At 43.6% G+C, this 140108-nt stretch overlaps 9 protein-coding genes and 1 long non-coding RNA gene across 20 annotated transcripts; 6 read left to right on the top strand and 4 right to left on the bottom strand.

Moving 5' to 3' along the window:
• Positions 1-11363: 11363 nt before the first annotated feature.
• LOC136360637 (glycerol-3-phosphate acyltransferase 3-like) lies at positions 11364-34316 on the bottom strand. Of its 2 annotated transcripts, none has more exons than XM_066318042.1 (12): positions 34143-34316; positions 24155-24227; positions 18082-18376; positions 17548-17622; positions 16974-17063; positions 16690-16783; positions 16178-16293; positions 15028-15083; positions 14473-14558; positions 13933-14061; positions 13375-13454; positions 11364-12518 (listed from the first exon to the last, which is right to left on the bottom strand). In XM_066318042.1, the coding sequence occupies exons 1-12, from the start codon at positions 34272-34274 to the stop codon at positions 12392-12394; spliced, it is 1353 nt and encodes a 450-aa protein (XP_066174139.1). In that variant the 5' UTR covers positions 34275-34316; the 3' UTR covers positions 11364-12391. The 2 variants fall into 2 exon arrangements, with proteins under 2 accessions (XP_066174139.1, XP_066174140.1); XM_066318043.1 differs by having other exon boundaries at positions 18082-18352.
• A 9224-nt stretch (positions 34317-43540) lies between these two features.
• Positions 43541-58273, bottom strand: LOC136360636 (glycerol-3-phosphate acyltransferase 3-like). 4 transcript variants are annotated; one of them, XM_066318037.1, is made up of 12 exons: positions 57985-58273; positions 50777-50849; positions 49007-49277; positions 48551-48625; positions 48166-48255; positions 47745-47838; positions 47346-47461; positions 46599-46654; positions 46167-46252; positions 45335-45463; positions 44844-44923; positions 43541-44402 (listed from the first exon to the last, which is right to left on the bottom strand). In XM_066318037.1, exons 1-12 carry the CDS (start codon positions 58138-58140, stop codon positions 44288-44290), a joined length of 1341 nt encoding a protein of 446 aa, XP_066174134.1. In that variant the 5' UTR covers positions 58141-58273; the 3' UTR covers positions 43541-44287. The 4 variants fall into 4 exon arrangements, with proteins under 4 accessions (XP_066174134.1, XP_066174136.1, XP_066174135.1 ...); XM_066318039.1 differs by having other exon boundaries at positions 46200-46252; XM_066318038.1 differs by having other exon boundaries at positions 48551-48604.
• Positions 58274-65800: 7527 nt separating this feature from the next.
• On the top strand, positions 65801-72328 carry ABRAXAS1 (abraxas 1, BRCA1 A complex subunit). 2 transcript variants are annotated; one of them, XM_066318034.1, is made up of 9 exons: positions 65801-65914; positions 66997-67087; positions 67964-68000; positions 68461-68527; positions 69232-69425; positions 70013-70132; positions 70439-70523; positions 71006-71114; positions 71260-72328. In XM_066318034.1, exons 1-9 carry the CDS (start codon positions 65828-65830, stop codon positions 71685-71687), a joined length of 1218 nt encoding a protein of 405 aa, XP_066174131.1. In that variant the 5' UTR covers positions 65801-65827; the 3' UTR covers positions 71688-72328. The 2 variants fall into 2 exon arrangements, with proteins under 2 accessions (XP_066174131.1, XP_066174132.1); XM_066318035.1 differs by lacking the exon at positions 66997-67087.
• Positions 72313-74695, bottom strand: MRPS18C (mitochondrial ribosomal protein S18C). Its single transcript, XM_066318036.1, has 6 exons — positions 74615-74695; positions 74439-74500; positions 73364-73447; positions 72884-72941; positions 72512-72571; positions 72313-72432 (listed from the first exon to the last, which is right to left on the bottom strand). The coding sequence occupies exons 1-6, from the start codon at positions 74664-74666 to the stop codon at positions 72356-72358; spliced, it is 393 nt and encodes a 130-aa protein (XP_066174133.1). The 5' UTR covers positions 74667-74695; the 3' UTR covers positions 72313-72355.
• Positions 74696-74826: 131 nt separating this feature from the next.
• On the top strand, positions 74827-88613 carry HELQ (helicase, POLQ like). 3 transcript variants are annotated; one of them, XM_066318031.1, is made up of 18 exons: positions 74827-75067; positions 75433-76171; positions 76483-76661; positions 77208-77408; positions 78474-78546; positions 79036-79133; positions 79687-79785; positions 80449-80594; positions 81261-81500; positions 82178-82319; positions 82616-82720; positions 83230-83449; positions 84171-84328; positions 84713-84811; positions 85097-85270; positions 85772-85885; positions 86842-86976; positions 88415-88613. In XM_066318031.1, the coding sequence occupies exons 1-18, from the start codon at positions 74915-74917 to the stop codon at positions 88499-88501; spliced, it is 3162 nt and encodes a 1053-aa protein (XP_066174128.1). In that variant the 5' UTR covers positions 74827-74914; the 3' UTR covers positions 88502-88613. The 3 variants fall into 3 exon arrangements, with proteins under 3 accessions (XP_066174128.1, XP_066174129.1, XP_066174130.1); XM_066318032.1 differs by lacking the exons at positions 74827-75067; positions 75433-76171 and having other exon boundaries at positions 76532-76661; positions 77332-77408; XM_066318033.1 differs by lacking the exons at positions 74827-75067; positions 75433-76171; positions 79036-79133 and having other exon boundaries at positions 76631-76661; positions 77332-77408.
• A 6148-nt stretch (positions 88614-94761) lies between these two features.
• HPSE (heparanase) lies at positions 94762-107109 on the top strand. The gene is given in 14 exon segments (XM_066318028.1): positions 94762-94827; positions 94829-94892; positions 94895-95081; positions 96551-96696; positions 97722-97847; positions 98189-98362; positions 98815-98986; positions 99492-99539; positions 100940-101033; positions 101649-101755; positions 102260-102374; positions 104033-104151; positions 104285-104431; positions 105156-107109. Coding segments are annotated over 14 exon segments (1725 nt in total). The 3' UTR covers positions 105316-107109.
• LOC136360631 (uncharacterized) lies at positions 104605-110381 on the bottom strand. Its single transcript, XR_010743479.1, has 3 exons — positions 110328-110381; positions 109404-109490; positions 104605-104842 (listed from the first exon to the last, which is right to left on the bottom strand). It is a non-coding gene; the product is annotated as an uncharacterized lncRNA (long non-coding RNA).
• COQ2 (coenzyme Q2, polyprenyltransferase) lies at positions 110014-117981 on the top strand. The gene is made up of 7 exons (XM_066318030.1): positions 110014-110221; positions 110311-110477; positions 112874-112995; positions 113227-113312; positions 114210-114343; positions 114797-114985; positions 117453-117981. Exons 1-7 carry the CDS (start codon positions 110014-110016, stop codon positions 117606-117608), a joined length of 1062 nt encoding a protein of 353 aa, XP_066174127.1. The 3' UTR covers positions 117609-117981.
• An 8000-nt stretch (positions 117982-125981) lies between these two features.
• Positions 125982-133396, top strand: LOC136360625 (placenta-specific gene 8 protein-like). Of its 3 annotated transcripts, none has more exons than XM_066318025.1 (5): positions 125982-126103; positions 128258-128385; positions 128510-128634; positions 129261-129364; positions 133304-133396. In XM_066318025.1, coding segments are annotated over exons 2-5 (345 nt in total). In that variant the 5' UTR covers positions 125982-126103; positions 128258-128270; the 3' UTR covers positions 133305-133396. The 3 variants fall into 3 exon arrangements, with proteins under 3 accessions (XP_066174122.1, XP_066174121.1, XP_066174120.1); XM_066318024.1 differs by lacking the exon at positions 133304-133396 and adding an exon at positions 129633-129784; XM_066318023.1 differs by lacking the exon at positions 133304-133396 and having other exon boundaries at positions 129261-129368.
• Positions 133335-134576, top strand: LOC136360628 (placenta-specific gene 8 protein-like). 2 transcript variants are annotated; one of them, XM_066318027.1, is made up of 4 exons: positions 133335-133454; positions 133680-133804; positions 134152-134255; positions 134418-134576. In XM_066318027.1, coding segments are annotated over exons 1-4 (342 nt in total). In that variant the 5' UTR covers positions 133335-133342; the 3' UTR covers positions 134419-134576. The 2 variants fall into 2 exon arrangements, with proteins under 2 accessions (XP_066174124.1, XP_066174123.1); XM_066318026.1 differs by lacking the exon at positions 134418-134576 and having other exon boundaries at positions 134152-134259.
• Positions 134577-140108: the final 5532 nt, after the last annotated feature.

The raw sequence follows: 140108 nt of genomic DNA, 5'->3' as shown, positions 1-140108 counted from the left end.
CAGCTTTACAGAGGAAGATTCTGCATGGGAAAAAAAGATCATTCAATGCCTCCCTGCTCCTTAAAACAGGTCAGTAGGAAAGAGAAAAAACATCTCCATGGAAATGGTGGGGCCTGTGACCTTAAGCCCTCAAAATAGGACCATCCAGAGTAATAAAAAGCATTATTTAGAGAAAAGTGACTGCCGGAAGAGGACAACTTAGATGACGTAATGAGAGTGTCCAACTCAAAGGAACATGCTGGTCTGCACAGACTTTGATTTCCCACTGTAAGATCACACAGCTGTTTGTCCTGCTTCACTTCGCCCCCTGAACTTCTTTTTCTTTCAATCTCCAAACTCCACAGCCTCCCACATAACCTTGTTTCCCAGTCAAAGCACTGTTTCCAACATGGAAGTTGCTGCACAGGCCACAGAATACCCATGCCAGGGCAAGGCAGGCACTGGGGCTGGGCCAGTGGTGGGGGTGTGTATGTGTAATCCAGGAGTGGCAAAAGCTGATTTAACCAAACAAATGAGACAGCAAGCCAGGAAATAAGAGGTTTCAGCTCAGATATCTGCAGAGAGAGTAGGGCTTGGAAAAGGGGTTTACTTGGTGTCCAGAGATGGCTGCTCAGCCCAGAAGGATCCAGGTGAGCCCACACAGCTACTGAGTGTCCTGGATCTTTTGCAGTTATTACCTGGCTGTGACTTTGCCACAGTTTAGCAAACTTTTCAGAAGAAGAATGGCACTCAAAATCCATTCAGACATCAGTTTCAAAGAAGTTTGCCTCTAGTTCTCTCTCTCTTTGTGAGAGCTCCTTTCAGGCAGTAGGACTAAAGAAGTTTGCTCACACCTAGGGAAAGTAAATAAGTAAGAATGGTATTTCCCAAAGAAATCTGCTACAGCTTTTCTAAATAAGAGATCCTCCCATTCAAACAAAAAATCCCAAATAAAACAAACCCCACCTTTTGTCTAAAATGGAAAAAAACTCCAAAACCTTAGAACTATTTTTTTTTTTTTTTAGGAAACTGATGACTGGGAAGATAATTTTTTTTTCTGCATGTATCAGTGTCTCTTCTGCTTTTCTTTGGAAATTAATATCTGAACACAGTGATTTCTCACATTGCATTTTTGTTAAGTTCCTTCAAATTCAATTCTTTCCTGCAAAGCACATTAGCAAAGGAAGCTTGCAGGTCATCCATGGCAGTTTCCCTAATTTTCCCATCAACCCTCATGCAAAGAGACAACCTGCCCAGAGTAAACTGCACCCCTCTGCACATCTCCAAACCAGAGAGGCACCTTCTCTATCTCAATAATAATGCCCATGTGTCTTTCAGACAACATAGTTGCGGTGCTGTGGCCCTTTACTTACAGCCATCAACCTCTCCCCCTATTACTTCTTCAGTGATTTTCTCTTCTGGTTTTCCCACCCCTGCAAATCCACATACCTCAAAGGAGTTGAGGCCACGCAGGGGTTATGTCCTACTTATTATTGGCAATTGTGTCCACTTGAGTGCCCTCATTGAGCCAGCAGTTTTCATCCGGTGAACCTGGTGGAAGACCCTTCTATTTAAGAACTAATTTGTTACAAAGAATGATCCCTTGCATTTGGTTGTTGTTTGCCATGGGAGTTCCTTTGTCATTTACTTGCTTGGTGCAAGGTATTTACTGAGCACTGCATTCCTGGCAGCAGCACAGAAACCGCCTGGACTCAATTCATTAGCGTTTAACATTATATTTGTAATAAGATCCACCACTTAAAAACCACCAGCAAACGTTGCCACCACGTTATGCTGCAAGCACAAGATAAGAAGAGTAGAAAATGTACTAAACAACATCTTTGTTACATATGTGCCAATGCTAACCTTGCTGTATGTGGCCATCATAACCGTGCTTTCAGCTCTGCAGAAACAGCTCATAAAACCGGCCTCTGCCCCAGAGCACTGCCTGCTCACACAACGCTAATGTTTGATTAAATGGATACTTGCTAAGAAGAGTACAAGGAAGGACAAGTTTCCACTTTCAGCAAGACCATCGCTCACACACATACCCAGTGTTTCACATTGATGAGTGGTAAACAGCACACAGTCAACACCCCCAGCTCCTGAGCGCTGCAGGTGTATTTGTTCAACACAAGAAAACATTTCTTTGGGGCAAGAGCTTGAATTAGAACCAGAAAAAGATCATAAGAATCTTAACAGCAGGTTACCATTAAAATTTTCTCAAGTAAGCCATTATTTTTTCACTTTGTTTTCCAGCTTTTGGTTAAAAAGGTGTTTTCTTGGAATTGTTTAAAAGAAAATTGCCAGAGAATGGAGCCGATCAATTAAGACCGGGAAAAAAGGATGTCATGCATATGGATAAGCAGGGAGATAGTTCAGGGAGAAAAAGAAGTGGTAATGAAAGGATAGAGGAGGAAACGACTTGAGTGTTTCCTGTGAACTGTCTTCTGCGTGTTGGCACCTTATCCAAGCTTTTAAAAGGAGAGACAGAGTCTAGAGAGCAAATTTAGCAGTGTCTACTTGAAAGGTAAGAGTAAACTTAGACCCTGACAATTACTAAATAAGAACATAATTAATTATTCCTTCAACTGAATAGTCCTGAATCCTACCACAAATCAATCAGCTCTTCTTGCCTAAGAAGCTCTGACTCTATTTTAGCTCAATGAAAACAAAATCAATGAAGGCCAATTATAGCCCAACTCGTTAGAGTATGCAAATAGTGCCCCGTGGAGCTGAGCTGCTCTTGCTCTGGGCACTGACGGGGAAACGAGTGTCAGGCAAACCAAACGTGAGCTGGTGCTGGCACCTAGCTGCCTATGCTGTGATACACCAACTCCTCACAGCTCCTTTGGAGGGGATGCAAACGTAGCAGAGACCAGTTGTGCCAAACAGCAGCTCTTCAGCAGCCTCCTGTCCTGGAATTTCAGGTGTGGAAAGCCCTCCAGTGCATCTCAGACAGCAGATTCAGTATTATTTACAAAAACGGGGCGTCAAAGCTGCAGAAAGCAGAGAGCCTGCCTGCCTTTCATCATCTTACATCAAGAGGAGAAGGCACTTGAAGAAGCACATAATGATGATATAATTATAATATTAATAATGAAACTGCAAGGCAAGGATTTTTTCCAAGTGCCATCAATTAAACGCCTCACCCTCTCAAATGGCAGCCAAGAGCTCTGGGTCTCCAGAACAGAATTCTGGCTACCAACATAAGGCTGTAGTACACCTCCACCCTGCCACCACTCTAACCTGAGCTTGCTTTTCCCAACACCAAAACCATAGCATTTCAGGAAGTTTTCTCCTCCTCCCTGTGAAAATTCAAAATGAAAAGTGTGCCAAAATTTTCCTGCATGCAGTGCACGGTCCATAGCTGTCTGCAGACACAAGGGTACTGTAGCAGGAACTGCTTTGAGTTCAGCCTCTTGCTCCTACCAGGGCCACCCCAGCCCCGTGGGAGCACTGAGAGTGCTGACAGTGATGGTGTACACATCCTCACAGGATCCGGGCACTGGGCAAGTGTGAGATCCAATTTCATGCACTCACAAAAATCTGGCCTTCTCTAGTCCTACTCATCCTGACCAATTTCTCCATCATTTGTTCACAACAGGATTATTCCCTTCAAGGAACCACACAGGAACTGAGCTTCCCAGTTTTCTGGCTACAGCCCAAGAACATTTTTGGCCAAAAGCCCCCTCATAGTGGCTTGCTGCCCATACAGTGGGGCTCTACCCTTGGCCTCAGAGCCAGCTTTGACACACAGCTTCATCTTTCCATTGGCTATCTAAAAATTATGATGTAATATTTACTTTCCTGCCACACTCGGCAATGCTGCCAGGGCTTGGGATAAACTACAGAGCAGCAGCTACAGAAGGATTTAAAATTAAATGCACAACTTCTGCAAGAGCAGTTTGCTCTAGTTGTTTTTTTTCTGGTGTGGAAACCTTGATGTTGCAGCATATTCCAGGCTTTGGGGCTGTGTGTGTTTGGGAACTTTGTGTTTGTTTGTTTTTTCTCATATCGTTATTTTCATGTTGGCCATATTGTCATTTTTGTGTTGGCCAAGGTTGTTTTTTTTTTTTTAAGCACCTTGAAAAGAAATATGATTATGCTACACATAAAGCATATGACAAACCATTCCTATTTTTAAATCTTGACACACCTTTCCAGAGATGTGAGAAGCCAAACCTGGGAGTTCAAGTGCTCCAAACACTGTTGATTCTCACTCTCCCTGAATATTAGTTAACATTGATTTCTAAGTTAAGTCTAAAGATTAAGATTTTTGCCATTTGAAAAATAATCTTCCTACTTGTGCTGGTTTTGCATTATCTGACATTTGATGAGGAGGGAAGAAGCCACTCTCAGAAATTACTTTTCTAAGAGAAGCTGCTAGCAGTTTCCTCCATGCCTGACAAAACCAATCGGTGGCTAGTTTGAATACTAGTTTGAGCTTTTTGACACCCTGTTAAACCAATTAAAGAGCTGAATACACCTCTGTGAGATTTACATCTTAAGATGGGGAAAAGTCTCTTTTTCTTCCAGACTGGGAACAGGTACCAGGCTGGCCTGGCCCTGCCTCAGGTCAGGGTTCTGGCAGAGCCCCCTGATCTCCTTGGAAACACAGTAAAAAAAAACCTGTACTAACAGAAGTGGGAGCACAGCTGAATCCTGACCAGGACACATCCAAAAGGCCAAGGGAAACATATCAAGCTTGAATACAAGCAAAGATTTTGCCCCTTTGGTGCATGAAGAGATGGTCATAAGACCGGCCTGCACAGCTCCAAAAGATACCAAGGTGACTACAAACTAAGGACGCAGTTTTGCTTCAGGACTACATTTTCTGGACAGCAAGTTATTTCTGCCATAACTTCAGCTCTTCCTAGTTGCGTATTCTTAATTCCTGTGTTTTCTCTAGTTTCACAGAGCTAGGCCAAGCCTGTGTTACTTCTGAACTACTTAAGGACTGAAGATTTACATTTGGGCATCACCTTTCTCAAGACATCAAGGACAATTTCCAAAAATATTTTGGCACCTGAAGATTAAAGATACCAGCTTTTTAGGCATTCCAAACAGCATTTAATTAATACCTACCAGGCACTTGACAACCCTAAATACCCTCCATCACCCAGCAACTCCTCTCAAAAACCTAGGCTTTCGCCCTAGGCTGGACCAGCCTAACAGGTGTGTTTGGGACTTCAGCTGGTCACTGGTTTCTTCATGTGGCTAACCTGGGAATTGACAACCTCCTAACCAACATTATCCCTCTTGCCCCCCCCAAAAAGTAGTGCTATTATTATTACTGAACAAGACAAGGAGGAAATTTCTGCTGCTCTCAAGAGCTCATGCTTCTGAATTCTGATCCCTTTCCCTGAGCACGAACCCAGCATTAGGAGTCGAGTGCACAAGTGGAAGTTTGATTGCAATTGTTGGAAAGGATTAATCCCTGCCCGGGCAGCTGACTTCCACAGTGCAATAATTAAGTGGAACCGTTGCACAAGATGAAGCATGAGGAAGGAAATTAAGAGTATGCCATGCCAGGGTTGTTTTGTGCTAGAGCTGTCCCCACATGGGCTTACACTCCATCACGCTCACTTTATGCAATGCTGTCAAGCATCTGGACTAATCCATTATCCCAGGATGAAGTGAGGAGAACACAGGGCCAATCTCATCGTTCTTCTCTGTAACTAATTGCAGGAGACTGTGACTTGCTACTGTGTGGGAATGGAGGTGGAAAGACAGAGCCCACAAGCAAGTAACATGAGACAAACAAAGCTAAAAATACAGACAGATATCATCCCTCAGTGACAAAACTTCTGCCTTTCCTAACCCAGGAACCTCGCCTAAAACCAGGCATGGAATTGCACAGCCAGATTACTTAAAAAACGAAATAAAAATTGGGTTACAACAAACATGTGACACAAAATATAGAAAGATTAAAGTCCTGATGAGCAGAGCACTCACAGAAACCTGCTGCTCCCCAGTAAAGCTCTGACTTACTTATGCCAACAAGTCACTTCAGAGGTTGAATGTTTTGGCTGCCTAGCCTGACACTGACACAGGGCCCCACACTGAGGGTGGCACTGCTCTGCTGGGAATGCCCTTTACTTGAAAACTCCAAGAGCATCAGGAAAGACTTAACTGTAAAAGGCACAAGTTCTCTGCTCTTGTCCTAGCTCAGTGCCAGGTCTCTCAAAAGCCCTCTTCACTCCTCAAACCAACAAAAAAACCAAACCACAAAACACAATAAACCTTCGTGCAGTCATCTGCTGACAGATGGTGCTGCTTGGCAAGGAAATTTCTTTCCTGCAATGTGGCTGGATCAGGTGATGGCCTCAAAGTTCCAAAGCAAATTTCTTTTCGACTTCTGTGCAACTTGCTTTTACGTAAGACAACTCTGGAATCAAAAGCTTAAAATACTGAGACAGGCCATACACTTAAGGTATAGCAAAAAATCTTACTCCTGAGATGTATCCCTCATCCTGGAGCCTCATTCAGGGCTAGACAGGATGGGGCTCTGAGCAACCTGGTCTAGTGGAATATGTCCCTGCCCATGGCAAGGAGGATTGGAACAATGATCTTAAATGTCCCTTCCAACCCAGACCATTCTGCAATTCCTTAAGAACATGACTCTGTAAAATGAACCAAGTTACGCTGGTGAAACGTGTGGAGCCATCACAGAACAGAGCAATTCACACAAGTTTGACAGAGGAGGTACAAATGACACCGACAAAGGCTTCAACCATCAGCACCTCGTTATCTAAAAGTCTCTCATACCTTTTCTGTGTAGCCTCCCATGGGCAGCCCCACGCAGCTCTGGCTCTTTCCCTCCTCCTCTCTTCCTTCTGCAGTTCCAGCTGACTCCTTTCCGTCCCTCACACCACCTCCTGTCCCTTCCTCCTCACAGCATGACCTATAGACTCCAACCGGCCCTCTATCGGTTCGCTCACTCCTTTATCACACCTGTGAGGGCTCGGCTGTTCCCGCTCTTTGGCAATTAGCACAGCTGCAATGTATTGGGGCTAGATTGCCTTCAGGGCTAGCGCTCTCTGTCTTTCCACAGAGGGTAACGGCTGTTCTGCTCTCAAGCTCTATTTGAAACTAAAGCCCCTACAAAATAGTTCTCCGAGATATGCTGTGGGCATAGAATATCGCCTGGTGTGTGAGAAAAAACAGGATACAGTGCAGCCTGTGAACTGCACACGACCACAGCACAAGGACACAAGAGTCTGGCCCTGGGAGTGCTGGAAATTCCGGATTTCAGTGAGCCAGGCCTAAGACAGGCGCTTCCCACCACAGAGAGGCACAAACCAAGCTGGCCACGGCTAGCCGAGTTTCCAGCCCTGTACCATGCCCGGCCTAAGAAAGGTGGGAAGCTGGCAGGGAGATTTCCCCGTGTCTCCTCACCGAGCTGCAGGGCAGCACTGCTGCAGCTCAGCTACAAATTCCTATGTCCCTGCCCCAAAGGTGACCACAATATGGAAAACTGAGCCAAGCACTTCCCCATTCCATGCTATTTAACAGAAATATCAGTCTTATCCAAAACAATTATCATATCTTGTGTCTGTCTTTTATTTAAAAACAATATAATTTTTCTTATTAGCCAAAGGGTAGGAAGAGGTCACACAAAGCATTACAGAGCCTAAAAGCCAGATATTAATTTTAAAATACTTAATCGCTTTGTGATCTGTGCAAAAAAAAGAGAAAAAAAATCATTATTCCAGATGATGTCTTATATGCACTGGCTTCTTTGCAAAATGAATTTACCTTTTCATTACTATTTACTGACTGTGCTTGTATTTCATTTGTATGGATTTTATGCAGCAAGAAAGAGCCTCAGAAAAATTTAATAAAAAGATGGAGACAGTGAACAATCATTGGAGTCTCTATCTTGACTCCTGAGGTCACAGTTCTGCTGTTTTTGTTATGTTCATTTCAGAGAAACAAAAAACTTGCTTTGATGGGAACAAATCAGGATTGGGAATTGCATGGCCACATTCTTCAGGGCACAGCAGCACCCAAAAACACATCTGTTACAAAATCTAAGAATTCACCCTCACTGCTAGGCTTGAGCAGCTAGCTTTCCACATAAATAGGTATTAAAAATCCTCAAGACTTTTGGTAGCTCTCAGTCCATCTGCACATCCTCACACAGGGCCGGGTCAAGCCCTGTTCTGCAGCACATACTGGCCTACATCATGCTCCAGTGGTGTCCCTCAGAGGGATGTACTGGGACCTGTATTGACTTCATCCATGACATACTGGAATCCTTTGCAGATGAGACCAAGCTGAGTGGTGCTGTTGGCACACCTGTAGGACAGGACACCTGAACAAGCTCGAGAAGTGGGCCCAGGGAGACTTTCTGGTAGCCTTTCAATACTTACAGGAATAAGTATTGAAATACTTACATCAAAGATGGGGACAGACTTTTTAGTAGGGTATAGGCCAAGGGGTAATGTTTTAAACTAAAAGATGGAATTAGACTAGAGATAATGATGAATTTTTCCACAGTGGGAGTAGCAAAATGCTGACACAGGTTTCCCAGAGAGGTGGTAGAGTCCCCATCCCTGGAAACATTTGAGGTCAGGTTGGACAGGGCTCTGAGCAGTGTGGTCTAGCTGAAAACATCCCTGCTCACTGCAGGCAGGTTGTGACAGGATGGCCTTCCAACCCAAATCTGTGATAACACTGTACTGTACCACAGCTTCGAACAGAGCTTGCAGTCTATGTTGGGGCACAATTACATACAAAATCAGCCTTTCTTAGTGCTAGAACTGACAAATATTTTTGTGCATCCAACAGCTACTTTATGTCAACCATCTACAAAAAAATCAGAACTAGGAACCTCCGTCAAGAGCATTAGCTAATACCTTGGAGAAGGCTTCATAGTAAAAGTCTGCTTTCACCTTAGTTGTGTCTCTTTGGGGTTTTCTTTGGTGCTTTCCTTAAATATCTCAGTACTGCCTTGTCACAATACAGGTAGTCTGTAGCTGGACAGATACATCTGGCTATAATAAGAAACCAAATTTGGCTCTCCTAGTTCAATAAACGAGTCCCTAGGTGAACTTTCACAGAACTCTCAATTGAGTTTTTTTCATTAGCCTCCTTGATGTCAAGAAGCTTGAAGCTGTCTTAGATGTCTCAGCTGTCTATAATTTGCTTGACAGCCTGCATATATTTAATATATTAGAGGCAGAGCAGCTTAACAGGATTCAAAGGGAACCTTTGGCTATACTTACTGTGTTCAAGGTAAAAATAACAGATTTCAGCAGCAGAAAAATAATTATTAATATTTGCATTACATTCCATCACCACCTTTAAAACCACCTCCTGTCCAAGGCCTATAGTTTTATCAGAACTTGAAAGGGGCCAACCCTTCTCTAAACTTAAAGGTCTTTCTCTAAATCTAAACAAAAAAATATGTACTTAGGTCCTAAAATAAAAATCAATGCTCTATTTGCCCAGCACCAGAAACTAAAACTTCTAGTTCAACCACTGATTTCTTGAGCTACCTCTACTCATTCAACTCAATACAGCTGCAACATTTCCCAGGTCTGTCAGGAGAAAAGGAAAAAATGTAGAAAAAGCTTTCCAAAGGCAGTAGAGAGAGGCCTAACTGGCAGTGAGTCAAGTCACACCTTCTATGCACTGGCCCTCTGCTATTAGTCATTGTGGTGTACATTGCTGCCCTGTAAAAACACTTCTCCAAAGTAAAAATTAAACCACCTCAAGAATGTGGATCTCATGTTTATAACGAATTTGGTACACAGTCCAGAACCACCAATTAGTTATCACCACTGCCGACACAGTCTCTCTGAAAACATTTTCAGAGCTAAGTGAAAAGTCTGGGGATATACCACGAAGAGTCAAAGAACACACAGGACTTTCTGCTTAGTAAAGATGCACAAGCTGCTGCAGGTTCAAGAAACCTCAGCTTATTCACCTACATATTCTCAAGAAGAATGACTAAGAAATTACTGCATGATGCCTCTTCTCATGGCCAGCACCATTCACACAGCTAAATCTAGACACTTCCTTGACCAATTCTCTCCAAAACAAGGCAGATTTTGTTAAAAATCAGTTCAGTGCAGACTATTTGTAATCAACTCACAGAACTCCCTTTGGCTTGTCAGACATTTCATTTCATGCCATTGGATCACCGTGTCATTATCCTTTAACTTAGCAGGGCTTTTTGCCTTAAAACTGAGTTTTGCCCTAAGCAAGAAGCAAACTGCAGCATTGGGCACTTTTGCCAAAGCTCACAATCCTGTTGCTGTAAACACACACACCTAACAGAAAAAAAAAGAAAACAAAACAAAACAAAAAACCAAACAACACTGCAGTTCAGTTACTGACGATCAACTCCAAAAGCAGGAAGAAAGCAGAGAGCCCATAATCTGGCTGTGAAGGTTCTTTTAAGAATCATATACTTAATCCTTCATATATCATATATTTAAACCTTCAGCCAGAACAATTCTTGTTCCATCTACACAGAAATACATCATAATCTATACTTAATAAGAAAGTTTCAAAAGAGATATATCCTATTATTTATACAGAGTGGATTTTTAAATGTGTTGCCTAAACTGTATTTTATGTGTATGCATATATAACAGGCAGACATGTTTTTAGAAAGAGCTGTCCTTACAGCTTCCTATTCTGAGTGCAATCCAGGAAAGCTCAAGCTCACAGTGAATACCCATGAATTATGACAAACACATTCATTAGCCCAAATCTTGCATGACTAGTTCATTTTAACAGTAATAACTAAGGTGAACTAGGTTCACCTTAAGCAGAAAGCCTTTACTGTGTCTCACTTGTCTTACCACTCTAACCCTTTTAACATTAACAATTTCCTTCCTGAAGGCCTGCCATGCTAAACCTGAAAACACTTCCCTATATATTCGTTCTTGTCTAAGTGCATAATGGCAAACAGGAACTCTTTTTCTGGGAGACTTATTTTCTAACAGACTTTTAAATTTTTATTTATAGAGCAGGTTTTTTTTCAGCATTAAATTTAATTTCTCTTTGCTAAAAGGAAAAGACCACTTAGAAATGAACTCAGCTAAAAGTTTAGAAGCTCAGTTGTTTCCCAGTTAATTACAGATTTATTGAGTCTCCCTGATATGACTTCATGCTGTAATTTCAAGATGAGCCTGCATGGTGAGTTACCCCTACTCTAACAAGGATAAACACCAAGCCACCTATGTGCCTTAGAGTCCAAGGAGAGGGTAAAAAAAAAGAAAGAAAGTCAGGTTAGAAATCTGCAAAACTCAACTACAATTAGTCCTTTATGACTGAAGTTTCCATCATTCCAATGTTAAGTTCTCAGGACTATAACTTATTTAATTATACAGATTTAGAGAACAAAAGTAATGCCACACAAGACCCATTAGAAATATATAATTTATTTCTCATTACATTCAGACAACAATATATTTCAGATTTGGACATGCCATGTCTCGTATCAAAGCTGACTTATGGATCCTATGTTTATAATTGTGATATCTATTGCTAACCCAGGAAACACAAAACGTGTTTTTGGAGTGGCTCTCTTGAGAACTTCAAGCCATTAACAATAATTTCTGCAGATGGGCACTCTTGACAATCCACAAAAAAATCATCTGTCATAGCCTACATTATCCAACACTTACTGTACCTTACCTTTATAGCTTCAGAGCTCAAGAAAGCAGTTTCAACAACAGCAATGGACAGGGAGATTGAGGACTTGGCCCTTATCTTCCCTCAGGCAGCAGTTCTCAATAAAGGCAATACCATGTTATAAGGCAACCAAATTCCTCATGGTCCATGGTCTGTGCTTTCGGCAGGGCAGCTCCTTTCCCATCCTTCAGGGTCTCTGCAGCCCTTGCTCCCATTCCCTCCTTGCACATCCAGGTGCAAGCTAACAAAAAGAGTCAATTTTACAGTTCTAACAACATCCTAAAGCATGTTATTTAAGTCATCTACAATAAAAAGTCTGAGCAACACGGGGAAAAAAAAAGACAAAATTTTGTTACATTTAAACCTTCAAAGTACCATGAACAAGAGGTATCTTCACAACCAGTGTCCTGACAGCATCTGTTCAGTGTACTTCCCTTCATCCTTACAAACTCAGAAAAACTGGGGTGTTTTTTTCATCTTCTAACTCTGCAGGCATTCAGCTTGGGAGTACCAGGAGCTGCAGTGCATCATCACATGAAGATGGAGAGGGGCAGGATAGTGAAAGAACAAACAGGGAGGAACACAGACACCGCCCTTGGCAGGCTCTGCACCAGCCACACAGAGAAGATACATACACACAGTAAAGGATTTTGTTGTTTTCCTGCTCCATTTTTTGTCAGTTTTTGTTTTAATTAAAAAACCCCACATTATTCCTGCTAAGGCTGGTTGTGCAAAGTTACTTCTCAAGAACCACTGATCAGTCTGACTCCGTTTCTGCAGACAAGCTTCCTATGGATCCATTTCTCACTAGCATTTTGCTGTAGTTTTTCTGCTGTTCTTCTTTGAAAGTATCTTTGACTTTTGCACGTTTCAGACCTCCATCCCTGGAACAGACCAAGAGGGAACAGTAAACCATCAGGGCTGTTATGGCTATTGTGCAAACTATGAACAATACTATCTATTGTTCATACAATCAAGCTATGCATTACATTAAAACTCTACAACTGATTAAGGTAGGTAATCTAAATTATTAGTAGTAGTAGTATTAAAGGTTTTTCTTCAGAACTTCTATAACATCCAATTTTAAGCATATTTATTAAAACCTTTACCTTAGACACAATGTTTATGCAATTCAAATTTTGAATTCAGCCCATTAAAGCAGTCCTATTCATGTTGGTAACAGGCTGTACCTACAATAGAAATCTTTGGCAATCTGGGATGCTACTTCCCCAGAAGCAGCCAATCTTCTGCACCACTACAGTTGTGTCTTGCCTTATATTATTCAGAGCTGGGTCTCATAGTTGAATCTATTTGCCCATTCTCTTCATCTGAATTTTGCTTCATATGACTAGATGCCTAGGCATTATCCTGCTACTTCCTGAGGCAGAACATGAGAAAAGCAGAGCAGAAAGCCTCAAGACCTGTTTTATATTTAGTGGTTCATCAGGTTTGCCAAGAAACTTCACTTTTGCTACTTAATCTCAACCTGAGAAACAACTGTAAATGGGCCTATTCAAAAGCACCAAGCCTTTAGATGAAACTCACTACATGCTACTTGCTCTGAAGACTTTAAACATCTTTTACTTTCACATATGTGCATGGGGAGTTACTCCACTATTTTCCCTGAGTGGAATAAAGTGATGTTGAATGTTATCTGTCACAAAGCTAAGGAGGGAAGCACCTATCAGTCAAACTAACCACAAATAGTCCATGAATTCTAACAAGGATGGCATCACTCACCAGGGGAGTTCAGTCAGTCCTCCTTGGCGAGCAATGGCTGACCTCACTCTGTTGGCAAACTGAACAGCATCTTCATTTTCCTTCAAGGGTCATAAATTCAACATAATCAAAGCAGAGAGAAGTCAATTCAAGCAGACTTTCATAACATTTTTTATCTGCTGCCTCACCAAACTAGCTCACAACCCATTCCTTACCATGCCTACGTTACAATCTGATGTTCCCATGTGATAATAAATAGTTTTTCCCCATGGATGTTGAATTTAGGAGAAAATTTTGCTTCAACAAGATGGAACAGTACCATTATTGCTACTGTGAAGCACTGAATTTACTGCTATCCTTTGCATATCTGATGCACTGCTGAAATGGTACCAAGCTGCATCAGGAAAAGCCAAGTCCAACCATACATCAGCACTGATAAAAATTCGGTATAAAACTGATTTGGAGACATGGGGTGAGGTAGAAGTTTTGGGGAAAAAAAAAAAAAAAAAATAGTACAAGTGCACTTGCATACACAGTCAAGGTCTTAAAAAGCAGTCAGGCAACCAGATGCTGGATTACCTTTCTAACCATTGGTGGCAAGTACCACACGTTGCAAACGATGGCCCAGCTGGTCATTATTCGCAGCAGATAGCTCACGATGTTGTATTTGCTGCTGTTCCAGAAGGCATCTCCAAACTGAGGATCATACTGCAATGGATCATAAAAAACAATTCATTAAGCCTTTCTCCAGACCATCACAGTCTCTCAGACCTGGGATTACATGGCAGAACCAGCAGCAGATGTCACCTGTTTGCCTGAATGGCCGAAAGAATTAAGTCTGCTGTGAGCAGGATGCTTCCCTTCAGCACTGGGAAGGACTAGCTGGATTTCTCTTCCTTCCAGCATTCTGGAGGTTGAAGCTGACCCCCATCAGGCTCTATAGGCTAAAGAACTTCACTTTAATTTCAGCCACTTACTCTCCAGGAACCATCCACAGCATGCACCCAATTGCCAGAGCTACTGTGCTTTCAATAGCAGCTGTTCTGAGGCAGCTTCCTGCCCCTCTGACAAAAACCCATCCCCAACTCTGAAATTCAGCAGCCAGCTATTTCCACTTACTTTGATTGCAACAGGATAGATTGTCCCTCCTATTTCAAAGCTCCCCTTCTTGAACATCATCACAGATGTATTGTTTATGCAGGTGCCTGTCCAGAAGAGAAAGTCATTGCTTCACAACAGCCATTTCAGTACAATACAACATCCACATACAGGTCATACCTGTAAAGGGCCTGCATTTGCTGCTCACTGAGTTAAGCATCTTTCCCCTGCTTACTTTTAGCTTTTGTCTTGTGACTGACTCCCTGAATGAAGCCAGAAGGTGTGCAAGACAAAAGGCACAAGGCTGAGGTTAAATCTGTAGGCCAGCAAACTAATAATGTCAGGGCAAAATCAACAATCTTCCCCTTCTGCCTGCAGCTTCTGCCAGGAAAAGCAACATCCAGGGACCGTATTGTGTTGTCTCTGTGTATATTCACCTTATATTAAAGATGAAAACCAGGAATGCCCTAACAAAGTTGAAGCAAGAGGTGAAGACAGATTTGAGCAGCAGAAGCCATGAAAAGAGATCAGGGATGACATCCACACTGAATGAAGATAAGTAGTTCAGCTTCTTACCTTCTGGAAAAATTAGGATCGGGAGCTTGCTTTTATCTGCCACATGTTCCCTGAGTCTGTGGAAGCAGAAGGGAAGCTTTAAAAACAGCTCCTTTCCACTCTTCTTTCCCCAGGCAGGTGCATTAAAAATACCTTTATGTACTACATATGTATGAAACCAAAGCTTTTTACAAGACACTAATTTGTACTTGCTTTTCTTTTCTACTGAAAATGAAGCTTTGTGCCAGCCCTTAGGCCTCTGGAGCATTACATGGAGGCAACATCCTGTTTTCTTTCCTCTGAATTTTTACTAGTGACTGTCAAGAGAGGTCAACAATTATATGCCATTAAGCCAGTCCAACCAGCTCTGACTAACTCAACCTTCAAGAAATTGCCCACATAAGAAAAAAACTTATTGATGCAGTGGTCCGTCCAGCCTCTGCTTCTTAACAGCACATTTCTTAAAAAGGGGACTTCTAAATGCCTACAGCTCACACTACTTGAACAACACTTGGACAATTTGGCAAAGCTGTCCTGCTGTGCAGAGGCAAATAAGCCAGTGAACCTGTCAAAATTAACCTAAACAGTGCTCTACAAATTGGGAAGAATTTTTATCCCTGTACTAGAGTATGCTTTTGGTGACATCCGGCAGAAAACCACTTTTTCACACAGCTTATACTCTTCTAAAAAGACATTTTGCCTCTCACCCAAACAAATAAAGCTTTTTATTTCTAGTGGCTCACAATTTCCAGTGAAACAGACAGATTTTGTAACAGAAAGCAAATTTTATCATCAGTATTTCCCTTCAACAGAAAGTACCAGAATTGAAGTATCTTTGCATCTTTCAAAATACACACCTGAATTCATCAGACACAAGTTATTATGCTGATGACTTCCCAACTGAGATGCTTTGTGAATGTGCCATCCCAACCTTCCCAGAACCTTTGGTCTGGACCATGACACACTGCACAAACATTTCAAGCCTTCCCTGGTGACCTGGGAACCTGACATTTTGACCTCAGTGCGCCGCGCCAAAGCCCACACAAGCAAACACGCTCAGGTCACTGTGAGTGACACAGCGTGCTGCACACCACCCCTGCAGCTCATTCCCAAATCCAGGTCTTTGACTGCCCGATGCCTCTCCAGGGAGGCAGCCCAGCACACACCTCACCTTTTTGTCACTAGATGGCGGTCCTTGATCTCAGAGCGCTCGAACCAGACGTGAGGACAGGCCTTGACCGTGGCTCGCTGGATAATGCCCATCAGCCCACCGTGAACCTGGCCCACCTGCAAGCCCAGCAAGGCACATCAGGATCTGAGACACCTGAAAGGCAGAACTTCCCCCTCTCCACCCCTCCGAGAAAATCCAACAAACCCAAATGCACTGGGAGGCTGCAAGCCAGAATTGAGCAACGACCATGGAACTGTTAAAATGCATTCACTTGAGAGAATCTAGACACTCACACGGAAGCCTATCGCAGGTACTTCAACAGAAGAAGAGCCTGGCATTGACACTCCAAGGACAACTTCTTCAGCAAATAATACAGACCAACTTCAACATAACTTACACTTTTCCCCACTGACCAGTGCTCAAGCAAACAGCTCTGCTGTGAAAGTTAACTACTGAAGTCCACAAGCAATACCCCACAACCTGTCCCTCTGCTGTTATCTTAGATCTCCTACCATTGCATAGCATCCATCATTTGTCAAAATGATCGCATCTATCGGTGATGTGTGGTTGGCAACACAAATTCCTCCTTTCTGAGGTCTGTTTTCCCTGCAATTACATATTTTCCTGTTAGACTGCTAGTGCACCAAGCACCACATTACACATCAAATAGTTCCATGAAGCTGTCCCGCGAGTCAGCCTCTAGTGTGACATCAACTTGCAGCTCAGGAGAGAGCAGTGCCCATTTCCAATGGGATGTCACACACATACAAGCACATACACACTTCAGCTCACTCACTTATTATGGTAATGGATGGTACCAGACAGAGCTCTGACGAGGATGCGGGAGCACGTGAGGTGAACCACTTCGCTCAGGTAGTTTTTCACACTGAAAAAAAAATTAGACATCTGAAGCATCCTGGAAAGCAGCTAGACAGACATGCAGTGTTCTCCGGCCTACTCAACACAACCCAAGGCTGAAATTTTCCTGGTATTCTGGAGACAGAGGGATGTTCCCAGCTCTACCACTCACTTGCTACAACAGCTCAGCCAAGATACATCACATCCTTGGTGCCACTTAGCTAGGCAAGGCTGTCTTCTCTTTGGTGGGTGTTTTTCACCCCAACACTATTACCTGCCCTACAATGTTCCATTTGAATATCTCATGGCAGCAGGAGGAACCCATCAGAAATCATCAACCCCAGTGCCAAGACTGACAAGAACCCAACCTCAGCCCAAATTCAAAATGCCATTAAAACAAGGCCCACAAATTTGTGGGTGGAATGGACTGTTGGTAGTCTGTTACAGGTAAAACAATCAGCTGTTTGCACTGATGCAATTTGCTGAGTTCATCCCTCACACACAGTACCTACCTGCTGTTTGGCAGCTGTCCCACCACCGTCGTTCCCACAATCATTGACGTAATCCCAATGGCAGCGAGCGTAAAGCTACAGACAAAACAGACATTAAACCTAAGCAAGTAGCTTTGCTCATAGTAATAACACTTTCCCTCTTTAAAATGGAAAGGGATTGCAGAAATTCAATTATTCCTCACATACTTGATCTATGCAGTTCTCTAACTCAACAATTCCCTCCGCTGTTGCCTAAAGCCATGGTGTAGCAAAGGCAGCAGATCCAGATACTCCCATGCACAGGGAGTCAGGGAGCTTTAGAGCTTACACTTATTTTGCCAACACACATGGACTTAGGGGAAGCATTCATGGAGATGATGACCACCAGCCCTACTCTACTCTCCACGGTGAATAACACAGGAGCCTTTACGCAAGTTCATATTTCATATCTGCCAATGCTGGTTTTGGGTTAAATAAAGCTGAGATGATATTTACCAAGAAAACACAATTTTACCCGTTCCCAGGCTGACAAAACCCCTCAGCACCAGAGCTTACCGTAGGGGCAGCAGGAAGCAGTACCGCACTATCACCCCAATGACCCACACAACAGTCAGCCTCAGGCTGATGTAATGGAAATTGACATTAGTCCTTGTGAGCAGATTCCAGGAGAGCAGCTCCTCTGAGGAAAATCGTTGAGTGACTTCATCTTCCACAATGGCCTCAAACCCTTTTCTGCAGAAGTAGAAAATGTGGGAGAATTCAAAGTCTGCTCGATGCAGAAGGGCGATTTCTTTCTCCATAGTTGTTTCATCTCTTTCAATGATACCTTGGGAAAGAAAAGGATAACCACCTGAGAAAATAATTCGGTGATGTAACAGTCACCCTCCTGACCACTCCTCACTCTGCATCACTCAAGGACACAAATTTTCTGTCAGAGCCCCTCCTAGGACAGGAAGAGAAGCTGCGCAGTTGAACACAGCACACCCTTGCAGGGGGCCACTTCCAGCTCCCATTCCTCACACCAACACCTTGACCAGCAACTGTATCAAGTTCTGTTACCTACTGAACACCAAGCAAGAAGGCAAATCCTTTCCCACCCTGGGGGCATGTCTTCGAGTCAAACTTTATCCAGGACTGTTACGCCTTCAGAAGAAATCAAATGAGATCTTGGCCTTTCCATTCCCTTCTGTGCTTTGGGTATTTAGGGGCATTCAATCTCCTTGATGGAGGCTTCTCTATTTCCAGCTCTTGTCTGACATTCTGGTGTCCCACAGCCACAACGCTGCCAAAGCCCCAGACCACAACACTGTGCATGGACCAGCTCTGAACCAAACACACCTCCCCGCCTTCACAGCACAAATATTTTCTGTTAGATCACACTGGTTTTTTATTTTACTTAAAATCAAACAAATTAAAACCCTCCAAAACACCACACAAAAGAAAGTTGTGCCTAGAGGGGCCTTGATTTAGTTCAGCACTAACTGTTTCAGCTGAACTCTGACTACAAAATGCCTGGAGAGAAACCTGGAGAGTTCAGAACTGCAGTGCAAACAGCAAGTATTCCCCTTCCTTCACCCTTTTCATTTTTTAAGCTTATAGTCTGATAAGCATGAATTTCTCATCAGAGCTTTCAAAGGCAAGAATAAATTGTGTAAGCTAAACAAAGATCAAGTAGCTGCTTGCTGGTAAGCCAGTCTGGCTCCAGAAACTGATGACCAAAGAAATCTGGAGTAACAGTTAACCAGAACAACCATCCCCTGAGACACTCAGCTTGGATTACAGAGGTCCAAGTTCAGGTTGCCACTCTGTCAGACACCCTCTGATAAATTGCATAATCTCTGTGCTTCCATGCTGAGATAAAAAAAATGGGAAAGGACACAGCACCCAATTTTGTCAAGCTACTAGGAACTTTCCACATTGTAGGATGTATTTTTGTAGGAAATCTTCCTCCAAATGAAGACTTGCCAGCAGAAAACCTCTCAATATATTTCCTGCGCCAATAACTGTAACAAATTACAAGTGATATGGAAAATCTTCATATCACACATACATACGTATGGGATAACATGGGAAGCTCCAAGACACAAGTCCCACAAACCACAGAGGTAAACACTAAAGAAGAACAACACTGCAACAAAACCTATTTGCACCTTCAGCTTGAAACCTGGCAGCCACAACTTCCAGTTGTACCAGCGGGGCATCTGACTGCATCGTCCTAGAAATATAACCTACAAGCTACAAATACAGACCATTAATATGGCACACCCAAAAAAGCCACATGCCCTTCAGGATCTAAATTATAAAAGCATCAAACATCTACCAAAACGGACTGTCATTATGTCATACATTAAACGAAAATCTGAGCTCTAGTTTCGGATTCAATTTTTTCTAACAGTCAGAAAATCTCCAAACTGTGAAATATCCAGGACTGTAGGCGAGTCAGACCGACCTGTCTGCTCTGAGCTGCTGGAAACAAAGGTTGTAGGCCAGAAATCAGTGGAACGCTCCAGCACCCATCACACAAGTACCACTCCTCTCTCCACTTTCCAGAGCTGGGAATGTTTCCTCCTTATCCAGCCCTTATCCTTCCCCTTATTCAGCACCACTCCAGCAGCTGGCCCATCCAGCTCCAGCTTCTCAGCTGAATCTAGCCCAGGGTTCAAATTTATCACACTGCTAGCAAGCTGAGATAGCAGGGCTGCAATGTCTTGCCTTGTCAGCCTGTGCTGTCATTGTCACATGACAGCCCATGCACCAGCTGTCCTGCAGCCTTGGGACAGCTGCTCCAAGGCAAGACCTCAGCAGCACGTGAACGTATTGTGAACAGAATTACACACACACTGCTCCGGTGATGTACGTAGCGTTCTTGTAATCACAAGTCACATTTAACGGCCTTTAATCCCTTGGCCATGGGCAGAGCTGAGCTTGCCAAAGACAGCACTACACAGGAGTACAGCAAACATTACTCTCAACCAAAAAAAAAAAAAGCCATAGTTACTATTTTTACAATACTGTAGCAAGCAAGCCAAAGTCTTCAAGCTCACATACTCCAGTCAACCAATTATATCGGGCTCAAATGTGATACTATCTACTTACATAGTAAGTACATTTACTCAGTAGTATCTAGTAATTAGCTTCTTGGTAGTATTTACTTATGTAGTAACTAGATACTACTAACATTATTTGCATAAGCTTTTCTCTTATTGAATGTAATTTTCAAAACTCTTATTAGCATTTTTGTCTTTTTTAAACCCACAGACCTCGAAGACAGCACAGCCAGCACCCACACAGAGCACTGAGGGCTGGTTCTTCAGCTGCAGTGAGATAGATACCTACCCTCCAAGCACCTGCTCAACCACTGGGTCCAGCACACACTGCCCTCTAACAGAGAAAGGTCTTGAGGTGACAGCACCACATGATTCCCCACATAACTACAGCAGCCAACATTCCTCTTGAAACTATTCCTTATCACAGCACCAACACAGGGGCACTGCCTGCCCCTTCTGCCAGGAGATGTAAAGCACACTGGATTTGATACTGGAAAGAAAGGTGGTGTCTCTTCAGTCGTACCCACTCGGTTCTTTGGGGGTTGTTTTGGTTGCCTTTTTTTTTTTTTTTTTAACCGAGGGACACATTGGAAAGTGTTTGGGGAGGACCATTTTTGCTCTGCCAGGGAACAGGAAAACTTCCCCTTGCACATACATATGCAGTTCTCCCTCCTATCCTGACCCACCTCCTAGTACTGGAGGCGGGTTAGGGTAAGATGTAAGAGGTGATGCACACATTCAGCACTTACCCATGGGTGCATACACACACATATAAGCAATTACCTTTACCCTGTTTTAATCAGCTACTCTGTAATTCATTATCAACAGGAGTTTCCCCTCCCTCAGTAAATATTGAGCAATGCAATTGAGTCTCTCTGTCTGCTCATGTTCTGTCACCTCAGGGGATGCCAACTTACATAATGCACTGTTAGACCTACATCTGTCCTGGCCCTCAAGTACTTTCTTCCACAGCCAGGAACTCCTCCTCACAAGTCAGTTACTCCTATGCTAAAAAAAATTCCAAGAGCAAGATATGGAGCACAGCTTGGCACATTTCTTCCCATACTTTCTCAAGTAAGGAACAGTTAAGACACCAGCTTCCAGCAAAAAGAGTCACCTCCGTGGGGAAAAGTTTTAACTTTTTATTTCAAATATACAAAGGACATTTAAAAGGGCTTCAGGCTACCATTGTGATTGTGTATTCCCATCCATAAGACTGCTTGAATGCAGTCTGCATGCAATCATCTATATTAATTACCTCAGGCCATTTTTACTATCTCTAAAGGTCCTCCAGACAGTGGAGTACACTCAACCTAGTGTACTCAACCACAGCACATATTAACACTACACATCCTTCAGCTGCACACAGAAGAAATAGCTACTTATAGCCTTTTTAAAAAAAAAAAAAAAAAAAGATAGTTCAAAGAACAATCTACTAGCTAAGAGCTCTCTCCCTTGAGGTCTCTTTACTAGAGAAGAAATAACTATGTGTAAGAACGATCAGATGCCCAGGAGGATGACAGCTCCTCCTGTGCAGCTAAAGCAGCACAGTAGGGTCTCTTTGCCCTCTCACTGGCCCATGATGTGATGGGGCACCAGCAGCCTTACAGGAAGAAAAAGGATTCCTTCCTGCATCACTGACAACCTGGGAAGCAGACAACATGTCACTGACAATTAGCTGAAAGGACCACTAACCTTCCTTTCCCCCTTTCTTCCCAAAAAACCCCCATGGCTTTCAGGACACTGAATGATATAGGATATACTTTTTCTCAGCCACTTGAAAGTCAGCAATTAAGCAAGACAAGTTTTAATCTGTTTTCAGAGGTGCTGTGCAGTACCTCCAGTTTATTATCACATATGCTGACAGCTGCACCTGCTGCCATGGAAGCCAGCTCCATGCCTGGCCTGCAGACAGTGCAATCCCAGTGTTTGCAGTATTGATAAGGATATCCCTTTGGAGCTGAAACACACACACCCAGCTCAGCAATTCAGTCCCCACTACTGGATCATGTTCACATGAGCTAATCCACAGGCTCAGGTAACAACTGACTCATCTGCTAACTGGCAGGCTAGGCCTGCTCCCAGCTGTGCAGCCTAAGGAGGGAGCACACAGAAAGTGCTCACACTGCTGCCAAATGCTGTCAAACCATAACAACTGAATAACAAAATGCAGCATTCAGGAACCAGGAGGAAACCAAGTGCTGGCTGCAATGCCTTGTTCAGCCTTCTCCTATTTCCTGGGCAAACTCAAGACTCCTCTCATGGCTCCAAAGTCTTAAAGCCAACTCTGACCTACTACAGTCTACCACAACTCACACACAGTATGGGTTAAGATATGGTTAAAGAACTAATTTCAAAACTAGGCTAAAGGAAGAAAGGTGAAGCAACTTTTCAGCTGTCTTTCCACAGACAGTGAGTGTAAGAAGTTTAGCAAACATTGATATTAACCCCAGAGGGGTAAAAGGTCAATAGCAGTAGACTGAAAAAAAAAAGACAAGTAGCCCACCACACCCTTTCAACTTGCAGTCCCACCACAGAAAATACGCTGAGCTTGGGAAAGAAAAGTGCTGTCCAACAAACACTTAGATCTCTTCAGAGAATATTTAAGTGCACTCTAATGCTGTTAGGACTGAGATAGATGGCCAGCAACCCTGCAAGCATGAGGGTAAGGACAAATTTCAAGACAAAAATTAACCTCATATTTTAACATGAAAATTTCCATCAACTGAGAACAGTCTCCATCTTAAGCTCTACTTTGTTTTGTTAAATTTCATGTTGTTTCATACCCTTTATTTCCTCATCCCCTGATTTTTCAGCGATTCGGTACAAGCCAGTAAAAGCAGCATTTTATTCTGCAGGAACTGTTTGCTAGCCAGTGGCATAGCAAAACCATTAGATAAAAAAGTGTGCTGGTTTTCACTTGGGCAGAGTGAATTTTATTCAGAGTGGCTTCTATGGGGCTCTGTTTTGGATTTGTGCTGAACACACAGTTGATAATATAGCGATGTTTTTGTTACTGCTGAGCCAGATTTACAGAGCCAGAGGCTTTCCTGTTTTTTGCACAGCCAGGCTGGTGAGGAAGCTGGGGATGCTTGGGAGAGTGGGAGGAGACACAGCCCAGACAGGTGACCCAAAATTACCAAAGGAATCTTCCAGACTATATGGCATCATGCTCCTGATATAAAGTGTGAGGAAGAAGGAGGAAAGCAGGACATTTGGAGTGATGGTGTTTGTCTTCCCAAGTCACTGTTATCCATGATGGGGCCCTGCCTGCCCATGGGAAAGCAGGGAATTCATTCCTTGTTTTGCTTTGCTTGTCTGTGTAACTTTTGCTTTCCTGTTAAACTGTCTTTATTTCAACTCATGGGCTTTCAGGCTTTTACCCTTGCGATTCTCTCCCCAGTCCCACTGGGACAGTGAGTGAGCAGCTGTCTGAGGAGCAACCATGACTTTCAGTGAGCACTTAACACCCCACGTCTTCTCCAGTTCTCTCATGCACACATCTAACTGCTCCATTTGGGAAGGCCTCAGTACTGTCACAACTTCAGTCTCATCAGTGTGACTTCACCCCAAGCTCTCACCATTAGCCGTAGGAGTCCGTGGCATCTGCGGCTGCCGCTTCTTGGCACCCTTCTGTAACCGGATCGTGGCCCACTGTGGAACAGAAAGAGAACACTCATTTCACAAATGCAGCATTCACTTAAGGAAAAAAGTCACCAAAAACGTCAACAGTTAGTCAAAGACATGTTGTGGTTTTCAAAGAATATCTTCTCCAGGTAATCATCATTCACCTTCCTCAGATGTGTCCACAAATCCAAACCTATACTCAGTTCTAATGAAGAAACTCTGAGTAATTAATAACAATCAAAAACCAAACCAAAACAACACTCAGTGCTAGTCACTACTTCCCAACTCTCAGTCTTTGGAAAGCCAACTCAGTGCTTCACATCTTGTTCCAGTTCCAGTTCAGATAGACCTGAAAGAGCCTGAAAGGCCTGTCAGCCTTGCTACAGCCACTGAGGCTGCATGGAAAGCCCCAGGAGCTGAGCTAGACCCAGGACACACACAGCACATGTTCACAAAGCTGGCAGACACATCACAACCCAGCCTATCCTCTTTCAGAGTAGTTTCATCATACTGAGGCAAAAAAACCCATAAAGTCCTAACTGGGTTAAGTGAAACTGAAGCCTGCACACAGCTGATTTCACTAAAAACCAAAACCAACATTTGCACTCATGGGAAATTTCAATGAAATTCAAATTCAACCCAAAAAGGATCACACTCCAAAACTTTCCAAGCTGAACAAACCTGACATTTCCCTTGATTCTGCAACTGCTCGTTTCCTGGTATCTTCACAGAACTGTAGAATGGTTTCATTGGAAGAATTAAAGAGATCTTAGAATTGGAAGAGATCTTAGAGATCACCTAGTTCCAACTCCCTGCCATGGACAGGACCACCTTCTACCAGATCAGGTTGCTCAGAGTCCCATCCAGCCAGGTCATGAACACCTCCAGGGATGGAGAGTCCACAGCTTCTTTGGGCAATGTGTTCCAGTTGCCTTCTCCAGGCTGAACAAGTCAAACTCTTTCAGCTCTCAGTTTGAAGCTCTGAGCAGCAGAAAAAACAGGCCAACTCACCAGCTTTAGGGTGAGCTACAGAGAGTCCCTTCCCCTGCCCTTGGCAAGGGCTGCCAGCTTTCTGGGGTTAATCTGAGTTTTTCCTGTGAGTGGTCTGAGAGAATGAGATTGAAATAGGGAATAAGGTAAGCTCTGCTGTCCTGTGAGTGTCAAAGCTTCCCAGCTGCTCTGGCTCCCACAAAAGCCTCTGGAAGAACCACATCAGAGTCAGGAAACTTTGTCTCATTTCCAGCCCTGATGTGGCTGGAGCCAGTTTAACCTGTTCTCAGGGCAAAAGGCTTCCTTGACCTCCATCTGACTCAGTTCCAGAGAGCCTTCATACAGCCCTCTATCTCAGGCTTCATTTTTACTGGGTTAACAATTAAAATCCTTTTTCCACCCCAAAGTCTGTGATGTCAGAGTAGCCCTCCTGGCCTGAATCCTTCCTTTCCCCACACAGCAGCTCTGTCAAGGGATGGAAAGTTCAGTCAAAAAAGGCTGATTTGGTGGTTCCCCATTACCACATCAAGTCCTCCTCCACAAGACTCCTTTCTACTTCTAGGAACGCTGTTATAATGCGCATTTTCAAGACAGACAGGTGACCTGTTGGAAATGAGCTCATATCAAGAGATCAGGATATTATCCTGTTCAAATCATAATAGTTTAATCAGTATCAAAGACACATATTTTAAGAGCATACAGATGATGCTTGGTCTGCACAGGAAGAACCCAGTCCCATGTTAAACCACATATTTTCTACCTTTCCCTCCAAAGGAGCTGTGGGACATATAGAGATGCACTTCCCTTTTGAAAGGTCAGCATCCTGACTCATGGTATTATCTCCAGCAAATAACCTCCCAGTATGACCCAGTACTGCTAACTGTAGTAAGCTTCCTGCACAGTGTATCAGGTTTTGCTGAATCACAACCTACCCTGCCAATACAGTCACTCATTTACTCAGCTCTGCTCCTGCTAAGGCAATAGCTCTTCCAGGAATTAATTTTTACTGTATGAATAACTCAGTTCTTTCTGTAGTACTCAAGTACTTTCAGTAACTTTCTGGCTACACATCATTCTTAGTAGTACTGTGACCATAAAAGTTCTAGAAAATACCAAACCAAATCACACTGTTCACGGAATGACTGCTCACTGTAATTTATAGTTTATCTGTGGAATGGATTTCGGGGTGTAGAGGGACCAGCAAATACATTTACACCATCATTTCTGACCAGATTGAACCACTGCATTCAACGATTTAAAATCCCCACCAACAGTTAAGTCATTTATGACACAGAAGAACAAGAGCATATGTGGCTAATGGTCTCAGCCATACACACCAGCAGAAAAAAAAAAGTTTTCATCTTTCAAATCCTCCCAAAGGCATAATCAAAACCTGGAAGAACACTTTGTTTGGTGCTCAGACGTAGAACGCAACACTGCCTTCAGAAAGCTCTTGCTACAGAAATCCTGCAGTTAAGGGCTCATACTAGGCTGTATCAAAGCTTGAGCCTCAACACAAATCATGAAGACACAGTTTATTGAGAAAGGCCTTTGTAATGCCCAAAAGCTTGCAACACCCCCCTGTACTGCAGCACCTTTTGACATTTTGCTATGCAAAGGAAGCAGTGCAATTTTCCCAAAGCAGAGAAATTGCAGGGTCATGTAACTCAAGTCAGTTTCTACAGCTCAGATGCATTTATCAACCCTACTCAGAAACGCACATTCCTTCTTTCTAAGTGGTGTGACCTTTGCTCCTCAGGTCCATCTCACACCAGAAAGGTGCAGCAGCACTTGGGGGATGGGGGAAAGGTGGCAAAGAGAAAGCCTGCAGAGGACAGCTCCCTTTGCCCTCTACCGTGTCTTCCCAGGAGATGGAGCACTGCCACGAGCCTGACACCAGCGTGGCATCGTGTACAAAGGTTGCACAGGGCATTGCAGAGGACAGCTGACTTGTGCTCCACAAGTCAGTGCCTGAGACAGATTTACATTTCATGCCAGGTCTCTCAGGGGATTTAAGTACACTTAATAAAACAGGCAATGGTAAGACCAGCTCTCCCTCTTGGTCAGGAGTATTTGGGCATTCCTAAGGACCCACATCTACCAGATGACTCTGCAAACAAGTTTTAAGTTCTCTGTCAGATTTCTTCTTACCTCAATCCATCATATTTCCAAAAACTATACATGTTCCAGCAACCAAGGAATAAGAAATGAGAAATTTTTACTTAACATCTAATTCTTTCACGCTCAGGCCCCTGAATTAAAGGTACTACCATCAAAGCCAGAATCTCAACTTCGATGAAGTGAAAAGCTTGTTTATATCCAAGCTGGGAAACGAAAAGAGACACCACCCACAGTAATGTGAGTAATCCCCTTTCCTTCCTGCTAGTCAGGGCTATGTGCCATCCACCACTGCTTCAGCTGGTTCTTATGCTGAAGGATAACTTTATGCTACAAAGAGCTATCGCAATGTGAGCTGATCCATCCTACAGAGGGGAAAACAACATGTTTGTGTATTAAGAGAACAAACCATGAAATAGTTATAAGCCATAGCCTCCCTTCTACTCAGGAAATAAGCAAAAAGCAGTCTGGCAAATCTTTTAGATCTCTCAGTAACACTGGTACAAATCTGGCAGTGCCAAGGTGCAGACTTGTGTTTTTACTAGGGATTCTTGAAGCAGATTTGGGGAGTAAATATAAAACACCAGGCTCCTGAACAGATTAAGAATAGTTCTACAGTGGGGCTACCCACTGGACTGAAAATGTGAAGTTAAAAAACAGCAGGATCCCAGGACTACAAACATCACCCCAAGTCTGATTTTGAAACTTTAGTATCCTAACTGCTGACAAGAAAGTAGTTTGGGTGCTTTAATTACACAATGCAGAATAAGATTTACTTTACTAGGCAAGGAAAACATCAACTTTCCCCTGAAAAGTTCTCCCTCCTTATCCTCCTAGAAAAGGCCTCTAATTTATCAGCACCTTAAAAAAAATGCCCAAAAGATCAATTTCACTTACACATGACTTAAGCAACTGCCACACATAGAGGACCTATGCAGCACATGAGAAACATAGCTGTGTACTTGGCAACTGCCTTATCTGGAGTTAGAAAGGGCTTTTGATATCTCATATATATGTGTGATTTTTGCTTCAGAGGTCTGACTTTCTCCAAAGCCAAGCCTGACATGTTATTTCATGAAAGCATCTCTAGACATTCTTTGATGGGAACAAAAGACAAATCATTAGAACACCTCAGAGTGTTGCCCCGTTCCCCTAAGAAATGGGGCATAGCCTTTCACCTCATTTACCACCATTACACCACCTCTGACTTAACAATGTTCAATGATTTTTCTGAAGAGAGAGATGACTCAAATCTGCAATCACATGGAGACAGACCACTGGTGTTCCTCTTTTAAAGGCACCGCCAGGTCAGAGCCAACAGTTTACGTGCTAGTTTGGGTGAGCACTCCTTGGAATCTCTCCAAACCTCACTAACAACAGAGATTGCAGAGCACGTCCCACACAAAGCCACCTTGTTTAACACAGCAAAATCTGGATGCCAGTTATTGGGTTGTTTTGTGTGAGGCAAGAACACCACCACCACCACGAGGAGCAATCATTTCCGAGTTGGAGCAAAAGGTCCTCTCTCATCTCCTGTGCTCTTCTCATTCTGATGGGACACCCTTGGCACTGCCTCCAAGGAGCTTTCCAAATTCTTCCACACAAAGGAGTTGCATAGCAAGTCCTTCCTGGTGGACAGGTATCCAATGAGCAATTAAGAGTCCAGCTTTATACGACTAACACCAATGGCATCACCAAAAGGAATGCCAAGCAGCTTGTTTTACAGCAGCTTCACAAACTCTTACTTCAAGGCAAGCTCTGAGTACAGCTGCTGTTATTTTTTAACCAGCATTTGCTTATTAACAGTGTTCACATGCTGTAAAATTGAAAGCAGTTTCAGACAAGAGCTGTTGATCTGGAATATGATGCATTAATTACTGATACAACCACAACAGAGGGCAACCTCCAGCCCTGCCAAACTTAATGATGTGCAAGGACTCTTGATTTTTAAGTCTGTGCTAAACCTTCAAAGGACTGGGGGTCTAAGTTGCTTCCAAGAGTCTGCACAAAGTTTGCTAAAATACTATTCCAAAAGTCAGTGTGAGCCCTGTAAACAAGGGCGCATCATTCACATCAGGCATGTCTCCAAGACATGCTTCTCATTACCATCTGAGCTGGCAGCTTTCAGAGCTCTCAGATTCTCCTCTGCCCAGCAGTCCTTGAAGGATACCAATTACACGGACAGAGGCCTTCATTGACTCTCTGCAATGACATTAGTCAGCAAAGCTTGCTGCCGAGGCCAGGGAGTTACACAAGCAGCAGTCAAAGCCCACAGTGATTCATCTGTTTATCAGCTTAAGTCCTCCCCTTCTCCCTTCCCCACCCTCATACCCAGCACCACACAATCCTGATGGTGACTCATGGGAAGAAGCTGCAGCCTGGCATACCTAGGACAAGAGTAACAGTCCATCCCACCTGCCCTGCACATCTCCAGTTTGACCAGAAGGACTGATAGGTCCTTTTTCCCCTCACATCTAGGTCCACTCATTTTGCCAAGATCATCTGCAACACAAGGAACATGGGCTTAACCTCCAGCTACAGAATAATACTACACTCTTGTCTACCAAAAACACATTCCCTACGGGCAGCACATTAAGGTATCAGAGATTGCTTCTGTTGCAAAGGGCTGCTGTTAAACCCCTATGGATCAGTTACACGACATAAAAAACACAAGTGCAGCATCTGCTGTGCATTACAGTCAGCCACATAAGAAGCACTCTCTCTGCTTACTGCAAGCCCCCACAAAAAGCCTCCAGAGATTGGGGAGTGCACTGTCATCAACAAACCATTAGTCGAGAAACAGACAATAATGTGATGTTAGTTAATAGCCAAGTTGTTTGTTTCCTGACACAAATGTGACCTAAAGACCTCACTTCCCTCAGGCTTTCTTGTTTCTTAATATTTCACAAGTGTTATGCACCGCACAGTTTAAAAAACACAAGAAATTTTTCCCATTAGAAAGGGCAAGCAGGGCAGTCTGCACAAAGTGTTGCTGACAACTCTACTGTCTCAGGCAGCAAGGCACACCCCTCGAAAAAACTCAGCAGACTGGAAAAAAAAAAAAAAAACAAACCTAAAGAATTCAACAAGGTGAGCTGCAATCCATCAAGCAGAGATCATCACTTTCGGGGTTTATTGCTAACACCAAATATATAGAGTCCTCCAGCTTTTCTACAATCTGATGGAAATAGGGAAACTGATGCTCTGTGACAGTGGCGGCTCTATGGGCCTCAATGAAAGACAAAGGACTTGCTGGAAGGCTGGATTCCCCAGTGTTTGGCAAGACAGCTCCAATGGCACGTTTTCAAGGGCCTCAACAGCCCCAAATCATATTAAGAGCTCATAAGAGGTAGTGCTCTGTCTTAAACAGAGTAAAAAGGAGACCAAGAGGTAAAGATGAACTAAATTTAAAATTGGAACCTATCTGTTGATGTTGAAAAACAAACAGGGAGTAATGCAGGGAGTCAGCTGTGATGACTGTAAGAGACAGTCCCCAGAATTTCAGCAGTAGGGAACATTTCTGTGGCAAGTGACCTCACAAGCATCAGGCCAGCAGGTCCACACTAGCTCCTCGTAGGGGCAAACAACTGCTGGAGATGTTTCTGCAGTAGTACTCCCACATTTAAAAAACATACTAACATGGTGCCAGAAATCCTTCTATTAACACTGGAAGGAAAGCAACAGGCAAAAATGAGCAATCTCCTAAAAGTTTGCTGAGTTTGGTAAGGTAATTCAGAAGCAAGTTAATGCACTTTCAGGAATACCCACATGATGTAGGTATTCCTACAGGCTTTCAAACAGCAAGTGCTCGGCCTGCTTTACTTGTTTAGCACAACTTTCTACACATTTTCCCTTATCACATGGAAAAAAAAATACAAACACACAGGAAAAAATATATCCATATAAAGCTGGCAATCCCTAGTGCAGTACTTAAGGGTCAAATGTAACCCAACAGAAGCACATCCTCATGTGTACATGCTGCGTTTTGCTTAGCAGCATGTGCTTGCTGAGGCAGCTGAGCAGAGAGAAAAATCTATTGTGCATCAACTGATGTCCCTTGTCAGAAATGTCAGATGGTCAAAGTACAAAAACACTTTGTTCCTAAAAGGACTTCTCCCCTCCCTTTTCTCAGATCATGCTTGCAGCAGTGGGAACAAGCTTCTGCCCTTCTGAAACAAGCAGAAAAAGAATTTTTTAGTTGGCAGGAAAAAATTCAAGCACAAGCCCCCCCCGTTATCTTCAATTTGCTCCATCCCACAGCCTACAGAGCAGCTGAACACCACAGACTCATTCTTGGATGTCTTGTTTTATCTGACAAGACCTAAAGAGGCATCACAGCAAACTATGGAACTGTCCCTGAACTATAGACAGAATTGGACCCTCAAAACAGATCGACTCTGATAAAGCAGACGTTGTAACCTGACAACACAGGCCATGCAGGAAACAAACCACAGTCACCAGGACACGGGATATAAACAGGCAAAGCCAGGGAGCAACCTGCTATCAAGCTGGGATGCACAAACAGCCACCAGTTTGCAGACAGTTCCTGTAATCTGGCTCATTAAAGAGGCAACAAAAGCAGCAGCGTCCTGACTGGACACCCTGCACGTGCAAGAGCTCACCCTCCTCCTGGGAAAGAGAAGAAAGGCCTGCGGAGATCCAGGGCTGGGAGGGGAAGAGGAAGCTTAAGGCAGCTGTTAACACTGCTGAAATAGGCCTCAGCCATCAGAGGCTGCAGCAGCATCCTGTGACTTCACAGAGCCAAAAACTCTTCTCAGGAGAAAACGTGCACACTCAATCCAACATCCCAGGAAGTCTCTGACTCCCAGCTAGCAGCACATTTAACTGTTAACACACAAGCTATTAATAACTATCCCTTATAAAAAGAAATACACCCTTTCAAATTACTTAATAACCTACTTCTTAAAAGTCTGATATGCAAGGATACAGTACTTTTCCCAAAATTACTCTGATTAACAGCCACAACTTAGATACTACACTTGAGGTGCTCTTGCAGGCACTGCTTGGACCTGGCTGCAAACAATCTGCCTCTAACCAAGACAGACCTGTGAGCCAAGGAAGAGGAGACATCCCACAGCAAACAAATTCCTTTCAGGGATTATCCCCATGGAAGTATTCTGAGGACAAAGAATTCACAGGCAAAGCAAGCCCAAGTTGAGATAAGCAGAATACCTGGGTGGATTGAGCTTCTTTACTCTCCCACAGCAAGTCCAACTTAGCTGACTCTTCTCAGAATTCTCTCTCTCTTCCAGTTTTTCATTGCCTTTTCTTTAATATATACATTATTTTATATCATATCTACGTCCAATATAATTATGTGTTAATACAATTTTTAATATATTGAGCAGCATGCAACTCCAGAATATTTAACGCAAAAGTAATGGCAACTTGCAAGATAAGTCATTTTTTCCTCCCTTAGGCAACAGGAGAACTCTCACAATTAACCATCGTCAATATGCCGTCAGAGACTTCCCCATAATTTTGCCCAAAACATTTTAAGTTGCAACCTCTTGTTGCAACATTTGATGACACTAAAAATAATGATTAATGATGTAGGAATAAAGAATGCAAATTGTGGCTATTCACAGGTGAAGGCAAGTTACTCAAACAAGACTATCTCACTAGGCCATCTAGATTGCTCCCTCAGGCCAGGGTGATCTTTACCTCCTCAGCTCCTGCTATTCAAACCCTTCTTTCCCCACTAACAACTGCATCTTTTCTCCTCAACAGTTATCCTGATATTATTCACAGTCCCAGAAAGTACTCCAGCAGCAGATTCATTCTCACCCAAAAGCCTTAAAACATTTTGACTTAAGATGCATTTAACAAACGCTGATTTAATAGGTGGATTTTTTTTAGCCAGATACTGAAGTACATGTGTCTGGCTAAAAAAACCAGAACAAGGCTCGCCTGAAAACCTCGAAGAACAGGAAGAAATTAGACAAATTCTACTTTCCATAGTCACATACTGATGTATATTGCATGGCCACTGACTGTGCCGTGAGTCATTTCACTTTTCCTCCTTACATCTGGTTAGGGCATTTTGTTTTGTTTTTGGGGGTTTTTTGTTTGTTTGTTTGTTTGTGTGCCCCTCTTCCTTGGAAAAAGTGCAGTAAATATTTAAATCTGATCATGTCCAGCAACAATCTAAAAACACTCTTCCTCACCGCTACCATGAGCTTCAGAAGGAGGGTTTTCACCCACGTATTAAATCTGCCCCATGCAGAAATCAGTTCCTCTGCGAGAAACTGGCGACTCCTGAGAATTTAGGTGCAGACGGCAACTGAGGCGCTGGTCAGGCTCGGCTTGGCCAGCAGTCTCTGAGCATCAGCGCTGCTGGCACTCCCCAGGGCAGGCACCAGACCTTCGCAGCCTCCGAGCGCCACCCGGCATCACTCCCCCAGCTGGGGCACAGCTGCCAGCGAGCAGCCACAGCCTCGCCCAGGCCATGGTACAGCCTTAGGTGACAAGGTTTATTCCGCTCTCCCGCGGCTTCAAGGGAGAGCACTCCAGAGAGCCTACACAGCCACGAAATTAACACACAGCTCCAGTCCTGCCCGAGGGCTTTAAACGCGAAGCGGCGGCCGGGCAGAGCTGATGCCAGGCAGGACGTGACCCACCCGCTCCCATGCCCAGGAAGAGCCGGGTGGGACCGGAGCGGACTGGCGCTCCTCGGGGCCGCACAGCCCCCGGCCGAGGGAGCCGTGCCCGGGGGCAGCCGTGCCCAGGGCCCGGGGGCAGCGAGCGAGGCTCAGCCCCGCGGGGAACACGGCGCCGGGGACACCCGCCTTCCTCCCCAGAGCTCCCGCCTACCTCCAGCGTCTTCACCAGCACCCACATGTAGGCCTCGGAGATGCCCAGCGAGATGCCCAGCGCCGAGGGCAGCACGATGAGGCCGAGCACCACGGCCACCCACAGCTGCCCCACGGCCCACACGACCTCCATGGTGGGCACAGCGGCGCGACGCCAGCGCCGGCAGCGCTGAGCGGGCGGCGCCGCCTCCCGCCGGCCCTAAAGGCCCGCGGCCGCCCCGGCCCGCCCCGGCCCGCCCCGCTCCGCCCCGGCGCCCTGAGCCCGGCGGCCGCCCCCGGGGAGCCGGGCCCGTGCGGGCTCGGAGGGTGATGTGCCCCGGGAGAGGACGCCCGCGGCGGGGCAGCAGTTGAAAGCGGGTTAGCGGGCGCGGAAGGCCCCTGGCGTAGGAAAAAACCGGCTCCAGCGGGTGCGGGCGGGAGCGCAGCGGCGCTGCCGCGGCCAGCCGGGTGCCCGGAGGCAGCGGCGTGGGCTGGAAAGCCGTAGGAAGCCCGAAACGAGCAGCTCCGGGAGCAAAAGTGAAAACTGGGGAAAGCTGCTCGGTCTGTGAATGTCAAAGAGGGATAGCTAAAGAAAGGGAAAAGGGCAAGCTCTGCACTGGCCCGCCCGTGCTTTCTCGTGATTTGAGCAGAGAAGAAGGGGGATTCACTGGGGGTCCAGCCCCCAGCCCGGCATTAGGCTCGCTCCAAGAGAGGCGAAGCTTTGTGGCAAGTGGCTAGAGGAGGGTTTGCCTGCCTCTGTGTACAGCGGTGCTACAGCACTTGGCCTGACACAATCCATATGGAGAAAGCGGAGTTAAGCAGAAAAAGGCTGAAGAGGGCTGGCTGCCTTGACAAAGCGTCCCGGGGTAAGGGAGCAACATCATCTTCTGAGAAAAAGGCAGTCAGCATATTTTCTGCATGCATCTTTCATAACTGTTTCACAGAAATTAGATGTTTGATGTGCTGCTCCATATTTGAGAGATCAGAAATGTGTCTGAGAGCCAGGTGCTTGGGATCCAATGAAAAACCTGAACTGGAGTCCAAGGCCTAAAGAACTGTTTCCAGGAGATTTGTGTGGACAAGGGTGTTGCTTTCTGGCTCCTATTTTTGGCTCTGGTGCCTCTCCTCATACTCTTTGCCTCATCTGGTTAAATAATTTGTCTGAGGCAGAAGCAGGATGATCCCTGATGAAGCCTCTATACACAACAACCACAACTGTCCGGCTAGATCTGACATTGCCAAACAGCACTTCAGCATCTTCATTTTTCTAAGTGTTTAGTTATGATCATGCCCAAAAGGCCCAGTTAGGATCAAGGCCATAACCTGCCAGTGTTTATTACCCATGGTAATAAAGAGTTCTTATTATCTGCACTACAAGTGTTTTTTAAATATTATAAAGATGTGTGGATCCAAGTCAATTAAAAGTGTCCAAAGCCCAGAACAGAAACAAATCAAAAGAACATTATTTTCCAGACTGGCTGATATTTATAAAACATCCATGGGTAAGATATTTTAATTTTGTATTTTGTCTGTTGTTTCCCAAGCAGAAACTAACAGTGTTTTTAGTACTTGCTTGTGAGTTTTCATCTGGGGTGCAAATGGCAGAGGCTAAAGACTTGGTTGGTTTGCTTTCATCTGGCATTAAGGAACAAAAGTCTTCATCCAAAGGACAGATGCAGCCTAAGCAGCAACAGTGGCTGCTGTTCAGATTCTGAGGAAAACAGCGCCGTGTCCACAGTAATGGGCCATACAGCCTTGTGTCTCCCTGACATTTCAGTACCTTCATTTAGCAGTACTTCATTCAGTACCTTCAGACAGCAACATCTAATACTGCCATTTGAAGCAGGAATTGCAATACAGATAATTCTGTGCAAGGCACGGTCTTGCCTTCTGGGTTTGCTGAGAAAACAAACCTTGAAAACTGAAAATAATTTTACTTAGTCTACATGCTTTTTAACCTGTGCTTCAGTGAAATGTCACACTTGTCACACATATGTCAAATTTGATGGTGTGTGGCAAATCCTGAGTCTCAGAAGGCTGAAATCCATCAGTGTACCTAGAGAAACGAAAGAAGATTCTGGAGACCTCTCCTTGTAATATTCATCACATGGAATTAAGGCACTGCTTTTTTTTTACCGCAATAGCCTGGCTATTGGACCTGCTGGCACTGTCCTCAGGCTCCATAAACAAGAGTAGGAAGGGAGCAGTCCCTACCAACATTGTGTTTTAAGAGCAGGGGGAGGTGGCTGGGTTGACCCCTGCTCTCACTACACAACAACGGGGGAAAACACTGTGAAAATGTATCATGACAGGGGAGGCAGTTTTAGGCACAGGCACCCATGCTGTGTGAGCTAAACAGCACCAGGAGGAGGCAAGGCTCACACATAAACACATACTCTTATTTATTGCACCCAGGCTTCCCCTCCGTGCTTGCATGAATAATTCATAAAGACATTAATGTTAAATAGGAAGAAAAAAAAATCAGTTCTGTTATTGAGTTGCTTGAAAAACCACCTTCTCTGCCTGGGACAGCAGGAAGGAAACATGCCTGCTCATCCAACAGCCTTCTGGTGACAGAACTGCTGCCAAAGTCCTGTCGTGACTGTGCTGAAGTTCAGCCTTTGCACAGATCTTGCACTCCCATCAAAGAATAGTTGGCTGTAAACTGCAAAAGTTGTTGACTTATTTTAAAAAACCAACAAGCCTACTTGCTCTTTTTACCAAGTGCCCTTTGCCTTTCAGAGATAAAGCTCTTATAAACTGCTGATCACCTCTCTACTGACAATTTAGTTTCAAATTGATTGCATCATAACATTTTATTTGTTTGCACTGTAATCTACGAGGGCATAAAACTTCTCTGCCTCACTTTTACCAGTGAGCCTGTTTTCCTAAGAGAGGAGGAGTTTTTTTGTTCAAGCACTAAGACTATACTTTCAGTATAGTCAAGATACCACGATTCCATTGACGATAAAGAATGCCAGTTTTAACAATTTCCCATACTTTAATTTTTTCAAGGCCTATTTTACGTAGAAAAGCTACAGTGAGTCATGTTTCTAGTGCAGTATTTTTCAAAAAGAAACACCCCATATGAGAACATTCCAGTGTCTCTATACTTGGAAGAAAACATTTTCGTATATCCTTATTTTTCAATTTATTTCACAAAGTCCAATGCATACCAAAAAAGCTGGGGTTGAAGTGAAATGCTTCAAGTTTACCTAAGTCAGGTGCTCCAAAGGGATGCAAAAAGGTTGTGTTGCTTTTTTTTTTCTTTAACTTTGTGAGAAGTGTCTGAGATTCTTAATTTTTGTCCTATTAATACTAGCAATAGTGTATTTTTATATCTGAAGCAAAAATATGTTTCTTGTCCAAATAAACATGACTGTGATGTAACACATGCTTTTAATGTGGTTTAAATTGAACCAAAGGCAGAGGGATGAGTCTCACCACAATGCTTTTCTAAATTTCTAAAATTTTCTATATCTCTCTATCTAATCCCTTTGAGGTGGATTTCTGAAATTTTTTTGTTTTGTTTTTTGTTTTTTGGCCATACTTATTTTATTCCTCCTAATTATCAGCACCTCTCAAGTTTTGGTGGTATGGAACATGGCTGCAAACTTGGTTTTCAGGATGGGGGAAATCTTGTTAAACCCAGCTAGGAAGAGAGCCTGTACCTCATGAGGCAGTTCCAGTCTCCCTTTGCTAAGTCATTGCATGTGTTATTGGCTTCTGGTGGGTCATATCTAATAAAAAGTAGCATTTCATTTGTCTCCTGTCACTGGAGCCAGGCAGCTTCAGAATATCAAACAATTTCATTTCATGTAAATATCAGTGTTTTATTGCAAGTAAATAGGGTCATGGTGGTTATCCCAGTGCTCCCTTTTATCTTGTGCTGTTGAGGAATGGCAGGTAGCCAGCAAACCACTCAGGGGAATTCTGTACTCTCTCATCTGTCTTCTGGCTGCAGGCAGGTCATGCTTTCTCTCTACCACTGTATTTGCTATAACTCACTGTAAAAATTGATACCTTTTATACAAGCAGTCAGATGTTTTCAGCTTCACTTTGTATCCTAAGTGGAATTTTACTGTCTGCTGTCATGGCCTTCCAACTCTTATTACAATGAAAATAAATAGAATTAGTTTGGCTTCCACACAGCCTTTGAGCCTGGCAGTGTGCAGTGACAGAGCTGCAGCCTTCTGTGTTAGCTCCAGCAACAGCAAGGGCTTGTCAGCACTGTGTGCTCCATGAACACAGCACCCAGGTGTGCCCCACCTCAAACAATTTCATTTCCATAGTCCAGAAATTTAGATTTCTAGGAATTCATCAATCCAGACGCAATTAAAACCAACTGACCCAGCAGACGTGCTAGAATTTGTGACACCAATAAAAGGAGCAGGCCCACAGTCTCCTTAATGACTGAAACTTCCAAGGCAACTAAATTAACCACTTAAAAGGCAAATTTTTCCATTCACACCAGGATTTTAAAATATGCTGATAGCCAGTAAACTATTTTACCTTGACATCTCAGTTTGGTTTTGGTGGGTTGGTTTTTTTTTTTTTTGGTTTTTGGTTTGTTTTGTTTTCTTGAGTGATATTAAAGTTGCACTTCTCAAAAGAGCATTAATTAATAAACTCATGGCAGTTTAGACACACACAGAGGGCTGGGTGCCACTTCCTGGTGCTGCCAAGAAGTGCAGTCCTTGAGGTCAAGGCACCCACCAGATCCCGATATCACACAGACACTGCAACATGCAAAGAGTAACATAAAAGCCCAGTGTCCTAAGGCAGCAACTGGATATAAATCAGTCTCAGCTCAAATCTAACAAGAATTTATTTTTATATTTAATTTTTATATCAATCTCTCTCCATCTAATCCCTTGTAGGTGGATTTCAGAAAATTATATTAATAAAACACTGGACAGAGTGCTTATTTGAAGTGTAACAAACTTCAATTATTATTTCATTGAATGCATGTACATATATCTTATTAAAAGTCATAAATTATATGAGAAAAAGAGGCTGCCCATAGACATACATGATGAGCATTTTAGGAAAAAAAAAAATCTATTATATAATTGATAAATGCAGTATTTAATATATGAACTAATGAATGCTTACCAAAAAGGCTGTTTAAGATGTCTGTATAAACTTAAAAGATAGTTAATAATAATTACCCTTTATAAAAAGAAATACACCTTCCCAAATTATTTAATAACCTACTTCTTAAAAGTTTGATATGCAAGGATATAGTACTTTTCCCAATATTACTGTGATTAATACCCACAGTTTTGGCATTACACGTCTTTCACCACATGCATCTTTCATACTGTCAAATAGAAATACCAGGGGATATCAACTGATGTCAATAATCCACAAATGCACACAAATCATGACTACTGATTAGTAAAGCAATTATCATATTAAAAGAGTTCAACAGGGCTCAACATACTGTAAAATTAGGAATCAGTCAATACCACAGCCATTACCTAGAATAGCATTGATTGGATGTACTAAACGTGAGCCTTGATGACAATTGATCACAATGAACTCTGCTCACAGAGGAGTCTGGTACACTAATTGAGGAGCCATCCTTAAACAGAATAATAAACAGAGGAGGAGGGGAGAGGAGAAATGGCTACAAAGCCAAGGTCCTGCCTGTCTGTGCAACGAAACAATAAAAAACCAAAGAGCCAGGAAGGCCTCTGTGTGCTGGATGTCCACTAACTTCCAACCCTCCTTTTCCAACATCAAATGAACCTGTGAACTCATAGGTCATCTCCACAACCTGTGCCACAGCTGGGAAACCTGCTCAAAGGAGCCTGAAAAACACCTCAGCAGAAACATCCCACAAAGAGGCCAGAAACCCCAGAGGTCTCATCTGTGACACATGTGACCCATCTCCATTGGTCTGCTCGAAATCAGGCCCCAGACTGCACATGTAACCAAAACATGTCCCTTAGAGTGAGGAGCTGACCTAGGCTGCTTTTCTTAGATTTGTTCAGGGCAAGCTGCACATGGAAGAGTTTGAGTGAAACTCAATTGTTAAATTTAGCACTAACAGTTTGTAGTTCTCACTACAGCTCAAGGAAATGCATGCTGGTAGAAAATAAGTTCTGACCACCTTCATTATCCTGAAAAGTTACTGTGAAAGCATTCCCACTCCCAAATCAAACAGCTTAAGGTACTGAAAAAATTCATCTCAGCAAATGCAAAGGTTGTACTGCCTTTGGGATCATCCCAGGTTTGTCACCTCTACTGAGTGTTAAAATAAAATAAAAAATTAAAAAAAAAATTTAAAAAAAGAAAAAAAGAAAGAAGGAAAAAAAAAAAAAAAGCCCAGGGGTTTAACTCCTACCTGATTTTGAATGAACAAATGGACAGAAGTAGTTCTGATTTTGGTTTGTGACAGGGAAGGGAAGGGCTGGCCTAGAGAAACCCCACACAGCAAAGGCTGCTGAAACTTCAAGCAAGCACAAATTTTTCGGGGAGTAAACCACGACCAACGATCAAAAATGCAGTGTTTGGGGTATGCAACGTTATTGTTACGTTTTCATAGTTTCCTGGAAATGGGAAAACACGCTGTGTGAGGAGGTTTGCTAGCAATGAGTGGAGGCCACCAGATGGCCCCCGTTGCACGTCTCTTCTCTTGCTCAGCGGTGCACCTTGAACCGCCAGCCAGCCGGGCAAAGTCAGAGATGAGCATTTAAACGTTCCCAAATGTAAGACAACGGTAGAAAAACGTATTCGGAGCCAAAGGAATAAAGAACTTGAGCTACACCAATCAGTATTGCAGGTATGTTACAGGGAAAGATCATTATAAAAACGAGCACACTGCCTGAGTTTCATTATGGACCTAAAGGAGGACTTTTTAAAATATATCTGGTTTTCCATCCACACAGCTGTTAAAACAATGATATCTTCAAGACTTAGAAGCAGCAGCTATTTTCATTCTCTATCCCACCCACATAGCAAGAGGGAGTTATTTTATTCATTGATTCCAACCTACATTTATTTTCAACTTGTGGCTCGTTTCCTTAGGCTCAAGTTGGGGATGCATGCACCCTGGACCACTGTGGTTTCAGTTTCCTGCACTGGTGCCACAGTTAGCATCCCTCACACACTTCATACATAGGTACCAGCCAGCAGCATCAAATTACAAAGCAAGGCTACCTAGAATGTAGGTCTTCCCTGCACTTATTAGCTGTGTCCTATTTAATTTGGAGATGAGTTCATCCAGTCAATTAAAAGAAGAAGGCTCCTTGGTTAAGGGCAAATACATTAAATGGCAAACAACAGGGGAAATTTGTGCTCTGGAGGAAGACAGAGCTCACGGGCTTGTCCAAGATGATGATGCATCTTGTCTGTGTGTTTTGCACAGTTAGCAGATAATAAATAAATTAAAAAAACTAAAACAAGCAACACCATTACTTACACTGACAGGGTTTGGGGTTTTTCTTGGTTTTTTCCTTGAATTGCTTTGTTTTGGGTATTAATTGCCTGATCCACTCAAATACTCTACTTGCTTCCATTTTAGCCTATCATTTTTCACAAATGAGCACGAGACCATGCTGCATTTGATCCTGCAAAGAAAGGTACATGGTAAAAAAGAGGAGCTCTAATAGTTTAGAAGCCTGGTTCCTGCAAGACCACTGAAAGATAAGTAAAGAGGAGGAGTAACACGAGTGCAAGATCCTTGATTGTGAAAAATAAGCTGTTTGTCAGCTTCCCACTCATGTTGTCATAAGAACATGTTCTTTTTTAATGTTACCGTGCCCTCCTGGTGGAGGAGGAAAACACACTTATCTGTGCAGACCTTTTGGATAATAATTAATTCTTCCACAACCTTGAAAGTCTAAGGGAAATATACAATTTCAGGTAAAAGTGATTGCCAAGGCCTCTGCTGATATATTCTGTATTTCATTTGTATTTCAAGACAAAAGAAAGAAGGAGGTATAAGGTAGGTAGAGAAAATAACACCAAAAATCAGAAACACCTCTTTAAAGTAGGGAAAGACAAAGTAGTTTCTATTTCAAGTCAGATTGGCATTTTTACCAGTAGCTAACACAGCACACTCCACTTGTAATTGACAAGCTCGTGGGTTCATCACTTGCTTTATATTTCCCCATTCTATATGTAACTACCCACTTCACAGTTTTCAGATTGTTTTGCTAAGACAGCCAAAAAATGGCTAAGAAAATACTGACACACCATTCTCTCACAGATGACACAATACTCATACATTCAGAGGTCTGATCTTTACTTTTACACAACTTGGAGTCATAACCATAATGAGGATCACACATTCCAAGGCTCCTCTTGATCAACTGGAGAAATGTTGCAGGACACGAAAAAAAAGGCACATCAATCTCCTAATTTCTTACAGAAGCAGAAAATATCTCTTCCAGCACTTGTTCTTTACCTCCCCATATTTTCCTGTGTCTGGCCCCTCTTTTTGCCTATTCAGTCTCCCATTTTACCTCTGAGAAGGAAGAAAGTACACAGTAGTGGGAAGAATGCTCTCAACACTTGTCTTACTGCAGCCTCTGTTAGCAGCTCTCAGAAATCAGTCACACAGAAAGAAAACCTCCCAGTTTTAAACTCTAGCACACTGAAAATGTTTGAGTCATCAGGATTTGCAATCACATTTCTTCTAGAAAATAAATCATCAGCTTAAACAGCCATGGAAGTACACCTTACTATAGTTGGGAGCAAGAGGATCTGTTCCACAGCAAGAGAGCCTGAAGCAATTTTCCTTCCTGCCTGGTGGCTTTCCTTTTAGCCTGGGTGGCTAAAAGCTGTGCAAAAGGCACATTCTCCTACTGCTTACCCATGACACCAAGACTTAGACTGACTGATCCACCAAAGAAATTCACATACCTGTAGCAATGCCAGGCTTGGCCACAGAAGAGGAGAGCTCAGTTCCGTGCTACCTCTGCACCATGCAGCCTCTGGGCAATTATCACTTCTGGTAGCCCCTCCACTGAATATTGTTTTTCTAGACTCTCCAGAGCTGTATCTGTTCATCTGTCCCCTATAGGATGTATTTGTGCTCAACAAGAATGATCCTCTGTCTTTTCAGCCAACAGGCTGCTGTCACATAAATATCATTAACTGCTCTTACCAAGGTCTGTCTTCAGAGCACCTTGGCCAAAACAGCAGCTATTTGTGTGTGTTTCACTGGGAACATTCACATAGTTAAAGAAGCCTCATCCTTCCATATGGGAGCTACTTACCAGGAGAGCAAATATTTTATACCAATAAATACTGTAGGAGACTGAAATACTCCCATTGCATACATCTTAAGTGCACTTTCTCTGTTTCTGGAGGATGGGCTTGTCAGAGGCCAAATCCTCAGCCTTCACATCCAGTGGTAACACAAGCAAGCAGCTATCCAGAAATAACAGCAATAGAGGACAGTGGATGTCACATCATAGGCTTTCTTTAATCTGTGTAAAGCATACAAGCAGACTCAGAAAGGGATCTAACAAAACCACAATATATGATTTAAAAACTCAAGATATTTTCTGTGACACTGTCCTTGGCTGTGATTAACTTACCTGAGCTTCACACACCCAGGTGTCAGGGACATGCCCTGGACACTGTTCTGCTCTCTGTCACATCAGAAAACTTTCTACAATGCCACCCCTAGTCTTGTGGCATGCAGGAGAAAGTCAGCACCTGCTTTTTCCCTCTGACATCCAACACTTCCTCTCCAACATGCAATTCAGAAAACCTATTTTGGTGAAATGTTTCATGCCTTCTGACATCAAGAGATTTATCTCTAGAGCAACATGGTCACTGTGGCTCACAGGAATATTGCTAGTCTAAGTCCCTGAGAGAGTCTAGCAGTAAAGAGATGATTTATTCTAAGTAACCATTTAAGTCCTGAAGGTATTGCGAATATTTTAAAGTGGTATTTTAATGAACATAATTAATTTTACTGAAGATTCTTCTCAGCATCAGGGAGAATTTTATTAGCATATTTTATGTTTTCCTATTTATAAAATTATAGTACTTTGCTTTAAATAAGGATATCTCTTTATGGTTTCCCTGCTGCGTCACATACAAAGTATCTTACCGGGACAGAAGGAAAACATTGGGTTTAATATAAAACCAGTCTATTTTCTGGTAGAGATAAGTCATAGAAAAATGAGATTAAATAAATAGTATTTAACAAACATTTCCGTTTCCCACAGATCCATCTTCTATTACTATCTGGCAATATTTTTTCTGCTGCTCTTCTTTGAAAGACTCTTTGATCTTTTTCCTTTTCAGTCCCCCATCCCTGAAAGATACAGAAAAGAAACAGCCTTAAACTCACTTCAGGGTCAAGGCAGGAAAACATTACAATATTTAGACTACGTAGTCAAAGCAATTTCCGCTCTTAATGTTGACTTCTGTAAGACAGTGCTAAGTGATTATACGGCAAGACTTACCTCACCACAATGCCTTTCTTTTAGCCCAGCATTTAACAGGCAAGTAATTAATTTTCACCTAATGTTGTCTTTCTTTCTAGATCCACCTGTCAGCTCTGTTTCTCTCTATCTACTATATTATTCTAATTATTTTAATGTAATTGTTCAAGTAATAAAGTAGTATTTTCTGAATCAGAGTCAGTAAGGGTGATGGATTACAGTGCAAACAAAGCATGTTTTAAAAGATTCCATGCTGATGTTTCAGATGACAGAACACCTTTAAAAACAATTCCAGAGGTGTTGCTTCTTACCAAGGAAGCACAGACATTCCTGCCTGAGCAGCAATGACAGCCTTGACTCTGTCAGCAAAGTGAACAGCATCTTCTTCTTCCTGGAAAAAAAAAAATTAATTGCTTTACAGCATAGACATTTTCTCTGTGCCTCACTTGAAGAGATAGCTTTTGTCAGACACCAGGCACTGGGGTTTATGCCAGACCCACAAGCTGAATGTGAGCTGCAGGGCACTTCCACCTGATCCTGGTTTGCCACTATTTGGTGCCAAAAGAACTACATGGGAGGCTCTCTGCTTTCTGGGACAACCTCAAACAACACACAGCCTGAGGTCCCAGGTCTGGACAGAGCAGGGGATGCATCCCACATAAATCCATGCTCACTTAAAATTAAAACTGCCCTTTGTTCATTCATTTTTCAATAAATATTCAGAACACCTCGTGTAGTAATGCAGACCTCCTTGTAGCCAACATGTCACAGGCACTCTCAAAACACACAAAAGGGTAAGAACCTCTTTGACCATCGGTGGGAGGTACCACACATTGCAGACAATAGCCCAGCTGGTTAACACATTAAAAGCATAGGTCATCATGGAATGCTTTGTGCTGTTCCAGAAGGCATCTCCAAAGCGGGGATCATACTGAAAGACAAGAAGAATAAGCTGCCTTGGTTTAAATCCCATAAAACGCCTTTTTTTTTCTTTCTTTTTTTTTTTCTTTCTTTTTTTTCTTTCTTTTTTTTTTTTTTTTTTTTTTTGCCACAAAGTCACAATACAACTTATTAATAAGGGGCATATCTAATCGTACCTCCAGAAACCATCAGTAAATTCAGACTAAAGCTCCAACATTAATACAAGTGTCTAACAGTTAACCTCTACAAGTAATGCACAACCCCAAACTGTGACAGACTTGTTCAAACACAATAGCAAAACACTTATTTAAAACGTCAAAACTTGTTGTCTACAGATATGCTGACAACAAAGGTTTCCTTGACAATGTTCACACCAGTTTTAAAAACTTCCATAAGATCAGGCAACATTATAGTTTCAGAAAAAGTAACTAATATTTCCAGACCTAGAGTGACCTGGATAAAGCTACTCAGAAAGACTTGAAAGTGCCAAGAAAACTGCCTTTATCCTCAGAGCACACAAGAGCCAGGAGAGAAATTACATGTTTCCCATACTGTTTAAAACAAACCACAAGTTTCTGTCCCTCAGGGCTTATGCAGTACTTTATGCACACCAAACATATCTCTTTTCAAGGCTTACACACGAACAGCTTCTCTGACACGAGAAGCATTTGCAAGCAATTCTTCCATGTTTGCAAAAAATGCAGTTACAGTACCTTGATTGCTACGGGATGGATGGTTCCTCCTACCTCAAAGCTTCCCTTCTTAAACATCATTACCGATGTGTTGTTAATGCAGGTGCCTGGTCAGAATTAAAATAGATGAAGGGCTTAATCCACTCTGAGAAAAGTACCAGGAAATGAATCCTAAACTGTCTTAAGGAGACTTAGTTGTTAAAAGAGAAAGTCAGCTTTAGTTCTGGAACATAATCCCAGAGCCATGGATGTCTTCATTATGTTATATGCTAAAGTAAATAAACTGTCATAAACTGTTGTAAAATATTGGAAGATGACTTTTAATATCTCACAAGAGCTAATTAATTCTACAAACTAAAAACAAACACCTCGCTTCTAAAGACTGGACATAATAAACTGCACTCAATGGCAAGAAGTGAGAAGAGCAATAAAATCAATAAAGTTGCTTCCTACCTTCTGGGAAAATTAAAATGGGTAACTTGGCCTTATCCGCAATGTGTTCTCTAATTCTGTGGAGAGAAAATAAAATTTTAGTGTACACTTCATGTTTATGTTTGTCCAAGAATCTAAACATCCATTACCTCTCACACAGAATAAGAAAATCCCTTGCCCAATTGCCCTTTGCCCAGTCAGTTGCCTCAGCTGGAATATGTTCTGGCTTCAAGTCTTTATCTCAGTATCTCTTGCTAATTAAAAAAGTAGATGTTCTACAAAGCTTCAATCAAAGTATGAAGTTCCATTTTACCATTTTAATCAGAGAATGGTGGTACTTGAAGCCTTGAAAATAACTTCCCAGATTCCATCTATGAATGCAGTCAAACTTTTCTTTAGACTAAAATATATTCCAGATTCTAGTTTTCATGCTTTCTAGGTTCACAACATCAGTTTTACACGTACCTAATGATTCTCCACAGTTAGTTAAGTGATAGGTCACTATCTTACTACATTTGCTGCATCACTTAAATCCACAAATATCACCACTAAGCAGATTGCTGACACTGAAATCTGTCATTTTCCAAGACACCTGTCTTTCCTATATCTCTAAGAGCATGGAGCTCCTCTTCAGCCTGCATTAAAGAACAAAATCAAAACACCACACATCACAAAAATAAAAAAAGAAAACTGATGACAAAAATGACAACCCTGATGACAAATTACCACACCTGACCAGTCAATGAAGCAAATACCACACTACCTTACTTTTTCCTCACCAGGTGACGGTCTTTCATTTCCGAGCGCTCAAACAAGACATGCTGAGAGGTTTGCATGCAGGATTTTTGAATAAGTCCCAAAAGCCCTCCATGTACCTGGCCAACCTGCAAGCCCAAAAGAAACTTGTCACAAAGCAAACATACATACTTAAATGTTTAAATTCTAAACACAGATGCAATAATTTCTAAGCTTATTGACAAATTATACCAAGCCCCTTGGTCACAAATGTGCACACACCTGCCTGCATCTGGTTTTCTGCAGTCCAGAGTGCAAGTTTTGAATGCTGTCAAATCCCAGTCTTTCTACCAGAAAGTTTATCCTCTTACCCAATGCTACATCTACGGGCATCTCAACATTACTGATATTTACCAACTGTCCTGTTCATACCAAGGAATAGCATCCATCACTGGCCAGGATTAGAACATCCAATGGAGATGTGTGGTTGGCTACACAAATGCCTCCTTCCTGTGGTTTGTTCTCCCTGCAGTGACAACCATAAAAGTAATTAGTTAATGTTTATTCTCCAGACTACAGACCCAATCAGGTGGCAAGCACTGAAAAATATCTAAGTGTCTGAAGAGAGTACTTCTTCATCTACACACACCCTGCCAATACACAGCAGGAAACACAGGAGGGCATGTGAACATCCTGACAGAGTCTGGATGATCCAAGCAGCTTTTTGGATCAACTTGTACCATCACAAGGTACCCAGGCAGTAACGGAACAAGAATCCTGCTCCAAAACTTGAGATGTTAAATACTGCAAGAAACAGATTCCAGACTAATAAGGGCAAGGTGGCAGCACTCACCTGTTATGGAAATGAACAAGGCCACTCAGACATCGGACACCCAAGGTGGCACATATCATCTGGACCTGGTTGCTCAGCCAGCCTTTAACTCTAGAAGAGATGAAGCCACAGATACATTTCCAGTTCTATGGGGTCACACATGCAATGTAAGCTCTCTGAGTTATCCCCAAGTGCTGTTACTGCAAAGACCACACTAAGGCTCATACTGCATGTCTGCTTTCAGATGCCATTGCTGTAACACTCTCTCACAATTTCACAGGAGAGAAAAAGTCACCCCATGGTAGTCTACATCAGTCCTCTGGACTCCAGCAGAGTGTTCCAACTACTAGTTCAAATCCTTAAAGACAAACAGAAGAAATTGAAAGAACCCTCAGCAAACACCTACCTGCCATTTGGAAACTGTCCTACTACTGTAGAGGCCAACACCAGCAACAGGATGCTGAAAACAGACAAGCAGATGCTACGAAGTAAAATAATCTTAATTAAATGTCAGGAAGCAAAGCTGGAGGGGTAAGCAAGAAGACATTCTTATTTGGCCCTTTGATCCACTTCATAATGCTTCCTTTCAGCATTAATCGCATCTAACTAGTAGCAAACCACTAACTAACTAGCACACAAACCCCTTAATCCAGCTTTCTTGGACTTGAAAAGCAAATTAATTACTAATAAAACATATAGAACATGAGAAATTTACTTTTTTTTAAGGGATATTTGAGTTTAGATGGCTTCTTGGAAAGGTCATGCCAGGTTCCCCTTCCTCTGCCAGCCAACAGTATATTATTTCACAGCTTCAGTAAAAAGTACCATGAAAAACAATCCCAGCAATCTCTGTCTGGCTCACCGGAAAGGCAGCAGGAGGCAATACCGAATCAGGATGCCAGTGACCCACACAGCAGCCAGTTTCCAGCTGACATGGTGCAGGTTGGCATTGGTTCTGCTGAGGAGGTTCCAGGACAGCAGCTCCTCGGAGGAGAACCGCCGAGTGACTTCATCTTCTGCAACTGCCTCACAGCCCTTCTTGGAGAAGTACATGACATCAGCAAGGCTGAAACGTCCTCGGCACCGGCCAGCAACCTCCTCTTCCATGGGGGTCTCATCTCTCTGGATGATGCCTGCATGAGGAAATGAGCCTTCCTTCCACATGGTGAAATGAACAATATGGATTCCAAAGGGAGTAAAATACACGTGCTTTTCAGAAACAGCTCTCCTCCTGCTCAAGCACCATAATGCCATTGCTGCGCCTCATTTATGTACTGACAGTTCATTCCACAAGTCACTTCTCTAATTCTATGCCATACAAAGCCCCTAAATTGCTGAAGAAGGAGAAAAGTATTCCAATCAAGCTGCAAATAAAACCCTGAGCACAACACCTACTTCACTGTCGCTTACCAAATAACACAGGCACTTGCACCTAGAAATGTCCCCAAAACACTCCCAAGATGGCAGATCCCTCCTGGTGCCCTGACTCAAATTCAGGCAGAGTTTGTTGTTCTTGCTGCTGTTGAATAGCTTTATTGTTTCTCAGCTATAAAAAACACCTTCCTCTGCACGTTTTTTTTCTTGGAACCTTCTATCTTCCCCCATCCCTTCTTTGTTAAGAGTCGCTTCACTACCAAGAAACTTGAAAGTGCCTGGATTTCCCCTCTAGACATACAAAGCATTACACAGATACATTGTGCAGGAAGAATAACAACACCTTCTTGCTCTGCTATTTGTGAAATCACACCCCATAGGACAGGCACACAGCAAGTCTCAGATATCTGCTGAGGTCACTCTGAGACCAGATTCTTACCTGGCCGGTTACGATGACTAAAATTCTCCTGATTCATACCAGCTAACACTTGGTGTTTTTGTTTGCCCCCTCACCTTTTTTTAATTTTTTGAGAGGGTGTATTGGATAACATTAAATATGCATTATAAAATACACTTAATTTATCTTGATCAACCTAATTCCCCCTGATCAGACTCACAAAACTTTCCTCCATCTGTACTTCAGTAAAACCTTCAACTTGCAGGAAATCATCAGACCAGAAAATTATTAGCTGACAAACCAAGCAGCCTACGTGACTAATGACTAAAAATGGCACTACAAGTAAAAGGATAACTTTGGTCAAAGAAGAGGAAAAGTGGTTGGACAAAAAAATCATTTGGATTTTGCCCTCATGTCTAGAAAAGAGTGCAAATTGTAACTGCGATCCATGGGATGCTGTAACAGTTTTACCTGAGAGACCCTGGATTTTTTGCATGTGAGGAGTTACAAGAAACAAAAGATAACCATGCAAAGCCATGTCAAGCACAAAGAACACAAAGAACACTCATTCTTCCCAGTCCTGTAAAGAGAAAGCTGATGGAACCAGAAAGCAAAAAACAGTTATGAAAACAGGAATGCTTCCCAAATGGTTGTCAGCGATGTCTTTCTATACCCACACTAATCTCTAATTCCTTTTATTCACAAAACTCAATGAGAGATTATCTTTTTTATAACATGCTTATGTAGGTTTGTAACTTCAACAGATATTTGCTCATCAAACTCCTTTCTAAGTAAGACTGTTAAAAAGTTGCCTTTTTACAAGATAAATAGTGCTGTGTCCCCTTCATCCAGAGATCTTACCAGTGGAGATTAAATTTTCAAGTGCCATCGCCTTCTGCTTTTTTACTCCCTCCTCAATCTGCAGGGTGGCCCACTGTTCCCAAAACAAGAAAAGTAGATGTTGATGGTTTTCATTTCATCATTTCCAGACATTCTGTAGTTAGCTCAGGTGAATAGTCTGAGCCTCTTTTACCCCTGCCAGGTCTAGGATTTTCATTTTTCAAGTTCAGCCAGAAGAGTGCCCTGCATGCCTCATTTTATTTGTTATATAGAATACCTTTTGCCATTTCCAAGAAAATTGTTTGGCTCAAACTTGTTTTCAGGACACAGGCAGTTGTTTTTTTCTGAGGGGGGTTCAACAAATTACTGAGCTACCTATGAGACTCTCTAAGATCCAATGTGTCCAAAACTCTCTCTTCTCCTATTAGCTTCAGGCAACAGGATTATGCAAAATAATATCACTGACATTAGAGACATGCCGGAAAAATAGATCTAAAAATGGATTTTAAAGAATAAAAGAGATTACCTCCTTTTGAGGGCATTCAAGTGGTCTCTGTTGACAGAAAACGGAGCTGGCAATATTTGGTATCAATAGTATTTCAGAAGGCAACAGCTTTGGTAAGGAGCTTTCATCCTTCCCTGTAGTCATTTTTTGAGCTAAACCATCTCTTCTCCTTGTATACAGCATCATTAAACTCTCCATTAGCAAATTCAAATATAAAAATACACCTGATTTTTGAAGTTTTCCTAGTTTTGAATGTTTTCATCATACATACATAGACACATAAATAGTAGCTCTCTTAAATACTTAAATATCTCTGTATTTATGTCAAGGTACCAGGCCTAACAAAGGGCACAGGATGTTTGAGTGTAGGCTCTGTTCATTATCAAAGGCTCAGTGACCTACTCTGTTTATGCCTTCGCCTGCTATTAAGGGTTCTCATCAACAGTAGATAAGGATAATCCATCTGCTTCATATAAACTCTTGCTACACACTCTATTTCCCTCTAGCTGACATGTCACAAGTCACCACAAAGCTGATTTCAAATAGTCTTCACTGCATTACAACGCCTCATGTGCAAACACCAACCAGCTTTTTGCCACCCTTAAGTTTTGCATGCTCTCTACCAGCTCTTTCTGTAGCCATTAAAGTTAAGTCAGTAACAAAATGGGCACTTTGCCTTGACATAATTAGGATATTTTAGTTACTCTTAGCTGACCTATTTTTTCTTTACAAGTCATCATAAAATAAAAGAAAAAAGTGAAGGCAGAATAGGCTTTGATATGGTATTTTAAACTCCATTTTAAATCATTTTTGATAACACCATAAAGCAAACAACCCCCTCAAAAGGATTTTAAAAACTCACACCATGGTCATCTTGTCTATACTTTCCAATTATTCTCCTGAAAAGGTCAACAAGTACATCATCTCTCTCAATATTTTGCAACACATGGAGAGTCATTCAGAATGGTGGAGCCAGGGGATGTCATGAAAACAGCAGCCCACACACTGAGAAATGAAAGAACATACAGAACAGGTACAAGAACGTTGCAAAAGAGAGTCAAGGAAGATGTGGCAAATTTAATCTCTTTACAAAATACTGCTGGTCCTCATTCCTTCCCCAACATCCTTTAGGATAGTTGCATGGCATGAGGGAGGAAAAAGTATGAAATATTTGAGACTGACAAATGAAGCCTTCTGCCTTAGCCTCTGCTTTCGTGTCTCCTGTCTACCACTCTTATCTTGCCTATCATTGTCCTCCTACATAAAAAATCACCTGTCAGCTGGCCAGCACTGCCAGAAATGAGCTTGCTCATACTGTCCTGAAGGATCTGGAATACCTCCAGGAGGCTGGCTTTTGATACCCAGATAGAAAAAGGGTGACAATCATTGACAAAGCTGACTCCAAAAATACATATTAACTAATCTAAATGAGCAAGACAAGTCAAAACCAAAAAAAAAATTATAAAGTTTACTAGTAAATGACAAAATCTAGCCTTTTGCCACAGAGAAAGAGTGAGGCAAAAGTGGCAGGCTTTAACTATATAATCAAGGCTACAAAGGCAGTGTCCCTGAAAGATTAGGAAGAGCTTTCAAAGGCTGAACAGTTACACAGGGCTTATTACCTTGGAAAAGAGCTGGCTGAGATGGATTAAGATAGGCATCTACAAAGTCTGGACTGGTACAGAGCAGTTGCTTAAGGAACAGTTACCCATTTTCTCCTCTACTGCAAGAACTAAGGTTTACCATGGGAAAGCTTTGGGCAGAGCCTGGGAGCAAGAAAAAAAGGCAATATATTTCCACAAACCATCATGGGACACAAAATTCTCCTAACTCGTGGCTTGGCATGGGAGGCTGAAACACAAGCAGTGAGGAGGGAATACAGGTGTACAGTCACCCAGGTCTTTGCCTTTCAGTCACTAAAATTGAATTGACCATGTCAAATTGAATTGACACCTGCCAAAGCCATCTGTCTGGGTCAAACTCTGGATTAACTAACTCTGGAGTGACTGTGTTGTCTGCATTCTGCAGCATCTGTATGTATAATTTGTTTTCAAAAATGAAATAAGGCTTTGTGATTGCCTTTGTTTTGCACAGTATTGGGACAGAGCTGTCACGCTGGTCTTTGTTGCAAAACAGTAATGAAAGGATGTTTTAAATACCTTACAAAAAAAACACAGATGTTGCAACTAACAGAGAATTTAAGTATTAAATGTAGCAACTTCATTCCTACGTTTGCTGAGTGAATGAGAACTCAGGTGTTGCACTTTCCCCACTCCCATTTCTGAAGAGATAAGGACACAAGGAGTCCAAACATCACAGAGTTGATCCCACCTGGAATACTGAATACTTGACAGCTTAACTCCAACAGTCCATTGGTTTGAGCTTCCTGTAATTAAATTCTAAACAAAATAAGGGTGCCCAATACTTCATTATGTTAATTACTGTCATCACAGGACATGACATGAAATACAAGGTGGAATATTCATTTCCTGAAATCTCATTCCTTGCAGAATTATTCCTCCCTTTTCTCTTTCAGCACCCCATTTTTCCATACTATGGAATAATTCAGTTTTGCCTCTCTCTCCATATTTTACTACCTCTTCTCCCATATTCTCACAAAAGTTTTCTAATCACTCATTATATGAACTTTTCTCACTCTTTTCCTCATGTGTGACAAAGGCTTTGAGGCAATTCCTCTATGTCAAGTCTTCCACTACGGTGGCAAAGAGAAGGTTGGTAGGTTTTCAGCACAAACTAAAATCACCATCTAAGATCAAGCACTTGTGACCTCTTCATCCAACAGTGGCTTCTGACTGGCCTCATTTCCCCTTGCCCATCACAAACATGAACCCAGATCAAATGGTGTGAGTGTTACACTCAGTGTCAGAGTGTCCTTATGACTGTCCACTCTCAGGCTGTGAAAAGGGTTCAGAAATCTCCTGGTCTCCTGGCTGCTCCATGAGGACTGATGAAATGGGTTGAGAAGGGTTTGTCTGGGATAAAAGCACAGGTATAATTTGTTTGGGTTTTGATGGAGAGGCCAGCTAAGGATAACCATGTATTTAAAAGCACAGCAGTGCAATTTTTCACCAGCTGAAGTGTCTGCAACATCTGCCATAATCCAGTAGGAGTTTACAGCATGAGTTATCTCCATGCCCAAGTGAGCTCTCAATGCAAAAACTACTCACAACTTTTAGCTGGCTGATTTCCTTTATCTCAAGAAGCAGCAATGCTCCAATTTCATACAGAAGTTCAGATCTTGTAAAACTCCAGAATATTTCCTGGCAAATAGAGCTGCAGCTGTTTAATGTGTTTCTTTGACTTTTCACAGGGCTCTGAGAGCATGGCATAGATATCATCCTAGCAAATGCATCTTCTTTTGCAATGGCTGGAGTAACATCCCTGGCACAGCTTTGCTACTGTTTTCATCTCCAACAAACCCCAGGATGGACAAAGCTCAGAGAAAAAGATCATTTACAAATAAAAGTTTACAAGCACATGTGAAAGGATATGTATATTTTTTAGGCAACAAAACCCAAACCATGATCACCTTTATAATTTCCAGAAATACTTGAAGCATAAATTAAGGGTAATAGTAATAATAATAGTAATAATATGAACTAATAGATATGCAATTGAGAAATTACTGTATTGGAGGTCTTTCACTATTATATTATCCACATGTCCTCAAAAAAACCCCCAACCAACCAACCAACAAAAAACCCACACAAAAAAAAACAACCACAAAAAGCACCTGCAAAAAAAAACCCAGTCACCCCAAATTTTCAAACCTTGAACCTTGCTTTTATAAAATGATTAATTTTCTTTCTAAAATAACAAATATCTAGATCACTTGAGAGAAAAGCAGCAGAGGATAAAAGTTATTTCCATGCATGATTACATCTTTCCCATTTATTCCAATCACCATTCACAGTGCTAAAACACTTCAGTGAAGTCAACATATCAAAGTGACTTATCATATGCCACCATTACTCATTGCTTAGTGATAGATCTGAAAACTTGAGTTTAAGTCTAAAGACCTTTTTTGCTCCCAACAAATTAAGTAAGGTTTAAAGAGATACTTGCTTTGAAAACAAAACTTTAAAAATATTTTTTAACTTTGAAATCCTTGATTTCATCTCCACTCTTCTATTTTTCTCAAGTTGCCAAACATGGAGGAAAACAAAACATGTTTTCCCTCTGCTCAGTTGTAAGAAACAGATACAAAGAAAGTCCTCAGGTGAGAAGTTTTCTATTAATTCTGCTGGTCTACATAACAGACTAAGCCAAATGCAACACAGTGGGGAGACCAGCCATAGTGCTCAAGGCTGGATTTTTGCTGAAGCATCACCCAGTTGTTTGGCACTTCCTAGAGCAGTGATATTCCTGCAATACTGTCAGTAGCAGTGTGCTAATACGTGACTAAGCATCTGCAGCACTCCCAGCTCAGCTCTCTGGGAAGGCATCCTCTTTCACCATCCCAGAGGACAACAGGAACCACGGGTGGTCTCTGTGCATTATCCCATCAGCAATATGGCAGGAACACAACACCACAGCTAGAAACCACTTACCACCTCTCTAGGCTTTCAATGTCAGGTTGTTCATATCTCAAACACACCTACTTTAAAGCTGACTTATCCCAAGCTGCAATTTTGGCCATACTCTGGTGAAAAAGCCCCGGGATTCCAAGAACAGGCCCAGCAATTCCATGCACAAGCTTTAACCCAGCATTTTCCAGTCCTACCCTTCCTTCCAAAGAGCCTAGTGGGCCATATTACAAGCAAAAGGGACCTAACATCCCTTCCATCCTTCCTCCCTCCCATTCCCCACCAAGATAGCTCTTAGTTATTCTTGCGGCACAATGAGACGCATTTGACAATACTTCAAATAAAACCATTGGAATCAATTGTAAGATAAAAACAGGGGAAACTCCTTTTTTGCCCACAGGACAATTAGGGAACAACTTTGAACTAAAGAACAAAATGAGTCAGCCTAAACAGCAGTGCGTGGAGTTGTGCTGTTCCTGTTATTAGCTGCTGTGGCAACAGGGAACTAGACACAAAAGGCTATAGCTGATCACATAACAACTTACTTATTTTTCAATACATTGATCCTCCACATTGTGAGCATGGAATTATCATGCTCATAACCTGTTACAAAAACTGTGGAGAGAAAAATACTTAATGTGCTTTACAAAAGAGAAGCACCTTCCTACATAAAACACACAGAGTGAGCCAAATGTCTCTTGGAGTTGGGAAAGCACAGGGAAGAAAAAAAAACAGAAATTATTTTGATGCCCACCAACTGCAGCAGCAAAGCTGTCCAAAGGCAGGTTTGATATGAGAGTAGCTCTTAATTAGGGTATGAATAACAATTTAATTAGCATACCACTGGCTGATTTAAATATATTTCACATATAAAGGCCAATATTACATACAACCACCTCAGGCAGTCATTGCCCGCTGACATCAGTATCTGAAAAAAATAAGTAACCCCTAAATTTTGCAGTCATGTGCACTACTCTAAGTGATGTTCACACAGCTGAAGACAGATGCTACCTAACAGCTCTTAATCAGTATTAAAACAAATAAAACAAACTAACAACTTCCTCCAAACCCACCAACACCCCCCAAACAACAACAAACAAAAGAGAACATAAGAAGAATAAAAGACAGAATCGGCAAGGTAAGGTGGTCATGATATTAACTGTATCACACTGTTACAGACGTGTTCTGCTGCAAAACAGATTACTCCAAAGGCTTAATGATAACAGCAACAATAATAGTAACATGTTTGCTGCCACAAGTAGAAAGTATATTCACAAAAAGCAGGTTTATACCAGAAGCACAAAGTTAATCTGCTGGAAAATGTAAATGCTTCACTGTTCAATGTGATGAATTCACAGGACCTCCTTCTGGTTAATCATGGATATCAAAAGTCAAACTTGAAAAACTAAATGGGATTCTGACTTATAAAAAGTCCCAGAAAGCTTTTACTGATAGAAGCAGGATCAGGATCTTAGCCATGATCTGTTTATCTAAAAAAAAATGACACTCTTTTTAGAAGGCTGCACACAGATTCCTTTAAGTCTTGTACAGCAGAACTTGTAACTGCTGGATCCCCCAGATTCATAACTGACTGAAGCAAACACACAGAATCAGTGATCCAATCTGGAATATTAATTCCATGCAATTAAAATAATACAAATAAAACCATTGAAACTTATATACATCTAAAATGTTTTATATATATAAATGTATATGCATATTTTATATATACAAATATATATTTTATATATATATTTTTATATGTGTATATACATTTTTATATATACTTATGTATAAAAATGTATATACATCTAAAATACATTATTTTATTACTTACCAACTCCCACAAACTAATAGATCTTTTTCTTTATATTTGACTTGTCATGAGTTTCAACTTGCATGAAGCATCCTATCAAGCATAAACTAGAAGAAGGTATCTCTACTTTAACCACCAAAAAAACCTCAAACCAGTAGCATATTATAAGCCAGCACATAATTAGGTATCATTAAAGACACACCTCAAAATATTATCAAATAGAGTAAAGCTGCAAACAACACATGCAAATGAATGGATTTTTTTTCTGCTGACTTTTATGGCATTTCTATCAAACATACAGATTTTTGGTTTTTTATTAAATGTGTCCTGTAGCAAGCACATACCTTTTGAACTCACTTACCTCTAACATTTTAATTACAATTTTCACATAGAAATGAGAAATCCCCAGTGAGACTCGAAACATCGAAGGCAACAAAACTAATGCCACAAACAAAATCATCCAGACGGACAAAATCTTGCCTTCTGCAAGGCCGTGGCCTTCTCTATTTTCTTCCATGTTTGCTCCTCCAAAATGCCAACCAGCTGCCTTTCTGGGAATATATGCTCATCTGTAGTGGAGAATCTAGCAAGCTTCAAGAGACTGAGGCAAATAAAAATAACACATTCTAAGAGACAAAGCTGTCTCCAGGGGAAGGAAGGCTGTTGCTCACTGAGGACTGACACTACTGATACTCTCAATGATAAGGTAATTTCTACCTTTTGTCCCGCCCTAACTCCACCCACTTCCTTGTAATTGATAAGCATTTGCTCACCACGGGATGAGCAAAGAAAGAAAAAACATGATAAGTAATATTATATGTTAGATAATTAGATGCTGCCAATAAGGAGCCTTGTCAATGTGACAACTGGTTTTCACAAGGTGTCCTGCCAATAAATTACAATACAGAACCAGGTGGGTGTGTTTTTTAGACTGGCTAAAATCTTCTCTTCTAAATCTTATTAATACACACGAAGCATTTCTCCAACTGACATTTACACAACTGACTGTGACTTATTCAGTCAGATTTTCTATTTCATGGTGAGATAACAGCCTTGTTCTGATATTTGAACAAATGAATGAAACAAACTTGAGGGGCAAGTCAGTCTTTTTCTATTTTATTTTATTTTTTAATAATATGTATGAAATGAAGATGCAAGTTTCAGCAGGCAAGGATTGACAAGTTAATAAACCTGCTCTCCCCACTCTATCAGAAATTTGCCAAAAAGCCTGTATTACAGGGTTACAAAATATACTGTGGTGAAGTAACAAGCCATCTATCTTTGCACCTATTCAACTGCAGAATGGAATTGCAATAGATAATCCTGTTTCTCCTTCTAGCCTATCAAATTTCAGTAATTTAATTCAGTGTTTTTTAGAAAATACCCAGCTCAACCCCTTACAGCCACCCTTCTCCTGCCTTTTTGTGTGCATCACAGACAATACAAAGGTGAATAACTCTAGAACCTCAGGGGAGCCCACCAACTGCTCATTTATAGCCTTGCCACAGAACAAATTACCCAGCCTTGGTGGAATGAGCATTTAGGGCACAGCTTCCAAGACAGTGACATGCCAGTCCACAAAAGATCTTCCCTTTGCCAATACTTACATTGCTGTGTTTGTTTGAAGCCAGGGCTGTCCTTTTAAAACATTCCCATCCCCAAGTACCATTGCTTGGTTTGTGTCCTGGAGCAGCTGGATTCCTTAAACATGGAAGCAGCCCCAAAGATGCTGTGTAAAACGTGCACCCAACACTGTCCAAGCAGTAAGAGCAGCACAGATGCCAGAGGGGGCTGCACCACCTCTGACTTACACCACGCACCCAAGGCACCAGCACGCAGACTGCCGACACTCACAAGCCCATGGGAATCCATGGCACGCTTCTTGTGCCACACACTGAGTCCAGTAGCCTCTGTACCTTCAGATTTGCTGCTGCATGGCATCCCTCAGGTCTTCCAAACTACATTGCAATTTTTTCCAGCAATATAACTGCTCTTTTGCATCTTTTCATTACTTAGCTTCTTTACCTTCTTTACCATTTTCGCCGCTTGCTGCCCGCCTTCCAAGCCCTCTGTATCCTCTACAAAACCTCACTGTTTTTTATAAAAATGTTCCTGCCTTCCCAATGCTCTTTCTCCCAGCAGCAATCTAAAGCCCCTCACTCTCCACCCTGCTGCTGCCAGGTACACCATTAACCACTATTTCTCAGCTGCCCCTCAAAAAGGCTTCTCTAGGAAAAATGCTCCATTGTAAAACAGCTTTGCTCACCCATTTCTCTTTAGCTACCATTCCTTATTCTGCTTTCTGGTCTCTTCCTCAAGTGGCTTGCCCAGCTAACACGTATTCCCTAGTGTGGCCTGTGGTGGAGAGCTGGAGGAGAGGGCGTTGATCCACCTGGCAGTGTCTGTGAATAGCTGCCATCAGCCTCGGCGCAGGGGATCGGTATGCACATCGTCCAGGTGCTAAAAACCCCGTGGGTGGAGGGTGGAGGTAATCTCTGGGACCTGATTTGAGGCAGGAAAGGTGGGCAAAGTGAAGTATTGCAAGGAACAGGAAGATGTGGTGACTCACTTGGTGGGATGCCTCAGCAGTAAGTTTAGGCACACAAGACAGATCATTTCTTAAGAGAACAGAGGGGAAGATAGACTTCACCAGCTGGGTGGGAGGAAGAAGTTTCCTAGATAAGGGAGAGTCGTTTCTCATCCTGTGAAACCATATAAAGAAATGACTGAAGAGTTTGTAGTAGTCTCTCTATTGAGGTGGTCAAACCATCCAGCCCAAAGGTACTACAAGGCTCTTCTTCCATATGGCCAAGGCTCTTCTTACATTTACTATTTGCTTTATCCACTTTATGCCTCCCAAAATAATGGAAACCATTTTGATGTTCTTACTATTCTGTTACCATTGATGTCATGTGGTTTGGAGAGAAAAAGAAGCAATCAAACACACAAACAAAAAACTTGCACCTTAACCACCCAAACTGGGAACGACACCAAAATGAAGGAGATTCTGCATGTCTACCTATTAATAGTATGGAATAAAAATTCTAATTCAGTGGAAAATAGTCCCAAAACCCACTAAGGAATGAACCTGAGTACTGAAACTTGTCCAATCATGACCAAGGAGTTCAATCTTGTTAAATTTCTGCCAAAAATGGCTGCCAAAGCTTCTAAAGCATCTTTCTGCTCTTGAGACCATAAGCATAAAACAAACCGAGACATGGTGGTCTAAGCACTGTATGTCTTAACTCCAAAGCACTTGAGACTGCTATAGAAGTGAATATGGATTTCAGTTTTATCTCCGCCCTGAATGAATGTGATGAACTTGCTCATGATGTGAAGAAGAAACGAAATTCTTTATTTCTCCAGGCAATTCATAATATAGCTTCCTATATTTTAGTCAGAATTTTGGCATAGCTTTTTGCACTCCATTACATTTATTTGTTTGTTTATTTATTTATTGATTGATGACGACAATTTCTTCAGAAGAGCCATGAAATGCCATTTTTGTCAAATTCCAATGTGAATAGAAATGCATCCAACACTAAGCTGAATAACTACAGTATGTAATGTGGCTACATAAATTTCCTCAACAAAATAATTTCTTTCAGAATTAGTTGTGCCATCCACTGACTAAACAGAGATTCTGCATGTCATTCTTCTGCCCTTTTTGTCCCTCTCGCCAACAGCCAGCTTGCTGCAATCACATCTGTCTCGAATCTGTGAGAGAGGCTTTATATAGAAGTGGGAAGGTATTGCAAATAATTCAGATAAACTTGCAGCAACAGAATGTAGCACTCATTGGTAAGGTCCAGTAAATAACAGCTGATGAATTTAGACCAAATAACCACAAGCACTTTTTTATGATGAAGTAGCCCATATGCCAGGAATGCCAGGAAAAGCCACCAGAGAATGTGCAAAACTCTCTGTCCATTTGGGAGAATGGAATCCAACTTAGAAGAAAGTGATGTGGGTGACACAGGAGGAATCCAAGAGCAAAGCTCCCTTTAATTTGATGAATCTCAAATTGACACCCACAAGCATAAGAAATTCACTTGAAACAATTCCTGATCTCCTAGGGAAATGACAAGGAGATGGAACAGGCATCAACTGCCTAAGTTTCTAGATCCCTTGAGGTCATTCTACTAATTTCATATTGCAAAACATTGCCTATTGCCTAACTGACAGTTGTCGGAGGGAACCGGAATTACGACCCATTTATTTTTTCAGTGCAAGAAGAAGCAAACACAGCACTGACCTGTGTCTATCTGTAGTGCCTAACACAGAATGGTTAAATCAGGTATAAACAGCCCTTTCATGCACAGCAGTGGATATACAGCAGTCAGCTTTTAAGCAGGTTCATATGCACTGTGAACAGACAAAAATCTGCAGTGGGAGGTGACAGCTTTCAAGAAGTGCCGCTATGGATGATTTTGCCTTCTCTCTGATATACAGAGGGAACACAGCCTGGAAATAACACTTGCCAAGCTCTTCAAAAAAAGAATCACGCAGTCACAGAAATTTTGGCAACCACTCTTTCTAGGTCTGCTTCTTTCCTGTCCAACCATTCCAGCAACTCCGAGGGGATGTCAGGGGAGAGTTTGCAGCCTGCCTTTCTTATCAGAACACCCAAACATCACATGTCCCCAGCAGATACTGCTCCAAAGCAGCATTGGCACATCAGCTTCAGCCAGGTGGTGTTTCAGATGCTGAAGTTACACACTCCCTAGGGCTTAACAAAGAGGTATTTCTACCTGAGCCAAATGACAGTGATCATGACTGTCAACCAAGGTTAACTTTCTATTACTTGATCCTTTTTATAGAAAATATACAGGATATAATTTTTACCTGTTTGGAGTAGCAACATTGCCAAAAGCTGCTTGCATCCAGCAGTATATCCTGACATTGCCATTAGGCACAGGAAGATGTTACTATTGCTAAAACTATTCTTATGACTCCATTTGCAGGGCTCCCTGATATTTCTCTGTCAGTTTTGCCCTGCTACAAAGCAGACTGATCTGTTTAGAAAAGCTTGTAAGTCAATGACACAGAATCAGACAGCAAACCTGAGCTGATTTACCAGCATCACTTAACATCCAGGGATACCAGGATTATGTTTTGCAGGATAAGAAAGTCTTCAAACAGGACTGATCAGAACATTGTACACCCCAGTAATTCTGATGTGCACTCACAATGAAAACTACTAAGAACATCTCCTTTTCAACTAAACTTTAACCAGCTATAACAATAACAAAAAGCCTTTTTTAGTTTTGCTTGTCTTCTCAATGTTTCAACCCTACATTTATCAAACTCCTTACCTGATTGCTACTCAAGGGTGAAATAATCTCTGATAGTTTTGTTTTGATATTTATCACAGCTGAGGTTCATGCTTTACTTGTGGAAAAACCTCCAAAAGGCCAGAATAACCTTAGAGGTCACCTATTGCATGGTAAGCAGTATCAGGTGCAATATTTATTCATGGAAAACATACTGTCTTCATGCACTGAAGTGCAAATATGTGCTCCTCTGCATTCTCACTCTGAGCTATGTCTGCTGCTCTCTAAGTCTCTACAGGTTTCCTCTACGCCACCAAACAGGAGTGTGTTTATATCCGACCACAGTAAGATTGTGCTAGTTATGTTTTATCTTTGGCCATCAACAGACAATTACGAAAACACTGAAGATGTATCTCTAGCTACTGTATCACTCATTAGGATGACTGTAACACATTTAGTTCTGACCACAGAAGCAATATTGTTTCCGCACAAGATAAATTCAACAAATACAGAAAGGTTGTTTTTTTTTTTTTCCTGTGGCTTACAACAGGCTTGAGTCTTTGTATCTCAAAACAGAGAAACCCACTACATGTTCTGACTACATTTGTTTGCCTCAGCAATGTAAAAGTACCCACAGATGTGTAGGCATTGCATGGCTGTCAGTACATCTCTCACATATTGTCCATATAAGTCTTGTATATGGTTTGTGTATCATTGATACTCAATGCAATAAATTAATTTGTCAATGCCTAACACGTATTGCATTGACTAAATGCATACAATTTTTTCACAGCTCTCACTTAGGAGTGACTGCAAGCACAGCACAGGGTCCTTTGGGAGAATTCCTGAATAGGGTCAGCATTTCTTGTCCAGTTTTAACGTTTTCTTCCCAAATAGCTATAGAAGCTTGTCATGTTATCTGTTCTTGTCTCTACCACAGCAATGTGGTCCATAATGGAATCACTTGTTGTAATATATCCCTTTAGATGTGTTGTACTTGATACCCAATTGTTTAATACACATGGTCTGCATTGCAAGAAATGCTTGCTGGCTCTTTCCCATCAGCCTTGTCCATCATTCTGTACCATCCAGAGACTTGTCATCCCCTTATTCAGAGATCTAGATCATTTATGAGTGTGCTGAGAAACGAAAGTTTTACCTGGTCTCTCTCTCCACTGTAACATTAGTTAAGAATCACAACAGTTTTTTCCCCTTCTAAATACTGGCATCATTCACATGTATTTTAAGTAATACTTAAAGAATTTTATTTAAATGTAAATATGCCAGAACTAACCATTCTCCTTCTAAATCTCGAAAAAGAATTTAAGGGAAAAAAATGCACTGAAAATATTATTTTTACATGCAACCTTAAAAAAAAAAAAAAAAAGAGACCTAAAAAGCATGGAAATACCTCTTGAAAGACCATAGGTCCATACATCCTATTTCAAGAGTCAGGAAATTAACATCTAAGGCTAAGAATGTGCTTACCCATAGTCCTGATGAGGGATGAAATCAAACATTTGCTCTCCTGAAGTAAAGGAGTAAAACTCCTGCAGCCTTTAGACCAGATCTCTGATCATATTTCAAAGAATGTCATCACTTGCAACTCTCTCTTCCTGAAATTGTTTTCTAAGGCTTTCCTCTGGCTGATATGTCAGGAACACCTGCTAGAACAGGGGAAAAAATGTTACTACAAGTATTAAAAAGAAGTAAGATGTGACAACTCAAAAAACCACGCATTATGCAAACAGTCTATATCTGAGGAAGAAGTGGTACAATTTACTGCTGTCAGATCATTATTAAGCATTATCATTTTATTACATCCTCATCTCATTTTATTAGGTTATTAACTCAGAAGATTTCTCCCCACAAAGAGCGCCATGCACCTCCATACATACTCACAACCGCATGTCCTGTTTCGAAAGGCACTGCCTGGGTATGGACAGGAGTTCGGCCGGTGCCATCCATGCCTTTTCACATTGCAGGCTGGCATGATACAATGCTCCTACTCCGGAGATGGGAGCACAGCTTGCTCCACCCACACTCCCAGCGGGACGATGTGGGCCCGGCAGCTCGGTTTAAACGCTGATGTTTTGGTGAAAGCATCAATCTAAAACTTGCAGCGCAACTCAGTGAGGTGCTTCCATCAGCACAGATCCTTCCCTTCGTCCCAGAGCTTGCAGGCAGGGGACTGGGAGCAATGGCCAGAGCAATCATCCTCGGGACAAAGCCCTGAACTGCCCCTAAATTCCGCATTCTTTGTATCCAGTACCTAGTGGGCATCCTCCTTCCCAAACTTATTAGTCTCCCCCGGCTGAGACCACTGAACCGTGTCCAGTCCTAAACCTTAAAAAGACGATTCTACCAATTTATCTTTCTAACACATGGACATCACTCAGAGCTTGCTTGTTAGCTGCTACCTTACAGTTTTAAGCTGCACCATGGGAGGTTTATGTTGAACATTAGGGAGAATTTTTTCACAGAAATGGTGATTAGGCATCGGAACGGGACGCCCAGGGAGGTGGTGGAGTCACTGTCCCTGGAGGTGTTTATGGAAAGACTGGACTTGGTACTCAACGCCGTGGTCTGGTTGACACCGTGGTGCTCAGCCCGGCTTGGGCTTGATGGTCTCAGAGGTCTTTTCCAACCGAATTGATTCCGTACTGTTTCACGGATTAAATCTCCCTTCTTGTAAGCAGACAAAGATGAAACGCCAGAGAACATCCTCTCCCGAGAACACCTTTCCAAACTCCGCGTTTCTCAGCTGAGGAGAGGCGGCGGGCCGCGCTCGCTGAGGGCCGGGCTGCGGCGGGCCGCGCTCGCTGAGGGCCGGGCTGCGGCGGGCCGCGCTCGCTGAGGGCCGGGGCGCGGCGCTGCCGCCGGCGGCCGCTGGGGGCTCCCGCTGGCCCGCCCCGTCCCGCCATTGCCGGCATGGAGGGCGAGAGCACCTCGGCCCTGCTCTCGGGCTTCGTGTTCGGCGCCCTCGCCTTCCAGCACCTCAGCACCGACTCGGACACGGTGGGTGCCGCGGGAGGGCCGGGCCGGGGGGAGAGGAGGGAGGGCCGGGCCGCCCCCGCCGCGGCCGTGCTGCCGCCGGGCCTCCCCTGCCCGGCCCTGCCGGGAGAGCGCCCGGGCTCGGGGCTGTCCCGCCCCGCCGCGCCCGGGAACGGCATTGTGTGCGAGCGGCGGAGAAACGCGGCTGCTCCGTGTCCGAACGGGGCCAGCGACGGCTGCGGCGCCGTGTCCGCCCCGGGCCGAGCGCGGCGCTGGCCGGGCCGCCCGGCCCCAGCCCCGGCGGGCAGCTCGGGCTCGGGGAACGCGGCAGCACCGCAAACCCACCGGCACACAGCACTGCCGCGCCGCGGATTTTTTTTTTTTTTTCTGACTGCGGGCTAGAATTGAAAAATGAGTGAGAACCCACTCTGCTTAAAAAAAAAAAAAAAAAAAAAAAAAAAAAAAAAAAAAAAAAAAGTTCGTTTTGACAGCATTTTTCCTCTCCTGAAGACAGCACTTACACTTATTACTAGAGACAAAATCATGATAAAATATGCTGAGTCGGAAGGGACCCACAAGGATCATGTAGTCCAACTTTTGGCCCCGCACAGGACACCCCAAGAATCCCACCATATGCCAGTAAGAGTGCTGTCCAAAACGCTTCTTGAACTGTGCCAGGCTTCGGTGCTGTCACCACTTCCGTGCGGAGCCTGTTCCACTGCCCGTACACCCTCTGGGGGAAGAACCTTTTCCTGCTATCCAACCTAAACCTCCCCCAGCTCATCTTCATGCCGTTGGCTCGGATCCTGTCACGGCCGGCGGAGGGAAGAGATCAGTGTCTGTCGCTCCATTTCTCTGCAGACTGCAATGAGGTCTCCCCTCACTCTCCTCCAGGCTGAGCAGACCAAGTGACCTCAGCCATTCCTGCTGTGCCTTCCCCTCTAGAGCCTCCCCACCATCTCTGCAGCCCTCCTCTGGACACCTTCTAATAGCTTTGTATTTTTCTTACCCAAAACTGACAGGGGTGAGGCCACATCAGTGCTGAGGAGAGCAGGAGTTCAATGCTACTGTTAATGTGATTTTATTTTTCCTCTTCCCCTCTAAAGGAAGGTTTTCTCCTTGGAGATGTGAAAGGTGAAGCCAAGAACAGCATTACAGACTCCCAAATGGATGATGTTGAAGTTGTTTATACAATTGGTTAGTGTGTCTGCATTTTTCATAGCCTGCTTGGTTTTGGGCAGTAAATGACAGCTTTTGGTTTTGAGGGACAGCAGTCTAAACTCTATGGCAAGATCAAAAGCTCCAAAATCCTACAGCCACCCCTTATGTAAAAAAAAAAAATCAACCGAACAACTGAAAAAACATGGCAGGGATATTTTGCAACATTTTAACTGCTAAAAATTTACAACTTTACTGCAGAAACCCCAGTAATTTAAAATAATAGTTCTTAGTTCCTTGAATGGCTACTCTTTGCCAAATATCTTGTTACATTAAACATAACATGTGGCTTAGACCTTTGTTTTGGTACATCACAAACTTTCCTAGACTACAGCTGCCCTGGAAAAGCTTGGTCTATCAGTAATGTGAACTGTTATGTATTAGCAATATTTAGAGCTTATTTGGAGCTTATAAAATTCTGTGTGTGGAGGCTGCAAGGTCCTTAATAATTTTCACTAAGCAGATGCCAGATGTATTTTTCCTTGTCCTCTTGATGTGATTGGAGTGGATGTACACTGAGTAACTCAAGTGAAATCCTTCATACTACTCCTGCACCCAGCAAAAATGAGAAAAATATAAAGTACCAGCTTGATTTTTCAATTGACGAAGTAGAAAAATATACAAAAAATAGTTTATGTAAGTGGTTCGCTTCACATTTGACAAAATTAATTAGAATATATATTTTAAATATTTCTTTTCTTCACCTTATGTTATGTTAATGCATTCAATTTTAAGAAATTATATAGAATTATTTCTTGGTCCTTCATGCATATCATTTTCATGCTGATCAAAGCATGCAGGGAAATACAGAGCTTGAGCTGATGAACCCGGAGTAATATTACCTTCTCTTTCCAGACATACAGAAGCATATTCCATGCTACCAGTTGTTCAGGTAAGAATCTTAAGTAAGCAGATTGTGAAAAGTTAAAATTAACGCTAACTTGAAGTCTTCAAGAGTTAAACTTACATTGCCTGAGAAAATCACCCAGTTGTAATTATAGTAGGTGTATCAACCTCTTGGAATGACAGATGCAAAATGCCTTATGTTATTACTATTTTGGTTCCTTATGTCTTTTTTGTCTATGTATACAGAAATAAAGACAAGGCATACTGCATCTTTGGGTGAGCTATGATACCAGATAAACTACAGAACAATGTCAATACACTTAAAAAAAGCATTCCATGCATTCTAAGCCCTCACCCTTAATAACATTATTTCAAAATTAAAAAATAAAAAGAAGAAAAAAAAAGAAAAAAGAAAAAAAATTTAAAAAAAAGAAAAAAGAGATGATTCCCACAATTATGTTTCAAATCCAATTTCCTCCCCTCTAATTGTCCTAATTTTCTTCTAGCTTTTATAATTCTGCAGGAGAACTGAATGAACTTGCCTTGAAGAAAATACTCTCAGGCTGTAAGAAGGTATTTTATTTTCAAATCTAAAGCATTCTGAGGAGCTCACTCAAATTTTGGAGGCTCTTCTGGATACCTCTAGTGTCAAGGTTTTTTCTTTTCTCTTTTTAAACCTTTTATAGCTTATGCTGCTGGTCAAGGCAGCTACATCCTTTTCCTCTTTTAAAAAACAGTTTCGCTTATCTTTTACTAGGATTTGCCTAAGTATGTGTCACAACTTCATTTTTAATTATTAATTTCTCAAGTGAACACTTCAAGGATCTCAAAGGAACGGCACCAATTTCCACCTTAAGGTCAGTTGAGGTCAGCTCATAAGTGGTCAAGGACTACTTCATAAAAAAAAAAAAAAAAATCAGTCTTTTCCACAGAATAAAGTTTTACAAGGGGAAAGTAGAAGCCGAAAAGAAACAAACAAAACAGAAGACAGCTTGCAGTTTCAACTTGAATACAGGCTCAGAAACAGACCAATTCTGAATACAGACGAATTCTTGAATACAGGCTCAGAAACAGACACATGGTTTTGAAGGTTTTGAAGGAAAGAAGATGGGAATTAGGCTTAGAAGTTTTAAAGGTTTCAAGTTAGTTAACTGCTTGACTATGCACCTACTAGCAAACAATTCAGACATGACTTTGCACTGAATGAAACTTGCTCCAGTGTGACACTCAGGGACACCAAGACTCAACAGTAACTGTGAATTTTCTTCTGCCTGCAGAGTGTAATAGGATGGTACAAATTCAGACGTAACACAGACCAGACCATGACATTCCGGGAAAGAGTTCTTCATAAAAACCTGCAGTCACACCTATCAAATCAGGGGCTCGTATTCCTCCTTTTAACCTCGAGTGTGATGACAGAAAGTTGCTCTACTTACAGATTGGAACACGCCCTACATCGGCCTCAGGAAGGGTAATATTTCCAGCATGTGCTAAAAGCTGAAAGTTTCTCTACTTTGTTGCAACTGAATCAGTAACACTGTTTATTTTACCTTTTAAACTTAAAACTTTTAATAAGATTGTTCCTTATGTTGCCAGAGCCCAGTTGAAGGCTTACCCTGGAATTCTGTTCTGGGATTGCCCTTTTTATCTATAGCACCAGCATCACTAAGCAGACACTGTCAGTTTATTCACATATAAGCTGCTCCTGATCAAATTCTTTTGCTTACAGGACTTCAACCATACATGGTGTCCATCAAAATATTTAAATTGGTATTAACCTTATCTTCAGAGAAACCCTGCTCATGGGCTAGGCTTAGCAAGCAAGTGTTGCATTAGTGTGTTGTAGTCAGAAAGTGGGGAAAAGTACCGTCATTGCTCAGCTTCTGGTTGTTCCTGGAGTGTGCCTTTAGCCTCATCTGTATGTGATGTAATATGTTTAGCAAGGATTAACTATACAGCAACCCTCCCCTCAGACCCTCAATTGTCGAGAGCATTTAGCTTTCAAAGAGAGACCTTTGGATATTAATAGATCATGTTTTCATTCTTCTGCCTGTTAAGTCTTTTCCAGAAAGTCCCTTTGGTGGTGACCAACTTGGGCATGGCAGAACAGCAAGGTTACAGAACAGTGTCTGGCTCCTGTGTGTCCTCTGGTTTTGTGAGAGCCGTGAGACAACACAGGTACAACACAACTACCATACTTACTGATAGCTGGAGCCTCTCTCTACCACAGCTGCACTTACCTTTCTATAAATGCATTTAAGTGCTTTTGCAAATGCTATAGCCATTCCTTTCTCACTTGTTGACCTGTCTTGTACAGTTATTTACCATTCCAGCATACTTGAAAATTAATTCAGTCCCATATTTTGTCAGGAGCCGTCTCAACACAGGCACCTGGCACTGAAGCTCAAACCACTTCTTTACTCACTAAACCTCATACTAAGTAAGCACTGGGATCACTAACTTGCAGTTCTACTTGGTCCACAGGTCAGAATTCTTCCTTGAAGATGGGTCCCTACAAGAGGTTCATAAGATAAATGAGATGTATGCCACCTTGCAGGAGGAACTGAAGGTAAGCTGGGCACGCCTGCAGCAGTTCTACAGAACCAAGGCAGCCAAGGGCTACAACATCTTGCACTGCATGAGAAGACACAGCCATGTCCAAAACACGGACAGAATGAAAGATCAGCAAGTTCCATGTACTGTGCTGCACACTATATTCTCAGAGCTGAGGATTTAAGTTCCCATTTGATGAAAGTACAATGCTCAATCTTCAAGTTCATTAATAAATTCTCACAATAGGATTGTGCTGAAGGAGTACTACCTGTAGTTTGTTAGATCTCCTTTGCCTAGATGGGATCAAATGAAACATCTTGCACCCCATTCATTACAAAGTTTAAGTTATCTGACAAATCCACCTCGAAATCACTACTTAAACTTTTTACTACTTTGTGTCCAACTTAACCATGTAGTACCTTTAAGGATTTTGCAACAACTTTAAAGTCAGCTGCTGTGAATACTGTTAATCTCATCAACACTCTCTTCTTCTTGCAGAAAATATGCATTACAGTAGAAGTCAGTGAACGATCTGTAGAGAAACTCTTAGCAGAGGTGAGCCAATTGAAAGAAGAAATAAAGAGGAAAAAACAACGAAATTCTTCAGGTAAGTTAACCAATTCTGATGCAAGCCTTGTCCCTCCAAAATTGACTCAAGTGGCAGAAGCAGAAATCACTTCTGAACCTGAGGCAGCCAAAACAGCAGTGGTACAAGAGGTTCTGAAATGCTGACTTTGTTTTTTTTTCCTCAGGAGAAGACAAAAAACACCCAGCAGAGCCAAACGAGAATGTTCTCCTTTGTCAAGCACTGCAAACATTTTTCCCCAATTCTGGACTTCAGACATGCATTGTTTCCTTCAAAGGCCAACAGATATCCAAGAACTGCTGTAACATAGACCACCATATTAATGTCATGGACAAACTGACTCTCATGGTGGAGGAAAGGGACTTCACTTTAGCTGAAACAAGGCATCTAAACAAACGTAAACTCAGGGGCACCTCAACAGTTTCAAAGTCATTCAAGAAATCCAGATCATTGCAGCTTCACCAAGAACCACTTCAAGACCAAGAGGACAGTGACCAGGAAAGGAAGCTTACACTGAGTAGCACTGAAACAGATGAGGATATGTTTGAAAAAAACAGAGATGCCAATGAATACTCCCACTCTCCTACTTTCTGATCTGATGACTTCACACCAGAAGCTGCTGCTGGTGCACTCCAGTGCTGTATCAATCTATTGCACTGCACTGATGTGTGTAACGGGGCATTTCTGCAGGTTGCCTTCTTTTCCCCAGTGCACGAATCCTGTTCGGCATAGGCAAGTCCAAGATGACATTCCCTCACTTTGCCTTCCAGAGTTCCATCTGTCCTCTCTCTCTCAGGGTTCAAAGACTATGCTACAGGATGCTGTCAGTCAGAGAAGCATGTCACACACTGCCTCAAAGTGACACAACTTCACGCTGCTGGTGAAGAAGATGCAGAGAGCAGCAAATGAACATCTAACAGAATGAGCTGTCTACATGAACTGCCACAGTTTAAATACATTAATTTATCCTCAGGAAACCAGTGCTCCTTTACGTGTCCCCATCTTACCCAGCAAAGGAAAAAACAGCCACCTGAGCTTTAGCAAGACTGGTGAGCAGAGGAAGGGTCCATGCAGCTGCCAGTTTCTATTACTGCTTTAATCTTCCTTCAGACAATAACTTTCAGAGACTTCGTGAAGAAAAGTAAAAGAATGAGTGACATCCACCCCTCAGTCAACCACATATGATGCTAGCAAACCACATTTCCAGCAAACAAATATATAAACATGAAACATCATTTTATTGTTTATTTCTGTACAGTATATCACTCTGGATACTTGATATTATGTAGCTTGGGGTCTGTGAGAAATTGTGGGTTCTTAAACATAACTGGCATAAATCCTGTTAAAAAAAAAATGGAGGTGTTCTTAGTAGAAAAGTAGCCTTGAGTTAGAAAACTCAAAAGCAAAATCATACTTACCAAATACATGAGCTCTTTTAATGGCTTTTGTAATTTCCCTCTGCTTTTTTCTGCACAAGCCTAAAGAGATGAATTCTTTTCAACATTAAGCATGTCATTAGAAGGTGAAAGGTATGTTACTGACAATTCCCTTTAGCTTTGATTAGGTCTTTCTAGAAAAATGCATGTGTACTTACACTGTTAAATACAAAACACATACAATTAAGGGATATTTTAATTCCTTGATGCAGGTTACTAAGTCAGGGGAATACTATTACAAAATGTATAGAGTTGGGACTGGTTAATTTCAGAAAGACTGCTGATGCACAGTTACTTAGACTCAAAAAACATTATTGTTAAGCCATATATGATTTAAATTAATACTTCACATACCTGTGATATGCCTGCCATAAATGGAGCCAGTGTACGGAGAAACAAACTGGGAAAGAAGCTACTTAAAATGAAGAAAAATCAAAGTCAGTTTAAGAACTTTTCTTTTTTGGACTTTATGTTACTACTTGCATTCTGTTTTTTCATTTTCTCATCTGTTTTTCCAAAACTCAGTTCTACTTGAAGAAAAAAGTACAGTTTGGAGCTAGAGAGTATTTTCTATAGAATAACTTCTATGCTTTGTGGCAGCTGAATTGTAACCAAGGACTACATTTGTTAAACAGCAAAGTTCTCACACATATTTAGCAGATTAGCATCTTAGCACAACTACATTATTTGGCCCTTAACTTGCACATATTCTTAGTCTTAAGTTTTAAACTCATACACATAGAAACGGATTTTTTAAATTATTATTTCCTACACACACATTTAAAGCAAGTAAAGCAGTTACTGTAATGCAAGGACAGCAATTTCCAAACTCACCTGCACATTCTTATAGTCCACGTTTATTCCACATAAGACACATTTCTTTGGAGGGTCTTTATAGGGGTTCTCCATTTGTATGGGCTGAAATCAGAGAATTATTAACATCTGTAAGCCTCACAACAAACTAGAGAACATTTGTTACTTTTAATCCTTTAATCAGTATTTGTTTTGAAACCAGATGAGATATCTAGTGCACTATTAAAGATTTTCAGTAACTTGATTAACTCACTTCTTGGTACCTTGCAATCTAAAAGACTTCTCACAAATAAACAGCCTTTTATATTTCAGGAACAATGACACTACCAACTCTATTAAATCATTCAGTAAGATAGTATTTACACCTTCTACTTGAAGTCGAAATTTACAGAAGCTGGTGCAAAAGTAGTTCTGTCTTGTAAGTCCCAAGAATCTTTTTTTTTTTTTTAATAATTTCAAAGCAAATGGCCTGAGGAAGCTCCTGTGTGCTCACACACTTTCTAAAGAGAGAGATTCAGAAATACTTTCCAAAGATTAAAACCCTCAAGCTTCAGAATATACCCAGCACCAAATTCCTACAAGATATGAAAGGCATTTTTTCACTTTTCACAGATTCACAGAACGGTCGGGGTTGGAAGGGACCTTAGGATATCATCCAGTTCAGCCTCCTGCCAAGGCAGGGTCACCTGCAGCAGGTGACACAGGAACACGTCCAGGCGGGGTTTGGAATGTCTCCAGAGAGGGAGACTCCACAACCTCCATAGGCAGCCTGTTCCAGGGCTCTGCCACCCTCAAGGTAAAGTTCTTCCTCACACTGAGGTGAAATCGCTTGCGTTTTCAGTTTATAGGCACTGGTCCTTATTCTGTCGCTGGCTCCACATCCGACTTACGGAGACAGCACCTTTAACAGGCTCTAGTTAAATATTGGAATATAGATCCGTGAGGCCTTAACGTCCCGCGCCTGATGACCTCCCTCTGCGCTGCGCTCCCCACAAGGGATTCGGGGGCTGAGGAGTCCGAGCCACACAGCGACCAGCGCAAAGCGTTGGTGCCTTGCGGAGGGGAGCAGCGGGACAGCAGGGCAGGGAAGCCTCACCTGGTCCGAGCGCTCAGGCTGCCCCTCATGCTGCAGGCGGCACGGCCGCGCCCACACCGCCGCTGCAAGAGAGAGAGCGACAAGGTTATGGGCGGCGCGGCGGAACAGCCCGGACACGCGAATGTCCCCGCGGCCGCTCGGGACAAAAGGGGATCGAGGAAGAGGGAGGGACGCACCAGGAATCAGGCGCTGCCAGGGCCTCCGCGCCGCCACGGCCCGCGCCGCCATGACACCCGCACGGCGCTCCGTCACTTCCTCCCGCGCGTCACCGCCGCCGGCCGCCCGCTGGCCAATAGCAGCGAGCTCTTCCCGACTCGGGGCAGGCGATTGGCCGCAGTCCGGCCCAATGTGCTGCCCCCGGCGCGTTGTTGTCGGAAGTTCCCGTTCCCGCTACGGCGGGCGCGGTTTCCCGGGGCGGCGCGGCGGCCTCTGCCCGTGTCCCGCCGCGGCCCTGACGGCCCCGCGCAGCCCCGGCCATGGCGGAGCCCAAGCTCGCCGTGCGGAGGAAGAACCGCTCCAGCTCGGAGCGCAAGCGGAGCCGGGTCCCGGCGCAGCCCGTCGCCGCCAGCTCGCCGGTGGCTCGCAAGAGACCGAGCTGTGGTGGCGAGGGAGCCCCGGCCGAGGCCCCGGTAGGGGATGGCGGGATCCTGGGGCTGGTGGCGGGGCGGGGGAGCTCCCTCTGGGCTTGTGTCAGGCAGGGCTGTACTTTGTATGAGAGGGTATGATGCCTTTTGGCTGTAGCTTAAAAAAAAAATTAATTTCTATCGTCTCTCTGCGCACGCATCCTCCTACTTGTAGGATATCTGCTTCGCTGAGCTGAGGCATTCCTTCAGAGCCCAAGCTGGGTTTTTCTCAGACGACATCAGGCCAAATGCTTCTGTGTAAAGTTGGGGCAGACTTAGATGACGTGGCGCTGATGTTTGTGCTCTGCAAGTTATTCTGCCTTCTGTGATGTTGCCTCAGGGTGTTAATAACTCCTCTTTCGTTTTTGCAGTGCACGAACGATAGCGAGGAGGATATGTTTGGTGACTATGACAGCTTTTATGGGAACGATTCATTGATGGCTCAAGTGGATGATATTGAGCACAGATACCTGCAGGATAAAAATATGGATGTGAAAGCAGCTGGAGAGATTGTACTTGGGGCCCTCCAGTCAGGAGTTCACCAGAAAGAGCAAGATAACTCTTCTGCTTCAGAAAATGTGGTTGTCCTTAAAAGTGACAAAGAGGGTGCTTGCCAAATGCGTGACAGTGACCCAGCTGATGGCAATCAAGAATTAACTGAGTCGATTTTAGATGACTTGCCACTGTCACAACTTCTGTATTTTGAAAAAATGGATGAACATTCTTCTGCTTTGAGAACATCTCCAGTCTCAAAAGAGAGGGATGAACGTGTGAATTCTACCTCAGACAAAATCAGGGACCCATTGACTTTTTCTGCTGGTGCTGAACACAGGAACAGGCCTCTTGACTCTTCCTCATGTTCCAAGAGTGTTTCATTTAAAACTGAGAGTCTTAAAGACCACCTGAAAAGTGCTATGACTGGAAATGCCAGAGCCCAGACTCTGCAGGTCTCCAAGACCAAACAGCTCAAAGAAGCTGTTTTATCTGAAGAGATTTTTGTGGCCAGGAAAGTCATTGAATCTTCTTCTGTTGATATAGGCCCTTTTTACGGATTACCTAGCAAGGTTAAGGATTTATTCAGACAACTTCGAGGGATTGAAACACTTTATGGTAGTGTAACTAATGGTCTGTTGGGGACAAAAAAAAAGAATTCCTAGTGGAATATTGTCTGTTTCACCCATTATACTGTAAATATGTTTAAAGTAATGCTTAAGGTAAAGCACGCTGAAAAGTAGTTGTCCTGCTTTAGGAAGTGACTATTTTGGTGTTTTGGATGGATGGAATGGCTGGATGGTATCCATCTGGATTACAGAATACTTTGAAAGTTACCATCACTGAAGGCTTTAAGTGCTTTTTTGAGGCACTTTGGTATCGATTCACATGCCCCTGGGGTTGCTGATAGTTCCCTTTTCATTTTGCAGAGTGGCAGCATGATTGCTTAATGCTAGAATCCCTACAGCAGAGGAAGAATTTGATATACTCGTTACCAACTGGTGGTGGAAAAACTCTTGTAGCTGAAATAATTATTCTCCAAGAACTACTCTGCAGGCAGAAGGATGTCCTGATGATCCTGCCATATGTTGCCATTGTCCAAGAAAAGGTCTGGATAGAGTATTTCTGGAATGCTTTGATAAAAATCTTTCCTGATATATTTTATTTGCTTACTTGCCTGCTTTCCAGCTAGGTTTTTATGAATATACAGTGAGAAGTGAGTGACCTCTCGTAAATGCTGCTCTGAGGGTCAGTAATTTTGCAATGGAACAGACACAAATCATGGGGTGAAGACGTTGAGTTGTGAAGTAAAGGGTACTGAATTTTGAAATAATGGCTTTTGAGGATGTTTTGTTTAGTTCTGCAGCCTAAGGGCTGCTGTGCTGCCCAACTTGCTAAAGAAGAGGTCTTGAAATAAAAACTATCATTTTTTGGTGTAAAGGGAAAGTTAGTTTTAGAGAACAGCTTCATAATATGTGTGGACACTTCAATTCTGTAGCTGGAATAGATATTATTAGCTAATATGTTTTCACTTATTAATGATTGTGATATGGGTTGGTTTTCTGAACATTGAGTTCTTGAGGCAGCTCCAAAAAATGGGAAATGAAATCCAAAATGAGTGTGAATTTGTTGTCTAATTGATTTTCTTTTATAGGTTAGGGGTTTATCGAGTTTTGGGATAGAATTGGGTTTCCTGGTTGAAGAATATGCAGGAAGTAAAGGACGATTTCCACCAGTCAAAAGGAGAGTAAAAAAATCTCTTTATATTGCTACTATAGAAAAAGGACACAGTCTGGTGAACTCCTTAATCGAAACAGAAAGGATGTGTGACCTCGGCCTGGTTGTGGTTGATGAGGTAGGCCACAACATTTATTCACATTTATCAGATGCAAGTTCTTTTAGAGTTCTAATAAGCAATTATTTAGGTACGACAAGTTCTTTGCCTGCTTGGTTTTGCTTAAGAGTGTTCATTTCAATTCAATTAATTTCAATTAATGAAAATTACTTTTATTTTTTATGTTCTGAATTGGCACCTAGTTCTGTAATTCTGAGGGGGTTTTTTTTGTTTGTTTTAAGTGAAGCATTTATTGCTATTTCAGAGTAATAGATTTATATTGAGAGATTTGCTGTGGTAGTGGTTGATGGTGAATTCCTGCATAACTACTTGTCATTTAGAAGTCTTAATGAGTTACCAAAAAGCATAAAGAATTTTAATTGTACGGAATGTACGCTATGAAGGCCAGAACTTCACTCTTAGATGTGAAACCATGCAACTTTGTGTCTGGTATTAATGACACAGGGAAACATTGACAAAAAGAAGAATACCAAGTAACGTTTGGCAGTGAGAATTGCCTCTTACTGTGGTGGGTCTGAGTTGTTCCATTTCCAAGGGTTGATTGTGGGGTTGAATAACATGTATAACATCTAGCTGGGATCTTAATTTGTGGAATTCTTCAGGTTGACTGACCATACTTTGGCATCTTAGCTTCTAAACACACAGGGCAGCTGAAGCACTAACTTCTGGTTCTTCTGGAAGCTGGCTGCTAGGAATGTTTTTACGCCTAAGTGTTGCTTAAACCACGTTTTGTTTAAAATTGCCTTAGGCTGGGGAATACAAAGATCTCCACACTGACTGTTTACTTTCAAGAGTTAAAAGTTTGTGTCAGTTGTGGTCTAGTTAAATGGAAGGTAAATCTTGTGGTCTTCATTTGCCCTTGAGTCTGTTTTCCTGTGGTTCTTAAATACTTTTTAAGTGAGGTTATACATCTGAACTTAACAATCCAAATTTACACAAGGGATATCATGAGGAAGTCCAACAAAGACAGTTCTGAAGTATTTCTTTAGGTCCATATATTCTGGAGCTTTTTAAAGAAATAACTCAGCAGCATTCTTGCCTTTTCTTTTTCCCTTCTGTGCACAGCTGCACATGCTCGGGGAGGGAAGTCGTGGAGCAATCCTGGAAATCACTCTGGCGAAAATTCTTTACACCAGTAGTAAGTCGTGGCTACAGTTAATGTCATTAACGTTTTGTAGTCCTGGTCTCTCTGAGCAAGTCACACTCTCACTTTCTGGATTTGTGGTGCTTTGGCTGCTTCTGAAAAGCATGGCATGACTCCATGTATTAACAGCATTTACTCATTTAAGTGTTAATGCACCCTCTAACGATTTTAAGGTGGTTTTGAAGTTCTTTTGATACTTCTCTGTGAAGTCCTGAGTATTGTCAAATGTCTTCCATTTCTTTGTAGGAGCCCTTTGGGCATTCAATTAAATGCTTCTTTTTTTACATTTAAGTCTCAGTATTTTGTAACTTAGTATTGTTTCTTAGTTAGTATTTCTTTAGTAGTGGCCTTTACCTTCAAACCTGCTACTTTGGCATTTTGAAAAGGGTAATGATGAAGAAGGAGCCTCATGGCTTTAATACTGAACAGAAGTCTTAAAAATTGGTAATGTGACCATAAATTCATCTCAATTCTGTTTTACAGAAAAGACACAGATCATTGGCATGAGTGCAACATTAAATAATGTTGGAGACCTGCAGAAGTTCCTGCAAGCGGAGTACTACACTAATAATTTTAGACCGGTCTGTATACAAGATACCAGGAACTACTAGAGAAGATATTTGCCTTAAAAATCATAGTAAATCTCTTAAGGATTGTATCACAGAGTTTGTGCTTAATTGCACAGTTTAATCTAAGGCCTGTTATTGCTCTCTAACTGCTAACAATACAATAAATAGCACTATGAACTTCAAAATACACAAAACCTTTATACTGCTCTGCTAAGGCATTTGTTTCATTTTAACTGAAGCAATTCCTAAATTGCAGCTACTGTGATGAAGCATTGCTGTCCATTTGGTGTAACTAGAATTTGTACTGCTGGTTCTTGTATGCTGTAAAGGACTGCATGGTTTATAAATAGTTCATGGTTCATACAATTTTGGCATTCTTCATTATGACTCCATGCTTTATCAAGGTAAATAATTGAAACAATTAGTTCTTTTAAAAATCTTAAAGTGTGTGTATGACATGTGATGCTTAGAGAAATGCTGTAGCTAAGCAATTACATCAGCAATAGCTTTAGAGAAAACTGAGTAATTAAACTAAAATTTCTGTTTGTGGCTTCCATCTTGCTAGGTAGAATTGAAGGAATACATAAAGGTACAAGACACCATTTATGCAGTTGACAGCAAAACAGAAAATGGCTTTGCTTTTTCACGCCTCCTCAATTTCAAGGTAAGAACAGAGTGCTTATAGTTTCTTCAAACTGCTGTGAAAATCATTATTTTACACTGATTTACTTACAGTCCTTTTATTAGAGAAATTACTTAAACATGATCATTTATTTGTAATACCCATGAGAAAGACGTGTTTAGCTTTGGGAAGGAAAAAAGCCTTAAAATACTGAATGCTTCATTGTCACTCCTTTTTTACTCCTCAAGGTAGAGGTTTCTTCAGTATTTTGTCATGTGAAGGGTAACATGTTTGAGTATTCTAAATGCTCTAAGTTTTATGTTTAGGGGTAGATTTTCCCAACAGTTGATCACTCTCAGACAAAACTGAAAGAAGATACCTTTTCTCCTGCCTTGTAGGGATTAATTTCAACCTTTACAGAGAAAAATATGTCTAATGGTAGACTGCCAGTATCACAAGTGTTGCTAAAAGAAAATGAAGTATTCAGGGAAAAAGCAAAGAATTTGATTTGTATATCCATGTATCACTCAAGGTAGATGTCTTTCAAGTGAGGATTAGGAGAAGAGCTTATCCTACAACTTCCTGGAATTATGTCACATTAAATCCAGTGGGAGTATTCAAGCAATGGTTGACAACAAAAATTGAATATTTCGGTTATGACTTAATTCCTAAGTTGAAATATTTGTCAATCTGTGCTTATTACAGTATTCTAGTAATCTGGAGAAAGCAGATCCTGACCACATCATTGCACTGGTTACTGAAGTTATTCCTAAATATTCTTGCCTAATCTTTTGTCCCACTAAAAAGAATTGTGAAAATGTGGCTTCAATGGTGAGCAAGTACCTCAAGAAGTAAGTTTCTGTCTTTATTTTTTTATAATTATATGTGAAATAATTGCTTAAAATTTGGGATTTTTTGTCATCTAGTTTGCAGGTGTGTTTCTCTGGTGATTAGAAGTAAATGCCTTGAACATGGAATCATGTAAAGTTGCTAATTGCATAAGTGATAGCAAACTGCAAAAGGCTTATTAAATGGTTTTTTTAAAGTTTTTAATTTTATACCAATGCAGTTGAAAAAGATGATTGTCAGAGGACAAATACTAAAGAGAAGAAGGAAAAGCATACTAAATTAATCTTTGTGTCTCTTTGGCACTGATTTCTGGAAGCTTAGAAAACAAGTCTTTTTCTCTATATCCTGACATTTGGTCAGGTACTTTGGTAGTCAGTTGAATATCTCTGTTCCATACCTACTTTGGAAATCTGAGTTGTAAAATCTAAAGCAGCCAGTATTTGATCCCTTCTGTTCCTGTGTTTGCTAACAAGAAAGGTTCTGTTTCAACTAAATCAGCCTCTTGTGTGTTGCTGTTTCAAAGTTACTGGAAATAACTATTTCTCCAACTTAGATGTTAGAGGAATCAATGAGGAACAGAAGTAAACAATAAGCATGTCTCTTGGTTTTTATTTTCTTTTTGGTTAATGATTGATCAAAGTCTAAAGAAACACTTTTCCTCCTCCAAGAGAATTTAGATCTCACAGGGAGAAAGAAAAACAAGATCTCATGAAGAACCTAAAGAGTATTGGAAATGGAAGTGTCTGTCCTGTTTTGAAGCAAACAATCCCTTTTGGTATTGCCTATCACCATAGTGGCCTTACAAATGATGAAAGAAAAAGCATAGAGGAAGCTTATTCTTCAGGTGTCCTGTGTCTGCTTGCTTGCACAGCCACTCTAGCTGCTGGAGTCAACTTGCCAGCTAGAAGGTTAGTAGCTAAAACATGTAATTTTTGCATTGTTTTTTTTTTTTTTTTTCTCTTTTAAAAAAATAGTTCTTTAATAAGCTGGAATTCTCAGTGCTGTTTAAAGTGTGTTTGTGCTTTTACCAGCATATTGGAAGTATAAGAATTTGTGTTCAACTTGGGACACAAGAATTTATGTAGGAAGTGTGAATCAGTAGGAAATACCTCAGAATATATCACTGAAGAGCACTTATCTAAATGGATTAAGGAAGTTCTAATAAACTGAAAATTGCTTTAGTGTTTTTGGTAGTGTTATTCAAGAGAACAGTGGTTTCTTTAGATACTCTCCTAAGAACAATATTTAAATGGTAAAATAAATCTTTTGTAAGGAGTTGCAGTTGGAATATGTTTTAACACAAAAATGTGTTACCTTTTCATATACAAGCTCTGATGATAGGGCTGCTGTACTCTGTGTGACCAAGGATTGTTTGCTAAGAATCCACTTCTGTGTGCGCATTTAATGCACCTTAAATAGTTTATTGCTTTACAATTGATTTACACATCTGTCCAAAGAGGTGCATTAGATTTTTATTAGTTACAAGGTAAGGGGCACATATAAACAATGAATTTGAATTTGTAACGTTTCACTGTTGCTTTAGTAATTTGAATATAAGCATAACTTATTCAAGACTTCTTTGTAGGGTGATTCTCAGAGCCCCTTATGTTGGCAGTGACTTCCTGAAGAAGAACCAGTATAAACAAATGATTGGCAGAGCCGGTCGAGCTGGTATTGACAGTGCTGGAGAAAGTATTCTCATAGTGCAAGAAAAAGACAAACACTTGGTAATTTTTACAAAGCTGTTGGTAATTTGCATTGCTGGTTTAAGATGGTGAAATAAACAGGAGGGACCAAGCTGCCTAGCTTAATTTTTGTTCACCTCCTAAAGTTGTAAGTATGTAATAACACCTTTAAACTACCTTTATGTGGCTTGTTTTCAGATGGGAACTGTAAGCTTTTGATGTTTACCCTTATTTTCTTTATAAGCTGAATCATGCATATCAGGTTTGATTTTTTTAAAGTGTAAAATTAACACTGTAAAATTAACACTCTGTACTAATATATTCCTTGCCCCTTTTAGGTTCAGGGTTTAGTTCACAGTCCTTTGGAGAGTTGCTACAGCAATCTTCTGCTGGAGTTGACCAAGGGAATGCAGAGCCTGTTGTTATCTTTGGTTGGACTGAAGGTATCAGTTAACTCTTCTCTGTGAGTAACTTAAGTGCTTGGAAATGCCTAGAAAATGTCACCTGTTGATTCTGTAGAAGAAGACAGACTGCTTAAACGCTTGGGCTTGCAAGTTCAGAGCAGCTTTAATCAAGTTTTTGTCCTGATTAGATTAGATCTTTTCATTTAACTCCATAAGTGATCATGTAACACAACAATTATCTTATGTGTAAAAGCAAAAATTACATCTACCTTATTATACAATAGAATATTAATATTTCTGTTTCTGCTACTTGGTTCAAAATACAAACAGTAGAAACAAGTTAACATGATGCAGTAGCTAGAATAATAGAATAGAACAGATGGAGAGTAGTCCATCAGATCCGCCACTGAGTATCTATCGTTCTATTTGTTGGAATATATTTCTACAGAAACACAGCTCTTTCTTTAATCAGTAGTTTTTTCCTTTGTCTTATTAAACGTGTGAAATTACAACTTTGAATATGCTAATCACTTCCCAAATTGGTGCAGATAGCAGTTACCCATGAGGAAGTGGACAATTTCATGTGCTGTACATTGCTGGGTGTTCAGCAGCAGCTGGTGTCTAAAGAGAAGAGCCTCTCAGAGATAATTAAAGATGGGCTGGAAAATCTAATAGAAAAAGGACTCCTAAAAGGAAGAATATCTGACAAGGACCACAATTCCAATTCTACTCTGACAATCACACCCTTGGGTAAAGCTACATATAAGGGTAAGGCTTTTTTTCTATTCTTATTATTAATCTGCAATGAAAAATAAGTTGTAGAGAAAGAGTTTTACTACATGATGTAGTGGACTAAAAATGGGAGTGAAGTAAGCACATGACTGAACATGATGGGAATGGAGTGTGATAATATTGATCCCACTGGGGACAAAACCAGAACTGTACCCCTAAAAAAAACCTAGTGGTTGTAATCAAAGTGGTTCAGGATTTTGATTTACAATTAATTGTTATGAACAGGTTATTGTAAACAGAAGGAGTTCTTGGAAAGCTTAAGAGGGAAAGAGAGTATATGACATGTAGACAAATTGTAATTAAAAAAAATACATCAGGAAGTTCTGTTTTCCTGTCGTACCGTAAAGATTTTGGAGTATGGAATGTAATTGAAATAGGATGAGTCTGAAGGGTTCCTTCAATCTACTACATTATTGCAGGATTTCAGTAAAGCCAAGGCATTTCACAAGCACTCCAAAACCACACAGAATGAACATACATGAAAATAGGTGACTGCCTCTCCTCAGCTTTGCTTCACTGCTCATGCTAGGTTAGAACAGTTATTCAGGTTACAGATGTTATGCCTTCTGAACTGGAGAGAAATAAGCTTTTGTGGAAGGTAGTAAAAACAGTACTGACTCTATGTTAAAATATACCTCATTAACTCTGTGTGTCTGTTTATAACTGTGCTTATTCTTACCCTGTGTGCTTGTTCTAGGCTCAATAGACCTGGCATACTGCAATCTTCTGTACAGAGAATTAAAGAAGGGTTTGGAGGGACTGGTTCTTGAGAGCAACCTTCATCTCCTGTATCTGTCAACTCCCTATGATATGACTTCTACCTGTAGCCCAGATTGGATGATATACTTGAGACAGGTGAGAAATTGCTGACAAACATGCATTGGAGCATTCAGTAATCCTGTGTATTCAATGTGCAGGGGGTTTGCACACACAGGACATGAAGTGGGGTAACAGTCTGGCAAATATGCTATATATGTATTTTTTTTTCTTTTTTGGGGGGAGCACTAGAATCTATTTAATTCTGTTAAAATGAGGCATTCAGAGATAGACAGTTGCAGATAATTCAAACAAGTAGGCAAAGGAGTCTCAGAGCTGCTTGTGACTGGTGACTGTAGTACTAGTCTATTGATTATATAGAGATACTGAAAAACATTGTTGCACTATAAATAATACACTTGTGTTTTCTACAATGTTAAGAGAACGAAATATCTGAAAATTCTTTATAAAATTTTGTTTTAGTTCAACCAACTAAGTGCAGCAGAGCAAAAAGTAGCAGAAATTGTGGGAGTACCTGAAAGCTTTATTACAAAAAAGGCGTCTGGTCAAGCCATCAGAAAGGTAGGTTGGAGATTTCTCATACCTAAGATGACAGTTTATTCATTTCATTTGATTATTTACAAATTCCAGATTATTTTTCTGCTAGTGCTGTTTATTGCTGTTCTGATTATTAAAGTTCTTTTAATCTCAGTGGTCAGTTTTCTTAATGTTTTAATGTCTTCGTGTGCAATACAGAAATGTTTTTAAACTGTGAAAGGAGTAGAGATTAAAACATTTGCTTTGTAATACTAATAGAACATCTGCAGTGTGACACTGGCTCTAAATTCTAGCTTGTCTTATTCCTAGAATGTGGACAATGCTGTGGTGAACAGGCTCTACCTGACATTTGTCCTCTATGCCCTACTGAAAGAGACCAACATATGGAGTGTTTCAGAGAAATTTAACATGTCCCGGGGATATGTGCAAAATCTCCTCAGTTCTGCAGCCTCCTTTGCATCCTGCCTTCTACATTTCTGTGAGGTACTGTGTCACAAGAATGTAAAGAAATTATTTGTGGTTTGGTTTTGCAAAATCTGTAGTTTTGTTCTCTTACTTTAGAGCTGAATACAGGTGCACCTTTCCTGTGCAAAAATGTTTCTTCCCCTTTCCTGTTCTATGTTATTTTTTTCTACTGAGTAAAGCATGTTCATACAATGACATTTCTGATAGTAAAAGCAAGCTTAATGCACTGAGAATGTGAAAATATACAAATTGTACAGGGCATTGATCACTGTCAGTGCTGTTGGTGCAATAATTGAAATAATGCATTGCTTATCCTTAAGACTTTCCCCAGCTTTGCTATGTTCAGCTGAAGAGTGCTGAATACACCTCTGCCACTCTCCTGAAAGGATGACTAGAAATAATAGTGCTTCCCCTGTCTAAAAGCCAAATATATGCTTGTTGCCATAGCAGAGTTTTGTCAGTCATATTTCCCACGCGCAGAACTTTGGAGCTGATTTTTAGCAATCTTTGTCTCTGCAGGAATTAGAAGAATTCTGGGTTTATAAAGCCTTGCTGACCGAACTTACCAAGAAGTTAACATACTGTGTTAAGACAGAACTCATCCCTCTGATGGAGGTAGCAGGGGTCCTAGAGGTCAGTAAACCTGGCTGGATGAAACTTTTCAATGTTAACTTGTGTGCTAAATGTTACTGTGCCTTTCAGTTGTATCTGGAAGACCAAGCTAATTTGTTACTTGGAATTCAGCGTAATTCAGCAGATACTCCACAGCAGTCTGGAGGTTGGGGGAAAAGTGATCTGTTGAGGAAATGGGAGCAGGAGCCAATGTTTTTCTTCTGGCTGCTGCCACAGCAACTATGAAAATACTGTATTTGGACAATAATTTAGTTGTATACTCAGTTGGAAAACAGAGTCCAAGTTTTTTTTGTGGTAAGGATTCTTCAGTTCATGAGAGTCAAGAGAAATAAGAATTTACATATTTGAGTTAGAAGATCCTTACAGAAATATGCAAAGTCCTGTTGGGAACTTTGGCTTTGGCAATCACTTGCAGTACTGCATGTATTTTAAATAAGAAATTTAACCAGTCTCTGAATCAAAGACTTCTATGAAAATAAAAGTGCTTTTGGGGCTTCAGTCCAAGGTTCTGCTCTTTGCAAAATGACTTAACTTGCCTGTCCAGCATGTTGTAGAATCAGTGTGTCAGAAAACCACTGAATTTAGTGGCACTGAGGTTTTAATCTGAGAAATTAAACAATATAGACACTTGCAAAGAACGTGGGCCTGTCATTCCTGTCAAGGACAGTGAATGCAGAAAACGTGATAACAAGAGGAGACAGCAGCATTGGTATCATCTAGGCTCAGAGAAAATAAAGGCAAATGGCTTCCTAAGAGCTGGGTAAGATTGCTAGGGTGGTAAATCTTAGTGGTAAAGCTGTGCTTTTGGGCTATAAAGATTCTCAGTGAGTATTCATGTAAGAAAAAGAGAGCTGGATTGATTTGCAGATTGAAATGTTTGAGGTTGGTTTAGAGATTGGCACTTAGCAAATTGTTATTTCCTGTTTTGATAATCTAACACAGTTCTGTACTTTCAGGCACGAGCAAAACAGCTTTACAATGCAGGTTACAAAACTTTAGCACACTTGGCTAATGCAAATCCAGAAACTCTGGTGAGGATGATTGAGCACTTATCACGACGTCAGGCCAAACAAATCATTTCATCTGCAAAGGTGAGTTAGAAACAAAGCTATAAAAATCTGCTTCAGAACTCCAGCACGTCTAAAGTGGATGTTTGAATGACATTAAAAGGGAAGGATTCCATTTACCGCCAAAGGCATTAGTGGATGTTTGTGATCCAAATGCTGATCTGTACTAGGAACAATCTGTTGTGTACAGGGTAGTGCTAAGTGGTGCTGCTTTTCAGAGGGGGAGAAAAAGGGCAAAAATGCTTGACAGCTTGTTTGATATTTGAAATGTTCAGTTCTGCCAGTATCTCAGGTCTTATCTTACAGAAGTTCTAGTGGTCGTTGTGACAAAAACCAGGATTTGTAGGGTTATAGACAAACTGAAACCAACAAGGTGCAGGATTAACCTCACCTATTTAGGCTGCTTTTGTCATGGCCTGTAATTCTTTCCTGTCTTTTCCATTTTGAATATGCACTGTATTGTGTTACAGAACTGTTTGTTCTGTAACAAACCCTTGAGTTGTGTCTAAACAAAAAATACAGGAAGTACTTGATATCAAGTGATGGTGTTGTCTCTCTATCTCCATTCACTATCTGCTGTTGCAATGGTATTTGCTTCATGTTTGATTCTACTAAAAAGAGCAAGCTCTTGGTGAAGTAAGGGAATGTCCAGGATAAAAGGATGGCTGGTTGGTGTAAAAATCAAGCAGTCAATTAGAAAGTTTTGGTTTGCACATTCTCACGAAGTAAGCATACCAACTTTAGGGGTTGTGCACTTAAAAGTTCATGTTCAGATAATGTTGTTGTAGGTTTTTTGCTGCCTTTTTTAGTTTGCTGCTGTGGGATTCAAAAGAAAGGGATATATGCAATCATGACATCAATGACAAATCTAGCAATCTCCCCTAATCTGACACAGACACTAAATTCATGGAGTTTTCTCTAACTGGGAAGTTAGAAAAGTGCTTATATGGGGTCCTGTTCGTCTCTGTGCCAGCAACAAACAGTTCAGGGCAGTGGATTAAACAACTGCTGATATCAGGTGTCCTGCATGTTTGGTGTAAAATGCTGTAGTAAGAAACCTAAATAAAGGAAGAAGTTCTCAGCTTGGCAGGCACAACGTAAAAATGTTTATGCCAACATGGAAAAAAAAATGTCTAAGGTTAAAAATGTTCCTTAACAATTCCAGACAAAACTGTTAATGTTTTGTAAATTTGGTGTATTACATGATGGTAGAATCCAGAAAACTATCTGTGTGCTGTATGAATCTCTGTGTGACTGCTTTTATATGGGTGTACACTTAGCAGCAAAAAAATCCTGGTCCTTTGAGGCAAAGCTGCTGCAGTCCTGGGAGCAGCAGCAGAAGTCTTTCACAGACCCAGGTGCAAGTTTGGAAAGAAACAGTAGTGCTTTAATCTAAGAGTTATGCTAATGCTTGTGGTTTTATTTCTAATTGTTGTTTCTTTGGGTTTTTTTCTTGTTGTAGATGCTGCTGAGTGAAAAAGCTGAGGCTTTACAGGAAGAAGTTGAAGAACTCTTAAAAGTGCCGACAGATATCCCAGGGACCCACTGATTGTCATGAAGAAAAGTCGTGCATCCAAAATTTGGATATTTTAAAGTTTTTATCTCTCTTGCTTAAAGCTGCTGTAATTTAATAAATATTTAATGTCTTTTGTATACCACAATTTTGAGTGAATTCAGAATTCAGAATGTCTCCTGGAAAGTTGATTTTATTTGAAAGTTTTGATTATGAGCTTTTTGAGCAATAGGACAGAGTCATCTTCATTCCTTCCTGGTTTCATACATAGCCCTAGGAGTGCTTTGGGAATTGGACTGACTGCTTTGTGTGTACTTCTGCTCACAGCTGACTTAAATAATATCTCTGGATATTCCCTTTAGGACGGGTGCACTTGAGTGAGCTACCCCAAAATGCCGGATTGCATTGACCGGCAGGATTCTCTGTCCTCTAACTGTAGCTAATGGAAGGTGCTGCAATCATAACAAAGAATTTGTCCCAGAGTTGAGCAAGAGGTTGTAAATGATGCCTAGTTTAAGCCTTTTTAAAAAATGCAGATATCAACTTCTGGCAATTCTCTGAGATAATTCTTTCAGGATGCCTCTGAAGCAATCTTTCAAACAGAATGTTTATTTTTTTAAAAACTTTTTAATTTCTTGCTAAAATGTGAAGACTAAATAAAGATGAAGTCTCAAAGAATGACATTTCAGAAGCCCTGTCGAGTTCTGAGATTCCATGGGCATGTGTCAGCCACCCTAGGATTTTAAAGGCATCTGAACCTGATTTGCTCCAGCAAAATGTTAGGCTTCATGAAAGTAGTTTTGAGGATTCCTGAACCTTCCTCAGCAGTGACAGCAAACTTCAAAGCTGGTGTGTAGTACTCGACAATGGCCTGCACATTAAGACAGATGTGAAAGGTGGGGCAGCCTGCTGTGTTAAATTACAGAATCATAGACTGCTTTGGGTTCCAGTGGGGGTCTCAAGAGAAAGTAGTTTCATGAAAGTAGTTTCCAATTATGGTAGCCAGTGTAGTGGCACACCTAAACATGGCATTTCTGTGTAAAATATGGTCTCTTCTCAGTAAAGGAAAAGTAAGATAAACTTTACTTAAACTGGGAGCTTGATAGGTTAATTATGTTAGGGTTCTAGAAATAACCAAAAATGTTTTTAAATCCAGTGGGGGTGTTGGATGTTGAATGCTAGATAGAAAGTGGTTATGGTGAAAAATGATGAAAATGCTAATATTTTATTGCTCATTTTGTTGTTGCATTAGAGAAATCATAGGTGGCAATTGAATAAATTCTTTATAAGCCTTTATTTGGCATACAGATGCCTCTATACTTGGGATGCTTCAGAGTGGCTTACACGGTTTGGATAAATGCAATATTTGACTGCATTCAGCATTAAACCAGGTCAGGAATTTAAAACCAGCACTTTTTAGAGGCAGTGTGATTCATTTCCAGTGGTACCATGAGTGCCCACAGGGGAATCCTGTTATTGCTATTTAAGTGCCTAAGGCACAATTGGATTTGGGAACATGAAAAAATGTGAAGTTGGTCCTCAAGGGCAGAAGCAATATTTGCCATGACTTGAGGCTATAAGTAAGTCTGTCTCTTAATGCCTTGCCCTTTTAATTAGAATATATTTTTGACCAAACAATAAATAATATTAAATTCCCTGTTGGTTTATTTGTGTTACATTCAAGAGGCAGATGATGGTCATTCCAGCATAACCATCAATACATATCTAAGCAAGTGATGTAATACCCACATAAGAAAACACAGCTACCTTAAAGGTTTATTGATGGTGCTTTTCCAAAATTTGGTACAGTTGTGTGTGGCTTTGGGGGGAAAAAGAGCCCCAGGAAGTTAGTATAATAATATTTACTCTGAGTAGTGAGTTACTGCAATAACAGATGTTATGGAAATTATCCATTAATTGCTACATTTATTACAGAATAGTCAATGAGCCAGTAACCTCTGCCACAATTCTTTGCATGATATTTGTACTTGCATGCTAATTAAAGTGTACATTTTATGTGTTTATATAGCAGAGGGGAACAGCAGGAAGATACTGTTCTTGCCACGTGCTAAATGTACCCTCACTGGACATGACTGTGACACCCAGCACTGCTGCAAGATCAGGTTGTGATGAGATACACATTTGGGAATAAAGTCAAGTATTCCCTACAAATGCCAGAGCTCCTGTGAAAATGGTAGAAAAAGCTGGTTTGAAATAAGAGAGTGGTTTTAAATCTGCATAAACTGGTCTGGAAAGAAAAGAGGTTGGCATTTGTTGTCTCTGCTGTTCTTTACACAAGCTGTGCTCTGCCTGGATGGATGAATGCAATTCCCCTAAGGCTTTCTCTTTGACCTTAGTGAGCATCAGAAGTGAAATGAAGCTGCACTAATTTGCACTGAAACTTTGCTATATGTAGCTTGCCTCAGTTTCCTGAAATCAAGCTTATCAGGCAAGGCAGTACATGTATTTCATACTGCTTTTTCCTTCTAATGTGTGATTAAATGCTTTTCATATAAAGCTTTCTTACCTGGGCTTTTCCCCTGGGTGGAGATGGGAGAGGAGAAAAAAGGGAATACAGAAGATGCTGCTCATGGTATTTTTGTGCTGCCAGATGATGCTCAGTGCTTCAGTGTCAAGTACAGTACTGGGCTGATTATATATACATATATATATATAAAACATGCAGGTGTTGGAATGGGTATGCATCAGTTTGGTAAATGTCTGTTATGGGTGGATGTGCTATGGGAAAACTTATGCTGAGGATGGATTCAAGATATTTTGGAAAGCAAGTCTTTCTGACTTGCCTCAATGGGATGTTTGTATCCTAAGGCCTGTGTTAAAGGGAAAGAAGCAACATCGATGACTTTACCTTATTTTTATGCGATATGGAATGGAATCTAATGATAGATGCTTCAAAGCTAAGTAGGTCATAAAATATGCTCTGTTGGATGTTCCTGCCAATGTCTTCCTAACACACAGTAAATTGGCTCAGAGCTATTGTGTGTGCAAGTCTGTTCAGGGGCAGAGAAATGTTCTGACCTAAAACCTCAGAGCATATTTCTTGGTCTTTATTTCTGTTCACTCCACTTCCAGCTTGGCAAATAGACTAGTTCTTGTGTCTATTTCTACAGGTTCTACAGGAACCCCTGTACATAACTTACTGAAAACTGTCTCCCTGGAAGGACTGGTAAGAGAGCCAGGCTTTGGGTAACGTTTAGCTGTTAATTTTCATAGTGTGAATGAGATCTATTGTGTTCCTGTGTTCTGGAAAGCCGTTTCCACATGAGTTAGTCCTGCCTAGCTCTCACTTCGTCTTTCCTTTTAAAGCTTCATTTCATCTTTGTGTGCATATCAAAGAGAATGCTGAAATCTAGACCCAAGGTGTCATTTCCATCTCTGAATAAACAGTGTGTGCCATCTCAGACCCCCATAACCGGCTGAGCTCAGAAATTAAACCAGGAGGGAGTACTGAGAGCTGTGTGCTATGTCAGGACAAGGCTGCAGGCTTGGGGCAGGGAGGAAGGATAACTCACAAGATCACTCTGATAGACATCTCTATTTTTACAGTTTCCATGCTTTCTTGGCATCAGCTTAGCCTTAGTTTCATCTTCATGAGGCTTCTTATATAGAAATAGCACTATTCTGACACAGGTCAGCTCTCTTAATCTGCCCAAACATCTGTGTCACAAGAATTGTTTGCTTTTTGCAGAGGCAGCTCTTCCCTTCTGAATTCCCTTAACATACACATGGTAAAGCAATGACATAGATGTAGATATAAATACATCAATTCTTAGTGCTTGCCCAGGAACAGCAGAAGTGCCCCTGTTAGCAATAGCATGGTGCTACTGTTGTTGGACAGTTAAAATTCCTGGAAGGTTTTATTTTTAGTTCTTTCTAGTTATAAAAACCTAGTCATCACAGGGTGTCTAATAGCATTCCTGGGAGAAGCAGAACTGACTGATAGGAGCTGTAAGACCAAAGCATGTGAATGTCACAAGGCAGGGGCTAGGCTTGGTGTGGAGTGAGGAAGAGGGATGGGAGACTTGTTTGGATCTGGCTTCAAGTAACACTCAAGTGGGCTTAAGCCTAGTCCTAGTTCTTAAACATTCCCCTTGTAGCTCACAGGACATCACTCAAATTCTGCACTAATTCACATAAGTCCAAATACATCTGTACTGAACTCCCCTACTCTGCAATATTTAAAAAATATGTATAAAACTATGTGAAAAATGCCCAGGCAAAAGCTGCCACTTCTCATTTAGTACCTCAAGCTCTTAAGCTAATGCTGGAAAGCATTGTTTTCCAGCTACAAGGTTTCACAGGCTGATAAAAACAGACGTGCCAGACTTTATGTACACACATCTGTACACAGCAACTCATCCCAAAACATAGCCTTGACCACTTGAAATACACTCTTTTTGCCTTTGCTGTGAGAAATACAGCACAGCAGCAAGTGACCCAAAGTGCCTCTTCTCAAAGAAGAACATGGAGGAAGAAGTAGGGAAGGCAGAAGTAGGGAATTCCAACAGAAAAAACTTGTGCACAGGCTACATCTTGCCTGACAGTTCCTGCACCTTTCCTGCACCTGTAGTAACAGCCTTAGCTAGGGTTTGCAGCAATGGTTTTTTCACACACTGAACTACATTCTTATATCCTTAGTCTACCCATGAGGCTGAGTAGTTTGTTTGGTGCTCCAGTCATCTGCTGATAGATGAGTTATTCCTCTGGCAGATAGTCACCCCAGCCCTTCCTGGGGCGTGGGCATATAATTGGTGCTGCACCCCCAAAATGGGAAGCATTACCCTGACTAAGATACTGAGACAGTCAGAAGCGTCACTGACGGTTCCTTTTCGGCAGAGCTGTGGATGTGCTTATCAAAAACAGAGTTAATTTGGTCAAGTTCTTCTAGTTCTGGTGGAAAGTTACTTCATAGTACAAAAATGTCAAGCAAGCAGGAACAGGAAGGGCCAGGCAGGCAGCATTTGAGCCACAGATTAATGCCCCAACTTCGGTGTGTGTGGGAAGCACTGCACCCAAATAAAGTAACAGATTCACAGCCTGTTCCAGCAGACAGCTGTTTTCAAAACAAACTTCCTAAGAAACATGGATGCTTCAGGATGAACTGGTGTAGGGGGGAAATGTAATGGTGGTGTTAAATGTAGTGGTCTAAAAGCTCTGCAAATGTTTCAGTAGTGTGCATAGAAACTTGCAGTCCAGGAAGCAAACTGTATTCTGGGTTGCATGAAAGGGAGAGCGAGCAGTAGGCTGAGGGAGGTGACTGTCCCTCTCTGCTCCAGACTCCATCTGTGGTACTATATCCAGCCCTGGGCCCCTCAGAACAAGAAGAATGTGGACCTGTTAGGAGGCCACAAAGATGATCAGAGGGCTGGAACAACTCTCCTTTGAAGAGAGGCTGAGAGAGCTGGGGTTGTTCAGTCTGGAGAGGAAAAGCCTCCAGAGTGACCTTAGAGCATCTTCCAGTACCTGAAGGGATGACAAGAGAGATGGAGAAGGACTTTTTAAAAGGGCAAAGAGTGGTAGGAGAAGAGAGGAATGGCCTTAAGCTGAAGGAGGGTTTGGACTCCATGTTAGGAAGAAATTCTTTACTGTGAGGGTGGCACAGATTGCCCAGAGAAGCTGTGGACATCTCATTCCTGGAAGTGCTCAAGGCCAGGCTGGATGGGGCTTTTGAACAACCTGGTCTAGCAGGAGGCACTTCTGCCCATGGTGTAGGATTTGGGACAACCCAAGCCATTCCATGACACTAAGCCATACCTGCTCCATGGCTGCAGCTGGCTCTTCCCTGACAGACTCCCCAGCAAGGCCAGCTGTTGCTAAAGAAGGAGTTTCAGTACAGACTGCACTCTGCAGGGAGCACCTGGGGGGCAGACCCAGAGCCTGCCTGAATCTTTGCTGTAACAGCAATTCCAAGTTTCATGCCTCTGCAAGTAGGACATACATACTCTTGTTCCAACAGTATGGACTGTTGCAACAGTCAGGTTTCAGCCTGACATGGCTGCGTCCTGCTGGGACTCAGTTTCTCGCAGCGGAGGCCGCAGACGGGGTCTCAGGCTGACATCCCGGCCCTGGAGCGGCAGCATTCAGCCTGTAGCCATTTTCCAGCCCACTGTTTGTACACGGAAATGCCCAGGGCCGCTCGGGCAGGGCGAGATACCGGAGCACAAGGCTGCGAAGGTGTGAGCAGGAAAAGAACCAGCTGGAAACACAGGTTCATTTTGCAATGGTTGAGGCGTTTGGGTAACGCCGGGTTTCGGACGCTGATTTGAGGCTCGAAGATGCTGTTGGAGCCCTTCCAGAGGGTGGGGAAGGTCCTGCTCACGCCAGCGCGGTTCTTGCCGGCGGGGAGCGGAGCGCTGCGGCCCCGAGCCCGCCCTCCGCGGGGGTGGTGCCGGCAGCGGCGGAGCGGCGGCCGGGAGCGGAGGATGCTGCTGCTGCCTCTCCTGCTGCTGCTGCCGGCGCCGGCCGGGGGGCAGCGGGCGGCGGGGCTGCGGCTGGGGCTCCGGGGCAGCCCCCGACGGGAGGTGAGCCCGGCTTTCCTCTCCCTCACCCTGGATGCCAGCCTCGCCCGGGACCCGCGCTATGTCGCCTTGCTCAGGTGAGCCGCCTCTCGCCCCATTGGGCAAAGGAGAAAGGGGCTTGGGGGAGCGGCCCACCCCGGCAAACGCTCCGCGGAGAGAGCTGGGGGGAACGGGGAGTCCCCCACCCCTGGAACTGGGGTCGGGGAGAGGCTGCTGGATCCCCTCTGCTTCGGGGTTCACTAATTCCGTGCTCCCAGGGTAGAAGGCGGTACCTTCCGCAGGTGCGAGCCGCGCCGGCCCGTTTGTGCTCGGGGAAGGAGCGGCTGGCCTGGGTGGATGCAGGGAGAAATCGGCTCGGGGATAAGCCTAGGAGAGGAGCTGCTTTGCCAGCAGAAAAAAAGAAGAAGGAAACGGAGGAAATTGTGGTTCCTTGCCCTTGAGAATGGAGGCTTCAGGGAGTCCTTATCTCTCTCTCCACGAGTATTGGAAAGGAGGTTGTGGTGAGGTCAGTCTCTTCCAGCTAACAAGTGGCTGGATGAGAAGAAATGGCCTCAGGTTGCACAAGGGGGGCTTTGGATGGGATACTAAGAAAAAAATATTCACTGAGAGGATAGTCATGCATTGGAACAGGCTGCACAGGGAAGCAAATGGTAGGATCACCATCCATGAAAGCGTTCAAAAAAACGTGTGGCTCCTCCAGCCCTGCTTTCCCATCACTTGCACATTTTCCTCCTCACTGAGCTGGTGAGAAAGGTGTCACCAGCTTTTTTGGAAAGTGCTCAGGTCTCCCACATCCAGCCCCAACTGCACACCATGTTCAGCCTGAGGCCAGTCCTGCCACCACAAGGAGTAGGAAATACTTGGTGGCCTCTAATCAGCTGTTTGTCACCATGGAGCAGATAGTGCCTAACATGCCCAGCACCCTCCAATGCCTTGTGGTTTCCCCCAGAGATGGCTGACTGTCGGTGCTGCACATCCTGCATGCAATGTGAGCAAGCCAGAGTTATGGTTTTTTTGTATACCTGCTTTGATAAAGTTAACACTTGTCCCAGTAGGGAGTCTTAATCTCCCTCCCTTGGGTACAAAGGCAATTGCTTTGGGTGCTGTCAGTGGAAGTTGGGACTGATGATGTAAAGTCAATTTTGCACCCAACTTCTCAAAGGACATTTATGTTGGTGTTGCATAAACAAAACAAAACAAATCTTCGGGGGAGGATGTTTAGGACAAAAAAACCCAAGACTTTTAAGGTTTTACCTTACTTTACCCCCAGGATTTGGCTCCCTGCCCATGACCACATTCCCTCAGGCATGTTCTCCCCTTGTTGCCCATTAGAACTTCTCCTGGCTCAATTGGCCATCACTGTCCCTCTTGTATGGTGCAGAGGGCTGGGACGCAGATCCCAGCAAGGCATCAGGAATTCTCTGAGGCTACTGGGTAGTCCCAGGTCACCTATTGCAGCATGTCCCTCAAAGTGCTTGCCATGTTTACCCCACACACAATCTGCATAAATATAGTGGTTTTCTGTTTCTCGGCATTCCCTCCTCAGCAATTCCAAACTGCGTGCCCTGGCAACGGCCCTGTCCCCAGGTTTCCTGAGGTTTGGTGGCACTGAGACAGATTTTCTTATCTTTGATCCCAACAAGGATTCAACTTCAGAAGAAAAACTCCTCTGGGAACTTCAAGCACAGCAAGGTAAAGTGGGCATCAATGTGTTGGACTTGAAACAGTCCTGGGTTTTGGAGGGTCTTTGACCCAGGCTGAGGATGCTGCAAGGGCACAGCAGCGGCACTGGGGGCCCTCCACAGGGTCAGTACTGCTATCATCCACAGAGAGATCTGTGGGCTTTCAGCATGATTTGTGGGAAGAGTATGCCAGCTGTGAGAAAGTGAGAAAGGATGTAGGGGAATTTGTATCCTTCCTGGCATGTTCTGAGACTTTGCCTTTGCTGCTCTCTGCTCCCTGCAGCATCTTGGGAACTTCCCCACTGCCTGGGAGGTGGTCAAGTTCAGCTCAGAAGCTGTACCTTCATTATGAAAATTAAGGAACAGATGGAAGAAATAACCTGAGGAGAATAGAGTGCTCAATCTCTCTCCCAAAGCCAGAGAGCTGGGCTGGCAGTGCAGCCTTGCCCTCCTGCTGCTTTGACAGGGCAAGTGCAAACCTGCTGGACCCCTGTCAACTGCTTGAGCTTGGTATTTTCCCTTTGAACTTAGCAAAAGTGCATAAGCTTTTCAAGAGGTATTTCAGATGAAAAAAATCCTGTATATTCCTGCGGCACATAGCACAGTTGTGCAATCCTACATTACTGTATGACCCGTGATGCTCAGTTTTGAAGTCAAGTGGTACTCTTCCCCTCACAGCACTTTCCTAAGTAGCCACTACCTGTGACTCTGGCTCGTGTCTTCCTCTCTGGTTATGGCTTGTTCCTGGTTTACATGTAAGGAAAAACCATGAGCTTTGATGGAAAAGTCTTATGGCTCCCGCCAGCAAGCCGTGTGGGGAAGTCAGCACTTTCCCCTGCATGAGATGGGCAGTGGAGGAAGCATTGCCCTGCTCCTGCCCCCAGCAGGGTGGGTCCCTGCCACACCACTGCATGCCAGCTGCGCTTATCTGCTCCTCAGGCATGGCAGCCTGTGCTTTGTCAGCTCACTGGACCAAGGGCTCACATTCTGTGGAGGTGAGGAGTTAACTCCTATCAACCTTCTTCTACCCTACAGAGGCCTGTGGCTCGAGGCCTGCATTTGCTGCCGTTGAGAAAGTGCTGCTGGCCCAATGGCCCAGCCAGGAGAAGCTGCTTCTTGCCGAACAGAACCGGAAAAAGCACAAAAACACCACCATTACAAGTAAGACTTAAACACGGAGATGCAATTCTCTGCCCCGCTGTAGAAAGGCTGTAAGCTGTTAAGAGCTGAAACCACTGAAAAAGAAACATTGCACTCAGAAAAATACTCAGAGAACTCTTTTTCTCACATTTAATAGTATTCAACTGCAGGGGTTGGGAGGTTCTCAAAGCTTGCAAGGTGTTGTGTACTGAGGCCTGACGTCTTTTGTCTGGCTGGGAGAGGTTGGCATATCTGCAGCATCAGGCAAAATAAATACAGGCAGTAAAGATTGTTGCTTGGCCAGAGGTCAACTAGCACGCTCTAACCTTGAGATAAACATCCCTCCTTTCTCCTCTGTGCAGAAAATACGCTGGATATTCTCTACAGCTTTGCAAACTGCTCAGGGTTTCACCTAATCTTTGGACTCAATGCCTTGCTGCGGAAAGGTGGCTTGCAGTGGGACAGCTCAAATGCCCAGGCACTGCTGGACTACTGTGCTTCCCAGAGGTACAACATGTCCTGGGAGCTTGGGAATGGTAAGTGCTTGTTGGCCACGCCAGCCGTCACCTAGAAAAGTACCACCAGAGGGTATGGGCTGGTAACTTAGGATGTTTTGGATGATGGCACATGAAGGCAAGGTGATGTTTTATTAAGAAACATTAAGGTCTTACTTTGCAGAGGGATTTTACAAGAAGACACAATGATTGAGCAAATTGAGATGATTTTGCTGCTCCTACTAGGGCTTTGAGATAAAGGTGAATGATGCCCCATGTGGTGCAGGATGTCACCTATGGCTGGACAGAGTGCTGAACAGCAGCATGCTGTATACCCCAAGCTTTTGGTTTCCTGCTCACCTTCAAATATCTAACCCACACCACGCCAGATCAGGCCAAACCTTAGGGGACTGGTGCTTTGCATGTGGATGCAGCTGTCCTATTTTGTGCCCCAGAAACAGAGTGAGGTGTTGATGTGTATGTGTCTTCCACAGAGCCCAACAGCTTCAGGAAGAAATCTGGCATGCAAATCGATGGCTTCCAGCTGGGGCAAGATTTTATTCACTTACGCCAACTGCTGAACAACTATGCCCTGTACCAGCATGCCAAGCTCTACGGCCCCGACGTTGGGCAGCCCCGAAAGCACACGCAGAGACTGCTGAGAAGGTAGGGCTGTGAGGTTCCAGCACTCCCTTGGGTGGGCTAGGTGTGGAGAGTTGTGGCTTGCCTGCCCCTGGATGCAGCAGGCATGAAGAGGCTTCAAGGCAGGGGTTGAATAATTTTTTTCCTCTTGATTGGTGACAACTAAAATCTTGCATGCTTGAATTCAAAGCCTGAATACTCAGCCAGGTGGAACTCAGCTGCTGGCAGTACATCAGTGGTCCACACGTTTTTCCATTGAGCACTGGCTCTAGGGCTGTGCTAGCAAGCCCGAGAAACACCCATGCATTACACAAAGTTCAGTTCATCCCCCCTCCAACCTGCTGAGGCAGCCAGGCTGCCCAAAGCCTGCTTAAAAGCCATGGCTGGCCTGGCCCCCAAGCATTCACCATCAGTACTGCCAGCTGTGGGGAAAAAGGAGGGCTGTGCATGGTGCTGCATTGGTAGGAGGGCCACGACCCATCACTGGTACTGCTAATCCCCTGCTCTCCACCATTCCCTCTGCTTGCAGCTTCCTGAAATCAGGAGGGAAGGTGATCGACTCTGTCACATGGCACCAGTAAGTACCACTTGGATACCACTGTCACTCTGATTACTGCCTCATTTTCTTTAAAACAATATCAGTTTGAACAGAATTATTAATCTCAACAGAAAAGAGGGGGATGAAATGCCCCTTTCGACAGTTTCTCAGGGGCCTCTCCACTAATTTCTCTGTTCACAATAGGAGATGAATTGAGGGAGCACATTACAGAAATGCTGAAGCCTCCAAAGGGTCTGCTTGGTGCAGAGACGCAAAAGCAGCATTGAGGGGTTGCCATGTAAGCACAGCAGCATCTTACACTGATGTGCACATCTAACACATCTTACATGCGTAAGATGATGATTTTGTTTGCTCTATTTATGTCTAGTTGATATAAAGGAAAAGCCCTGCAGGTCTGGCTGACCTTTGTCCATGCAGAAGTGCCAGCAGCTCCTCCTGCTCCCTTGAGTTTGTTCTCTGAGTCATTTCAGGCTCTGTGCTCTCTCAGAGCACACACGCAGTGCAACCAGCACTGGCACCTGGCCCTTTGCTCCTGTGCTGCGACTTTGATTTATAGTTTTTAAGTGTTCTCAGAGGCAGTGGGGTAAACTGGCCCCAGGGCCATGAACTCCACATGTTTGAAAGTCATTTCCGTGTGAAGGCAGTTTTCTTTACAGAGGTAAAAGCAGGACATTGACTTGCCGCAGTCAGACAACAGAGGGAAAATATGCACATACTTATCTTTTATATTTTTGTATACATACACCTATTATCTATGTATTTTGAGCTGCTAGAAAGGCATGAAACATATCCTTTCCCTTTCCTGGGCTGTTCTTTACTAATTTAGGATTATCAGGTTTTAGCTTCCTCTTGTAGCTGGAAGGCTTCAGCTACTTTTGGTAGGATTGAGTGATAGCAGGATGAAATGCAAAAACCACAGGGATCCCAATTTACTTGGACAAACCAGATTTAAAAGCTCTTCTGCTCATGGTGGAGGGCAACCTTCATGCCATAGGGATGCTCACATTCCAGCTCCCTCCAAGTGGCCAAAATATTCCAGCAGATGTGCAAAAATATCAGAATATTTTTAATACATAACTTGACAGAGTAAATCAAGTAATAAGTGTTGGGCTCCTCAACAAGAGATTCACAGAAGCTGGCTCTTGGTGATGTTTTCCTTATTCTAAATGAGTAGATGCAAACAAACCTATTACTTCTGCTGGTGGAAATCTCTGTTATCCTGCACCCATTGAAGTAATTATATCTGAAAGTCCCTTAAAATACACGTGACAGATCTACACATTTGGGAAACAAAAAATAAAAATCACTGGACAGAAAATTGTGCTGTGGATAAATGTACCAATCAACTGAATATTTTCAGCGGTGTTTTGGTGGTATTTTTCCCTAATTTTGGCTACGTTTCCCCCCCCCATTTTCAGTTACTATGTGAATGGACGGAGTGCAACAAGGAAGGATTTCTTGAGCCCTGAAGTGCTGGATACATTTGCCACAGCCATATATGAAGTCCTGGAGGTACTTTGCCCTGTTCAATCATTCCCATGTTCAGTTTCCAGGGGGTCAGAAGATAATCCAAAATAAAGCACCATTTCTTACTAGCAATAAACAGTGATACTCAAAGCTTGAGTTCTGCTGATGTTGCATATTAAAAAATAAAATTAATGATACTAACAATAAATGAGTTCCACCAGTTTGCCATGCAGCAAATATGGTGTCAGGTGCATCACACACCTACAACACTCACACTTATTGATATAGTAATTCCTCAGGGATGTAATTTATGGTTATCCCTATCCCCTAATGCTTTTTTTTTTTTTTTTTTTTTTAGATCCTGAGAACATTATAACTTAGAATATAGCACTACTCAGCACAATAATTATGGAATCTGGATTTTAGTGATGTTTGCCCTGTTTTACATGGGTAGCAAGTTTGTTTATTTTCAGGGGGGGATGTAATTCTACCTCTAGTCCTTTTGATCCAAATTTCTGTGACAACCCATCTCAGGGCATTATCCCTTAAATGTAAACATCCTAAGTAAGCCTTTGGCTAAAGCAACAAACTTTGCTTATTTCAGTGGCTAAAAATTAACTGTTGTCTCTTTCTCTTCTTCCCTAATGCCACACTGGCCAGATTGTTGGTCAGACTGTGCCACACAAGAAGGTGTGGCTGGGAGAGACGAGCTCTGCCTATGGAGGAGGAGCTCCCAGACTGTCTAACACTTACGTTGCTGGCTTTATGTGAGTACTGTGTCCCAGGTGTGGGGAAATGACATGTCTTGCCAGCTGAACGGGGCTACCCCACAGGAGGAACGTGGCTTCCTCAGGCTTCCTGGAAAGTGTGGGCAGTTTTTTTCCATCCTGTAAGACATGGTGATTTTTATCAGGGCCTGGTGGGCCAGCAAGTCAAAGTCTGATAATGACAGGCAACCTTGTTGTTGGTGCAATGACTTGTCTCAGCCTTCAGACCCTTGGCCAGTTCAGGAGAATCTGCTGCCACTCCTTGTTTCCACCACCTACAAAGAGGGGAATGGAGCAACTGCTCCCACCAACTTCAAGAGGTGGTCTAAAATGATTTTTTAATGTAATCAGTGCAAGACTTGAAATTAGTTGTGTGCTTTTAAGGAAGTCAGCATCACACACTAATTTTTGCTTTCCTGCTTCCCGAGTTGGTTGGAGAGGGGCAGCAGGATACACTTGATTCAGCACTTTCATCTGCGTGACATTTGCCTCATTCTTTGGCAGGTGGCTGGACAAACTGGGGCTTTCAGCCAGGCAGGGGATTGACGTGGTGATGAGACAGGTTTTCTTCGGGGCAGGCACCTACCACCTGGTGGACGCCGACTTTGAGCCTTTGCCGGTATGTGAACAACACTCCCTGAATGCCCCTCTGCACTGGAACACTGGGTGTGCAGGGACAAGGCAGCTGTTTGAGCAACACCTTTTTTTGCCTGGATGGTCACTGGTGTCCTTGCACCTAAAGTGATCTCATGTTCCACTAGGGGTCAATGCATTGTTACATACATATGTGTTCACACCAGATATTTACTCCAGCTGCAGGGGTGCAGCCAGCCTTCAGCAGAGCAGAACCTGATCTGTGGGACACCATGCTCTGGTTTGTATGCAGGAGCTCCTGGAGCTGACAAGGCTTTTCTGGATGGCCTGTTTTGATTTGAGTACTCCTCAGCTGAGTGATGAGTAGTTTATAAACAGAAGTAAAAAGAGAGATTAAAATCAATTATATTTCATGTGAAAACTGGACCAACATGAAGTCAAGACTCAAGCATTATGGGTCATGAGCATATTAATCCTACAGTGGTGGGTGAAGGATAATCAAATTGAAATATATATTTAATTGTAGTTAAATAGTTTGATTTATTAGGAAATAACATTTTGCTGTGATGGAATTTCATTCTATGAACTATACATTGTTCTTGCACATACAGCACATTTCTTTGTACTAGGAACACTTAGATTGGGGTGAGAGGACAGCATCTGCCTTTTTAGCTTTCCTCTCATTTTTCTGCTTCCAAACCATGATTTTCACGGGTGGCCATAGAGCCAGCCTGAAAGAAAACCCAGCACACAGGGATTTTCCATCCTACTTGCTCAGCTGCTTCCTATGCCAGAGGCTGCATCATCAGGCTTTGGGCTTTTCATTCCCTCATTTAAACTAGATTTAATTTGGATTGAAACTGTGTGCCTTGTTCCTCACCCACAGGCAGTACAGACACTAACCAAGCCAATAACACTTCAGAGGCAAGGAAATCCAAACCCAGGTGCATCAGCTGTAGTTAGCACAGAAATGAGGGAAGCATGGCAGTGTCAGAAGGCTGCACTTCCTTGCAGAGGGATTGAGCAAGAAGGCTGATAGGAAAAGTAATTTTCTGGGCTTGCGGTGAGTCAGAAGAGAAACACAACAGTTTTCAAAGACAAACAGATGAGCTGGAGAAAGCTCTTTGAAAGCCTGGAAAGACCTGGAAAAAATGAGTCTGCACTGGGCATCATCCTGCTCTGAGGCATCATCCTGGGGTGTCAAAGGATGCCCTTGTGACTCAGGTTCAGAAATCAATCCCGAGACCTGTTCGAAAGTACAATGTTAATGAAAGGGGTTAAAGTTTAGGAGCTTCTTCCTGGTGTTGCACCTGTGCCTTAGGTACAAGTTTTCCTGCAGGAAGGGCAGTTCACACCCCTGTATTCAGCCCCGAGGTTCTCTGTACCCTGCAGAAGGATATTTCCAAAATGCAAACAATCTCTCCCTGACAGAGCTCTGAGAGTTCCGTATGAAGGGGAAATGACTCTAAGGTACCTTGTAAACACAGCTGCTCACAGGCAGGGCTTCCCTTTTAGCTATGGTGTTTGTGTGAACTTAAGTAGATGTGCTGAAAAGCTTGGTAAAGCAAGAAGCTATGGGGAAAAACCCTTTGAATTGAGCTGCAGAATGAAGGTTGGATTAAGCACTGTGTGGAGCAGCTGGCACAGTCACAAATGTTTCCATGTGGTTTTTGTGCCTCCCAGGACTATTGGCTCTCACTGCTCTACAAGAAGCTGGTGGGTACCAAGGTGCTGCAGGTCGGCCTGGCAGGAGCTGACAAGAGGAAGCTCCGTGTCTACCTCCACTGCACGAACAGCCTCAAGTAAGCCTCCAGAAAGGGCAAAATATCCCAGAAACTGAGCCCACAGCCACTCCTGGGCCAACAAATGCCATTTGGGACGGTGCAAGGTCACGTGTTATTCTGATCCCCACCATCACCTTCTCTTGCCTTGCAGCCCAAAGTACAGAGAAGGGGATGTGACGCTGTTTGCCTTAAACCTCTACAATGTTACCCAACATCTGGAGCTACCAGAATACCTATCGAGCAAGCACGTGGATCAATACCTCTTACTGCCTCATGGCAAAGAGAATATTCTTTCCAGGTAAGCTGCAATTCCTCCAGTCTCTGTGGAAAAGACTGTGACTAGGCTTAGATAGTCTTTAAAACCTCAGTTCTCAAGGGGAAAGAAGAGGTTACCATTCAGTCATCTGGGGTTTTTTCAGTAAGATCTGACTTGTGCTAAATCAGGTCTCCTAAACTCAGGCTGCTGAAAGCTTGCAAAGTTATAACAACATTTATTTGAAGTTAATCTGGAAGTTTATTCTAGGAGGCTTCAGTGTTCTGGACCAGCTGCTAAAGTCCTGAGGTTTTGGGTGGGGTTTTTTTGCATAAGCATATGTATATTGCTTTCCCAAGTGCTGGCTCCTGATTTACAGCAGAGTATTCAGGCTTTCTGTGTTGGTGGAGTCTTTTTGTTGTCTTTGTTAATGCATCCACAGGGAAAGGATCTGCTCTGTGGACATAAAAGAATATTAATACTTTCAGGAGAAAAAGCAATTGAAATTTGTACTTTTCAAAGCCTGTTTAGTTGTTGACCTCACTGGAAAAGAAAGAAATGTACTTTTTAATGTGCCTGTGCTACCATTCTGAAGGGTCCTTGCAGTGGGAGTGCTGCAGATGTCTGTGTGCGTGTGTGTGCACACACATCCAAGGGAAGTTTAGTTTGGCTTTGGGCTGAGTTATTGTGTACACTCAGGCCCACAGCAGTTTGTGCTTGCTGGCAAACAGAGCACAGCTGCCCAAACAGTCTGTCTGTCCCTCTCCAGGTCTATTGAGCTGAATGGCCATGTGCTGCGAATGCTGGATGACGAAACACTGCCAGAGCTTATGGAAAAGCCCCTTGGTCCGGGCAGCCTGCTTGGCCTTCCAGCCTTCTCCTACGGCTTTTATGTTATCAAAAATGCCAAAGCTATTGCCTGCATTTAAGTGGTCAACACACACACTCAGGATAAACGTAAAGCATTTGGCTTGCAAGGAATTCTAATCCTAGAAATTCGTATTTCTACCACAGGATTTAATTCTGGTAAGGGATGCAAAGGTTGCAGCACTAGTAAAACTCTGAGCTGGGAAAGACATAAAGTCTCACTGAGTAAGTGGTACATGAAAGATCTCAGAAGAATAATCCAGGTAGACAAGACAGCGAGGGGCTGCTTTTGCTCTTGATCTAGCATGTTACTGTGCTTGAGCATGGAACCCTTCTCCACACCATTTAGGGAGTGAGCTTTTCACACTAGTTGGGGCTCTGCCAGCCCAGGCACTGCAACCTCCCCTCTCCCTCTTGTTTCTGCAAGCACAGCTCCTAAAGCAGTTTCTTCAAAAGCTGGCCTTCAGAAAGGATGAGCAGAGTTTTTATTTGAGCTGTACAGCTGTGGCTTTGCACCATGTGGGGAAGCTGAGAGGGGGTTGTGGCTGCTGAGGGTATCATGGGGTGGAAAGTGGACACACAAATCAAACTAAGGTTAGGGTGCTTGCAGGGGCAAAGGCCTTGCAGAGAAACCAGACCCTCTATCAGATTTTGGGGAAACGACACACATTTTTCCAGTCACAAGATGGAGCTGTGGCTCTGTGCTTTCCAAAGGCAAGCTGCTCACACAGGATATGCAGGCTGTTCCTGTTAGGGTGGTCTACCTCTGCCATCACACACTTCATCCCTGCAGTGAAAGGAGCCCACCATGTCCTGGCAATAACCCTCTGTGCTCAGGGGCATGCACAGAGTGCCTGTGACTCCTCAACCTGCACCACCCTGCAGGCAGCTCAGCTGGAAAAGACTTCCCTGAACTTATGCACAGGTAAAGCTCTCTCTGCTTTACACTCCCTAATGCACTCGGGTCTCTTCTGTCCTCGGGAAAATGGGACAGGAAAGAGGCTGAGGAAACCACTCACCCCTCAACCACCAGGGGTCATCAGTGGCCTTAGAGCATCCTGGGAACAGAACTTTCCAGCCAGGTTGACATCCTTCCTACTGGGAAAACAGTGGTTTTGGACAGAAATCAGCGTTGGTGGTGGCTTTTCTCCCCAGCTATGCCTTCCCCATGCACACCCTGTTGCAGCTGGCTGTGCCAGCAACAGCTCCCTGTGGCACACAGGCGGCTGGTCCCCAGGGCAATAAAAAGCCTCAGACAGTAGCTGTGACTTCCTACATCTATTTACTTGCACCTACTTTTCTTGAAGGTATGTAACCCACACCCTTATGACATATTTATGAGCACAGCAGGGAAGAACAGCCCCACAATCCTGTACTTCTCTTTTTAAGCTTTTAAAAAATGCTACCAGTCACATGGGGTTTAAGGCAGGGCAGGGAACCTTTTTTAATGAGAGGACTTTCAAAACTGATGTACTTTTGTAGCTGTGATGAAAACCTGCACTAAAAAGGTTATACTTGAGTTCAGTGTGTCAAAGGAGTGTGTGCAACCACAGAACAGATGCATTCTGTGAAGGGTTATTTATCAGGGGGTAATATGAATCAGAAATGAAGAGGGCTGCATTTGTTTACACTGTCCAAGCTCCATAAGAGAAATAGAGTGTAAGATGGAAAGTCTTACATACAGTCAACATAAAGTTAATAATACATTATTATTATTATTATTAAAGTTACAACTAAACCATCAAAATGATTATTTGCCTGCTAGCTTCTTTTTTAGAGCTTTTCTAAAGGATTTGTTTATTCCAATGTGTGTGAGTTTTGTACTTGAAGACTTTAATTAAAGCGATTTATACCAACTTTTGGCAATCTTCTTTAGTTTTTTTAACAACTCCTTTTTGACATGCTGATACCAGGACACTCCCTACTTTTCTTTTAGTCATAACTACCCATGGGTTTATTTTGTTATCAACAAGAGTACCCAAGTACACAAAAATGAAAGAAGTCCTACGCAGGTTGGTGTGTTTGAATCGTGTTTGCCCACCAGCTGAGAAGTCCTCCTCCACCCAGTGTGACTCAGCCCCAAACCTGTGCTGGTGATCTGCACACAGGAGGGGCCCGGGGATGTTTGCACATGCAAATGGCAGCTGCTGCCAACCATGTCTCCTTCTCTGAGCCCTGCTTTCCATGGTGGGAGGGGAGGTTTGATTTACAGCCCAGTAACCACCTTTCTCTTTACAAAGTGTTGCACATCAAGCTGATAGCGACTCTTAGCTCCATAAAAACAGAGCAAGAGGGACATAAGTGCAGGAACGATGCTGGATCCCAGCACTCCAAGGAAGCCATGGTCTGAAACAGAGATGAACATCACCCTCACAGGACCAATTATCCCCACCCTTATCTCTGAGGCTTTTGTTCCTCTGTGAATGTTGTAAACCTTGAATACGTGTGTGTACACTTACTTGAGAACAGGAAGAATCATATCTCACACTCATTCCAATTCACTTTTGTCCTTTTGACTCCGGAGGTCAGATAACTCACACTGGATCTGCTGTAAATGAGTTCCTGGAAGGTGGTGTTAAACTGCATCACACTTTGGTACAGGGATCATTTGGTGTATGTGAAAATAAAGAAACGAATAACCTCCTTACAGTCAGGCACACTTTGAACATAACTCAGATTTGAGCTAAACAAGACAGCTGGGCTTTATTAGTCTGAAATGAGCTACTCCCTAGATTATCTTTCAGTTAAGGGTCATGCCACTTTATTATGAATATAAATACAGTGGCAGTAACTATAAAAGTTTACTTTTCTGCTCTACTTCCATGAGCTCCTTAAAAATTTTGTGCAGACAGTTCAGGGTTTCCTTGCCACATGACACAAAAAAACCCCAAAGCCGTGTCTGTAGAGGAGCATCCACCTGGTGACAATCAGAGCATCTGTGTTCCTATGGACATGGCAGGCAGGGAGGCTGTGGGGATTCAGTGCCAGGACCCACTATTCAAACACACTTCAGGTACTTGTCTGTATCTGAATAAAGCCCATGACAACCTTATCAGCATAAAATGGAGCCTAGATTATTAGTTACTCTTCATCAGAGTTGAGCAACTCTTTCCTTTATGGTCCTGTGCAAATTGTTTTACTGCTGTGGAGTACTGCTCATTAAAACAATAAATGGCAAAACATTAAAGTCATTTCTCCATCGCATTTATATTTCATTTCCTCCTGCTAGTCAGCATCTCAGGAAATTAAAGTTCAAAATGGTTTCCATTGTATTCTACCAGTGTATGTGTGTGGTTCAGGCTGAAGGAAGTGTGTAAGGCAAAAAAAAGTACACTCTACAGCGACAATGAACTCCCCAAGGAATCTTTCAGCAGCAGATCTGGGGACATTTTGACACTGAAACCATGGCATGCAAAGCAAAGGTTTTATGGCTCTGTCCTCTGCTCTCTGGTTTGTGCAATAACTCATAAGTTGGTGTTACGACCCTGAAGGTGAGGTTACTGAGGTTCTTGTTAATGGGTCTCTTGGGGGGAATAAGAGTGAAATGACACTTTGAGTGACTAATGTTTATATACAGCAAGTGTAGAATGGTGGAAAGGAGGTATGCAGCTGTTTTGCTTATTATCTCTAGCAATACAACAGTAGAAAACATAAAGACATAATTTAAGAAAATATATAAGGAAAAGAAAGAGAAAGGACAAGATAGTGGAAAGATACGAAAGGAATGAGAAGAATGTGCCTTTACAAACAAACAGTGAGTCTGCCTGTAGGAAGAGCGACATACTGATAGGTGAAAGAAGCAACGGGAGTAACCATAAATTTCAGAGGAATGTTACTAATTGACACAGACTTGCTCATCCAAGGCCATGTTAAATTCCTGGACTTAGAGATACAATGAAAGAAGAGGGGGGAGGTGTTGTGCATATTAGAAGGGATTTGGGCAGCCTATATCTCTCAAGTATCTCAGTGGGGAAAGGAAGAGGGTCATGCAGCCAGGAAAAGATTAAAAGGAAGCTACATCCTCCAAAAACTTGAGAGATGCTAGGGTAATGCCCTATGGTCTCTCCCTTTATTTGAATAAAGCTAGAGGACTTCTCTGTCTCCCTTCTGGACATAAACCTCTGGAATTTTTCTGCACAAATAACACTACCTGCGGACCCAGCAACAAGACTTGATTGATGCATTGAATTTTCATGTGTGCTGATCGCAGTCTTGATCCATCAGGGGTGTGGGAGGCCTGAAACACGAAGTTCAATGGGTTAATACACAATCTGGTTCAGGTAGGGATGCTCCAGGTACCGCCCTTGTTGCCAAGGTTTGTTGTGGCCACCTGGGCTGCTCTCACGCAGGTCTGAGGTTCCCCAACACACATCCCAAGCCCTCTCCTCCTCCCCTCTGGCTCGGGGAGTGCAAACCCGGCCTCAGCCAAGCGCCCGCTGCTTTTGCAACTCGCTGATTGCTAATCATTAACCCCGATTGTTAGAGCCAGCAGTTCGGTCCCTCACACAACTGGTGGGAGAACGGAGTGACCCGGGAGAACAGAGACAAAGGCCACACGGGAAATCTGATTTATTATTATTACTATTATCACCTGCAGTGAGGAAAGGTCTTGGAGACGACGCGAATGTTAACACAAGGATCACATTGAGTTTCGGGAACGAGGATGTGACCGGGCACCCCTCGGCCCGCGGGGCGCCTGAGGGCATGGCGCATGCGCAGCGCCGCCTGACCCCGGCCCTCCGCCGGCGGGGCGCGCCAAGATGGCGGCGGCGCTGCTGGCGCGGCTGTGCCGGGGCACCCCCGGGCTCCGCGCCGCCCGCCCGCCGCTCGCCGCCGCCCCGCCGCTGCTGTTCCGCCGCCCCGCCGCTCCCCTGGGGCCGCGCAGCTTCTCGGCGGCCGAGCTGGTGCGCGCCGCGCCGGCCCCGCTGCAGCCCTACCTGCGGCTCATGCGGCTGCACCAGCCCGCCGGTGAGCGCGGCGGGGAGGGCCGGGGCCCCGCGCCCCCCGTGGGCTCCCGTGCCGCGCTGAGCCCGCCCGCGGGTTTTGTCTCCCCGCAGGGACGTGGCTGCTGTACCTGCCGTGTACGTGGAGCATCGGGCTGGCGGCCGCGCCCGGCTGCCTGCCGGACTGGCGCATGCTGTCCCTGTTCGGCGTGGGAGCCGTGCTCATGCGGGGGGCCGGCTGCACCATCAATGACATGTGGGACCGCGACTATGACAGACAGGTAGAGCGCTGGGGCAAGGCTGTGCGGTGACAAGGACACGGGGGCGTGGCTTCAAACCCAAAGAGTGGCTTTAGCTTCGGTGTTAGGAAGGAGTTCTTCACTCTGAGGATGGGGAGGCGTTGGAACAGGCTGCCCAGAGAAGTTTTAGGTAGCCCATCCCTGGAAGTGTTCAAGGCCGGGTTGGATGGGGCTGGGAGTAACCTCGTCTAGCGACAAGTGTCCCTGCCTTCAGCACGAGGGTTGGAACGAGGTGATCTTTAAGGCCCCCTTCCAACCTAAGCCCTTCTGTGATTCAGTGAACCAAGCACATGCCCACTCATCTCCATCATCACAGAATCAACAGAAATTTTAGGGTCGGAAGGGACCTTGGGAGATGATATAGTTCAACCCCCTTGCCAAGGCAAACTCACCTAGAGCAGTTTACACAGGAACACATCCAAGTGGGTTTGGAATATCTCCAGGGAGGGAGACTCCACTTAACAGATGCTGTTTTTTCTCAGCCAAGCACCAAGGATGCTGAAGGCACTGAAGTACATGGACATCACCAGTGATTCCTTGCTGAGTTCAGGCTCCAGGTTCAGGAATTCCTCCATGTTTGTCTGAGATGCATGCAATTAATTTGTCTTCATTTCCTCCAAAAATGGTAGAAAGTATTTTGTTTCATGTAACATTTCTCTGTCCAGGACTGTAGTAAGTCTTCTAGAATACTCATCTCTGTGTAAGATAAAATACACGCTGTTGTCGTCTGTAGGCAGATCTTGAAAAAGTTTATTTCTTAACCTTGTTTTGCATGACAGAACAAGTCAAGTAACACTTTTTTTGCTGCACTTGCTAGTTACAATCCATCCAAGAACAGCATTCTTTTATTCTTAATTTTAAGAGCAGTGTTTCCTTGTGTTGTTAAATTTGGCTGTTCATAGTATCATGCCCAACCCTGAGCTAATCCCCATCTATTGTGCTGTATTTTTCCTTTATAATCTCCCATTTGTTGAGAAGAGGGAAATAAGCAAAAGGCAGTGGCCGGTGTCAGATTTTGAAATGCACACAGGTGCAGGCTTGGAGGGGAACATCCTGGTGATGCGTCACTGTTTGCTCCTCCTGTTTTTTTGTTCCTGTATTGCTCCTGTGGTTTTGGGGTTTGGGTTTTGACCCTGCAGGACACAGAATAACGAGCCAATCTGGTATGTGAAGTTCTTAGTATGGCACTTGTATTTGTGCTGTTGGGAAACCAGGGAACCAGGATGGGGTTTATGGCAGCTTTGGATGGTTTAGGATTTGGAAGGTGTTAACAACTACACATACTAAACAGATTTGATGTGGGGGTATGATAAGTAAGAGGGAATTTCAATATAATGATTAAATGTATGCCTCATGCGATGTGGTCAGATAGAAAGTTTTAAAAATTGCCTTAACAGCTTTTTCTGGAGTACCTTAAAAGGCTGCCTTCAATACAAGTGCCATAGAGACCAGGCCAGCAGCAGGATTTTGGCTGGTGTAGGTGATGCTGGTTTGGGATTTAGATTTTGTATTGCTGATTATTTGGGATATGTTTTCTTTAAGTGAAATATCCCATGTTTGGTTGCACTGCGCAGTGGAATTGGTCACAGGTATGTTAAGTGCATGTTTAAACTCCAGAAGCATTATTTGGTGATAACATAACCTGATGGCAGGGGCAGAACAAGCTAAAAGAGTTTATTTAAATTCACATTATTCAAGCATAGGCAAGATAGTTTATATTTACATAACATTCTGTAAAAAGTTGGCTTTTCAACCTTTTTGAATAGACTTGACACCTTTTTCATCAACATACACAATTTCATGGAACTGTTAGGATTGAAAGGCACCTCTGGAGATCATCCAGTCCAAACCCATGCCAAGGCAGGGTCACCTGGAGCAGGTGACACAGGAACACATCCAGGTGGGGTTTGGAATGTCTGCAGAGAGGGAGAGTCCACAACCTTCATGGGCAGCCTGTTCCAGTGCTCTGCCACCCTCAGTGCAGAGAATGTAGAGAAGTTCTTCCTCACGTTAAGGTGAAATTCAGTCATTTAGGGTTTTTTTTTGCATTGGTCACCTTTGGCAAGTAACTCACCATTCATTTATTTTAAGTTTTTTTCTGATACTGCTTGTTTCTTTCTTCAGTTTACCTTGTATGATTTCTTGTTCCAGACTGAGTTTCTAAACTCCACTGTATCCCAGCTGAGTTTGAATTAATTGTCTTTTCACAGCTATTAACTCCACATCAATGGGACTGGATTCTGAAAATGCCATTAGAGAGAAACGAAAGTAAACAACAGAATGAGGACCCTTTCATTTCTCTTCAGAAAATGGGAAGCAAACACTGTAACTTGCCCATCAGTTACAGATGTACCTGTAATAATATTTCCATTTTTTAGGTTGCAAGAACAGCAAGCAGACCCCTGGCAGCTGGAGACATCTCCACTTTCCAGTCCTTGGTTTTTCTCGGAGGACAGCTCAGCCTGGCGCTCTGTGTGCTTCTGTGTCTGAATCACTACAGGTGATGTATGAGTTGTCTTTTGGTTCTTAAGGTCTGGTTCTGGGTCCTGAGTTAAGCACAAAGATTTTGAGTGGAAGAGTTGTTGGGCTCAGAGGGAGAAGGTTATTAGTTGTGGAATTGTAATTGAAAGGAAAATAATTAGGTCAGTACTGTGTACAGCTCTTGCGGTGCTGCACTGCATGTACTGATCTTTAGCCTGGCAAACAATAATTCTCTTGGTCCTTTTCACAGTATCATTCTGGGAGCAGCCTCTTTATCCCTTGTGATCACCTATCCTCTGATGAAGAGAATAACATACTGGCCACAGCTAGTTTTGGGTGAGATAGAAATTTTTTTTCTATTTTTTTATTTCAGCTGTAGTTTGTGGGGTGTTTTACAAATTAGTACTTGAGCTCTAGCAATCTGACTTTTAATAACTTTACATCAAAGTAGAAATACCTTACAGGCAAAGCTCTGTTGTGCCACAAGCTTCTTAATTTATTACAGGCATCAGAGTTGATATGGCGTTTTGGGTTGGTTTTTTTTGGTTAGAAATCAGTTCCTTGTTTTGATGAAGTGAAAGGAGAAGGAAGAGTAGGGAGAAAATAAATATTTGTCATTTGAGAATGCACTATAGTTTTGTAGTTATTTCAGAACCCTTCTAAAATACAGATTTGTCTGTAGAGAATTTCAGTCTTCAGCTCCTAAAATAACTCCTGAACAGATACTTAAGAGTGCTTGTGTTTTGGGTTGAGCTGCTAAAACATACCTGTATATATTGGCTCTCGCATTCCAGCTGTCTTCAGGGTGTTTTTTTACCAAAATTGTAATTTTCAGCCTAGAAGTACCATAGTTGGCTGCTGTTTTGCAGCCAGTTATGCTGACATCTTTTGCTACGCTGACATCTGAGCATTTTACCTTCAGACCTGTTGTTTGAGTATTCTGGAATAGTTCTATGCAAATGTTGCCCTACACTAATGAGGTCATATTCAAATTAGGGAAAAATGTGTGGCATATGTACTTTTCCTTACATGTCCAGAATATTTAATGTCAAATTATGTATACTTATTACCTGCCTGAAAATAAGTAGTAGAAAAATAGAGTCGTTGGTATTATACAAATAGCTGCTGATATGATACACTCTTAAATGAAGCATATTTAATTGCTCCAGGTATTCTTGTAACTTCTTTTCCTTTTCTTTTTTTTTTTTTTTTTAATTCTCTTAATCCTTTTAGGACTTACATTTAATTGGGGAGCTCTTCTTGGCTGGTCTGCCATCAAAGGGTCGTGTGAGTGGTCTGTGTGCTTGCCCTTGTACTTTGCTGGAGTCATGTGGACACTGGTGTACGACACCATTTATGCACATCAGGTAGGGTCACAGTGACACATTCCAGATACCTGTGTTTAAACACACAAGTTTGTGTGTTTCGTTTACAAATTTATTGTCAAACAGCAGAATTTGCTGTTCTCCACCCTCAGCTGAGCTGAAGCAACACCAAAGCAGTCTCAGCCCTTCGATGTTTTATTGCTATTTGCCAAGGTTTTACAGATCAGGTGGAAAGATGGAAGTACAATGCCCTTTGTGCTCTTATGCTTTTGCTGTGTGTAAATAACTTTGACATTGGTATTAACTCTTGGCTGCTAAAGCAGCTCTAACACCAACCTTCTAGTTTAAATTTTGATGTGGGGACCTATAACTGCCCTTAAATTGGCTTCCTAGTAAGAAGCATTGGAAATTCAAGCAAGTCCCTCCTTTTTATTTTTCTTATGAAGTGACATTGGATTGTGGGTTTTCATATGGTAAATCCTCCTCTCATTCCAGGATAAGAGGGACGACATCATGATCGGCGTGAAGTCCACGGCACTGCAGTTCAAGGAGGACACAAAGCAGTGGCTCAGTGGCTTCAGCCTGGCCATGCTCCTGGGTTTGTGCATGGCAGGAGTGAATTGCAACCAGACCTTCCCATATTACTCAGCTGTAGCTGCTGTAGGGGCACACCTGGCACACCAGGTTTGATGGATTTATTTATGTTTTTTCCATGTGGAAGTTCCGACTAAGAAATCAGAGGGCTTTTCAACCTACATCAATTCATGAGCTACCCATGAAAAACAGTTCCTGTAAGGAGAACTAAAGTCTTCTGACAATAAGCTTGGTCTTCTTAAGTACCTTTTGCAGACCTTTTGGTTGAGGACACCTTCAGTCCTGACCACAAACAGTGGAACACTGAGTTTCAGTCTGTTCATAACCAGCAGAAGTGCCACACATTAAGCTGTGATCTCAAGGAAAGGGTTTTCTTCTCACTGCCAGCAGCAGCTGCTCCTAGATCCACCTCAATGTGCTGCAAAATAATGTGGTGTTGACTGTTCTGAGTCAGCTCTTGCAGTGTCTGGCACACATAATAGCAGATGTTAATACTATCATTTTATGTTCATTGACAGTTCTAAAGAGTTCCCTTTTAGCAGAGAATAATCTTGTTCAGCCTTGTAGGTGCATTCATTTAGAAATTTTTATGAATAACAGAAAGAAAGAAATTAGCTTTGTCAGTAAAGGATGCAGATAGGATCTTGTTACCTTGTTCTTTCTGAACCCTGACAACTGTGTTGCACAGCCTTGTAATAAGTGACAAGTCAGTCTATTAAAAAATTAATTGCTGGTCTTGATTGGTAAGTGATGGCAGAGGTTTGTGTATTGCAGTAGTAAAACCAAGTCTGAGCAGTTAAATCTGTGGTAATGTGGAACTTTTTATAAAGCACATTGGTCATATGTTCCATTTTAATGGGTGGAGGTCATGCAGGTAATGGATATTAAACATATCTCTGAGTAAGAGAATTCTTGTAGTGATGTAGTCTGGCATTCAGCCACTGTTTTCTTAGTGACTGAGCTTGGGAAGGAAGGGAATGATCATTTACAGTCTGAATTGTCAGAGAGCCTTTGTGCTGTAGTTTTGGCATGAATGGAAACCACTTTTAAGGATCTTTATAAGTGAGGATGCAGATTAATGAGTGTAAGTGATGGAGAATTCACTGTTGTGTGGGCTGCCAAAGTCACAAGAACAGAACTGCTCTGTACCACAGAATAGCTTCTTTTTGAGGAATTGTTTCAATATTAGTCCTGCTTAAACATTTTCATGCTTATCTTCTTTTTTAAGATTTCTGATCGTGTCCTTAACTGGCTTTAGGAAGCTGAGTAAGATGCTTGAGGACCAGGATTTCCAAGATTTCCTTGATTCACATAATTTGCCTGAGGCAGAGGAATTTGGGTGGTGATGATGTCAAATTGCTCTCAAAATATATCCCTCTCAAGAAGTGCACCTATAGAAAAATAACATCTTTTTACTTTCCTTGTGTTTCTGAAAGAATAGCTTGGCTGCTGTTGAGATTAATTTGTCAGTTTAGTGTTTAGAGTTCCTGGTGTCTGAGGAGCTGACAGGTTCTTAAAGGTTGTGGATCACATGATATTTTAGAAGCTTGTGAAGAGTGTTTGTGATTATTTGACCAATACCCAGCCTGATTTCTCTCTACAACAACAAATGAAGCAGATTTCCGAGGGTAGACTTCACTTCTCTCAGTCACATATATTCTCTTTTACCTTTTTCAAAGGCTGAAGTGCAAGGTTTGAGGTTTTAGGGGTTTTTTTTAGGTTTTTCTGTTAATCCTTTCACTCATTCTGCTCAATATTTCCTCTTGTTATCGTTCTCAAGACTTTTACACCAGATTTTGGGTTTGAGAATATTTTTCGGTAAATTTGCTCTTGCTATACCTTCTGGGGTTTTTTTGGAGTGTGGTTTTTTGGTTTTTTGTTTTGTGGTTTTTTTTGTTTGTTTTGTTTTGGTTTGGTTTTTTTTACTTTTGGTTGTGACTCACAGGAGAGAGCTGCCATACTAGGTAAGCCAAGCCTTGCTTCTGGCTGCTATTGCAGGTATCCTGGTTCTTGTTTGGAAGGAAATTCCATGAACTTGATTAAGAGCAACTGGATTGAAACTTGCCCTGTGTGGCTCTCCAGTGCATTGTCTCTACTGAAACATGGAACAACACCTTGCAGTAGAGATAGAAAAGTACACGTTGTGGGAGGCCTTATTTTTATTTGAAGCTACATGGAAGAATTAGGTGGCAACCTACTGAGGAAACTCTCAAAGAGACTCTTTTACATGCCCAGATATTTTTGCTCCTTTAAACATCAAACCAGCCACACCAGGAACTGGGCTGTTTGTATCATCTTCCATTGAGATGGTCTGGGAGTCATGTTCATATGAGATCCTTGACTTTCCTGCTCTATGTGGAAAAAAATCTGTCAAACACAGATGCCAGTTATCCTAAAAGAAATTTTAAGCACAGGGTATTCCTGTTTCTTGTGGAGGTAAGGGTAGACTTTAGAACTTAAGAATGATTTTTTGAAGTTGCAGATCATTTTGTGATGTGTCAGATATTTGTGAGTCTGTAGAATAATAATATTTTAATATTATACTGTACTTTTGCAGATTTACACTTTGGACATAGACAAGCCTGAAGACTGCTGGAAAAAATTTGCTTCAAATCGTACTGTAGGAATTCTGCTCTTCATAGGGATTGTGCTTGGAAATCTGTGGAAACAGAAAGACTTAAAAAATGCAGAAGAGCCTTCAGAGAACAGATAGTTGAAATCACTATGCTGATATTTTAGTCTAACTGAAGTGTAAGTATTGTAAGAAAGAAAACAATTTTAATATAAATATAGCTGGTTTATATTGTTTATTTATAAAAGCTGGTGGAAACATTCTTGTTTCTGAAATCATGCAATTGAGGTAATTCTACAATGGAAGTTATGGTTATCTGGGAATAACTTCAACCTGCATAGAAGCTCCAAGAAGTGAAGCCACTCTGCTGGTCCTGTGAAGTAGCAGCAAACTTCTGTCAAACTCTGGAGACTGTGAACCCAAGATTTTATATGAAGCAGGTGTCTCTTAGTCACAGCACGGGTAAAAATGCAAAATGATTTTTGGATGTAAATAAAATCTGGCTGTATATGTTTGATGGTCTGGTTTATTACAAGGGTAATTTTCAGTTCGAGTTAGAGCTTGCTGCATGGAAGAGTTGCAATAACTGCTTTTCTCCTGGGATTTCTAGGAGCATCCCCAGGAGTGTGTGAGGTGCACAATAAGGAGTCAATAGAGAAGTCTTTAAGAAGCTTTTCTGCTCTTGCTGTGATTGCTGCAGCAGAATGCTTTCCATGTGAAAAGGACAGGCTTCTGCAAAGTTGCCTGCACAGAGTGAGCGGAGCTTGTTTGTCAAGAGTGATTTGAACACAGACTAAGGACTGAAAACAAAAATAGAGCAGCCCAGAACTGTTGCCAAGTGTGAGCAGTGGTTGACCCTGGGCTACAAATTCATCATGCAAACTGTTGACATTTTTCTATATTTTAGTTCTGCTTGTTTTGATTTACGCCTACCGGTTTTATTTGTAGTCTTAAAGGAAAAAACTTGTTTCTAGGGGCATGCCTAGAAACAGTAAAAATAGCAAGTGCAGGCTAACTAAATGGCCTTTACACAGAAGTTGATCTTAAATATGATTTATATTTCTGGGGTGGAGAAAGTATTAAGTTGAAAAAAAGCAGTTTAATAATGAAGAACAATATGCTTCTGATGAGTTATGTGACATGGCTGCATTTTGTAGAGGGAGAATTTGTTGCACCCAACTTGAAGTCGAACTTGGTTTATTAGCCATTTACTAGTAATTAAAAAAAATCTTGTAAAGTAACTAGGATGGATCAGTTTCTCAGTACTATTAGTGTTATTAGTGAGGTGTTGAGTTTTTAACGTACTGAAGTCACTTTAAGTAACTCAGATTTGGGAAGAGCTCGCATTTTGTAGTGCCTTTGAACCTCCTGGTGTCCTTTATCTGACGACTGCTTGTCACAAGTGTTCGTCTTAAAATGAGAGGAGGAAAAAGGTGTTGCTAAATAGAGTATAAATTAAAGTTTCAAAACAGTCCTCATGTCCAGAACCTGAAAATCATTTTGTGTTCTCTGTGGGAGTTTTCCAAATTTATTCTAATTTCATCTTACACAGGTAAGACATAGCTGTATTTTTAGGTTCATTGCCTGAAAAACAGAAAGATTTAGCTCCCAGGCTGTGATACTGAGAATATTAAATTCCTGAAAATGTTATGATTAATACAAGGAAATTAAATGTTTTTTAAAGTGTAGAAGAGGTAAAGGCTACTGAGGGTGTTAATTGCATGAGCATTTTGTGATTAATACACAGAAATTAATAAATTTTAAAGTGCGAAAGAGATAAAGCCCAAGCTGCTTCCTGGCTAAAACATTCCTCTTTGGATCTGCTGGCAGATACATGTGCATCTCCTCTCTTCATTCTCAAGGTATTCTATTCCAAATCTTCACTAAGACATTGTCTGCTGTAATTGAATAGTTTCTTTAAGAGTTTTCAAATACTCCTGTCTCTAAACATCAGCTTTTTATCAGTGTGTTTTTGTAGAACTAAACAACGTCCTCTGGAAGTTTCTTCTCCACTATCAAACCTTGCCTTTCTCCTCTACCTCCTTTTCCAAGTGTTCCTCCCCAGGATGCTGAGATAACAAATGCTTTTTTCCGGCAGCAGGAAGGTCAAATTTGCCTAGCAATGGCAAACTGAAACACTGCCAGTTGCTCAGCGACACAGAAAGCTCTTTACTGTTGGAACCAGCCCTTGCCTGTGTGTTGCACTTTGTAGAAGGGTGTATCAAAGCAGCGCCAGCTCTTTGTCCAGGTTTAGCCCTATAGAAGAAGTAAGGGTGCTACTCCTGCAGGGTTAAAGGGAGAGGTTGCCAAGGCATTGGAAGCCTGCAGGGTGGGGCTGGATCTTTGCCTTAGCAGCCTGCTTTGCACAGTGGCACACGGAGCTCTCACACTCCCCTTTCCCAGGGAGAAGACTCACAGGAGGGTCACCCAGGGCAAACTCTGCTGGGGTTCTGCTCTTAGTATTTCTTGGTAAATATGATGCTGGTAATGGGAGGGGGTCAGGATTTTCCCTCCCTCTATTCCCAAGTAGCTGCTGCGGGAGCTGTGCCGTGCAAGCAGCCGGAGTGCCCGTGCCAGCTGGCCTGGCAACACCAGGGCACTAGGTCAGGCATCTCACCAGCCACTGGTGACATGAACCTGGAAAAAAAAGGCACTCAGTTTCTATTTCCACTTCGGCAAAGCCTAGGAGAGGGCCATTGATGGATTTTTAAACACTTCACAGTGCAAATACCAGGAGGGAGGCTCCGTTTGAGCTTCAAAAGAAAGCTGCCAAGAAAACGTGCATCTCAGCCAGCCATGGATAATGAGAAGTGTACATGCTAGCTGAAGGCTCCTGGTATACTGAAGAGGTGATTTTGATTTTCCTGCAACACTTCCCTGCATTCTGTGATGGAGGCAAAAGACCAGACCAAGTTTTAACACAGTGTGCTAGATACAGTACCAGAATTGCTGGTAGAGAATAGCAAAAAACTTAATTGGTTTTACAACATTTTTCTTTTCCTGGATGATGGTGTTTAAAAAAAAACACACCAAACAACACCACTTCCAGGCCATTGTACAGGAGTGATTTTGTCTAAACAAAGCAGAAAGAGGTCTGTTACACTTAAAAGAAACCGAAACAAAACCAACAACAAAAGAACAGTGTTCATGCCAAGTTCAATGCTTCTAACAATACAACTGTAATTTCTGGGGTGGAAATTCCCATCCTAATGCAAAACAAAATCCAAAGCCACTCCTGAATTCTTGCACCTGCAAAACACAGTTCCTCCAAAGGGCAGAGCTTCTTACCTGTGACAGGTACAGTCGTAAGGAAATACACCTAATGCAAAATAAAATAAATAAAATATTAAAATATAAAATGAAAATATACCAAATCTATACCAAAATATAAAATAAAATATACCAAATATAAAACAAGTTGTATCAACTGCTTAAAGAACAGAACCAAGCCTGTAACACTTGTAAGGACAGTGGGGGAAAGCAGTGGCCCACCCTTTCCACAGGACCTTATTTTTTTCCTGCACTGATGTCAAAGCTCTGAATGTAAAGTATCTCACTTTCTACAACTCCCTGAAAGGACCTTGTGACCTGGTGGGTGTTGGCTGTGACAAGTGACAGGAGGAGAGGAAATTCCTCAAGTTACATTGGGAGATGTTTAGACTGGATATAAATTCCTTTGCTGAAATGGTCACGTATCAGAACAGGCTGCCCAGGAAGTGGTGGAATCACCATCCCTGGAAGTGTTCAAAAGGTGTGAGGTTGTGGCACTTGGGGACATGGTGCTGAACATGGCAGTGCTACATTAATGGTTTGACTCAATGATCTTAGAGGTCTTTTCCAACATAAATGTTTTTTCTGTGATTTGATATTGAAGGGAAATAATTTTATCTTCAATTAATGTTCAATGCTCAACCTCACAAGCAGCAGCAATACATAACACCAGGGGCCTGCTTTGGGGAGAAACTTCAACACTGCTAGGTGGCTGCTCACTAGAAAAACCTGTGTGCATTTTGTGTTGCCTCTCATGCTGCAGCACAGCCAAATATTTGTCAAACAGATTTTCAGCTTCATCAGAGCTTATTTGCCCCAAATTCTGTCATGCTATTAGCCACTTTTACAGGGAATATGTATAAATGGAAATAAAAGAACTCGAGAGGAAAATGGAGGGAAGCACAGACTTCATGTACACCATAACATGCATTACTGTTGTGCTTTTAAGCATTTGCTGGAAGGCACCTTGAGTTTCCCTTTTCTCCCCACAGTTCTGCGTGCGTGACACCACACAGTGGGTGCAGCAAGGCAGTAAAAGAAGGATTGGCACATCACAGTAAAGTGTTAAAGTGTCACTTCAACTATATTCATTAGATGAGGGGTGGGAGTTTCCTGCCTGCCTCCTCCCTGGGAGGAAAACCCAGGGCAGAAAGCCAAGGCTGGGTAGGCACGAGCTGTCCCTGGAGCTGGTGGGGCTGAGGTTGCTCTTGGCTGGGTAAAGGACAGGCTGAAGGTCTGGTGTGCAGTGCATGCCTCCTCCCCCAGGTGACAGGTGATAAACTTTTGCTTGCTCAGCCCCAAGCAGGACTCTGGCACCTACAGAGTTTCCTCCTTGTTGTGTCTTTATCTGATGAATGTGCTCTACTGGACCACTACTGGTGGCTTTTTTCTCATGTGCTGGGTAGGATGGGGGAGGTGTTTTCTCACTCCTTCCCATGTCTCTCAGCCCAGCTGTGAGCTGCTATACTGCCAGGGATCCTCTGAGATCTTGGGACATGCACAAAGGGAAAGCATCTGTGTGGGCAGGTGCAAAGGCAGCAAGTGTTGTATCTGCTGTCTTCAGGATTTGCTTGAGAAATCAGTGGCAAGAGGGAAAGTGGGAGGCAAAAAAATTGCCTTCAAGAATTTGAGCTGCTCAGTGCTGATTTATTTATGCCACGTTAAGAGAAATGGAGGTTAAACAGCTGGGGAACTTCCATCAGAGGTTATAACCTACCCTTCCATCAGGGTGAGCATGTTGGGTGATGAGACTGCCATGGAAAAGCAAAGCTCTCCTCAGAAGAGGACTTGTGGTCATGTACATGCAGCAGGTGTGGAGCCATGCAGCTTCCCCATATTGCACATCATCTCTCCTGGTTCAGCTCTCAATACCTTCTCCCATCTGTCTCAAAAAGCATCATTATTATTACTTAGTAGGAATTTTAATCCCCAGTACAACTTATTCTGCTAAATAACATCAATACATGAAAATATATTTTTCACCTGTCGAATACTGTTGCAAAGTGTGTTGGATGTCCTTCTGCCAGCACTTTGGTTAATGCTGGATTAACTTCATGAGGCATCCTGTGTGGCTGTTCACTCAGCTCCTGCTCAGGTGTTAAAGAAAGGACACCACCTGCGCCAGACACAAGAGACAGCAGAAGGGAAGGTCCATCATCCCCTGAATTGTTCTGGCAGAAGCTGTCAGCTTGGGATAAAACTGCCATAGAAAGGGCACTGAGCATAGGTCCAAGCTGGAAATTAGTCATGGGTCAGCTTACTCTGGAAAGCCTCCGGAGGTGACCCAAGAGCAGCTGAACTGCTGAGATTCTTCGGCACTCTCTGGCAGTGGGGATGAGGACAGGTGGATCCACACTTGCACCCTCTGGTAGTTCTGCTTGTGTGCAGGTGCAACTCAGTGAATATTGGAGTTAATGAAGCAGCAGACTACAAAGTGTATTAGTTGGACTGGTCTGTCTGTTACAAGAGGGTTGATTTGTTGATTTTTACTTCCGTTGTTTTTTACCTTGTGAGCTCCTGAGATAAATCTTGGTTCCCAGAGGGCATTATCCTGTAAATCTGAGTGAGCTGGAGAATGAGTGGTCCTGCTGAAAGCATGAAAATAAAGCAGAAGCTCAGCCAGAAGAGGTGTGATGTCTTTCTCACACAAGATGGGTGAAACATCTTGTGACACCCTACTGCCAGCACTAGCATGCCACTGTGGAGGGATTTGAAACCACACCTGCTACTTCTGTTTAGCTCTGACGAGCTGTGGCTGAGAGCTGCTGCGAAGCTGGTGGTACTCCTGGCCCTGGCTGTGAGCTCTTGAGCTCTACATTGTGTGCTGGACTTTAAGTTTGGGTGCCTGTGGCACAGGGAGTTCAGGCCCCTTGCCCAGATGGCACTGCATGCTCCCAGCCACAGCATCATTTTCTGTCTGACCAGTCTCCCTAGCAGACCCTCTTCATTGTGTGCAGTGTCCCAGGTGTGGGAGAGATGGGGGATGTGCAGACATGGGAGCAGCTCTCTGCTTGTACCAACTGCAGTAGCTTCAGTTTCAGTGAGATGTGCACCTCACCCTCAGCTATATTTGTAATGGCTGTGAAAATTTCCCCTTGCACTTACTCAACTCCATTCTCCTGCAGCTTTTACAGTTGCTGGAAGTTCCCTTTTGCCTAAGCCATTTCAAGTTGTGGAAAGGAAGCAAAGTTTGTGGGTAACAAGCTCTTCCATTGAAGCTGTGGAGACATCTAGAAAAAAGGTGAAGTTTCTGATTCAGAAGCCCTTCTCCATGTCTGAAACAGAACCCTGAGACTGTTACTCTGTCTCTGGAAAGAACTGATGGGACCAGAGCTTTGGAGAGAGGCCCCCAGGCACCCTTCTGTGCCAGGCAGCCCCCCTGACCTGCACAGCAATGGGATTCACGGACCCTCTGTGAATGAGCACACCTCTCATCACTCAAGACACCTTAGTCTGTGTAAATAGCACAAGGCAGCATGCTGGGGAAGGTGGCTTTGCTCATTTGTGGTCATGTTTGAAGCTGCAGGTTGGACTTGTTTGAAGTGGTACAGAGACCAGGCACAAACATTTACGTGTGAGTGGCCCAAACTGGAATAAATGAGTTTCTGGTTGGAACTGCTCCACAAAATACAGTGGTAGACTACATAATCCATAATTTGTTCTTTGCAGAGAAAGCAAAAATGTGTTAAGGGAGATTCTTTTAATCTGTGCTCCTGAATCTTCAGCAGTATTGCATTTACTGTGGTACATGTTAAATTGGTGAGTATTGATTCCAGCAGAATTTTTCCATTGTCTTCTTGGAAATGATCATCAGGTGGCTTGGTTTGGAAGGGACTTCAAAGATCATCTATTTTCAATCCCCATGCTGTGGGCAGGGATACTTTCTACTAGACCACATTATTCAAAGTCCCATCCAACCTGGTCTTGAACACTTCCAGGGATAGGGCATCCACAACTTCTCTGGGCAGCCTGTGCCAGTGCCTCACCACCCTAACAATGAAGAATTTCTTTGTAATATAATCTAAACCTATCCTCCTTCAGTTAAAAGCAATTCCCCCTTGCCCTGTCTTTCCATGCCCTTGTGAAAAGTTGCTCTCCAGCTCCCTTGTGGCTTCCATTAGCTACTGGGAGGTGCTCTGAGGTCTCTCTGGAGCCTTTTCTTCTCACCACCTAAAAACCCTGACTGCATTCCAGTTTCCTGTTTCGCTCCTCCCCAGCAGACTCCTAGGCTACGAGACTCAGCCAGCAAGTGGGATATCTCCTCCTCTAGGGAGAAGCTACTCATATACAGTTTTTTTGCAAACTTCAGTTTCCACAGCCTGTTGCAATGTTCTTAACAGAAAACACCAGCTGTGTATGATCCAGCCAGGGAGCGGCCAGGCAGCCCCGTAGTAAAGCAGAGGCAGACACATTTAAACTTTGGACCTGCTGGGAGCCAAGGGAAGCATTTCAAGGCACAGCTCTCTGTTTTCTCAGCAGCACTACTGGTAAAAAGCTTCGCTTAAAGCACCCTAAATCCCAGCCTGTTGACAAAGTCGTCTTATCGAAGCTTAGCCTGAACTTCTCCTTTCCATGTTCTTCATGAGGGGAAGAGAGAAGGGAATTTCACCATCAGCACTTCCCATGCGGTGCACCGAACTTGCTCCTGTGAAAGCAGCCACACAGATCCTCTCTGAGATCTCTGCACACCATGTGCATCCTGCTGAGAAACAAAAAGCACTGTCCCAGTGCCACAGATTCTCCACAAAATGTGCAAGTGCATCCAAAACTGTCATGACTTGCACAGGGCATGAGTGGTTACATACTTGGGGCATGTTAGTGCAGAAACTGTAAATATCATAAATAATCATAATCTCATAAAGGGAAATTTATGTGTGTAAGGTAAGTGCTCTGTTAATTTTACAGTGGCTGTTCTACATGGCTTGTGACAAGCACTTAGGGAATCCGCCTCATTTTTTGCAAAGCCTCCATGTGGGGTGTATTTTCTGAGAAATGAAAACCTAAATGTCTGTCCTGATTAAAGTACATAATTCAGAGCTGCGCTCTCCCAAACAGCAACAACATGTGGGCAAAGTTAGGGGAATATGACAATAAACATGCAAACATCTTTTTTTTTTTTTTTTAATAAAGAATAACTAATCCTGGGAAAAAGAAAAATAAATGGCTCTGTTCCTCATGTTTAAAGTCTGTGGTTGTAAGGGCACAGCTCATAACTTCCCCCTCCAGGTTACCTCCCACCCATTGTACTTTTTTTACTGCTGGCTGCCAATAACTTACTGAGGGAGTAAGTTTCGTCTTTGCCAGAGCCTCTTTTTGGAGGGTCACAGCTGAAGAGGAAGCCTGCACTGATCAAGGCTGTTCACCAGGTTAGTTCTCTAAAAGTGTGGGAATATTAGTAACTTGTTAGCCTGGGAAGAGTGGGATAATACTGTCAAAGTAGTGAATTTCTTTTCTTTTTTTCCTGCTCAGCACAAAATATAAATAATTATCAATATAACTCAACATATAAATCATAAATCAATGTAACTATCTGGTAAATCCTACTTGGGGAAGTGGTGGTGTGGGGCAGCTTTTAAAAAGCTATTTACAGGAGCTGGATTATGGAGAGTTTACCTTTGCTTGCTGCTTTCTGATGCTAACACAATTGCATAAGTGTGTTGAAGGAATCTGACTGGTATTTAACTCTGTGTTTAAACTGAGCTGCCCTGCCAGAAGCTCAGATATTGATGGCTTTTGATACCTGGTCTCCCTGTGTGCTTGCTTGTCCCTTCAGTGGGGTGTGCTGTCAGTGGCAAGTGCAGCTATGCTTAAAACTCTTCATTATTGTTTGCAGATAGGAGAGAAGAAAATAGGTGAATAATACTTGTGTAGAGGACACTGTGCCTACACTGTAAAAGTGTAGAGAGACTCACCACATGTTGGTGGCACAGCTGTGGGCAGGCAGAGGGAAGCTATGAGTAGGCAGAGACATTCCACTTCCCTCTGGACACACACACTTGATATCACCTCCAGCTGCAGCCAGGAGTGGGATTTCTGGAGAAGCACACGTTACTCCAAAGGATGGAGAAAGAAGGTGCTCCCCCTCCCCCAGCATCCCTCTTTCATTTCAGTTTCTATTCTGGCTTCTGAGCTCAGAAGCAACAGGAGGAGAAGGAGGCGGAGGAACTACCACCCAGCAGGGTGGGTCTGCCTTTGTCGAGTTGCTGTTTCTAACAAATAAAATGAACCAACCCAAGAAAAAAGTTTCAGCAGATGTGAGCAGGCAGTTTATCTCAGACAACCTCACCCAAGCCCAAACTTTCTTAGAATTGTTGCCTAGAAATACCTCGTGCTTTTTTACTTGGCTGGGGAATTAGAAGCAGAGAGGAATTGTTTTTGTTGATAGTCTTACTATTATCTTCATCATTATTATTATTTAGGCCTGAAGCTTACTGGTTTTCAAGGTTTACTTACTTGCTTAACCTCAGGAAGGCAAGGAGAGGGTGTCAGACTTCAGACACTGATATTCTGGCTTTCTGGCTCCCTATGTCAAGAAACCAGAGATACGGGTTTTCTATAGTATCTATCTTGTGCATAGCCTGGCTTTGCTATGAGGAAATGGAGTCCACAGGTGTTTCCCATGTGCTCCGGGCCATGCCAAAGCCAACTTGTGTAAAATACACCAAGGCAACAACTGGAATGCCCAAGGCACTCCCTTTAGCCTGGGTTCACTGCCCAGCCCAGCTCAGCACAAGGGGAATGAGCCATGCCTAAGCACTAGCAAAGCCTTTATGGGCTGGAGTATGGGGAACATCAGTGACCTGATGCTATTTTGAAGGCTGGATTAAAAAGACAGATAATGCAAAAACCTAGAAAAGCAGGCAAGATATGGTTATGCTCTACCATCTCCAGTGGCAGCTAGGGAGCTGGGCAAAAGAGGGGCTGCTGAAGGATGGTAGCCACCAGTTTGCTTGGAGGTCCAGATTGACTACAGTTTTGTCACTGACTATCCAGTTTCCTTTCTCTCTCAGAACAGGACCTGGCATGGCTGTCCCAGCTGCTGGTCACTGACTGTCCAGTTTTCTCTCTCTCAGAGCAGGACCTGGCATGGCTGTCCCAGCTGTTGGTCACTGACTGTCCAGTTTCCTCTCTCTCTCAGAGCAGGACCTGGCATGGCTGTCCCAGCTGTTGGTCACTGACTGTCCAGTTTCCTCTCTCTCTCAGAGCAGGACCTGGCATGGCTGTCCCAGCTGCTGGTCACTGACTGTCCAGTTTCCTCTCTCTCAGAACAGGACCTGGCATGGCTGTCCCAGCTGCTGGTCACTGACTGTCCAGTTTCCTCTCTCTCAGAACAGGACCTGGCATGGCTGTCCCAGCTGTTGGTCACTGACTGTTCAGTTTCCTCTCTCTCAGAACAGGACCTGGCATGGCTGTCCCAGCTGCTGGTCACTGACTGTCCAGTTTCCTCTCTCTCTCAGAGCAGGACCTGGCATGGCTGTCCCAGCTGTTGGTCACTGACTGTCCAGTTTCCTCTCTCTCAGAGCAGGACCTGGCATGGCTGTCCCCACGGTAGTGACGATCCAGCCGCAGTATGGCGGGGCCATGTCCGCTGTCTCCAGATGCACATGGCAGACGGGCCTGATGGACTGCTGCTCCGACTGTGGCGTCTGTGAGTGCCTGGGATACACGTCCCTTGCCTTTCCCGCTGCTCGGCCCCTGCCGCTGTGCAGCCGTGCAGCCTGGCTCTCCCAGCTGCTCCCGTGGTTCCAGTGCTGTGTTTCTCCCCCTGCCAGGCTGCTGCGGGATGTTCTGTTTCCCCTGCCTGGCGTGCCAAGTGGCCGGGGACATGAACGAGTGCTGCATGTGTGGGACCAGCGTGGCCATGAGGACCCTGTACCGCACCAGATACAACATCCCGGTCAGTGCGGAGCCTGCCCCCTCACCCTGCTGCGAGCCCGAAAGACGGGATGCCCCCGAGGCGCCTCTCTCTGCGCTTAAAGGAGGGGCTCAGGGCAGCAGTGATTTCTACTCGCCCTTTTTTCCCCATTCGTATCCACCTCAGCTGCTGCTTCCTCCTTTGAGCTTTGAAAGATGGGAAAGACTTGAGATAACTGTGGGCTGACTAAAGAATAGGTGAAGCTGATTACACGGATAAAGATCCACAGTCAGGTTTGGGAGAAAGGTGGACAGTATATACGTAAGGGTGTTTCTTCCACAGGGGTGGTGGTTGCTGCCATCCCGAGTGCAAACCAGGAGGCTTAAGTTCACTTTGCCCAAATTGTCTGTTCCTGTGTGCATTTTTCTTCCCAGTCTGAAGCTCAGAAGTCAAAAGATAAGTAGCTATCTGCAGCCTCCACAAAGGGCTCCTTCCTTCCTTTTCGTGGTGCTTGGAGTTTGCCAGCCCAGGGCTTCAGTGTTTTCTTCTCAGGATGCTGCAGCCTGCCAAGCACAAAAGAATACTTGATTTGGAATGTGATTAACATTTTCGTGGTTGGAACGTGGCTTCTGGGAAGCCTCTGTCCCTAACCAGTTTCTCCCTAACAGGGGTCCATTTGCTCTGACTACTGTATCACCATGTGGTGCCTCATGTGCTCTGTTTGCCAAATTAAGAGAGACATCAACCGCAGGAGGGAGCTTGGAATATTCTGGTAAGTTGGGAGTGCTGGTGCTGGTCCATGAAACTGCTGTCACATGCAGCCAGGCGACTTCCCAGAGCCTCTCCTGCCAACATCTTGACACCGGACAAAGTTTGCTGCAGTGGGGAAATGGCCATGGACAGGTGACAAGAATGACCTGTCCTGAAGCAGAATGTCACTGGGGACCTTGTGCAGGGTGGAGGGGGAAGGACTGGGGGCACACACAGAAAGTGGTGAGGCACAGCCCAGTCCCTCACACTCCTCTCCCACCCTGTTGCAGATGCTGCCATCCTTGCTGCATCCTTGGAGTTGCTGCAGGCAGGAGTCACCGCTGCCCTGACTGTTGGGCAATGCACCACGTGGAGCTTGCCTTGATTGCATTTGATTTTCCCTAATTAACTGCAGAAATAAAGTTTTGAGTTTGTCTTCCTACCTCTTTGTGTGTCATTTTTGCACTACCTGAGAGCACCCATCATTCTCCTGCTCCTTCTATCTCATTAGCCCCTGGTGTAGCTGAGATTTCCCTGTGCCTGCTGCAGAGAGAGATTTTCACTAGTATTTTGTTATTGGATCAGCTTTTAGAAAGGATATTTAATACATTGAAAGGTCAGGGTTGCTCATCCAAATTGCAAACTCAGGGAAAATGACTACTGCTGCAGGGCAGAGATGGGTCTTCCTGCAGGCAAGTGACTTCTGCAGGCCACCCAGCATTACCCCTGCTGTGGTGGCTCAGGTGGCTGTCCAGGGCTGTTGGTCAGTGCCACCTTTCTGAATAAAAAGGCACGGGGATTTGGGGCTGCCTGGCACCAGCTCAGCTCAGTGTTGAAGATATATGGACCCTGAGCATGAATTCCTCCCCACCTGCAATGAAAAACCTGGCTGGGTCATGGGTGATCTGTGCCCTCTCGGGGACAAACAGTGGCATCTTCCTGCATGGCATTACAAAGCCCATGTGCACTAGGCTGTGAGCCCTGCATTCCCATCCAGAAGGTGGAGGTTGCACCCACCCTCTCTCCATCATTCTCAAGAGAAATGCTAAAGGACTTTTGATCCCTACTGTCCCAGCTTCATTCCTTAAGGAGAATATGACTGGGTTTTTAACCCCACTCTGCCTTCACCACAAAACCTTCAAATGGCAAGTAGTGGCTCCATCCATGCTGCAGGGTGAGTGAGTGTGGTGGCACTCCACTCTGCCTAAACCCCAGACGGTCCTATGGATGATCCCTGGCAATGCAGAAAACTGCATTTTTAGTCTAAGAGAGACCATGCCTGTGTCACTCAGTGCAGTTATAGGCGGTTCTTGCAGATGCTCAGGTTTGACAAAGGAAAGGTGCTGCTCCTGCAGCAGCACATGGAGCCTGGCAGCAAGCTGGAGCCTGGCAGCACAGGAGCCTGGAAGGAAACTGCCCTTCTCTGGGAACCTCTCCCACCAGGGCTCTGGGCTTGGAGAACACCTGGGTGGGAAAAGGGGAGGGCAGACAGCAGGAATGAAGCAGGGCAGCTGCCATTGTGCAAAGCTGCACCTAGACTGGCATTTGCTCTGTTAGTCAGAGGGAGCAGAGGTCATTTGCCAGAGCCCATATAAAGCATGAGAACCAGGAAAAGGACTCTTTCCTACTGGGACAAGGACAGCTTGGAAAGTACGTATGGCACGGCTTTGCTTTGGTTGTGGTGTGGAAACTGCTCGTGGCTGAAGCAGTGATGCTGGGCAAGGGGAAGGGCTGGAAACAAAGGTGAGGTTTTCTGCCTGGAAAACTGCTTCTGGGTTAACCACAGCATGGTGGGTGCTGCTGATGGCATCTTGACAGATGTGGGGAACAGAGGTAGAGGACAGCAGTTTTTGCACTGTGTTGCTCATTTGAGCACATATAGTGCCTCTAGATGCTGCTTTATGACCTTAGCTGTTGGTGAAATGTGGTTGCATGTGCCTCAGGATCCTTTTGTCCCCATCAGTCATTCCAGCATGGCAGGTGATGCCATAGGGCTGTGAATTGTAGAATTGTGATACATTTGGTGTGCTGTGCCTGGATAATCTCTCGGGGGGTGAGTGTGTGGCAGAGGCTTCTCCAGGCTGCTGCCTGCTCTGCACTGCAGCCTCCACCCATGCAGGGATGTGGTGTGCTTGTACCTGGGGAGGGGAAGCCTGACTGGAGAGATCCTGCCCCTAAAATTTCTCTTGCTGCTGCTGCTCCTGTGCACACTTCTCTCTGTGGTCTCTGTGGTCCTGCCTGCTGCTGGGAACCCTGCTGCTGCACGGGAGTCCCGTGCTGGGCTCTCCACTGCATAGCCTTGCATGCTCTGCCTCCTCTCCTGCCCCTCCTGGTTCTTGCATCTTAAATCATCGTATGCCAAGGCTTCTGGAAGGGGATGCTGTTTTGGCACACCAGGAGGTGGTATACTGGCTGCAGAGGAGGCTGGAATTACCTGGGATCTCGTGGATGAACAAACAGGGACAGCTGGCCAAGGCAGGGTCCGGAGGTGTCTGGAGAGGGACAATGGTTGCAGTGTCCCCTGCTGCACTCACAGGTGTCTCAGATGGGGACAGCCCAGCTAGGAAGTTGCAAAAAGTCAGGAGCAAACCATGTGGAGATTTTTACCAGCTTTTTTCTTTCTTGCACCATATTTCAACAATCTTTTTTCTCTTCCTGGGACTACCAGTAACAAGGGCTGGCCCTACAGCAACAAGCCATGTCTGACAGCTGGGATGTGTCTATAAATGCTGGAGAGTCACAAGAGCTGCCAGCAGAGCCATCAACCCTTTGCCACCTGCTGGCATTAGTCAGTACAAATACAATGCCACAGCCGGTGCCACTCTGACGTGCCTAATGAGCTCAATGGCATCATCAGAGTGCTGGGCACAGTAATTGTTCCAGCCCATTTCTTGTGTTGTTTCATACTTAGATTTGTGCAAATGTGCAATTCTGATGTGAAAACAATCCTCTTAGAGCGCTTAACAAAGTGGTGCAGAGCTTGGGCACAGGGCAGGGAGTGTGTCTGCATGGAACTTCTCCTGCGGGAGCATTCTCTATTGTTTGTTTGTTTGTTTGTTTTAATTAAAGCTCCAGAAAGAAAAGTGAGAGTGGCAGAAGCTGGCGCTGTGCCTTGCAGGGGTGGCAGGGAGTGATGGAGGTACAGGTAGAGTTATTACATTGGTCAGGTGATTTTGGGGATGATGCTGTGGAGCAGGAGCTTTCCCACTCTCAGAGGATGAAGCCCCTTGCTGAGGAAGGATGGGATGAACTCCACAGGCCATGGTGACCCCACTGACTGAGGAAGAGGAGGATGAGGTGCTGGCACAGGCAGTCAAGTGGAGAAGGGGTAGGAACTGGTGACAGGGTTTTGGGTGATGGAAAGAGACAAGGAAAACTCACTGCCTTGAAGCACACCAAGAAGGCAAGTGAAGAAAAAAGGCAGAGGGGGAAGCAAACTGGCCGAGCTTCCCCCAGAACAGAGCCAAGACTAAGGTGACTCCTGAGAGCTTGGGGAAGGCTAGAACTCAGCAGTAGTAACTTTGGCAGACTGTGATCATGAACAAAAGCAAACAAACACACAAACAAACAAAAAAACCCATCCCCAAACGCAGACAATTTTACACAGACAATACGAAATAATTTTACCACGATGAAAGATGACATGGATATGAGAAGACAGGTTTGAGGTGTTGAAGCACTGCAGTTCTGAAGCAGAAGGACCTCTGTTTTCACAGAAGCGTTTTACTTGCATAGGCAAGGGATGATGTGCTGCTGCCTTTGGGGGGAGACTGGTTTTGGGGGAGGCTTTGCTTCAGGGGTAATGGCAGCTTCTGGCAGAACTGTGCCCCGCTTTGTGGTGAGGGTGGCATTACCCTGGCAGTGGGGACTCCCCAGAGAGCTCTTTCTTTGAATGCAGCAGCCCGAGCAAGACACCCACTTCAGAAACACCTGCAGCATCTTCCTCTGCTTTTCTTTCCAGACCACAAACTGCCTGCAGGGACCTGACCCTCTGCTGGAAATGGCCTCTCAAACTGTGATTACTGTCCCACCCCAGTTTTCAGTCATCCAGCAGCAGCAGCGGGGGGAGTGGCAGACAGGGCTGATGGACTGCTGCTCCGATTGCGGCGTGTGTGAGTACAGCCCTGCCCCTCATGCCGCTGTTGCTCGTGCTGTGTGCTCTGGTGTTTCACCCCGCTCCTCCTGCAGCATTACCCCTGCTGCAAACCCCACTCCTGGGGGTACTGGAGGCAGAGCAGCTCTTGCCTGATGTCAAGAGCCACAGCTACCGGCTGGCTTTTCCCCGTTCCCTCCGTCCTTGCAGCCCTCAGCCGAGCCCACGTCTCACTGTCCCACAGGTCTTTGTGGGATGTTCTGCCTGCCCTGCCTGAACTGCCAAGTGGCCGGGGACATGAACGAGTGCTGCCTGTGCGGCTCCAGCGTGGCCATGAGGACCCTGTACCGCACCAGATACAACATCCCGGTCCGTGACCAGCTCAGGGTCCCAACAGTGGCCACAGCCACGGCATGGGTGCTGGGGTGGAGGCTCAGGGAAGGACAAAGGGGTGCCCAAGGGGAAAGGCAGATGCGGGGAGTTTCATGGGTGTGCCAGCAGGCCAGGAGCCAGGGACACATCTGCCTCATCACTGTGAGCTGGAGGTGACCCCAGCACACGCTGCTTCATGCCAGTCCTCGCTGGAAATGAGCAGCGAGGTGCTGCGGGGCCCGGCTGAGCTGCCATGGGGTGCTGGCGACATGAAATAGAAAGGCTGAAAGGCTCAACGTTTGGTGTGGGAAGGGGTTTTTTATGCGATGTCCCGGACTCCACAGGGCTCCATCCTGGGAGACTTTTGCTCCATCATGTGGTGCAGCCCGTGTTCGCTCTGCCAGCTGAAGAGAGACATCAACCGGAGGAAGGAGATGGGCATATTCTGGTAAGCTGGAGCTGCTGGCGCTGGTTTGCCTCGCTGCTGCACAGCACCCAGTGGCTTCCCGGGGTCTCCCTTTCCTCTGACGCCTCCAGACACAGGGCTGCTGCAGTGCCGGGGCAGTAATGGCTGAGGAAAGGGTGACCCTGCTCTCCTATCCCTTTGCAGATGCTGCCACCTTCAGTGCACCCTGTGGAGACACTGCAGGCAGCAGCTGGAACTGCCCTGGATGCTGGGACGTGCACCATGAGGAGTTTGCCTTTGCTGTGCTCGATCCCCTCTTCCCGGGGTAAAGCCAGCAATTAAAAGCATTGTCTTCCTCCCGTGTGTTATTTCTGTCTCTGTGTCTTTCTGCAGCATCAGAATCAGTGCTGTACTTTTCTAGGCTGTGTGGCCAGAGGCATGATGAGGCTGTCAGGTAAAGGAGGTTTTCTCTTGCACACCCACACTGGAATGAGGCCAGACCACAAAATTTAGTGAGGAGAAGATAAAACAAACGCCAAATCTGCTATGGGAGCAACTTCTCTGTGGACACCACCAACGTGCCGAGCTGGTGACAGCACTGCCCACTGCTCAGAGAGGCCCAAGAGCACTGAACCCATCCCTATGGATGCCTGGACTGTCCCCAGCACCAAACACAAGTGGGGAGTGATGGTGACGCTGTGGGATTCCCAGTCATTCTGCTTTCCCCACGTAAACATTGTCAAGACACCATCACCTGGGAGTGGCTTCCCTGTGGGTCAGAGCCCTGCAGCTTGTGGGTGCTGGGTGCTGTGGTGGAAGAGCTGAGACTTGAGGGTACAAGGGTTTATCCAGTGCCTTCCACGGTGACAAACAGGCAAGTCTGGGACTAGAGTTGCTCTGGCTCAGATTGGTTTAAGGTTTACTGCTTTGAACAGGAAAAGGTGGGGTTTTGCCCAGAGTGGGCTGCAGGGAGCCCGGAGTCTCTGTCGCGTCTGTGGTTTCTGTGCTGGCACTTGTCAGACAGGATGGAGATTTATTCAAAAATACCTTTTCCACTCCCCTGTTTTCACCATCACAACTCCTGCTGCAGTTGCCCCCGGTATGAAGGGGTGAGGCTGTGCTGCTGCTGACTGCGTGTAGGTGTGTGTTCACACACAGAAACATGTGAACAGACAAGCAGGAGAGAGCGGCTGTGCTGTGGTGTCAGCCAGAGCTGGCAGTGGGCCTGCTGTGGGGACAGATGTCACGAGTGGCATCCCACAGGCATGCTAGGTCACCTCTGCTCCCTCCTGGCTGCTGATCCTAAATCCCTGCCACGTGCATCCTGCCAGCACCAGAGCAGGGTTGTGGGTCTGAGCCCCAGCCCACAGCACAGGCAGCTGCCTGGTTTGAGGTGACCAGTTCAGCGACAGCCCTCATGCTGCAGGAGTTCACGGGTGTGCTGCGAGGACACAAGAACAAAGGCTTCAAAGCCCCAGCGCCAGGAGTGCTGAGGTCCCCTCTTTCCATGGGCAAGTGAGCCCTGTGTCCCTTGCACGGGGCTCCTGCAGGCCCCCTGCTCCCACCTCTCCTTCCACAGTGATGGTTGTTTTGGGCTTCCCTGACAGTCATTCCTGTCGCTGTTAGGGACACGAAAGAATAAAGGAGGCAGCAGCAGGTCAAGCAGGACAGCTCTCTACATTATTTTCTGACTCCATCTTAAATACCTTTTACAAGCAGGCCAAAGATTGGCTACATAGGTAGCCACCTCTTCGACCTCGTTGGTGAACATCACCATCAATCATCTTTCTCCTCCCAGAGAAGAAATATGTAAACAATTCTAAAAATATACATAGTTTACTTGGAGCTGCATGAGAACAAATGCAAACAGTGAAAAGCAGGCAAACTTGAGGCAACACATTCCTGCTTGGCATCCTACATCAATCCTTGATCATGGAGTCTGCCCCCCGGGTCTCATTCTCCTCCAGAGCATGCAGGGGTTGGTCCATTGGGACGAAAGCCACCAACCTCCACAGTGAGCCAGAAGCAGCCAGAAGGCTGCTGAGCAGCTACAAGGACACAGAGGTTTTGTTTCTGTGAATTTCTTTATCAGAAGTAACCACAAATGGCCACTACTCAAGCAAGTATGTGCTTAAGGTATCTCACTTGTAGGCACACCCGTGTGCATTATTTGAGGTGCCAGCAGCACGACCCTTGCCAAGCTGCTGCCAGCAGCGGGCAGGAGGGAAAAGCCTCTTGTGGTAGTGATCCCCATCACCGAGTCCCGTATCCCGGGCCCTGAGCGGGCGGTCCCTGGCCGTCGCACGGCTCAGCCACTCGCTCACGGTGTTCCACCTCCTGGCGCACACAGGGAGGAGTGACAAGCTTGGCTTTTCCGCAGGGATCCCGTTCCTCCCGTGAGATCCCTGCGGGCTGTTCCAGCGCCATATGCCAGGACTCCGCATTTCCTCATCTGTGCTGCCCCACGGGCACCGGGATTCTCGGGCTGAGCGCCACTGGGATGGCACGGACATCAAGGGACATGGACCTGCCCACGGCACCCCCAGGTGAGGCACCTCGGCGCCAGCAATTCCCGGTTGGAGTCAGCCCTGCGCTGGTGGCAGTCCCCGTGTCCCGCGGCTGCTTACGGCCGGAACAGGGATGTTCTCCTGGTCCTGAGGTGTTTCTGTCAGTAATGTTAATTCTGTCAGTAATGCTTCCCTTCCAGCTCGAGGGGTCCTGCGTTGCCCTTCTCCCCCTCCCCTCGGGCGCTGCCAGCCTGCTGGGGCCGGTGGTTGTGGTTTCCCTGTGATGCCTCCCTCGGGGCCGGCATGGTTGTGGTGATCGTTCTCCTTGCTGCTGCTAAGACAGGTCCTGCCTGGTAAGTGCCCAAAGTGATAACCAAACAGACCCACACCCAGCCATGCTGTCCAGGGGGTCTCTCACTGCTGGCCAGGGTGGGAGAAGCCCAGCATAGCCAGGAAACCCTCACTGTGGGTGATGGATAAGCACTAGACACCCTCTGAGGGCTGGCTGGGTTGGTTCTGTTCCTGCTGCCTCTCTTGGCACTGTGTGAGTATGGCTGGGGGGCAAACAATGCCGGAGGGGGGTCAGCTGTCACAGCCCCCAGACCAAAGCCCCTCCCAGGAGGTTTGTGCCTCGTGTTTGGGGGACTGGGAGCTTGGAAGGCAGTTCAGGAAAGGTGAACCAAGGGTTGTTGGGGTCTGGGCCAGCTGCACCCCATGGCCAGCAGTTCTGTGTAGTGCTGGGGACAGTCCAGTGTTTGTGGGTACAACTCCTGTGCACACAGTGCAGATGAAATGCACCCTGCTTCACAGAGGGGTTTGAGCAAATGGCCTTCCTGAGCTGCCCTTCTGGGAGAGATGTGACTCTTCTGGATAGGGAGGGGGACAGGCATCTCCTGAGAGTCTCTGGGTGTGCTCCCAGGAGCTCTGACTGACTGGTGTCTCTCCTTTTTTAGGTACAGAGGAGGCTCCTGCTGCAGCCTCACCTGCAGCCACAGCCTGTGGGTCTCAGAGCAGGGCTGCCCAGAAGAGCCAGGCTCACCCTCATCTCACTTCTGCTGTCAGGAACAGGACTGAGAGAGACCCTCCACACAGTGAAGAGCATGTCACATGTATTTAATCCTCAGGAGAAGACGCCAGGCTCCTTGCTGGATAGAGCTCCCTGCAGGGGACAGCCCATGTGGCTCCTGAGTGACAGACACCCTGGCTCCAGCTGATAAACATCCCAGCTATTTTGGATTAGAGATGCCCCTGGTTCTCACAGTTCTGACTGATGAATGCTCCAGCTGCTTACAGCTCAAGGAATATGATGCTCTAAGTGATTTCAACTCCTGCATCTTCCAGCTCCAGATCACGGTTCTGGCTGCTCTGCTGTTGAGATGCTCTTGCCAGCAGACCTCCTCCCCTCATTACACTCTGGGTTAGGGACACTGAGGTTTCCCTTGAGTTTCAGGCCACTCCAGCCCATGAATGTGGTATGCTAATCACCACAATTAGGTGTTCCTAGGCAATGGGTGTTCCACCTCAGGTTATTTGAAGCCTGAGCTATTTCGTCTCCAGCACACACCAGAGAAGAGATGCTCCTACTGCTTCCAGAGGCAGAAATTAGGTCTGGGGGGTGTTTGCAAACAGTCTGAAGGGCTCCCAGAAATGGGGAGACAGCCTGGCTCACAAAGCACTCTGTTGAGGTCAGAAAGGCTTCCAAGATGGAGTATCAACCTAACTCTGTCATGCTCATCACTAAACCACATCCCCAAGTGCCACATCTACACATTTTGTTAACATTTCCAGGGTTGGTGATTCCATCACTTTCCTGGGCAGTCTGTTCCAATGCCTGACCATCCTTTCCATGAAGAAATTTCTCCTAATACATGATCTAAAGCTCCTCTGGCACAGCTTGAGGACATTTCCTCTCATTTCCTCTCATCCTGTCACTTGTTTACCTGGGAGAAGAGATTGATCCCCACATCTCTACAAACTCCTTCCAGGTGGTTGTAGAGAGCAAAAAGGTCTCTCCTGAGCCTCCTTTTTTTCCCAGCCTAGACATCCCCATCTCTGCACTGATCCCACAGGGACATGAGATGATGCAGTGAGGCATGATCCTGAGCGTGGATCAGACACTCTCTTGAGCTCTTCTCTCTTCGAGGCTAATGCAGTGTGAGTGTTGATGTAGTGGATGGTGGTAAAAGCACAACTAATGCAAGCCCCTCCTGAAACAGCCTTCCTCCTTTTCCAAGGTGGTTCTCTATGTTTCCAAGAAGCTCTTTTGCTGTTCTTAAATTTTTGGTGCAGAGCAGTGGTGGTGCTGCCTGCGTGAAGTACAGGGAAATAAAACAGATCACCAAGTTTCACGTCCCACACTGTTACTAATGGACAGACTCCATCCAATTTGTTTTCTTGCCCCGGGCCTGGCCCCTAAGCAGCTTTGTGTCTCGGGAACCTGTGCAGCGTGAGCCGGGAGGGCAGAGTGACAGTCACTAGAGGGCACCAGGGATGAAGGATGCTGAGAGCTCCGCTCGCTTCTCTGCCGCACAGTTCAGCACATGGAGGGGGAACAGCTCTTCAGCACTGCCCTGCTGCTGTTTGTCCACAGGCAATTCCCCCATTCCTGCTCTGGCACAAGATGGCAGCAATTTAGCAGTGGCTGGTATATATTAGAACAGCCATGGATGGATGTGAAAACTCGGAGGGTATCTATCAAGTTGTCCTTGCCCTTTGTTTGTGTTCAGGTCATTTCACAGAGGGTGCAGTGCTTGCCATTGGAGTGCTTCCACTCCCTGCCTGGGACTTGCTGTCTCAAAGAAATCAGAGAGCTTGGAAGGAAAACATGACTGCAGACATGGAAAAGGGTTAGAAGCATCTGGTGTTAGCAGTTTAAGAGACTGTTGTGTTCACTGAGAAGAAACAGAGCTCTTGGGTATTTCATAGGTATGTTAATTCTCAAGTAAGCCAGGTTTTGGCCTGTAAAGCAAGATATAGTCAAAATACCTGTAAGACAAAGCAGGGTTGTGAAGGATTATAGCTCTAAGCCTAAATTCAGGAGGCTGGAACACATCAGTGAAATGCAACTCACTCTGAGCAGCAGGGAACCTGCTAGGAAACCTCCCACTCAAGTGAAATGTGTGATGTTAACATCACAGTGATTTAACTGGTACTGGGGCACAATTGAAGTAATTTATTATGGGAATGTTAAGCCTTATGAGGGAAATCCCATCATGTTATTTCCAGGAAGGTTTAACACCAAGCTGGAAGTACTGCACAGTACCATTCCAGCCTGATCTTCAGCTCAGGAGAATTCCTGGTGAGCATCATGTTGAGCAACATTAGATTCAATGTCAACATCCCTTCCTTCATCACCTCTAGTCTTTCAATAGCAACTACTCACACAAGA

The sequence above is a fragment of the Sylvia atricapilla genome, chromosome 4 (assembly GCF_009819655.1).
Source record: "Sylvia atricapilla isolate bSylAtr1 chromosome 4, bSylAtr1.pri, whole genome shotgun sequence".
Classification (NCBI taxonomy): Eukaryota; Metazoa; Chordata; class Aves; order Passeriformes; family Sylviidae; genus Sylvia; species Sylvia atricapilla.
The sequence above is the reverse complement of the archived record's forward strand: the minus strand, read 5'-3'. Positions and strand labels throughout refer to the sequence as shown.

Coding starts and splice junctions, on each gene's coding strand:
- LOC136360637 (XM_066318042.1), bottom strand. CDS start 34,274: ATGGAGGTCGTGTGGGCCGTGGGGCAGCTGTGGGTGGCCGTGGTGCTC. Junction 17,623..18,081: donor TGCTTCCTGCTGCCCCTACG/GTAAGCTCTGGT, acceptor TTTTGTCTGTAG/CTTTACGCTCGCTGCCATTG. Junction 12,519..13,374: donor GGACTGACTGAACTCCCCTG/GTGAGTGATGCC, acceptor GGTCTGTTCCAG/GGATGGAGGTCTGAAACGTG.
- LOC136360636 (XM_066318037.1), bottom strand. CDS start 58,140: ATGGAAGAAAATAGAGAAGGCCACGGCCTTGCAGAAGGCAAGATTTTG. Junction 46,655..47,345: donor CGTCACCTGGTGAGGAAAAA/GTAAGGTAGTGT, acceptor TTCTCTCCACAG/AATTAGAGAACACATTGCGG. Junction 46,253..46,598: donor CATTTTAATTTTCCCAGAAG/GTAGGAAGCAAC, acceptor AATTCTGACCAG/GCACCTGCATTAACAACACA.
- ABRAXAS1 (XM_066318034.1), top strand. CDS start 65,828: ATGGAGGGCGAGAGCACCTCGGCCCTGCTCTCGGGCTTCGTGTTCGGC. Junction 65,915..66,996: donor TCAGCACCGACTCGGACACG/GTGGGTGCCGCG, acceptor TCCCCTCTAAAG/GAAGGTTTTCTCCTTGGAGA. Junction 71,115..71,259: donor AAAACAACGAAATTCTTCAG/GTAAGTTAACCA, acceptor TTTTTTCCTCAG/GAGAAGACAAAAAACACCCA.
- MRPS18C (XM_066318036.1), bottom strand. CDS start 74,666: ATGGCGGCGCGGGCCGTGGCGGCGCGGAGGCCCTGGCAGCGCCTGATT. Junction 72,572..72,883: donor TTATGGCAGGCATATCACAG/GTATGTGAAGTA, acceptor TCATCTCTTTAG/GCTTGTGCAGAAAAAAGCAG. Junction 72,433..72,511: donor TAAAAGAGCTCATGTATTTG/GTAAGTATGATT, acceptor TTTTTTTAACAG/GATTTATGCCAGTTATGTTT.
- HELQ (XM_066318031.1), top strand. CDS start 74,915: ATGGCGGAGCCCAAGCTCGCCGTGCGGAGGAAGAACCGCTCCAGCTCG. Junction 77,409..78,473: donor GCCTGGTTGTGGTTGATGAG/GTAGGCCACAAC, acceptor TTCTGTGCACAG/CTGCACATGCTCGGGGAGGG. Junction 86,977..88,414: donor AAATCATTTCATCTGCAAAG/GTGAGTTAGAAA, acceptor TTCTTGTTGTAG/ATGCTGCTGAGTGAAAAAGC.
- COQ2 (XM_066318030.1), top strand. CDS start 110,014: ATGGCGGCGGCGCTGCTGGCGCGGCTGTGCCGGGGCACCCCCGGGCTC. Junction 112,996..113,226: donor CTGTGTCTGAATCACTACAG/GTGATGTATGAG, acceptor TCCTTTTCACAG/TATCATTCTGGGAGCAGCCT. Junction 113,313..114,209: donor CTGGCCACAGCTAGTTTTGG/GTGAGATAGAAA, acceptor TAATCCTTTTAG/GACTTACATTTAATTGGGGA.
- LOC136360625 (XM_066318023.1), top strand. CDS start 128,271: ATGGCTGTCCCCACGGTAGTGACGATCCAGCCGCAGTATGGCGGGGCC. Junction 128,386..128,509: donor CTGCTCCGACTGTGGCGTCT/GTGAGTGCCTGG, acceptor TCCCCCTGCCAG/GCTGCTGCGGGATGTTCTGT. Junction 128,635..129,260: donor GCACCAGATACAACATCCCG/GTCAGTGCGGAG, acceptor TCTCCCTAACAG/GGGTCCATTTGCTCTGACTA.
- LOC136360628 (XM_066318026.1), top strand. CDS start 133,343: ATGGCCTCTCAAACTGTGATTACTGTCCCACCCCAGTTTTCAGTCATC. Junction 133,455..133,679: donor CTGCTCCGATTGCGGCGTGT/GTGAGTACAGCC, acceptor ACTGTCCCACAG/GTCTTTGTGGGATGTTCTGC. Junction 133,805..134,151: donor GCACCAGATACAACATCCCG/GTCCGTGACCAG, acceptor CGGACTCCACAG/GGCTCCATCCTGGGAGACTT.